Here is a 144,179-nt window from a genome sequence, read left to right as displayed (position 1 = left end):
TTCAGACCTCAAGCAGACCTATTAGACACAGAGAACTCTAAAGGAATCTTTCTGAATTGCTTTATAATGAAATGAAATAATAGTGACACAGTTAAATAGAAAAAAAACTTTATATATACTCGTAAATTAATATGCCACTGGCATTTCTTAGGCATGGGAATGCCTATATTTGTAGCCTTCTGTTTTCTTAAATACTAACAGAAAATGGAATGGAATTTCCCTAGTTTTATAAGTAGAAGGATGTATTTTTTTTAATTCATCTAACCATCATTTATTGAGGAAATGCCATTGTTAGTGTATGAAACAGGGAGATCCCATGTTATCTTGTAGATTATATCCCAGTGGGAAAGAGAGAAAATAAATACGTCACGGGTATAATAATTTCATATCCAGATAAGTTCTATGAAGGAAATCAAACAGGGTAGTATGTTCGAGTTTGGTGATAAAGGGAAGACTTATAAAAGAGGAATGTGAGAGAAGGTTCTGAGGTCATTGCATTTAAAGGGAAATGAGAATGATGAGGAGAAGCCAACAATGCAAATATGCTGGGAATGAACACTGTGCAATCTGAGACTAGAAAGTGCCTCACAGATATTAACATGCAGGGACACTTTAATAAAACATCTTCCTCCAAGCCGAGTTCTTCTGTGAATCAAAATGGCACCTGCCCTACACTAACTTGATGGAATCCTGTCTCCCCGGAGTCCTAGAGAACAGGTCTGTGTAACTGCCAGCATTTGGTCTGCCTTCTGGACAAGCTCGTCTGAGACTAGGTTCTCTGTGACATCACTGTACAGAGATTTGGGGGTGAGAAGGTGAATCCACAAGGTAAGTGCCTAGATGACTACATAGCCATGTGCAAGGTGACCTGCCATTCAGGAAGCCTTATTTTGGACTAAATATGAGTAAGTAATCAACTTCTCTTTTGTTAAGTCACTGCATGTATTAAAGCAGCTGGTGTGCCAAGTAAACTAATATACCTACTGCATCTCCTCCTGCCTGTATACCCTCTGTGTTCTCACTCCTATTCTGACTAAGCATCCTATCATACGGCTCCCCAATGAGTTTCTGCTGCCCAAATGTCTGCATCTCCCCAATTCAGAATTAATGAGTAGCAGATTTTAGAGGCAGAGGGTCCACAAAGTGGGAGGCTGTCAGCAAGTGTCCACCATCTCAGAGTATGAAAAGAGAGTGGGGACAGAAATCTGCAAGCTGTGGTACTTTGTTCCTGGCATGGTTTAATGCATACTTTGGACTAGCTTCTTGGAAAGCTTCCAGAAACTCAAGTGCCAGGCTCTTCCTAGTTTCGGGGCTTGCAGTGTGCCTAATTCAGCTCCTTCAAAATGAGGGAGAATGCAAGGCACATCTTGCTCAAATCGAAATCTTCCTAATGTAAAATATGAATTATCTTTAATTTTGAAAAGTCATACACTCCCTGCCCCCTTCTTATATATGGACTCTTCCTTTCAGACAAGGCTCTCTTCATTTCTTAGTGTCCTGCCATCTGTCTTCAAGTGACAAGTGATTTAACACTTACAGTAAAAGTCATTACAACTTTTGTGGTGAATGGTGGGAAATTACATTGAAAGTGGTAATAAACTATTTTAAAGCACCAAACAAAGGAAAAGAGACTTAAAATTCAGTTGCAGATGCATGAGTAAGCATAAACATAAGAGAAGGATTTCCCATTTCTCACTGTTTGCATGTTATGGAGAAAGAAAGAGTGTTTTTTCTTTGAAAACTCCCCTCTCCTGGTTTGGATGTCTCAAGGACTTTAGAGGCCACCAAGTGCAAGTTGTGACTCTTCAGAGGATAGACTAAAAACCCAGGCCTGAGAATGTGGTTGGGTGGAAATAATGGGCTTTAAAGCCAAGCAGGTCAGACTGATTCTGCCATTTTTTATTTCCATGTCCAGATCTCATTTTTCTCAGCAGTGATAATACAGTTTACCGCACAGTGTTGTTGTGATGGAAGCTATGTAAAGTGATAGGCAAGTAATATCAATAACAATGTACCCAAAATCATAAGTGAATAAATAAAATCATGAAATCGAGGGCTTGGGTACACCAAGCTCTGCTTTCAGTATTAAATGTATCCTCTCACTTAATCTTCACAAGTATTCTTGATGGGGAACTCTACATTGCCTCCCTGTCCATCACAAAGAAGGAAATCAAAGAAACAAAGATGATCTAACTTTCCCAAGATGGCATTCCAAATAAGTATGAGTTCCTGCTACCTTCTTAGAAGTTAATATTGTTTCTGTGACTCTATCCTGTCCACTCTCCTCTCACCTTAAGTATACTACCAGACTATGGTTTAGACTGAAGAATTTGGGTGCCCAAAATCTGTCAGTCTAGAATAATCAGATAAAAATAGTCAATTTTAGTATATTTAGTCTGTCAGGAAAGACAAAGGATATGAAAGAAATCAAAGAAAACCTAAATAAATGGAGAGACATACTGTGTTCATGGACTGGAAGACTCAGCATAGTAAAGATGTCATTTCTCTCCAACATGATTTATAGATTGAACATAATTCCTATCAATATCCTTGCAAGGTTGTTGTGAACATAGAAAAGCTTATTCTTAAGTTCTATATGGAAAGGCATAGGACCAAGAGAGCTAAAATTATTTTGGAAAGGAAGAATAAAGTGAGAAGGATCACTCTATCCAATGTTAATGCTTACTCTATAGCTACAACAACAAGAAAATATAGTATCGGCAGAGGGATAGATCCATGTATCAATGGAACAAACTAGAGAACCCAAAAAATAGATCTGCAAAAAAAGGTACTCCGCTAATTTTTGACAAAATTATGGAAGATGGTCACTGGAGGAAAGATAGCTTTTTCAAAAAATGGTGCTAGAGCAACTGGACATCCAGAAGCAAAAAAATAATAAAATAAAAATAAAAATAAAATAAAAAAATAAAAAAGCAAGCACCTTAGTTTAAACCTCACATCATACCTTGTAAAAAATTAAGTCTAAATGGACCACAAGTTTAACACAAGTTTAAATTTAACATGAAACTATAAAACTTTTAGAAAAAAATAGGAGAAAATCTTTGAGAACTAGAGCCAGGCAGAGTTGTTAGACTCCATGAAAGGAAAAACCAATAAATTGGATTGCACTGAAATGGAAAAGCATGGGATTCCCAGCTGGTTCAGTTGGTAAGGCATACAGCTCTTGATCTCAGGGTCATGAGTTTGAGCCCCACGTTGTGTATAGAGATTACTTAAAAATAAAGTCTTAAAAAAAGAAAGTTGAAAACATAACAAAGATTTTTGCATTGTGAATGGCCCCATGAGAGGATAGAAAGACAAGCTACAGACTGGGAGAAGATGTTTGCAAAGCACATATCTGACAAATGAGGAATGTCTAGAATATATTAAAAACCCTCAAAACTGAACAGTAAAACAAACAATCTAATTAGAAAAGACACTAAATATATGGACAGACTTTTTCACTTAAGAGGATGTACAGTTAGCAACTGAGCACAAGAAAAGATGCTCAACATCATTAGCCATTAGAGAAATGCAAATTGAAGCCACAATGAAAGATAACACACTCATCAGAATAGCTAAGATTTAAAAAAAAAAAACAGCAAAGCTGGCGAGAATGTGTAGAAATTGGATCTCTCATGAACTACTAGTAGGAATATAAAATGGTATCATCACTGAAAAGCCTATGAAGGTTTCTTTTTTTTAATTATTTTTTAATGATAGTCAGAGAGAGAGAGAGAGAGAGAGAGAGAGAGAGAGAGAGGCAGAGACACAGGCAGAGGGAGAAGCAGGCTCCATGCACTGGGAGCCCGATGTGGGATTCGATCCTGGGTCTCCAGGATCACGCCCTGGGCCAAAGGCAGGCGCCAAACCACTGTGCCACCTAGGGATCTCCCTATGAAGGTTTCTTACAAAACTATATATGTGACTACCATCTGACCTAGCAAGTGTGTTACTGAGCATGAATTAAACTTACATTCACATGAAAACCTATATGTGAATGTTCACAGTGGCTTTTTAAATAATAACCCCAAGCTGGAAACAACATGAAGGTCCTGCAGTGGTTGAGTGGTTAAAGAAACTGAATTTCACTCTTGCTGTGAAATACTGCTTAGCAATAAAAAAGAATAAAATATTGATACACATGAAAATTTACATAGATTTCAATAGACTTATTCTGGGTGCAAAAAGGCTAATCTCAAAATGATTACATATATTAAAAATTATTCCAATTTTATATTACTCTCAAAATGACAAAATTATACAGACAGAGAAATATAGTTGTAGTGGTCAGTTGTTTGGGTGGGAGGATAGTGTATCATTATGAAGAAACAGCAGAATGGATCTTTGTAGTAATTGAGCAGCCCATATCTTGACTGTGTTGGCTATAACATGAGTCTACACATGTGATAAAATTGCACAGAGGTGCACACACACACACACACACACACAAAGTGCATGCACACTGGTGAAATCTGAATAAGATCTGCAGGTTGAACCAACATCCATCTCCTGGCTCTGATACCATACTATAGTTATGAAAGAAAGTGTATTGAGTCAGCCACGTGGTGGGTCCATGGGACCCTCTGTACTATTTTTGCAACTTCCTGTGGATTTATGATTATTTCAAACTAAACAGTCAAATTGTAACTTTTCAATGGAAGGAAATTACAAGCATATAGAAATAAATCCAACTATAGGTGCATAGTTCATTACAGAAATTACAAACTTTAATGATGCTCACAAGGGAAAGGATAGAGAATATGCTGTGTTTGAGGAGGGGAAGTTCCAAAATCATCATCATAAAGAAGGGAATTGGCCTATAATTCACCCATAAATTTAGTGTCATTTCTATTAGAGAACTAATAGAGTTCCATGAGCCTCTTCATGGAACTCAATTTATTGAAAAATTCAAATGGAAAATATAAAGAGTTATCCTATATACTAAAAGGTCTGTAATAACTAGACTTTTGTGGTGTCACAATACATACTTCAAATTATTATGTGGTATACCTAAGATTAATATTGTGATATATGTTAATTGTATTTCAATTGAAAAAGAGTTGGGGCACTTGGGTGGCTCAGGGGGTTGAGCATCTAACTCTTGATTTCAGCTCGGGTGATGATCCTGGGGTTCATGGGATTGAGCTCTGTATTGGGGAACATGCTTAGTGCAGAGTCTGCTTGGGATTCTCTCCCTCTCTCTCTGCCCCTCACTCATGCCTCAAATGAATAAACAGATCTTTAAAAAAAGTTATTAGAAAGCTATAATCATTACAGACATAATTAAGGAATAGAAAAAAATATTAATAGAACAGAATAGAGAAGGTAGAAAGGGAACAAAGAAACTCAAGTAGTATTATCCAGTATTGAAGAAAAGAGAGACTATTCAATAAATGGTGTTAGACCAACTGCTTATTCATATGAAAAAAGATAAAATGAAGTCTCTTTCATACATTATTCATTAATGAAGATCAGTGACCAAATATGAAGAACAAAACTATAAAAACTGTTACAAAAACAGTAAAATAAAAAAAAACCTAATTACTTTATTATATCTGAGTCTGGAGAGATTTCTTATGGAAAGATGAACAGCACAACACATAAAAGTAAGGATTGATATGTTTGATTGCAGTAGAATTTAAAACTTCTTTGAGACAAAAGATACATGAAGTAAAACACAAAAGGGAGTAAATGTTGCCATGTGTAGAAACAAATAACCACAGAAGGTTAATACCCTGAATTGGTAAATAAATCCTATAAATAGAAAGAAAACTCGATTGAAAAAATAGCAATTCATGATAGAGGAAGTCAAATTTTTTTTTACCAAATGAACATATGAAAAGATACTCAACTTTTCTACTCATCATGGAAATGCAAACAAACAAGCGAAAAACAATGCCATATTATTATAAATTGGCAAAACAGATATTGCATATGGTAACAACACGTCTTGGTGAAGACAGCAGGAATGAAGAATTTCTATATAAAGAACTGGAAATTTGCTTCACTTCTGAGGATGGCAATCATCTATTCCTTTATCAGAGTGGTGCCACCTATGGTTGTACCATTCATGGCAACACTGCCCACACATTGCTGTAGAGACAGGAAATCAGTACCAGCATTTTGGAAAGCAAAGTGGTTATCTTAAAAAAAATGCAAGATACACAACTAAATGACTTAATCATTCTACTACTAGATATTCTTCCTCTTGAAACTCCAACACATGCTCACAGGAAGTCATAAATTGATGTTTATTGCGTTGCTGTTTCTAAGAGCAAACAGAAAATCTAAACAAACAAAAAGAGGGTAATTGAACTAGTTTTATAACTACCAGCATATACAAATCTTCAAGACATAACATTAAAAAGTTCATTACAAACAGATACGTTGAAGATGCCAAATGTGTGTAATGCTAAAGACTCAATCATCTGGATAGGTAGGTGATATACGGATAGATATATTGACAGACTCATGAACACAGAATATGAGCACAGAAATGTAGATGGGAGTGATATGCAGCAATATCAAGATAATGGCCTAGGGAAGAAGGGATGGGAAAAGGTAGGGAGTAATGTGTGAACTCATACGGTAACATTTTCTATTTTTTAAATGATCTAAAGTAAGACAAAACTTGTTAACGTCTGTTTAGTCTCAGGGGTAGGCACATAGATATCCATTACTTTGTGTATTTAAAATATTTATTAATTTGAAATAATTCTGAAAGAAAGAAGCAAGCAAGCAAGAGGCAATTAATTGCCTGGTAAGAATTTTATAAGTAATAAACCTGTACCTTCCCTGTGGCTGTTTTATTTTATTTTTCAATCTCCTGAAGCAGCAATCTGGAGAAAGAAACGTTCCTCAGTGAGGATTCAATGGGGGATGGAGAAGGTGACAAGTCTTCTAAGTGACAGGTTGGGGGGGAGGTTGACATCTCGCAAACAAGCCTCCTTAGTTGTGTGTGCACCCCAGGGTCAGGACGGCTGGGATGTTGCTGGGATTTTTAACAGAAGTCAACTTGGCAGGATTGTAAAAGCAGTTCCCTCTGGTTGGTAGACGTATTCAGGAGTGCTCACACCTGCCTGCTCAGGTCTTTTCCTTACGGGCTTGTGAAGGTCAGCAGGACGGGCAAGTACAGTCCAGCTCCTCACACCCTTGACAGCTGGGAAAAACATACCAAGTGTGGCCATCAAACCACCACTGAGTTTGATACAAATGAAAGTTTTTTTCTCCTTCTTGGCCATTACTCATGGCAAAAAAAAAAAAAAAAAAATCCTATATAAGATGATTAAGTTCCCAAGTATTTCCAGACTATTTATGAACTTGCATCCTACTTGCATCTCTCTCTCTCTCTCTCTTTTTTTCTTTCCAGACTTATTTTCGTTGTCTGCTCCCATGTCCAAGCAGCAAACAGAAATTTGATCTGGCTTGTAGAACAATTCCTTCTTAAACCCACAAAGAAACATCTCTAGCTCTGGCACTAGCTGTGTCAGCTTAGGAAGACATTGGAATTCACTGAGCCTTTGTTGTTCCACCTATAAAATGGATCATAAAGTAGATTTTTTTTCTTTAAGATTGTATCTATTTATTCATGAGAGACACAGAGAGAGGCAGAGACACAGGCAGAGGGAGAAGCAGGATCCCTGCAGGGAGCCCAATGCGGGACTCGATCCCAGGATCCTGGGATATCGACCTGAGCCAAAGGCAGACGCTCAACCACTGAGCTACCCACGTGCCCCACAAAATAGATTATTATGTCAATAAGGGTTAAACAATATTACTTAGTACTGGATGGAGAACTTAATATATAAACTACTGTTATTAATTGGCAGAGTAACTAACTGCCTAGTTGTTAGAAACATCATTACCTTAAAGAAATGTAACATTGCAAACAAAGGAGCCAGAGTGTGCTCTGGAGTATAAGAGAAATTTTGGTAGGAAAAGCAATTGCCCTTTGACCAAACAACATTCTAGAAAATATTTTTTAAGGCATCTGGGCAGCTTGAATCTAAAGACAGCAAAGTTGTGGTGGCAGCATTATCTCTGGAACCAGATCACCTGGCCTCCAGTACTGGTGCCCTGTTCGTTATACCATCTTGAACAATTTATCCATCACTCTGTACCTTAGTTTCCTCCTCAGGTTGTGGTGAGAACATAAATGAGTTAAAGGATGAGATCCTTAGACTAGTGCATGACACATTTGTATATTGTGATGGTCTTTTTGATGTGTCAATGTGGCCGGGCTACACCTGCCAGTTTTCAATTAAACACGAATCTCGATGCTGCTGTGAAGGTCTTTGGGAGACACCAGTCATAATCAGTTTTTTTTTTTAAGGTTTCATTTATTCTGGAGGGCAGGGGTGGGAAGGGACAAGCAGACTCCATGCTGAATGTGGAACCTGGTGCAGGGCTTGATCTCAGGACCTTGCGATCCTGAGCCAAAACCAAGAGTCGGAGGCATCCCTTCAGTTGAGTTTAAGTGAGGGAGATAATCCTAGATAATCTGGTGGGTCAGACTTGCCTAGCCAGCCCCCACGGCGGCATAAACCCATTCCTTGCAGTGAATCTCTCCTATACATCTATGCTTCTGCGTTGCTGACGGAACACCCTCACTAACACATGTACATAGTGCTGTAAACTATAGGACTACAAAATAAATCACGACTATTTTAGGTTAGAGGTTTCCCTGTGTTGACAGAAGAGGCCATATCACGTAAAGTTGACTGAGGAAAAGGGAAGAACATCAAATAATATTGGGAGGACAAGTAGTTCCTGGATACTGATAATGAGATTTCTAAATTCTTATGCCATCACAAGACCCAGGACTAGGCCCCTACCACCCTCATCAGTCCCGGCTCCCCTGGATCCCCTGGACCCCCATCTTCCCAGAGGAAGGCATTCTGGGGATGTTGGTTGCTCCTCAGAGCACCCTTGGGAGTATTTTTGTGCCTTGAAAAAGAGTGATATGTTTTTCTGCAAATTACAATGTATCCATTTTTTTTTTCTGTTTAATATGACTGTAAAGACCTTAAGATGTCTGAGAAGAAACCCCATCTCACCTCTTCATACAAAGAGTTGATTATGACTGGGGCCAGGATGACACAGGAGCCCAGTTGACGGGGGACTGTCAGAGTATGTCTGTCAGAGTATGTTTGACTACTTGAAATTTGAAAATAAATAATCCTTGAATTCACCAGCGCATTAGAAAAATGCACCCTGCAAGAAAAGAAGATCCTTCTGGTATGGTGCCACCATCCACATTGATCAAATGTGAGGGAGGGGAGGCATGGTTTGACAGCCAATTTAATTTCACTTGGCTGCGTGTGTGTGTGTTGGTGTGTGTGTATGTGTGCATGTGTTTGTGTATGTGCGTGTGCACACACGCACACGTGTGTGTTGGTGTGTGTATGCACTTGTGTGTGTTTATGTATATGTGTGTGTACACACATGCTTGTGTGTGTGTCAATAGGATTCAGTCCTCTGTCAACAGTCATTTTATTTCCACATGGTTTTCTTTTACTTCTGGCATTTCTTTATATTAACGTATTTTTCCCACTAAATGCAGTTGTTGACAGTTGGCTTGATCCCGAGCCTCCACCAGGGGCAAGGGGAGAGACAAGGTGAACTCTGGAGGTTTTCCCCAGGCCTATACTTATATTTGTGCAAATGTTTTCATGAGATATGTAAATATTTTCTCCTTTGTGCCTGTATTTTGTTTACATTGTTAGACTAGTTTTGAATAGAGAGATTGAATTACAATGAAGTACTAAATATGAGAACACATGGTCCCATAGATTGTACTGAGACAGATTTATACGTGTTGCAGAGAAACTCATTTTTAGCAATCCTAGGCCAGATGGTGAATCAGCCCTCCCTTTTGGGATCCATCCTCTACACATCTTCTAACCTCCCTAACCATCTCAACCATGAACACTTCACCCCGGGACATAATCAAAGATGATTGGTTAGAAGCCATTTATGAAATAATGTGAATTAATCACTCTACATTGGGGAGAAGCCATTTTTAAATCTTTTCTTTGCCTGTATAGAGAGTTTTCATACTTCAGTCTAAGTGTGTGGTGGGAAGGGAAGTCTTTCATTTTCAACAGGAGGGAATACGGGCGGCACAATTAGAAGGTCTGGGCTCAAATCATGACCTAATGAATGTGTGCCTCTGAGTAAGCCATTTCATACCCTGAACTTGAGATTCACCATTTTGAAGTAGGGGTTATATTACCTTTTTAACAGAGTTGTTTTCAAATCTTAAAATGATCATTTACTTTGATATTCTTTGTAAGTTGCAGGCACTCTGCCAATGGAAAAACTTGTTTTCTCCATCCATAAACACGTTGACCTCTCCTCCCAGTCCCCTAGGTCAGGCTTCTAGCTAAGAGCACGCCATCCAAAGGGCTAAAAATCATATGAGCTGATACATATTGGGTCCTTACTAATTGCCAGGCACTGTTCTCAACTCTTAAGCTTATAATGCATTTAATCAACACAACAGTCTTATCACGTAGGTACTATTACTGTCAGCATCATCCCCATTTTGCACAGAAGGAAACTGAGGCAGGGGAAGGTGAAGTAACTTACGCACATTTACATAGCCAGTATGTGGTGGGCCGGAATTTGAATCAAGATGAGCTGGCTTGAGAGCAGAGTTGTAACAGCTCCACTTTACCACAATGAGTATAAACCTTGGAAAAAGAGTGTTTTCTCTATGATGTCAGAATATTCCACTCTTTTGTAGAAAAATAAAAATAAAAAAGGATAGATAAATGAGATAGAGGAGAAAATACTTTGGAACATATGTTGAGCATAAGTGAGCTGAGTAGAGCCAAAGACATTAAAGATAGAGAAGAAGGCATGGAAGGGTCGAGGAGGCAGTACATATTCATGAGGCTTAAAATCATCCACCCAAGGGGCTCATCCTGGCCCCATGTGTCCCCTGCCTGAGAAATGCAGCTAAATCATAGCTGCTCATCAGGCTAATTGGCAAGTCATAGTTACTGGCCAGATGGACTTGCCCTGTGTCTTTTGGAAAGTGCAAGTGTGTGTTGGCTCCAGGCGTCTCCCATCTGCTGAGCCCCCTGGCTCAGATCCTTGCTGTGCTTTTTGCAAAGACAGCATCCACAGGGCAGGCTGATGTGGTAGGCTGGTGGGGGGGACTCCTCCTTTCTCACTTGCACACTGCCCCAGGATTATTAACACCCAATACTTCCCTTTGTTCTCACTGTACATTTTGTATTGACTTAGCAAGCTGTGTGATAATTTGATCTCCGAGCCTCTCTGTTCTGTGACCCCTGGGACAGCATACAAATTGGTGTACTTGGAGGTTACTTGAAACCGTTTTCCACTGGGCACCCCAAATTTCACCGTGGTCAACAACTTCAAACTCTTCCACCAAAAAGCATCTGCCAAGTTACGAGTAAGAGGTGAAAATCATATTTAATTTCCTATAATCCCCCTTTCTGTAACCATTCTCTGATGATGAAAATGATGCCAGTAAAGATAATGAAGACTCTGAAGTCGATGTGATGATTTTTCATATTTTGCATATGTGACAATCGGGGCTGGTGCTGAGGTGTCTGCAAGTACTATCTCATTTAATCCTTGCAACAGCCCCATTAGGCAATTATCATTATTATCCTGATTTTGAACTTCATAACTCTTCCCTAGTTAAGGAGAATTCAAAATAATTAAGTAGTATTAATAATTAAGTCATGTAATTATGAAACTGCAGAGCAGGGATGCAAACCAAGGTCTGACTCCCGAGTTGTCCATGTTCCCATTGGTTTAGTGGTAGTAACAGACCTAATTTCCCCCAAATCAAGTGCACACTTGGAGAAGGCAGAGAAGGTAATTACCCTGATCACCCACAAATCGAAGCAAAAAGCCTTTAATAACCAAAACCCGGCAATGTATATGTACTTATCCATACACTTGAAAAAATATAATTTTATGTAAAGTCCTGGAGAGAAAATAAGCACTTCTTAGGAATGGGTACGTCTGATGTACTAAATGCTGAAAGGGATAACCTCGGAGAGCCAGGGACGTGAGGGGTGAAAATAAAAGTCTTTCCATTTTCATGTGTGCAATTCTGTGTTACTAGAATTTATATGCCTATATGATTTGGTGTCATTTTAAAGTAATAGGAGGAAAGAAGTCTCATTTATATACCTGCTTATGAAGCTGATGGTCTAGAGCAATAATGTTTTTAATAATAATATTAATATAATACAATATTAATATTATATAAATTATTATATTATTATATAATCATATTATGTTATAATATATGATATATGATATTATTTTAGGTTATTTATTATATTATATAATAATATAATATTAATATGATTATTATGATTATGTTATTATATTAATAAAGCCTCAGCTTCAGGGCCCCTTCCCAGACCCAGCACTTAATTTTGCATTCCTCATTTTGTGGAAGTTTCTGGCACCACCAAATAAGGAACTGCCCCATGAAGAAGATGTACTCAGTAATAGAGAAATACCCAAAGTATAAAAGATCAAGGCAACGTATCACGTTCAACATCACCATCAACAGTGCTATGAGGCAGAGGCCTAGTACGTGTCAAGATAATTCTGAATTATTTTTAATAACATCTGAAGAAATATTAAAAATGATCTAACTCTAAAACACCAAATCAAAACATAAAAGGCAGCACATTTCCTGCTCTTTGTTTCCTTTCCCTGTGCCTTTTTAATTTCTCTTTCCTCCAAGTATGTCAGCTTTATCAGAGAAGGTGGAAGAGACGTCGAGGCGATTTCAGCAGGGAATTTTATGCAGATGCAGTATTTATGACGGCAGTCCTGGGGAGAGTCTGTGATTAATGATCACATATAACCTGGTTCAATATATATATTTTTAAAGTAGTCTTCCTTATTGGCAGCAGTGCACTCCAAAGGGGAATTTCCACGGCAGGATCTCTTAATCCGAGGACACAGACCAATGGGTCAGTTGGGTATTGTTTATAACCTTTAAGATCAATGGTTTTGAAGGTCAGGCGTGGCACACATTTATTTAGCCTGCCGGTAGCAAGTCTATTTCCTGGATATGTTAACAAAACTGCTAACGTTCACTATTTTCTCTACCTGGCCTTGGACGCTATTTATTTTTCCAAACAACTCTTGGAAGACAGATTCGCCATAGCCATTAGATCTAGGAACAGTCTGGCACCACCTTCCTCTGACTCCCCCTTCTCCTCTCCAGAAATTAGCCATGAACTCACGTCATTGGGAGGATAATTATGTGTCCAGAGTGGCAGCTGGGATAACCATAAAAATAAGAAACTCACCCAAGTGAGGTTATTAGAGAAGTGTGTTAGAATCACACCACCTCTTAACATCTTTTCACTTTATGGCTTTTTTTTTCCCCCTAAAAAAATCTTTTCCCTGCAGGGTGTTTTTTTACCTGCCTGGAGAGGCCCTATGCTGGTGCCGGTGATACTAAACCTTGGCTGCACTTGAGAAATACCCCAGGGGGAGTTCTTAAAAAAATACGATTCCAGGGCTGTATGGCTAGAGACCTCACTCAATTGGTAGGGCATTGGCGTTTTTCAAAAGCTTTCTGGAGGTTTCAGGGATGCAGCAAGGTTGAAGCAACTGCTTTGTGCCCTAATCATTCCGCTCTGTGAAAGATCTGCGGCGTATTTCACGTCTTGAGATGTCCTACCTCCTTCCCTGCCTTTACTAGGCCCTCTAGGGACCTGTTTTCTCATTTGCATTTGCTCATTCATTCATTCATTCATTCAAGAAACATTTACCAGGGATGTACTAAGTCTCTGACCCAGGGCTAACACTGAGGGTACAGAAAATGATAATGAAATTCAGGCACTGTCTTTGAAGTGTCACAATTTGTCAGATAGATGATAGGCCAGTGGCCAACCATTTGCCTAGGACTAAGGGGTGGAGGTCCCTGGATGTGGGCCTTTTAAGACTAAAACCAGGAGAGCCTTGTGCAGTAGAGAAGTAACATTAAAAGTATATATATACTAAAAGTATATATATATATATATATATGTATGTATATACATATATATATATATATACACCTGGGAGGCTCAGTGGTTGAGCATCTACCTTTGGCTCAGGGAATGATCCCAGGGTCCTGGGATCGAGTCCCGTATCAGGCTTCCCACAGGGATCCTGCTTCTCCTTCTGCCTGTGTCTCTGCCTCTCTCTGTGTCTCTCATGAATGAAGAAATAAAAATCATATATATATATTTTTTTTTCTCTTCAAGCTCATAGAGGGTAGGGTCCGGATAAGAGCACTACACCTAGTTAAATTTGAGTTTCAGATATAAAACAAATAATTTCTTAGTGTAAGAGTATTTTATCTAAATCCCCCCCCCCCCTAAATCTTATAGCCCTAATAGAGGATGAATTCTCATCTTAAACTTGCAGCTCATCTAATGGGGAGATAGCAATTCCTCCCCACCCTACCACCCTGCCACATAAAAAGAGCTGTGTTGGCTGAGATATAATGGGGCTCATTCTCTTGGTAACAGGCACAGCAAATGAGCTACGCATGCCTGTGTTGGACAGATATAAACTGAGTGAAATAGATATTTGTTAACATTTTTGGTGTTGTTTTTTTTCTCTTTTTTTCTTACCAGCAATTCCCATATGGCCAAACTTTTGGTCATTTGCAATTTTTGGCTGGGGAAAAACCCCCAACTCAGCATATTACTTTGATAATGGTGAATTATAGAATGGCATACCAACACAAAGGAAGCTAGCAGTTGAGGCATATCTAGTAAAATTTGAGAGAAATTCAGAAAACATTATTTTTAGCTACTTGCCAAGTACTGGCTGTTTGTAATTCATGGCATTTTAAATTAAAATTCAGGGGCAGCCCGGGTGGCTCAGCGGTTTAGCACCTGCCTTCAGCCCAGGGCCTGATCCTGGAGACCCGGGATCGAGACCCACGTCGGGCTCCCTGCATGGAGCCTGCTTCTCCCTCTGCCTGTGTCTCTGCCTCTCTTTCTCTGTGTCTCTCATGAATAAATAAAATAAAATAAAATAAAAATTCAGCCAAGAATGCCCAGGTCATTGGTGATTATTTCAGATTTGGGGTCTATCTCTAGCATGTCTATTTTCATTTCAGCTGCTGTTTCCTCTCTGAGCCTGTGTGAGTCCTGAGAAACTAAATGACCTTCCATGAAAATCATATAATGTTTGAAATCGGTCTTTGTGGTAGTTTGCTAACAATCTCTCATCTTTTGTATGTTTTGTTATGTATATTTATTTGACTTTATTCCATGACCCTTTCAGAAAGTAGGGACTCTGTTGGTCTACCCTTGGAACACGGGCCAAACTTGTGCCTTGCATTCACCAGCGGAAATATAATGGTGGCTGGATTCCAGAGCTTAGGCTTCAAGGTACCTGGTGGCTTCAGCCTCACCTGTCCACCCCTGTGGCTGAGCTGTCAAAAATGCCCCATTTGAGGGGCGCCTGGGTGGCTCAATTGGTTAAGCCTCTGATCCTTGATTTGCATTCAGTCATGATCTCAGGGTGGTGAGATCAAGCCCTGAGATGTCCTCTATGTGGGATATGCAGCCTGTTTGGGATCCCCTCTCGCCCTCTGCTTCTCCCTGGCCCTGCCCTGGCTTGTGTGCACATGCGCACACACACACACACACACACACACACACACACACTCTCTCTCTCTCTCTCTCTCTAGAAAGAAAGAAAGAAAGAGAAAGAGGAAGAAGGGAGGAAGGAAAGAGAAAGAAGAAAAAAGCAAGCAAGCAAGCAAATGAATGAATGAATGAATGAATGAATGAATGAATCTCTGGTCTGAAAATGGATAGGCCTGCAGCCAAGAATTTGTTGGTCAGGAAACCCACAATGGCAAGGTTCAACACACACCCCCAAAGATACAGGAAGTGAATGAGATTGACTCAGAAGTTCAGGCTAGAGGTTGAAGCATTAGCCAGAGGGAGACCAGCCTAACTGGTCTTACTATGCCCAGCAATGTTGATAATGCTCCTTCCTTACTTAAGATGTTTCAGTAACCAGGACTTGGGCAAGAGTACAGGTCAAAATCCCACATACATAAAGTTAAATACAGCATAAGTATAAATCAATGTAACTGATGAACAGAAGATATTCTGTGAAATGTATGTCTTTATGTTACACTTAAACTCATGGTTTTTTGTATGAATGAAGTCAGGGGTGCCTGGTTGGCTCAGTCAGTTAAGTGTCTGACTCTTGACCTCAGCTCAGGTCTTGATCTCAGGGTCGTGATGGGACTCTGCACTGGGTTATGCACTGGGTGGGGAACCTACTTAAAAAATATATATTTCAAAAGCAGCTAAATCATATTATTGTACATGCCTAGGTATTCTAATACAGTCTGATTATGTTAGGATGATTAAGAAAATAAAGACATGAAATATATATTCTGTTATATATTATATATTATTATGTATTCTGTAATGTTCATTTTAGCAAAATCACTAATCATGTTTTTTAATCAAGATTTTCACATAATTTATGTTCTAGTGATAGTAAAGAATTGATCTAAGGAACTGAAAATCTTAAAAGTGTGCAAAATTAATGTTGGATATATTTTTACCCAAGATATATGGTAAAGCAAATGTAGAAAATGAAAAATGAAAGTCATTTTTCATATGTCTGTTCAAAAAGGACTTTTGTCCAAAAAGGTCAATGTTATCTGTAAAATGAAAAGGCAAAAGCCAAGTCATAATGAAAGAACATCAAAATAAGACATTTTAAAATAAAGCCTTTCCCCTCATGGGCCAATTTTTACCATCAGATACTGCAGATGAGAAGCCACCAGGAGAAAAAGCAAATCGCAGAGTTGAAAGCCCCAATCCTGTTAGACAGTGAGAGGGAGGATCCAGACAACCCAGTGAGCACAGGTGTGCCCAGGTGAACCTAACCCCCAGAGGACCCATCAGCTGAAAGCCCCTCCTGAGAGAGCCCAGGCAAGGTGAACAAAAGCACCAACTGGTCAATACACAGACTCCTAAGACTCATTATTAGAAATCTGAGGTGGTATTTTGATTTACAAACATGAAAGGAAAACAGAAAAAGATGACTTGCCCAGTATAATACTCTCACTTCCTGCAGGAGCTGTGGTTTTAAACAAAGTCTCCATAATTTATTTTCCCTCCCTGCTATTTCTTAGAAAACTGCGGGGAATCTTTAGGAAATTGAGGAAAATTGTAATTGGACCTGGATTATTGCTTTGGCCCATAGAATTTATTTATCAGGTAAAGTTAATCCTCATTTTTAGATGCTCTGACACTTGTAGAACAAAAAACTAAGGGCAAAGTTTTTATTGGCACTGTGTTAATGTAGGCATGAATATATGTCAAATGAACTAAATAAGGTAACATGAAGGAGTGTTTCGCCAAATCCCTGGCACTAACATATATACTATTTCATCTTTTAGCTGCACACATATAGACTTGACCAAAAATGAGAATTTATTATATTCAGTGAAACCATGTGCATCTGGTTCTGTAAAGCTTATTACCAGAGGCACCATTAATCAAACATATCAAATTAATAGACAGATATTTGTTGAGTTCACACTGTGCATGAAGCTCTGTGTTGGGTGTTGTATCACATTTTCCAGCTGAAAAACCCAGTGTGGATGGCGTGCTTGAAACAGGCTCAGATTTCTGGAATGATGTGGATATTCCTCTTTGGTGGTAACCAAAACAGGGGACAAAGGAAGGCCCTGGATGAATTGCTGTGGACATTTGAAGGTATATGAACTATGTACGGGTCATCCATATATCAAATAAAATGTTCCTGTTGCATATGTTTTGCCCAGATATACATTTACAGTAACATCTATCCATTTCAAATAGAAGTAAGGAAGGGATGCTACTTTTTATACTTTTTTACACTCTCCGGTTTGACTATTTCTTTATTGTGTACATACATTATTTTAATGGAAAAATACGAGTTTAGGAAAGTACATGTGCTCAGAAGTTAGTATATTTAAGATGACATGTTTCTATCTTTGTAATTGTTGTGTGAACATTTATTTATATTATTTAATGTACTTCACTCTTGCATTGGTCTGCTCAGGTGGCCATAACAAAATACCACAGAGTGGGGGGCTAGGACAGCAGAAATTTAGTCACTAACTGTTCTGCAGGTAGAAAGTTCCTGACCAGGGTTTTGACAGGTTTCATTTCTGCTGAGGCCTCTCTCTTTGGCTTGTGGATGGCCACCTTCTCCCTGTGTCTTCACGTGGTCTTTTTGCTGTGTGTGTACATCCTCGGTGTCTCTTCTTGCGTCCAAATTCCCATTTATAAGGACACTAGTTAGATTAGATGAGGACCCACCCAGATGACCTCATGTGACTCTGATTATCTCTCTAAAGGTTCTATGTCTAATTACAGTCCTATTCTGAAGTACGGAGAGTTAAAGCTTTAACATATGAATCTGGGGGTGGGGGTGGGTGTCACAATTAAGCCATAGCAGTTGTCATGATCCCATTTATAACATCAGAATACATAAATTCCTTTACATTATTGGTAAAGGGCATTTTATGTATTCCTCCTTACATTATTTGAACATTTTACACCTACATTTTTGCTTACAACAGTAATTAATATTTAACATTTAATGCCTACTACTGTCAGGCTAACCCTATTTTATTTGCATTCCAGCATTTGGGCCACACAGCAACCATATGACCTAGATGCTGCTATTATTCACACTGTGCTGGCAAGAAAACTGAGATGTGGAGATGTTCGTGGGCTCGCCAAGCTTGTGACTGGTAAGTGGAGAAAGCCCTCTGCCTGCGCAGGAGCTCTGTGAAACCCCTACAGCAGTTGTTAGGTAATTCATGGGGGTGGGCAAGTGGCAAGTTCCCTGACCAGATTTTAAAACTTCTATATGGCTGCTCCACTTATTCATTTTTACCTTCCTAGCATTTCAGTTCAGTGCCCGGCAAACAGTTGGTACTCCATACATACTGAGCAGATGCTGGTTAGTTCAGATCACTCTTATTTTCTTTTAAGAAATAAATAAATGATAGATGAGTATCTTTGTGATTTATTCAACTGAGCATCCCAAAGCTAGCCTCAGGACGTGGTGCCCATCAGTCAACACCCTGCCGAACTTCAAAGTTGAAAGCAGGGTGCTTCATACATGTGCGAATCCAGCCACATGAAGAGATGGAAGGGTTTGCTGAAGGCTGCCCATTTAACTGGTGACAGATAAAAAAAACCACAAGAACTTTAGTCCATTTCTGGTCCCGTTACTTTTTTTTTTTTTTTAAGATTTTATTATTTATTCATGAGAGACACAAAGAGAGAGAGAGAGGCAGAGACACAGGTAGAGGGAGATGGTCCCATTACATTACTCTTAAACCTCACCACCCCATTTAGGAGTGCAATGACCTAGTAACATTTGTAGGGGAGAGAGAGAAACATATGCTCTGTGTTTTTTTATTTATTAAAGATTTTATTTATCCATGAAAGACAGAGAGATGCAAAGAGAGAGGGGCAGAGACACAAGCAGAGGGAGAAGCAGGCTCCATGCAGGGAGTCCGATGTGGGACTTGATCCCGGTCTTCAGGATCATGCCCTGGGCCGAAGGAGTGCTAAACCGCTGAGCCAGCTGGGATGCCCTCTGTGTTCTTTTGAAAATACTTGTTAGAGGGCAGCCTAGGTGGCTCAGCGGTTTAGCGCTGCCTTCAGCCCAGGGTGTGATCCTGGAGATCCTGGAGACCCTGGATCGAGTCCTGCATCGGGCTCCCTGCATGGAGTCTGCCTCTCTCTTAAAAAAAAAAACAAAAACAAAACAAAACAAAAAAAAACTGTTAGATTTCTGCAAAAGAGAACCCCCCCATCTCCTTGCTTTTCCTTTAGGCAAGCAGATATTTATTTAGTAACTCAGAGCCAGTTTGAAATGAATGGAACTTACAGTATCATTTTCAGAAGAGCCACAGCAGCATTTAAAAATTTATAATGAAAAAAACAAAACAAAACAAAACCACAACCCACTTCTGTTGGGCGAACAGTTAAGGTGATACGTGTGAGCAAACTCAGGGGTCCCAAGGGCACCTGTGCATTGCTGGTCGCTACCCCGCATCGCAGACCGGTTGAGCTTCCTCCCTGCGGATGGTTCAGCGCTGGCTCGGAGCTCTCCACAGAACCCCAGTTCATTAGCGTCGCCTCCTCGGCCACCTGGAGACTGTGAGTAAGTGGGAAGCACTGACGCTTCATCAGAGCCCAGAATGATGAAATCCCAAGCACTTTGAGATGGTTCTTGGTTTTTCCACTTAGAAGTCAAATTTGATCATGTTATTCTTTTTGCTCCTTTGATTGTAGCCAATTCTGTGTTAACTTAATAGGCCTTCTCTGACTTTCCATCTTGTAAAAATAGGATACAGGTTGTTTACTGGCAATTTCTTAAACACTTTCCTTAAACAAACACAGAGGTGTTCCGCCTTGCTCTAAATTGGTGTTTTCATTGTACACACCTGCTCATAATATACATATTTACTTCCTTTTATTTGGTTTTATGCTACACGTAAAACTGAGTGGTTCTGCCATTTATTTCATATATATTTTTCAAGGAATAGCTTTGTCTTTTTTCTTTAACCATTTAATTATTTGCTTATCTGGAGAGAGTAAGGCTGAATTATTTCAGGGGTAATCTGGGGAAATAAATCCCAGTTTGGAAAGAAGTTTAGGTGTCTCTGCTGAAGATTTTATAATTGATATTATTTTTGTTTCTATCAACCACTGTGGAAAGTAATAGAAATTTTAAATGAACGGGGTCCAAGCCTGATGCTCAATGGTTCAAGGGTAATTCTGTTTCAATTTAGATGCCTTAAGTTCAGTTCTGTATGTGATTGGACCCGCAAAAGGCAGAGACTCCACAAACTCATTACAATCAAATGGGACTTGAATTCTCTTGTCTAATGTCATAATAAGCAATTATGAGCATCTTCTCAGCATTCAAATAGGATAATAGTGAACCCCCAGAGAGACATTATATGCTGGCAGACTCTGGCTGATGGAATGCACATATGCTCAATGGACCCCTCAAGGCAGGATGGGTAGCTAGATGCCAGGGCAGATTGCCCTCACTATTTAGGGTAGACACTACCTTCAGTGATGACTTGTGTTTTGTACGCTGAGCAGTTATAATAATATGTGTGTTCATTCTGGAGAATTCTCTGTGGCAACAGAACAAACAGCCTTTCCCATCTATTTCCCATTTTCATGAGAGAATAGCAAGCGAACCTTGCCTTCTCACTTCATGTTTCTCTGATGGCCAAGGCTGCGAAAATACGAGTTGCTGCTGTGTGCTGCTATTACATGTTAAGCTAAATGTCCTTTTGTCCACTCTGGGAAAGGTAGCAGATTTTGCATTAGCAGGGGGACTATTTGTAGAGATAATTAGATAAGTAAACACTTGCCAACCTGCAGCTCAACATCGAGTAGTGCCTCATACTTATTGGACAATTTCCCTGCAAGCAAATGTTACTAAACTGTCATATTCTTTTCAGCCAGGTCCTCCCAGCAACACAAGATGGCCTCTTTTTTCACGAATTAAAAAGGAGGTTCAACCAGATGATTTCTAAGGGAGAATCCTGCTCAAAATGTATGATTCAGCAAAAAAAAATGAGAAGATGACATTAATACATGTTGTATTCTTTAAATTGGATATCTTTAGAAGAATGTACTTTCCATAAGGACCCAGGCTACACAGTACAAGTAAAATAGAAATTTGGGCCAAATTAAATAACTCTAAAATGTGTATCAGCATTAAAAAAATTTTTAATGTGAAGAAAAACAGAAATGGGAATGGTTTGCAGAAATCATGGAGTTGTTTTCATATATCTCTAGTTTGCACCTTACCTACTTTCACAAACTATTTAAGGCCTATAGTACACATCAAAAATTAAACCGTTAATAGACACTCCCAAGTGTGTAGAATAAGCCATAAAATTTAATATTTAGAGATATTATATCTATTTATTTTCCCACCAGCAAAACCAGTGTAGTTATTTTGTTTATCTTGACCAGATCACCCTGCTGCATGGTTGATAGGATCCATGATGGTAGCATCAGTTTCTGAAATAGTCAGAAGCCTAATATGGCCATTCTATGCAAAGATGGTCAGAACCACACCTCAGCTGCATCCCAAATAGTCTCTTTGATGCATACAAATCATAAAAGGGTTCCTTTCTGTCTCTTTTTATCCATCAAAGTGGGTTATTTTAAGACTATCTTACCTGGTTATGGCTATTTTTAATTTTGCAAATGACAAATCTCACGCTCTGTTCCTCTCTAAATTAACAAAAAGAGTTGTCATTAAAGGGGCTGGCACCCACTTTTAACAAACAGAGTGACATTCTCCTGTTTATCAAAGTTACATGTAGGGATTTGCCTAGCACGTCAACAGAAAGGTAAATACAAATGCATAAGCAGTCCCAAACACATCACATTGAAATTATTTTTGAGTTGAAAAAAAAAATTGCTTGGCTTGACTTCCAAATTGGCACATCCTTCGCAGTAATATTTATTAACGCAATTAGGCTCAAGGATTGGGTGGAGGGATTAAAAACAAACTAATCAACAACAAACAATCAAGTAATGACAGGAGATTAGACATAGTTGAACAGTTGCCTGGAGTTCAAAAGGTCTTCTTATAACACATCGGTTTTTCATAATTCTGACTCCCTCTGTATGGACTCCGACTCTCTGTTTCTATCTGATATCGAACGCTGAGAAATAAGCACAAAACAATGCTCCCAAGTCCCACAAAGAGGGTTTTTTTTTTTCCATGCTTTTAGCAACGCGACCTTAGGTATTGATTCATAGCCCGCCACAGCCCCCCAGAGCAAAAGGGAACATTTGATAATTAAGTCAGTATCTGCACTTTCTAAAATATTTTGTGCTGACTTACAACAAAGAGAGACCCTTTATTTTTCCTCTCAGACTCCCAGTGAATGCAGATACAGGCTCTGACCTCTGACCTTTCTCCAAACTCTAGCTACAGCTGCTGTTTTTCCTTCTCTGGGCCTGTAGCTGCTGATAGACTGGTAAAATTCATTAAGTGGTGTGTGTATAATTTTCTTTTAAGCAAACATGAAACAATTTATACCCCAAGACTTATAAAATGTACCTTTATTGAGCTCAGAAAGAAAGTAAATTCTTTCATTGAGGCGCCTATCAGGGATTTGCCAGATAAGTACCAAGGCCGATTGACTAAAATAAGGCACAGAAAAATTATTTTGAAGAATTTTATATTAAACCTTGAGCTTTCCATTGTAAAACTCCCAAGATTGTAAAGCAAATTAAGTCAGAAATCTCTTTTTTTTATATTCCATTAGAGTCATTACTGAAATAGGGCCACAAAAGGTAATAGCAATAAAACCAAATACCTTGAGGTGTGTATGCAAATTATATGCTAATATATGATAATCTGAGTACCATGCTCAGTGGCCATAAAAAATACTAAATGCAGCTAATTAAAGGTAGGTAAGTTGCTGTGTTTTATACTTCACAGCAATACAAGAGAGGTAGTATATTATGATAATTATAGCATCACTTGCCTTGGGGAATACATCCAACATTTTAACAGGATTTCTTAATCTGGTATATTTGTCCATTTCACCGAATGTAATCACTTACTCTCTTTTCTACCCCAGGTTGTAGATCCATGAAGTTAGTGCAGAACTAAATAGCACATTAAGTCTTTTGCCAGAAGGAAAGCAAACACTCTTCTCCCTAGAAATTTTGAAAGTGTCATGCCCACTTAATAAGACTCTTCTGAGGGCCCCCCACCAGGGTAGTGGGGTTCAGCAGTCAGCCACATTGAAAATCTGGGTAACCAGAGCCAAGAATTCTCAACATAACTGGGAAATGCAAAGAACTACTTCTCCCAGAATGTAAGCTCAATATAGAGTATTCTTTCATATAGTGAACTTGAGTCATGGAATATATGTTTCCATTTTTAATCCTAAGAAATTCAAAGAAAATGAAAACTAAAAATTGCAGTGAGATTTATAAGAGAGCATAAAGTTGATGTGAGATCTACCTGCCAAAAAATAACTGGTTTTCTATAATCTAACTAAAAAGTTACGTATGTATATTTAATTTTGGTAGTAATTTAAGCTCTAAAATACTTTTGCTCCAAAGTACAAAGCATATACTGTACCAGGCTGAAAATTACCTAAGGTAGGCAAAAAATTCACTTGAAATAAATTTACCAACTTGTGATGTTTATGTTGTTGATGTTTTCTGGGCTTTTGGGTGGAGATTGAAGCGTTCTGCAATAAGACGAATTGGTAATTTGTGAATTCATCATATATCATGTATCAGTATTTCAAATAAAATGAACTGCAGAAAAACAAAAAACAAAAAACCTACCCAAACCAACCTACCAAAACCCCCAGTGATATGGTTAGCATGTGAGTTAGTGGGTCTTAAATTTTGGAAGGTATTAGAATCACATGGAGAACTTGTGAAACCTTAGTACCAGACCCAGTCCCAGAACTTCTTTTGAAATAGATATGAGGTGGGGCTTGGGAATTTTGTCATTGGTATGTTTCTGGGTGATACTGCTGGTCCAAGGCCCACACTTTGAGAACCAATACTGCAGGCTAAGGAAGGCTAGTTGTGTAGCTTGCACCAGTTAAAAGTGTGCATTAGATTGCTTTGAAGACCTTTCAGGCCATTCCAGCAAGGAACGCAAGAGTCCTTGCTCAGGTGGAGGTCATGCTACTTCACCAGTGTATGGAGTCATTTTATCTCCAGCCATATTCAGGGTCTTGTGACCCAAGATTTGTGAATTACTTGAATTTTTTTATTAGACTTGTTTGATGATAGTTCTATTTGTCGGGACTCTTTTCATTGTAAGAGTCATAAACCCAATTTAAAATAATTTAAGAAAAATAGGAGATTTGATTACCAGACCATGGCTGGTCACAAAATTCAGGCTACAGAGGGTTAGGAGAAGAGCCATACTTGGACCTCAGAGCCCAGGAAGACTGAGGGTCTCAGACTAGTGCCTAAACACATTCAGCAGTTTCCATTTCTTATTGATTGTCTTTGTTTTCACATATTATTTTTCTCTGTGTAGCAGAGAACAAAGCTGAGAGCACAAACAGCATCATATTCCCAGGATTACCACTGCTTTCCTCCTTTCTTCTGGAATACCAGTGGACTGACTCTGCCATCCTGGTCTCAAGTCCCAGTGAGTACAATATAACAGCAGAGAGACAAGTAATACGTGTATTTAAAGCTCTGCCAGTTTCACTTCAATTAGGTGAAAAAGTTCAGCTTGGGGAGATGGTGGCTTTTTGTTTTAAGGTGAGTATATTTTCTTAAGAAACACCGACAAAAAGACATCAAATTTTAATCCATAATGGTTTGCCACTCTCCACCATGGTAGGGGATCCAGGTAACCACTAATTGCTGTGGTACTTTGAGGTAGACACACAATCAGGAACATCTGAGAAAGCCTCCTGGTTTTCCCCTGAAGGGATGGGGCCTGGAGGAGCAGTAATGCCTTTGGGGGGCTATGTCTTCTTTAGGGCAAATGTTAGAGTATTCTTTGAAATATGAGATGATCCCTAACTCTACATTTGGAATGGATTGTGCCTACTGAGCTGAGATTTAGAGGACAGGCATTCACCTTGAACCCATCTCAAACCATCTCTGTGGCAAGTGCTACTTGTATTAGTTTCCTTTGGCCGCTATAACAAATTAACCCAAACCTCCTGTCTTCCAAACATGAACTTCTTATCTTAGAAGTCCAACACAGGTCTCACTGGGAAACATCAATGTGTTATAGGGCTGTGCTCCTCTATAGAGGCTGCAAAGGATAACTCTTGTCCTTGTCTTTTCTACCTGCTGGAATCCACTTAGATGCCTGTACTTTGTCCCTTTCTTCTATCTTCCAGGACAGCAAGAGCAGGCTGAGGCCCCCCAGATGCATCACTCTGACCTTCTCTTCAGCTTCTGTCTTCCACTTTAGGCCTCTCGTGATTACTTTGGGCACACCAGATAACTGAGAAAAATCTTTCTTTTAGCAAACTTAATTCTTCTTTGCCACATAAGGACAACATATTCACAGGTTCTGGGGATTAGGACATGGATATTTTTGGAGGAAGAGAGCATTTTGCTGCCTACCACATTGGCATATGTGTATGGGGAGTAGATTCAGATAAGATTGAGCCATGATCCTACCTTCAGTGATTATACGGCCAATACCAAGAGATAAAAGTGCAAACAAATCCTTATCATACAGTGTAATAAGTAGTATAATAGAGGAATCCACAAAGCCCATGGATAGAATAGCAAATTCGGTTTTGCTAGATCATAAAACATTTTAAGAGAGATGAGGGAATTTGCTTAAGTTTTGAAGAATGGGAAGAAAAGCTCTGCAGAGATACCAGGTAGGTGGAGATTCAAGATAAATATAAAAGTTCAAGATATAGGACAGGAGTAAGGGATGCTGTGCAGTTGCAATGATGAGCAGAAGCAAGTGCTTAACTATGCTAAGACCTTGAATTTTATCCTGTGTGCAATGTGGAATCACTTATGGATTCTGAGGCATTGTCTGTGGCATTGCATCACTGTAGCTATCATATCCAATATGTGCATTAAGTAGATTTTTTATATTGACAATGTAGAGGAGAATTTATCGAGGAATTCACCTGGAATTGGACACATCCCTAAAAAGATGATTGCAATATTCCAGGAAAGTGCATATTATAGGCATTAGGTGAATTCAGTGGTCAAGATGATGGGGAGAGAGATGGTTGGAGAAAAATGCCAAAGGATGGCTGAAGGATTTGCTGAGGGTTGAATGCAGAAAATCAGGGGAAAAGGAGTCAAGGAATCACTCCTGGTCTCTGCTTGGGGCAGCTGGTTAGATTGTGACACCGTTAGCCAAGATAAAATGATAAGCAATGATGGAGAAAAAAATAATTGTTTCCAATTTGAGTGTGTTGACCTAAGTGTGGGAAGATGTTGAAGATCCATCTTTACAGCAATTAAAGTGAAAAAATCTGGGATATTTGGTTGATTTTTAAGTCTAAAATAAATCCTCCAGATTGTTATCTTAGTTCAGTTAGATGAAGAGGTTCTTTGAGAGAGATGGTGTATATAGACGGGACTAGTGGCCAAGGATGGAGAAGGAGACATGGCACAGAACACTGTAGATAATATCAAGAAGGAAAAACCCAATGAATGTTCAAAAATGTTAAGAGTAACTAAAAGCACTCTGTAATGTACATTTAGAGCAGAGAGAATGTAAGCAGAAGGCATGTGATATAATGTTAACCAATGACACTACAAGAGCAGAGTTTTACAGTGATTTTCTTTGTCTTCCCAAAAGAATCATCTTCAACTTGAAAACAGGTATATGGATCCAAAGAAAGGTAAGAGAGAAACTTAAAGAATATCTTTTTGCCTGAAATGAATTCCTGTCTCCAGGCTGAGATTATTCCAGAAGAGCAAATTAATTTCCAGATGCTGTCAAAGAGCCATTACTCATAATCTCTGAGGAGTTATGAAGAACTGGTGAAGTGCCAAAAGCCCAGCACTCAAATAGTAAGGGCGTGTGATTAGGGGAGTTTCCTGACAAATTCTACAATAGCTACTCTGACAAGTTGTGTTTAGAGAACAGTCACTCACATGAAGGGGTTAACGGAAATGCATGAGTGGGAAGTCATTTCAACTGTATTTCATTTATATCTTAATTCGAGGGCACACAAAGTTTGGAGAAAGCTGATTCATTGGGACAAGATCAAAATAGAATGATATTTTCCTTCTGGAATAATGACCCACACAAGGTACAATATAGAGGAACAGATGTGAAGTCTTGAGTTTAGGCTTAAGAAACCAATCAAACAAGGCAAATGGGAAGATGTTGAAGATCTAGCTTTGCAGTAGTTAAAGTGACAAGAATTTGCGTATTTGGTTGGTATTATGTTTAATACCCCAGGAGCACCTGGCTGGCTCAGTCAGTAGAAAGTGTGAATCTTGATCTTGGGGTCATAGGTTTGAGCCCCAGAATGGGTGTAGAGATTACTCAAAAATAAAATCTTAAAAAAAAAAAAAGAAAAAAGAAATACCCAGAGATGTAAGTTCGGTTTACCTTAGGCAAGGAAGAAAATAGCTTTATCCTCACTGTCAAACATACCATTTTTAGCATTGAGTTTTCTTTTGGGTACTCTATTTTAAAGGGACAAAGACTAAAAGAAAGGAGGCCCTTAGGACCTGGAAATTATGCCAAATGAGTAAAAGTTGAAGGAGCTAATTACAATGTTTAGGCCAGAGAAGACATGTTATAGCTTCAAATATTTGAAGAAATGATGAGATTAGGCTTCTAATTTTCTTTAGCTTGAGAAGCTGAAATTAGTGCAATGAGGTACGATTAAACTCAATATTGAAATAACTTTTAAAAATTAGATCTTCTAAATTTCATCTAATACCCAGTCCATACCAAAAAAAAAAAAAATTAATTACAAAACTGAGAACTAAAAAAAAAAAAAAAAAAAAAGGATTGAGCTGCCTGTTGAGAAATATGGTTCTTCTCCATAGCAATCCTCAGACACAGACTAAATGACCACTTGTCAGGGATGTCGGAAAAGAAATTCCAGCATCTGGTGTGAGTTTGAAATGTGTCAGTTTTTTCCTATCTTTTTAACTATGAAGATCCTTTTAATTAAAAAAAAAAATTCAGTGGGTCTTCATATACTAATACTCCTATCTGTTACATGAGAAAGTATATACAGTAACATAAAAACATTTATTTGGGTCCAGAACTAGAGTCATATAAATATATATTGAAACGGCTCAAAAGTATCTTTACATTTTGCAAAAATTAAATTCTCAAAGTATACTTATTCCACAGACAATGCCTACTGCTCCTTTGGATTCATGGCTCCCATGAATAGTCATGAATCCCATTTCCTGTCTTCTCATGGTTTGCATGGTTCAGACTGAGATGGAAAAAGATAAGAAATATATGATTCAGTAGGTCTGGTTAGGGCCTGAGAATCTGCATTTTTAACAGATGTAGAGATAATGTTGATGCTGCCAGTTTGCAGATCACATTTTGAGTAGTAGCAGTAAAGCATCTCCCAGGTTCAAGTTTGTCTTATGAGTTTTACCGTTTATCCAAATCCAAACTCAATACTATCCCCTGTGGATTTATTTACTTATTTATTCATAAGAGACACAGAGAAAGAGGCAGAGACATAGGAAGTGGGAGAAGCAGGCTCCCCGCAGGGAGTCTGATGCGGGGACTTGATCGTATAACTCCGGGATCACACCCTGAGCCACAGGGAGCCGCTCAAGGGCTCAACCGCTGAGCCACCCAGGCGTCCCCCTTGTGGATAATTTAAAGCATAGTTCCCTGGCTTACCCTGAATCCCAGCTTTTCCATTTAGGAAAGCAGAGTGATCTTGAGGAAATTCATTAAGACTTCTGACTCCTTTGTGAGGTTGTTATATAAGATTAAATGAAATAATGTGTATAAAGTGTTCAGCATAGGACCTGATATATAGCATTCATTCTATGTTTATGGTTACTGATTTTTTTAATGACAATGAACATAGGGTGATAATGAAAAATTAAGTGGAATGAGAAGACGGGCATTTCTTCTCCAATGCTGTATGTGTTCCTAAAAAAATTGCACATTAAAAATAATAGGCTCGAGAGAAACAGACCAGTCCAATTCCTTTTTTTTTAAATCAGAGTACTAAGAAGGAAGGAAGGAAGGAAGGAAGGAAGGAAGGAAGGAAGGAAGGGAGAAAAAGAGTTTATATCTGGGAATTAATTCAGATGGCCCAGGCAGATGGCTCAGCATTGCTGAAAATTGCCTCCATGGATGTTAAAAATAAGCAAAAGAGAGTACAAAATCGATACCGGCAACACTTTCCTTGGAGCAGTGTTGGTGGGTGAAGGGAGTCTGGGGTGGTAAGGCTGCCATTAGGATAGGTGAGGGGGTTGGTGGTGCCAGGTGGCCCTAGGGAAGAGTCCTAGGAGGCCCGCCCTGCCCCTGAAATCCCTTCAAGTACAGTAGAGGCTCCTGCCGAGATGGCAACAGCTGAGCTGAAATTTTTTCCCCTTTCCTCTTGAAAATTATAATTCTATTTTGCACCCATCCTTGCCTGGGAGGGGGGGTGGGGAGGGCAGGGATCACATCTTAGCCAAACTGACTCCCGCAGTGTCCCTGACGTAATTCCAATGACAATGCCGCATTTCAGAACCCGCTGCTAATTTTGGCGACCAAGATCTGCATGGCAGCAGCACAGAATGTACTGGAGTTTCCATTTTAAAGTCTAAAGAAATATCCATTTCTTTTTAATCTACTGGAAGGCCCAGAGAAGGAGCCGTACCCCTAACCTTCGCTGATTCTCTAACACCCAGGTGTAGACACCTCCCCAGGTGGAGGGAATGCAGGCGAATAGAGGCCCGGCGGGGGTGGAGCAGGGGCCCACCCTGGGCTGCTCCCATCGCCGGGGAGGACAAAGCTCAGTTCTGAAGCATTTTTCTTCCTAGTTCAAGCCACCCCACCTCGTGGCGACCTAAACTGGGTAAGCAGCACTTTCAAAGGGAGCCGAGAGGAGCAGGTGCGACTTTCGGGTTGGCAAACTCATTTCTTTGGGGAAGGAAGGGATTTAAAAAATATTTCAGAGAGACTGCAGCTCTCAGCCCAGAATCGGGGCTCACTACAGGCTTTCTGGCTTTTCCCTGATGTGTCTTGGAGCAGCAGCCTGCAGCCAGGCATGAGGCAGATTTTTCCTTTGCTTGTTTTTTTCTAAACAGTTTTGAAAAGCTCCTGTGAACCCGGACCGGGGCTTTGATCCGGTGTACTTACAGGCATTGCCGCAAAGGACTCCAGCTCCAGCCACTTTGCAAATTCTCATTTACATTCAAATAGCCCCTAATCTTAATGGGCAGGAGATAGGTGGAGAGCGAGAAAGGCACAGGGAGCTGCCTGTCAGGTGTCCCTAAGGCCCTCAGATCAAAGGGAGCCATGTAGGCAGCAGGAAAAGGGTGGAAAATTCCTGAAGCAAGGAGCAGAATGCCTGATGTGTGCCATAGCCCTTCCGGACCAGGGCTTCTGACCCACACGTGGTACACAAACCCGCCACATGTTTATGGGGGTCTCCCCAAACCGTGCAAATCCGAACAAAGTAGCTATACATTTCTAAATAGCACGGCTGTCTTGTAAGATGTCTGAAAATTTTTAAGGCCTATTTTTGGTTCAAAATAGAAATGAAAGGCTTGACGTGGTGAGCAGTGCGTGCAGGAGGAAGCATCCTTTGCTTGGGTTCATTTCGTGGGCATTCCTAAAATCCATGGTCAGGTTTTTCTTTCTTTCCTGCCTCTCACCCCACTGCCTCCTCTAAATTCATGCTCAACCCCCACCCCATTCCCCTGTCCTTGGTGATTTGAGGAATTTATCTATTTTAGTGATATAGGAAGATATTTTTAACTTACACACATTGGCAGCAGATTCCCATTGTTTCACGGAGCTGCACAGGACATAAGAAACCCTTTTTCTGCTTTTCACTTTTGACCCTAGGGAAACAGCCCATCTCCCATTTGCTCTATGGTACAATTTGGGAACTCCTGCTTTGAGATTGAGCTCTCCCGCCCCTGTGCCTGCCCCCACCCCCATCCACTCTCCTCTGCATTTGGTGACTTTTGGGAAGTCTGTGTTTGCAGTATTAAGGCTTCTCAGCTAACTTCTCAGATGTGGTGACCTGTTCTCTGGCCCTAGAACTCTGCTCTTTGCTGGGGTCATTGGTCTATCCTTTGAGACAAGAGGGAGGCTCATTCCCTCAAGTACCCTCAGGCTCCACATTTGGGAGACTAAGATCAGATATGTTTGCTCACAAATCTGATTTCTCCAGAAGAGTTGACAGGGCACAAACTAACAATGAGTTAATTTCATCATTGATCTTCAGGATACACCTGGGACACGTTGTGCTTTTCTAAGTTACAACCCATTTCACCCAAGATCCATATCTAAAGAAATACATATATATGGTGCAGAGCCAGTGGGTAAAGATGATTCTACAAACTATCGTTTCCTCAAACTTTTGTTTGCTTCCTATCTCCATTCCCTCTGCCTAAGATGACCTTATTCCTCATCACTAATTACCTCTCAATTAGTTCTTCTGCTGTCAGGCCTAGGCCTTTCGCCTTTCACATTGTCACCAGAGGATAATGTCAAAAATGTCGGAATGCAAGACTGGTAAAGTCTCTCTCTTGCTCTAGTGTTTCAAACATTTCACTTCCTACCAGGCAATTATGTCCACAGTTTCTCAAATAAAAACAAACAAAACCAAGAGGGAATCCAAGAGAAACTTTAGCAAATGACTAAATGGTGGAACACATATTTAAAAATCAACATAGTGAAAACCCCTCTTGGAGACTCCACCATATGCATTCATAATTCAGAGCAGTAATGGTTCTGAAGATGGCTACAGTAAGGAAATGTGTTCAATCCAGAATTTTAACAAGTTCAATCTTGGAATTCCTTTTCAAGTCTTACCTACTAAGTATCTACAGTACCTGTTTCCACAGAGACACAAAGGGAATGTTTTCTGGGGTGAAAACCAAGCTGTTTAACTTTGTAGCGCTGGGCACATTGTGACATGTTATTTCTTGTCTGCCTATCACATGGTCTGATTTTCTGCTCCTGGAAGCATTTACATTCTACGTGAACACAGATGCAGGGGATCTTCATCTGTGATTTTGCATTTGTTCATCCCTCTGGCCAGAGTGTTTTTCTTCCATTTGTCTGCCTGGCAAACTTACCCTCTCTCATCTTCCCAAATCAAAATAGATGCCTCTCCAACATGGAGAATTCTTCCCTGACTCTTGCTCATTAGAGGGGATCCATCCTCCTTAGATCTACCGCCTTGCTTTGTTTCCTTGTTCACACTGTGGTTGAATTCATATACGAATTTATAATTGTGCTTGTGGGTCTCGTATACTCAAGTGGCTATGAGAAAATGGATGCAAGAGGTCAACTGCGTGCACATCGTTAGTTTTTAGGGTAATGCCTGGAACATGGTAGGAGCTTAAAAGATGTTTATAAGACAGGTGAATGGCCACATCATACAGCGGTAACATCCTTTGGGATTCTAAGCTTGTAGATATCTTTAAGTTAAAAAAAAAAGCACAAATGTGTACATCAAGAAATAAAAGTAACAATGTTCTCATAAGGAAATGATATTCATAAGATATGTGTGTATACATCTGCATAGATACATATATACGTACATACACATGCATAATACATAAACAGCTTATATGTATGCAAGAGATGCACACAAGCAAACAGTTTTGCCTTCCCAGACATCATTTTCTCCAGTCATAAAACATAGTTATTTCACATACACGTACCTTATTTTATTGTGCTTCACTTTATTTTGCTTTGCAGACGTGTTTTTTGTTTTTGTTTTTGTTTTTTTTACAAATTGAAGATTTGTGTGTCAGGTAAGTATTGGCACCATTTTTCAAACAGTACTTGCTTATGTCATGTCTGTCATATTTTGGTAATTCTTATAATATTTCAGTCCTTGTAATTATTTTATTATGGTGATCTGTGATCAGTGAGTGATCTTTGATGTTACTGCTATAATTGATTCGGCATGACATGAACTTCACCCACGTTTCACAGCAAAATTTATTGATAAATATATGCATTCTGACTGCTTCACAAACTGGCCATTCCCCATCTCTCTCCCTCTCCTCAGGCCTTGCTATTCCCTGAGACATAAAAATATTGTAATTAGACCAATGAGTTAATAATTACTATACAATGGCTTCTGCATGTTCAAGTGAAAGGAAGAGCCATGTGTCTGTCACTTTAAATCAAAAGCTGGAACTGATTAAGCTTAGTGAGGAAGCATGTAGAAAGCCAAAATAGGCTAGAATTTTGGCCTCTTGCACCAAACAGTTGACCAAGTTGTGAATGCAAAGGGAAAGTTCTTGAAGGATATTGAAAGTGCCACTCTAGGGAACACATGAATGATAAGAAAATGAAAGAGTCAAATTGAGAATATGGAGAAGGTTTGAATGGTCTGGACAGATGATCAAACCAGCCACAACATTCCTTTAGGCCAAAGCATCATTCAGAACAAGACCCTAACTCTTCAATTCTGTGAAGGCTGAGAGAGGTAAGGAGGTTGTAGAAGGAAAGTTTGAAGCCAGGAGAAGTTTGTTCATGAGGTTTAAGGAAAGAAGCCATCTTCATGACACAAAGATGCAAGCAAGAGGAAGCCACAAGTGCTGATATAGGAGCTGCAGCAAGTTCTCCAGAAGATCCAGCTGAGATAGTTAATGAAGGTGGCTAAACAGATTTTTACTGTACATGGAACAACCCTCTATTGGATGAAGATGTCATGGAGGACTTTCATAGCTAAAGAGGAGAAGTCAGTCCCTGCCTTCAAAGCACAGGCTGACTCTCTTGTTAGGTGTTAACACAGCCCCTGACTTGAAGGTGAAGCCAATGCTAAGTCACCATCCTAAAAATCCTAGGGTGCTTAAGAAGGGTGCTAGATCCACTCTCCCTGTGCTCTATAAATGGAACAACAGAGCCTGGATGACAGCACATCTGTTTACAGCATGGTTTACTGAATATTTTAAGCCCACTGTTGAGACCTACTGCTCAGGAGGAAAAAAAAAAAAGATCTTTCTCAAAATATTCCCGCTCATTGACAATGCATCTGGTCAACCAAGAGCTCTGATGGAGGTAAACAAGTAAATGAACATTGTTTCCATGCCTACTGACACAACATCTATTCTACAGCCCATGGATCAAGGAGGCATTTTGATTTCCAAGTTCTTCTTTTTAAGAAACCTGTTTCAAAAGGCTACACCTGCCATGGACAGTGATTCCTATGATGGGTGTGGGCTGAGTAAATTCAAAACCCCCTGGGAAGGAGTCACCATTCTAGATGCCACTCAGAATATTTGTGGTTCATGGGTACAGGTCAGATTAACAATCTGAACAGGAGTTTGGAAGAAGCTGATTCCCACCCTCAACAGATGACCTTGAGGGATCAAGACTTCAGTGGAGGAGGTCACTGCAGATGTGGTGGAAACAGCAAGAGAGCTAGAAGCAGAGCCTGAAGACAGGACTGCATTTCTGCCATCTCATGATCAAACCTGAATGGACAAGGAGATGCTTCTTATGGATGCGCAAAGCCACTGGCTTCTTGAGATGGAATCTACTTCTGGTAAGGATGTCGTGAAGTTTGTTGAAGTGACAACAAAGGATTTAGAATACTATATCAATTGGGTTGATGAAGCAGTGGGAGGGTTTGAAAGGATTCACTCCAAATTCAAAAGTTCTGTGGGTAAAATGATGTCAAACAGTGCCACATGCTGCAGAGTAATCATTCGCGACAGGCAGAGTCAACTGATGTGGCAAACTTTATTTTTGTTGTATTTTAAAAAGTTGCCACAACCACTCCATCCTTCAGCAGCCACCACCCTGCTTGCTTAGCAGCCATCAACATTGAGACAAAACCCTCTGCCAGCAAGCTCAGATGATGGGTAGCTTTTTTTTTTTTTTTTTAATTCTCAATAAACTGAGTGGCTTCTAGAATGGCGAATCCATGCTCAGGATGTACACTTCTTTAGCCATAATGCTATTGCACACTTAGTATGGCATAAACATAACCTTTATATGCATTGGGAAACCAAAAAATTTGATTCAATTTGCAATCAAATAAAAAAATTTGATTTTATATGCATTGGGAAACCAAAAAATTTTGATTCAAATTTTATTGCAATATTAGCTTTATTGTGGTGGTCTGGAACTGAACCACAGTATCTCTGAGGTTGTCTGCACTAAACAAAGAGATGTGAATGAAAACCATAAAGCACATGCATACTTTTTATGGAATAGACTTAAGTGTGCTATTGGTCATTCTCTAAATCATTTCTGTGCCCTTTCCTGGCCTGCTGTGTGCCCTCACCTGATGACCCAGGCCCTAGGTGGCTGCCACTTGCATCATCAGTTGATGGGAGGACAGGAGGAGGGAGGGTGGGGCCCATCTTCCTTGTTCCCTCCTGCTTTGCCTGTCATGAGGACAGCTCCTTATTGGGCCCAGATGACCCCCTCATCCCTCCAGGTCCAGGAATGGGGACAGACTCTCCTATTGCTAGTTTCTGGAAGTCTCCCTATCCCCCCCTCCCCCCCTTCCTCCATCAATGCCATAGCTGGCGAACTGAGCCATCAGGACTGTCTTTTTATCTGTACCTTTTGGGATGAAGTGTCTCCAGGTAGAATCTTGTCCCATATTCAGGCAACTCTGCTTTTGCGTGTGTGTGTGTGAGTTAAGTATCTTCTGTGTATATACAAATTGTGTGAGCATGATTTTCCTTTCTTTTTACATTTTTAAAAAATTTTCAGCTTTCTTTATATTATCCTCTGGTACAGACATACTAAAAATGATTCATATCTGCATCGTGTGTATGTGTATATATGTGTGTATGTGTTTGCCATCAAGGGAAAACTTTTATTTTGAGGTGCCTGGCTAGCTCATCCAGTGGAGCCTGTGACTCTTGGTCTCAGGTTGTGGGTTCGAGCCCCATGTAGGGTATACAGATTACTTAAAAATAAAATATCTTTTTTAAAAAATAGATTTTCACTTACTTATTCATGAGAGACACACAGAGAGAGGCAGAGACACAGGCAGAGAGAGAAGCAGACTCCCTGTGGGGTGCCTGATGCAGGGTTCAATCCCAGGACCCGGGATCATGACCTGAGCTAAAGACAGATGCTCAACCCCTGAGCCACCCAGGTGCCCCTCAAAAATAAAATCTTAAATAAATTAATTTTAAAAAATAAAGCTAAATCTTTAAAGATCTTTTAACTCTATGAAAGTTAAAAACATTTAAACAATAAACAGGGGATGCCTATGTGGCTCAGCAGTTTAATGCCTGCCTTTGGCCCTGTGATCCTGGAGTCCCGGGATCAAGTCCCACACTGGGCTCCCTTCATGGAGCCTGCTTCTCCTTCTGCCTGTGTCTCTGCCCCTCTCTCTGTGTGTGTGTGTCTCTCATGAATAAATAAATAAAATCTTAAATAAAAACAAAACAGTATCTTAAATAAAACAAGAAAAGTTTAAGAAAATAAGAAGAAATGAGTTGCAAAATTTAACCTCCCCTAAATTCATCTATGAGTATAGGGCTAATTTATAGGGCTAATTTAATAGAAATATGAATTTTGAATGAGTATTGCTATTAATTAGGGGTTCCCCCCCTTTTTTTAAGTCAATCAGATTTTTTTCAGGTAAACATTAAAGTTCTTGTACAGACTTCTAATACATGCTCATATATTTCAAGATGGCATATAAAAATGCTCATGCCATACAAAAATGTTCTTTATTGTTTTGAATATCGGTATCCAGGCCAAATTTTAATGACGGTTAAAGTCAAAGTGAATTTTTTGTTTAAATCAAAATACAATACTTACATTATCTAATTCTAGAGGGCCCAATGATGTGCAAATAATTCATAAGAATTATATTAACTGAATCTTTATTTGAAAAATACCATCTTAAAATTAGAATGCTAGATCTACTTGAATAAGAGTGACTGTAGCATCAATTAAATTACAGTAGCTAAACCAAAAAAGAGATCAATGAAAATTTGCCGTAAAGACATGTACAGATGTTGTGCCCTGGCTGGGGGTGCTCGGGACCCCGCCGTTGTGAGCTGAGTCACACCTGCAAGTGACCCTGGGGACCCCTGGACACTTGCAGCCTCTGCGGGCTGCGGGAGCAAACGAGCCCCTTGGGAGAGGCTGGAGTTGGACTCAGCAGTGGCCAGCGTTTGCCTGCGTGATGATTTTCTTCTCTCAGCTCCTTGAGGATTCTCTCAGTCAACAAGAGGCCGCCTCGCTGCTTGGGCCCTTTCCTCATGGGAGAGGATCTCCTTTCGATGGTGCAAGTGCTTCTCTCGGTTCTTTGCCTGTGTCTTCAGTCATCTTCTTGCAGAGGCTGCAAATCTGATTTGCACAGTTCATGTTTCTCCACGCGCTGGGAGGTTTCTTACTGATCCCCCAGCAGAGTCCTTCCTCCTCAGACACTTTTCTCTGACGTTGCGTGATGTGTTCCTGGTGTAATTCCGGCAGAATTTGAAGCTTCGGCTTCGGCTGCTCAATCTCACTTTCAAGCTGTGAATTTTCACGCTGCAAAGATGCTTCGTTGGCTTGGAAGCTTATTTGTCCCTAAACCCCTCATTCATTGGCTTTCCTTCCCACGATGGCCCGGCTAGTTCTTCACTTTTCCCTTCAGTACTTGGAAGGGACACGTGGAAGTCAGCGTCACCAGTGGTGCTTTCCGAGCCCACTGCTGCCCAATGCACGGGGTGATTGCGCCTCTGCTTCCCTCTTTCACTCGCCTTCCCAGGCTCTGTGACCTCTCAGGAGAGCAGAGAAGGGGAAGGAAGGTCTTCAGCAGGTTTTCAGCCGTTGGTGTTAACTGTTGGGGTTTCTCCCCCAGGACCTGCTCCATTCCTGCTGCATGCAGCGGCTCCAGCCTTTCTCTCCCTTCCTCCTTTTCCTGGACTCTCTCCTTCCATCTCGCAAGTTTTTGCTCAGGCACTTCTGGCCTTCTGGGAAAATAAGTATTTTTTTTTTTTTTATTTACTTATGATAGTCACAGAGAGAGAGAGAGAGAGAGAGAGAGAGAGAGGCAGAGACATAGGCAGAGGGAGAAGCAGGCTCCGTGCACCGGGAGCCCAACGTGGGACTCGATCCTGGGTCTCCAGGATCACACCCTGGGCCAAAGGCAGGCGTTAAACTGCTGCGCCACCCAGGGATCCCGAAAATAAGTATTTTCATTGAGCTCATCCGTTATGTCCTCCCAGAGTTGTCCTCCATCCTTCTCTGATGCTCTGAAGATGGGATTTTTGTCAGCTGCTTGGGAAAGTTTAGGAGGCTGGCTCTCCTCTGCCTGCTTCAGAAAGTCGACGGTGGCTTGAAGTGGCACCGCTCAGGTTTGTATCGGTGGCCGACAAGCACAGGCTTGTCGTGTGAGAGGACTGGCCTCCACCCCAGGCGACCTGAGGGCCTCACCGGCCTGTGGCCTTGGTCCGTTCTCCTCACCGATTCCCACAGACTTCACTGCGCGCAGAACACCGTCTGCCAAGCGCCTTCACGCTTCTTAAGGTGCATCATGTCTTTACTATCAAAACCAGCACCGCAGTACGTACCGGGATCTCCCAGGGAAATGCAGACACTTGGGCCATGGCTCCAGCTTTCAGAAATCCCCAGCAGGGCACCCACAGGTGCTCCTAGGCCAGCTGGAAAGTGGATCTGGTGGCAGGCGGTAGGCCCTCCTGGCTGCATGGCACGCCACTGCTGTGCGTCTGGGTGCCCATGTCCTGTGCAGCTCCAGAGGCAGCTCAGAACCCTGGGCAATGCTCCATCTCGAAGGTAAACCGGGGCCAGACAAGCAGGGCAGATCAGTTGGGTCAGGGGAAAGGGTGGCCAGGCAGGTGCTAGAAAGCAGTTCTCCCTAACTCTGCCCTGAAACAGAACGTGTCTCACTTATCCAGTACAGGCAGCAGTGGAAGGGGATCAAAGCAGGGCCAGGCCATGTCCCCTTCTGTGCACAAGAGCAAGTCAGGGCAGTGGTGGGGTCCTGTCCCTGCATGAGCCTCATTTTTCTGATTTAAAGTTTTCTTCTGCTGCAGGAAGCCTGGTGCTGCCCACAGGGTCCCAGGAATCTCCCCCTGCTAAGGTTCTCTCTCTCCTTTGTATGTTGTCACTGTAGGCAGGCAGGGGCCCCGGACTGAGGGGTCTCCCCAAATGTATTAACTAAGAGACCTGGATTCCAATCCTAACAAGTCAGGAGAAATCAATCAAAATTGGCAGGTCTTAACATTTCATGGATTTTCTGTAGGCCAGTATGCCCCTGTTCAAGTGTTCCTGGAAGGCGGTGACTCGGCTTTGGAGGTGACACAGTGACATGGTCTCCTTCCCTCATGGGACCCTCCATCTTCAGCCCACGCCCCCCATGACAGTCTCAGGGAGGGTCTCCAGTCCATGGAGCATCTTCAGAAGTGGGCCTCTGGGGAGGAGATGGGTCCTTCCTTGGGCTCCATTTGCCACCTTTCATTTCACTGAACTGCATCTCACTCTCTGATCTCTCTTCGGTAGACCCAGCTCAGCCTCCTTGTCCATCCCTGGGGCTCTGTCATGAGCAACTTGTCCCCAGGCCATTTACTGAGAGGGATACCAGGCAACTGCCAGTTGAGGCCAGCCTGAGGGTCCTCAGGGCTCCACGGGTACAGAGAACAGAGGTTCTGACTAAGACTGGGGGTGCAGGAATAAGGTGGCCAAACACCCCCAATGGGAGGATTTCTTTTCTTCCTTTTCACCGAACTATTTTTTTAAGAGCATCACCGGGTTTAAGGAAAAACTAAGGAGAAAATACAGAGAGTCCATGTCTACAAAGGATTATTAGGGAATATAGGAAGAGAAACCTCACCAGTGGCACCCGAAGCACATCAACCATTTTAGAAATAACACCTTGGGAGTTTTAATCTCTACACATAACCTTAGCTTCTGAGGTCTCATCCAAACAACAGACCTGCAGCATCCTGTGCAGACTCCCATTTATCTGCTTGGGCTGAGCTGACCCCACTGGAAATCGAACATTGCTCCAGATATTGATCCAGTCACATGGACACTGGCAGGGCTCCCTTTGTGTGACATTTACAGAGGAGCCTGTTCTGGGGAGTTCTTCAGTACAGAAGTATCTGGAGGCTGCTGCTTCCCTCTTGGGCTGGTGGGAAGGGATCCTACCCCCGGGGGGTCAGGAATAGCACCTTCACAGTGCCTGTGTTTTCATGGGAGGGCTGGGTGTACTGGGCTCTGCAGCTCTGCTCGCCCGTTTGGCCCGCCGACCCTTACTGTAATGTGACCGCCTAGTCATGACCTTCACGTGCTGCAGTGGTGCTCTGTTCTCCTGCTGCTCTGTCTCTCTGGCCTTAAGCTAGAGTGAATTCACTGAGCACGAGATTCCTTTTTTAAAAAAATCGAACTGAAAGGAGTGTTGTTTGCTCTCTGGCCCTCAAACACCAAGGCACTGTTGTGCTCCTTAAAATTGTAAATTATGTCTGTTTAAGAAAATGTCAGTGTTTTTTAAAACAGAATAACAGTGCTGGAAAAGACTTGGCTGTGCTATTTGTTACCAAAGTTTCATGCAAGAAAAATGATGCATTCATCATTATGAGTGCAGTCAAGGGGCCTAATGACTCAGGCACAATGCCGCTTCAGTTCTTTTAAGTAACATGATGGATTTTTTTTTCTCCTCAGCAAGTTATCTGAGTAATGTAAAAGCTCATAAACTGAGATCCAGGGAGGCTTTGTCAATAATGCACTATACTTAACAACAATTAAAACGTAAGACACATCTCATATAATTAAATCGATTTTTTTTTTTCTGCCAGAAACAAGACTTTTTTTCAGGTAATGATTGCTTTGGCTGTCTAAAATTGTATTTATTGAGGTGGGGGAGGAAGAGATCTGTTGTTACATTCAGACACCATTTCTTGTGTCTTCAAAATCCAATTCTTAAATAGGCCAATAGGATGATTTTTGAGTAGAGAGGATAAATAGGTATGGATAATCTGTGCCATCGAGATAGAAGCACTGTGCTGGGAATCATATTATTTAGTGACATAGAATTTCAGCCCTGCAAGTGGCCTCGGATACCTAGGAAGGCAGGGATAATGGTGTTCCCAGTAGGACCAGGCCTCTGATTTTGCTGTTCGCTGGCCTGTTGGGACCCAGGGCACAGCTCTTAATCTAGCCGTGCACTCTGCGGTGTCATGCAAGCATAACATGGTTACATTTTTGTGTCTAAAATATGTTAAGGTCTGTAAAAACAAGGGACTTCACTTTTTCCATTAAAAATTGCCTTTTAAGGGTAAATGTAACACCATCCCCCCCGAAAGCACATAGCTCCTCTTTGACCCCTGGATAACTCTGCTAAATTGGAATATTTACCTGAACTTTCCTTACTTGGCCTCCAATCATGTTAAACAGCTGTTGGAATGAATACAAAGGGACTTGCCTGACTTTCTAGTAATAACCTTGTTTTTTTTTTTTTTTTTTTTTTTAACCTTGGTGGCTTGAAAGCATTATTTAGTGAATCAAGTTTTGCCTTTTCCAGCAATGGGAGTGGCTGTTTTTCCATTAAATAGTACTGGGTTTAATGGGGCTAGAAACCCTAGCCACATGGAAATTTCAAAAGAAGAAAGATTGTTTTCTTTGTATTTCTTTTCTTTTCCTTTTTTTTTTTTTTTTTAAAGCTGCAAGTACTCAGAGCGGACAAGGGTTCTATGCGGGCGGGTGGGTGGGATATAGTTGCTGTGAAATATGATGGAACGTTTGCCGAGCTGTTTTCCATGAGAATCAAAATGTTTCTCTACTCATACTTCGTTTTCATGGCAGTGGCCTTTTAAAAATAAAGTTGCCTCAGGGGCTGGTGATCAGACTCTGGTGTTGCTCACTTTGGAAGTAATGGCCATAGACTGTGACCAGCCATTCTCATGCTGTGGGCAGAAATGCTGAGAGATATGCTCCATTTCCGACCATGTGGGGATTGAGTTCCGATGCTTTCCAGTATTTGTTGGAGAAATGGATGAGGGAAGGCGAGGGAGAAAGCTTATCTTAATGGAGTGCTGCTGCTTTGTTGGCTGGGTTAACATTTATCTCTCTCTGTGTCCAACTCCTGGCCTGGAGCCTCTGCTTTTGCTATCACTTGGGCTGGTCAGAGGAGGCAGGGTGGTGTGGTGGATAGAAACAAGACCATGGATTCTGCCCATTTCATGATTGGATTATTTGTTCTTTGGGTGTTGAGTTTAATACATTCTTTATAGATTTGGATACTAGCCCTTTATCTGATGTGTCATTTGCAAATATCTTCTCCCATTGTATAGGTTGTCATTTGGTTTTGTTGACTGTTTCCTTTGCTGTGCAAAAGCTTTTTATCTTGATGAAGTCCCAATAGTTCACTTTTGCCTCTGTTTCCCTTGCTTAGGGTGACATGTCTAGCAAGAAGTTGCTGCAGCCAAGGACACAGATGTTGCTGCCTGTGTTCTCCTCTAGGATTTTGATGGATTCCTGTCTCACATTAAGGTCTTTCATCCATTTTGAGTCTATTTTTGTGTATGGTGTAAGGAAATGGTCCAGTTTCATTCTTCTACATATGGTTGCCCAATTTACCCAACACCATTTGTTGAAGAGACTGTCTTTTTTTGCATTGGATATTCTTTCCTGGTTTGTCAAAGATTAGTTGACCATAGAATTGAGAGTCCATTTCTGGCTCTGTATTTTGTTCCATTGATTTATATGTTTGTTTTTGTGCCAGTAGCATGATGTCTTGATGAAGACCTACAAATGGACGAGAGACACATGAAAAAATGCTCAACATCACTTGGCATCAGGGAAATACAAATCAAAACCGAAATGAGATACCACCCCACACCAGTCAGAATGGCTAAAATTAACAAAGTCAGGAAACAGATGTTGGTGAGGATGCAGAGAAAGAAGAATACTCGTACACTATTAGTGGGAATGCAAGCTGGTGAAGCCGCTCTAGAAAACAGTATGGCGGTTCCTCAAAAAGTTGAAAATAGAGCTACCCTACAACCCAGCAATTGTGCTACTGGGTATTTATCCCAAAACTAAATGTAATGATCTGAAGGGGCATCTGCTCCCCAATGTTTATAGCAGCAATGTCCACAATAGCCAAAGTATGGAAGGAACTGAAATGTCCTTTGACAGATGAATGGATAAAGAAGATGTGGTATATAAATACAATGTACTACTACTCAGCCATCAAAAAAATGAAATCTTGCCATTTGCAATGATGTGGCTAGAACTAGAGGATATTATGCTAAGCAAAATAATTCAGAGAAAGACCATTATCATATGATCTCACTCATATGTGGAATTTAAGAAACAAAACAGAGGATCATAAGAGATGGGAGGAAAAAATAAAACAAGATGAAATTAGAGAAGTAGACAAACTATAAGAGACTCTTAATCGTGGGAAACAAACTGAGGGTCGCTGGAGGGCGGGGTGGGGGCCCCCGGGGTAATTGGGTGATGGACGTTAAGGGGAACATGTGATATAATGGGCACTTCCCTTCCCCTGTACTCCTCTGTTTTGTTTCTTAAATTCCACATATGAGTGAAATCCTATACAATTGGCTTTCTCAAATGGACTTACTTCTCTTAGCATAATGCCTTCTAGTTCCATCAAGAATCTACTTTACACACTTATAGTGACTCTATCAGTCAGTTAATAGTATCCTCATTACACAAGTAAGGAAATCATGAGTTAGAGAATTCAGCAACTAGTCCGGAGTCACACTACCAGATCTGACATCCAAACCAGGCTTTCTGACTCCAAAGCCCATGATCTTGTTCTCATTGTTTATTGACTCACCAAGTCCAAGAACTGATGTTTGTTTAATGTGACGGCAGCCTAATTATTTTAATTATTTAGCTATCTGAAAAATATAGTTCATCACAAATACATATATATATATATATAATTGTTATTATATATATTTATAAAAATATTTTTTCAGCCTTTAAAAATGGGAAAATTTAAGCTTTGTTTACTGAACTTTTAATCTATTCACATTGGTGTATTATGGAAATCCTACCCCTTCTTTATGAAGGGCCAACAATAGTAACCAACTTTTTTATTTTAATAATATAGCAAAGCTCATTTATGATAATTTAAAGTAGTGCCATGCTTAGATAGATCTTTGATGTTTCAGAACAATCTTCAAAATGTAAAATTACCTTGAGTATCAAATTTGAATTTGTTGGGATGCCTGGGTGGCTCAGCAGTTGAGTGTCTGCCTTTGGCTCAGGGTGTGATCCCAGGATCTGAGATCAAGTCCCACATCAGGCTCCCTGCAGGGAGTCTGCTTCTCCTTCTGCATGTGTCTCTGCCTCTCTCTCTGTCTGTCTGTCTCTCATGAATGAATAAAATATTTAAAAAAAAATTTTTGAATTTGTTAAAGAGATGTTAATTCAGGTCTTTAGTTTGGAAAGATGAAGATGTACTCTTTCAGAGATTACTTGTAGTAATTAACAAGGTGTTTTTTTTAAAACAACAAATAAAAGAACAGACATTTTGTTGTTTTAATTACTACTATCATGGTTATTTTTTAATTTCATGTTTTCTACCCATGTGCATCATTTTCTGTCTTTAAAACTTACATTAGGTATATAAAGTCTTTTTTTCTATTATTGGTAGATTCTGCATTAGAAAACTGCCAACTGTTTGTACCTTGCAATTAATTACAAAAAGATAACTCTGCCATTATTGACTTCAATCTTATAAAACAATGAAACCAAGTATAGAACATTCTAAGTAAATTACTTTTATAGGATTTTTATCTTCAAAATTGAGTGTGACTCCATGGTTTGGTGTGATTAATTAAACCTCATTAGTTTGAACCTTTGATCAAATCAACTAGGTGAATTTATTTTGCTCTGCATTTGACCAAAAGTTTGATGGTAAGAGCCTAAAGTAGATTTTAGGAACGATAATAAAGCCTAGTAAAAATACTAAATAAGGAAGTGTACTCTTATAACTTATCAGTGTTAGAACTTGAAAATATTTAAAAGCAAGCAAGTAAATAAACAGAAAGGAAAGGAAGGAGTTACAGTCGGATGTATGTAAATAAGCGGTGTAATGTACTAGAAAGAACACTTGGTCCAAGTCAGGGGATGTAGGCTTGTACCCCAGCTTTAGAAATTCCTGTGTGGATTTGCATGAATTTTCCCCAGAGCCTTTGTGCCCTTCATTTGTAAATGGAATTGATTGGGCCGAAATAACGGATGGCTTTGTAATGGTTCTGTAGTAACTACTAAGAGAAGATTATAATATATCCTTTTTACAAAAACTGAAAAACTGTACAAGCTCTACTCTTGTATGTTTTTTATACTCCTGTTCCGTATAAAGTTCAGTTTGGGATGCAGGACTGTTCTCTATTCAAAAATCTCTCTTTTCTCCCTCTCTATGTATGCATATACCTATCCTATATCTTACATTCTAAACAATCACTGAGACAAATTGGCCTGCTCTAATATTTTATGATTTAGGATATTCCGCAGTGTAGAGAAATTCACATTATCCAGAACAATGTATAGATCAAAGTAGTGATCTTGGGGGACCTAGAATCCAAGTGCATCCAAAACAAATCAGCCATATCACCGAAACCAAGTCAAATTTCTACAACGAGATCATTCAAAATTGAATTCTCTGAACATTCATCTTGTCAGAATTTGCCCTGGATTTGACCTGCCCACCTGACATCTGCCCCCTTTCCAGCACCCTGAACATACTCACACTTCCCTTTGTAATGTAACGTGGACCATGCTGTGGTTCTAATGTAGATTTCATTGCTCACTGATTTTAGTTTTTAGGTTTCTAGAAACACTTTTCCAGAATGTTTCCTTCTCTGAACTTGTGTTAGCTGTGATGTTCTTTCACGAAAGCATCATTTATCTCCTTTCAGCATAGGGAGCTCTGTGCTCCTTGGAAATGTTACACCCACTAGCCCTCTTGTACAAATTACATCAACAAGTATTTGCCCGTGACAGGTGGGATGAAGCACAGTAGGGTGGAGTCTTGGATTGCCTACCTGTGAGAAAGGTGGGAAGAGGAAAGAGAAGCAAGTGAGTGACCACAGGAAGGAAAGATGGGAAATTGCCAGATGCATCAATTATAAAGTTCCTGATGGTTGTAGAGGAGTTTAAGTTCCTGCCATCAAGAAGCTTTAAAAATATTTTTTAAAGAAAAAGTGTAGACAAAATAAAATGGTTACATGATTATACAGGTATGTAGGGGCTCACTCTGGAAGTTGGTGGGTCATACATAGAGTACTATGAGAGTTCAAAGCTTTGGAGTCATCTTTGTCAGATGATTTGTGTATGAATGGACACCCAAAGGTAAAACCAAAAAGACTACACGAGCCGACATCCTTGTCACATCCTTATTTTTATGGAAAATGGTGGTAAAATATCAGGATCTCAAATATTCTTGTTCTGATTAATAGGGTGGAATAACTCATGTTGGAAAGATAGCTGTCCCACTCAATGTGGGGAATGCCTTATGGAGTTTTTAGTCTTCAAGATAGGCAAAAAAAAGAAGGTATCATAATTAAGGTCAATGGTAGCAGCAGGACCTGACCTGGCCAGTGGTGCTAGATTCAACCCACTCTTATTTCTGTAGGTTTGTTTTGCCTGTTGTTAATAGAAATAATCACTTCTCACACATTTATATTCAAATAGAGACTAAGAAGTTAGTAAATGAATCTATTCACTCAGTTAAGAGGAACAATCCAATTTTCCCAGTGCACATATGTTTGTGGTTTGCTAATATATATATTTTTTTGTCTTTTTGAGAAATACATATGCTATAGCTTCAAGGGTGGAAAATTTCACACACTTCTATAGTGAGGAGGTTTAATTGTAACCCTTTGCCTATGTTTTTGAAGAAAATTTATTTTCTTAAAAAAATAGATATTACCTTGTCACTTAGGAATACAAATAAAATACTCTAAGTATCCTCCTCTAGCCTTTCCAAACAAGAATATCAGGTCACTGGTTCTTTCTGTGCCTCTTCTTGGGGCTCTGCTAATTCTACATAAACACATCCTAGAAAACAGCAAGAGGATATGCCAGTTATAACCTTCCAAATACATTCCACTTCTCTGCATGCTAGAAAATATTTAAGACAGATTGTATTTTCCCTCTGTGTTTCAGTTTTCACAGTTAATAAGATAGGCATTTTCATGGCTGACTTGCTGTTTTCATGGGTAGCAAATATTCAGATTAGTATTCCAGATACCAAGTTTACCGAATTTTATCCAGAATAGAAAGTGCCATAAACATGAAAGATTTTACTTCTTGCCATTTATATTTAAAACATCAAAATAGTTCTAATCATATTATTAAGTATGTTATGATTGCTCTGGTAGCTGGTGTTTCTAAAGAAATGTCTTTTGAACCTATTTCTCTTGATGGATTTTCATGCCAAGTAGAAACTGGTGAGATTAAAAAAAAATAATCTCCTAGCATTAATCTCATATTCAAAACTGTAAAATAAAACCTTGCTTCTCACCAGAGAGGAGGCAAGCAGAAGATTCCTAACATTTTCTCAATGTTAAGAGTTGCATTTCTTAAGATCTGAATTTATTTGCTATTCTATCATACATGATCAACCTTTTAAACCACCCACCGAGTACAAGTAGTCAGTGGTAATATTGTGTTAGCCACTGGTAGGTTTTTCTAATTATTCTTGTGGAATGAACAGAATCAGTTCAGCTTTAGTACAAAATCTACTTACCTTCCCAACCTCTCTTTTCATGGAGAAAATTGAACCGGTGTTTCACTCACTCATTTCCTCAATTTGATCTGTCCTTAGTCTTATGATATAACGGATGGCACAATCCTAAATAAGATAAGTAAAGTTCAGGAAAACAATTAGAAGGAAAATTGAATAAAATGTGGATGCCATGTGAGGGTGGTGATGGAAATGGACATTTCCAAGGGAAATAGTGAACCAACAACATGGAGGTCGTGTGGATTTATGTCATAACTAATAAAGATCAGCCAAAAACTACCAAATGAGTTTCTTTTTATTGTAAATATTATATTCTTAGTAAAAATATGGGGTCATATCATTGTTACATGGGCTTTAAAGCTCATTGGTAAGCTTAGGAATTTAATTTATTGACTTTAGTATTGTGAGGTGGATGCCCTGTGAATCACAGTTTGAGAGTACCTGCAACGGTATCTAGCACTTATACTGACAGCATGGTTTCCAGGTAAGCTGTCGTCCAATCTCATGCATTGCTCTTCCTCTAATTAGAATTTTCCAGAAAGGTGTATACAGTACATTCAGTATCTAACAAGGTCCTTCTCCTCTCAAACTCACAGGTACATTTGATGGGAGGTGTGAAGATACACAGCTGACCAGCCCAGCTAACGCCACCCAGTGAAATGTTCAATGATGGGTTTTGGCTTTAACTATCTTGGTAGGTATTGTTCTGATTGGACTCCAGTCTCAGGCTGGTTTACAGCTGGAAGATAAAACTTTTGCCGAATTACTTATGCAGGACCTTTTTATGGCTCTAATTTTGGTTTGGATCCAGTGCAGGGAATCAGCATGGTGGGACTATCTTTTTTCCAGAACACTGAATAAATGGAAGAGAAGGTAAATGCCATCAGGAAGGACATACACATTTATTTTTGGGTTTTTTTTTTCAGCTTTGAATTGTTTTCAGCTTTATTGATATATAGTTGACAATAAGATTATAAGGCATTTAAAGTATATGGTGTGATGACTCAACATACATGTATATCATGAAGGGATTCCCACATCCCACAGCTGAATTAGTAACACATTCATCACCTCTACATACATACATATATATGATTTTTTTGGTGAGAACATTAGATTTTACACTTAGCAAATTTCAATTATATAATAGAGTATTATGAACAACAGTCACCATGTTTTATGTGAAATCCTCAGACCTTATTTAAAACTGAAAGTGTATACCCTTTTATCATCCTCCCCTTTTCCCCCCACTGCCAGCCCCTGTCAACTACCATTCTACTCTTTATTTATAGGACTTCAACTTTTTTTTCTTTTTTCTTTTTCCATTTTAGATACTATATGTACATAATGCCATGAAGTATTTGTTTTTCTCTGTCTGGCTTGCTTCACTTAATATAATGCCCTGTAGTTTCATCCTTGTCACAAACGGCATGGTTTCCTTCTTTTTTAAGGAAATGCACATTTTTTAGAAAGATGTCAGTTAGGATACAACAGTCCCCAGTGTACCTTCAGAAAATTTCTGTTCTCAGAGGCAAACTTGGGTCCATTACCTATGGATTTGTCTTCTCATATTACATTAAAGACAGAGGAAAGAAGAAAAAAATGAATGAATAGATGAATGAAAAGAAAAAGAAGGATGAAAGGAAGGAAAATGGAAGGAAGAAATAAAAGAAGGACGAAAGGCAAGATATTTAAAAATAAGCTACTTTCTGAAAGTTATCCAAGTAGGTAAATTGTAAAAGCAACATAAAGTCCAGATCTAGTCCATTTACATAAATTAGCATTCAGTTCTTTGTCCATTCATTTGTCAGTTCTGCTACTCCTTCATTCCGCCAGGCATGGCCAAACACTATTAGAAGTGGGATAGAAAAGCCCCTGCCATATAAGGCAATGGTGTGAACCCACAGGAGAGACCCTATCCTCCGTGGGCTTGGAAATACCAGGGTCTCAGCAAAATGACTGCCACGTAATGCCATCCAATTTCTATTATTCATCCACACGGCTCTCCTGATGTTTCAGGGACTCATAGATTATGCCTCTTGTATTTAACATTGATAAACTGGTTAAATGTCCCAGGCTTTGGCTTAAAAAGCCACACAAGATAGGACAGAGCGTGAAAGAGTGTAGTCAGATTCAGAGAGAAAAGCAGCAAGTAGCAGAGTCTCAACAGAGACCTAGTTATTTTCTGTAAGCACCTGGCCCTTGGAAACGACCGCTGTCCTAGTCAGATGCCCAGCACGTGATGGGGAACGGCCAGGGCTGGCACCCCGCACAGAGCATCGCGCCTCTTCACGGTGCAGGTGTTCTGGGCCCCCAGGCCCGCCAACCAGCAGTCTGATTCTCTGAAGGGATTACACACACTTGCCTCTTAGTTAAAATGGGACACTCGGGCAGACACGGGATCCTCTGTTGTTAATTTGGTTCTTGCCCTTTTCCTCCCATCCTCTGGTTTGGAAATGAGAGGGGCAGATGTAGGCAACGCAGGCTCTCCGATTCTTGTTTTTCTACTTGTTAAACTCAGCACCCATAGTTTCAGCACAGTGACTACACAACTCTGAAATGATGCATGAAATGGGGGGAAAAAAGTGGAAACAGTGTTTGCCCTGAGCGCCCAGAACACAGACAGAAATTCATACAACAAATGCGGCTAAGTGTCTACTTCACTTGAGCCAGAGTGAAGCCGACTGTGGTCGGTCCTGCTAGTTAGCAGAGTCCAGGCCGAATGGGGGCTAGTCTGTCTCCTTGGATGTAATATGAATCTTCTCCAGCCCTGCCCTTCTTCTAACCCCCCCACCCCCCGCCCCGAGTGCTTGCTTATCTGTAACCCACGTTGCTTCCGGGTTGTTTGGTTTTATGGAGGCCTTCCCCAAATATTCAGTCCTCCCTTTGTATGCACTCTTTTCTTCTTTTTGCTCTAAGCTTTCTTAAACTTAGTGGCTGCTCAGGAAGTGTGCTGAAGGGAGGCAGAGTGGAAATGGGGTCATGGGACTGATTATTTTTTATAAATATACACTTACCCAGTAGAGAGAGACATCAAGTGCTACCTGTCTTTAGGTGCTAGGTGTATCCTAAGGAAAGGAAAACTATGTTCTGTCACCACAGTTATGACTGTCAGGCAGTTGTCTCCCAGGAAATACTTGGGAGAGGTCACTTCACTTCCCATCGCACTCTTGCTTGTGAGTACCCTAAAACAGGGATTGGGTTACCCCAGATATCTGTCTCTATTTTCATTCTGTCTCTCCCACTGGAAGAAATTAAAATGTAAGAGTAGGGGATTCATTAGGAGTATATCTTTGAAATTTATTTGAAATAAAGTAAGATAAAAAATTATGCCTCATTTTAAAGACCATATATAGCTCAGGGATTTTGCTGTTCAGATGGATAAATAAGGCTGAGGAAATTGGTTACAATCTCCCCTGCTACTTTTTTTTTCTGTGAATTGTTAGTTGACTTTTGAGAACTTCTGGGGTTTCCAGGAAAAGTTTGGGACTTGACATCAGCACACTGGCAAAGAATTCTGGCCGTGGCACCTACCAGTTGTACAAACTGCCAAAATTAGTTAATCTTTTGAAGGCTCTTTTTTTTTTTTTTTTTCCATAAGATCGGATTGGAACAAAGCCCTTTTGAGAATTTTGTGAATCAAATGAGATGGAGTATGTTCAGGACCTTATAAAATTAAGCAACTGTGCACGGAGAAGGTTATTATCTGCTCTATGGTGCTAGCCCCTACTTTAATTTGAGATGGCTAGACTGTAAGAATATTGTTTTAACTTCTTCAAAATTTGCCATATTGGTCCATAACCAAATATTTTCACAGTGAGAGTCTAAAATCAATGTAAAGAATCCATTTCACACTAGGGATAAGAGCATGAACTCTGTAGCAGGTCTGAGTTCAGATCCCAATCTTGCTACTTGACTTTGTTTCTGCATTTGTAAAATGTGAATAATAATACTGCCTACCGCCCAGGATGGTATAGGGACTCTGTGATGTAGAATGGGGCTTGGCACATGTGATGTGCTCCATAAGCATTGGCTGAAATAAAGAAAATAGAATGTGCCCAAGGCTCTTCTGGCCACCACTGCTCTCAGTACCCTCATCAAGTATGTCATTTGATTTTAGAACTTTTGCACAGAGATTAGTGCTACAAATTTCTTTCTGGTTCCAAGAAGGTATTTGGATCCTTTTTATTTTTGCCTTTTTATGCCCAACAAGCCACTTCCCGTGATTCATTTTTATTGGCAATCAGACATGCCGCTCTAATGGCATGGCAAATTTAATCAATTAATGGAATTCAATAGGCCATTTGCAGTTGCAATATTTTGAGAGGCTAATTTTGCAAACACTTGACTACTTTGGAGGATTGTGAGGCAGCCTGAAGTTATGGCACATGCATAACCTCAGTGGAACGAACAGAGAATGATCAATATATAAGTATAAATTTTTCTCTACCAAATGTCCTTGGACAAGATGCTAATCCCTTACTGACTCAGTGACTGCATCTGAAATTTACATTTTCAAGTTGTTTTCAAAAATAATTTCACAGAAAAAAATTGTTCATGGCTCTTGGTGACATTTGTCATGTATGCCAGTATTTTTCTTTACCATCGTCCACCTCCTTATTCACATGTCTGGGAATACACAACTGTGTGTGACAAAAATACTCATCATTGAAACATAAAATATTAAAACAACAATAAAACCAACAACAGCAAGGGTGAAAAAATAGAAGGAAAAGTGTGTGTGTGTATATAGAAGCAAGGAAAATTGTTAATTATCAGCTATGTTTATAGTATAGAGAATAGTTAATATTAATAGTCATAGAAAACTGCTAGCAAAACAAATTTCTTACAACTAATAGCAAGTTAAAAAGTACAAGTTAACTAACTCATATTAAGTGTTAACTAGTTGCCTATGCTTTAACATTTCCCACATATGACACAATTGTAATCTAATACATTTCTTTTGCCCTTGAATTCTCAAACTTTTGTCTGCATCCGTATTACCTGCAAGGCTTGATAAACATAGATCTGTGCACCTGTCTTTAGAATTTCTGATTCAGTGCTTCTGGAATGCAGCCCAAGAATTGGTGTTTGGAAACAGTTTCCTGGTTATACTGATGCTGCTGGTCTGGGGACCACACTTTAAGGTCCCTTGTGCTACTATTCCCTTGTAGCAAAGAGAACTGAATTTTATTGTGACAGACTGTTAACTTCTGTGCCCCCCTGTAAATCGCACCTCCTGGGGTCAACTCCCTTTGCATGTGACTTGCCTTAAACAATGGAATGAGGCAGAAATGATACCGTGCCATTTCTGGACTTGAGACTTACAATAGCCTGGCAGCTTCTACTTTTGTGCTTGTGGAAATCAGCCACTGGTAAGAAGCCTTACTTCCCTGAGAACTTCGTGTTTGGGAATGTTCAAGATAAGCGCATAGAGAGCTAACCCAGGAACCCTGCCAGCAGAGAGACCGAAGGTCCCAGGCAGACAGCCTCAACTGGGCTCCCAACAGCCAGCCAGCACCAACTTATCTTAGGAGTGAGGGTATTTTAAACCTGCTTGCCATCAGTCAGCAGTCGGCAGAGCAGAAAAAAACGCCAAGTCAACTGATGATGGTGAGCACTAGTAAGCTATTATTAAGCTCTGGGTGATTTTTTTTTTTTTTTTTAAGGCAGCAACAGAAAATGAAGAAAACATTTTTTGGTACCTGCAAGTGGCATGTCACCATAACAAAAAGCTGAACCACATGGTATTAATTGGTTTTGAGATTAGGTGGTGGGCAGAACTTGTGAACGGCCTCAAGGAGACTTTCCTATCAGCTGTGCAGATGGAAGGAAGTTCCTCTTGATCCCTGGAGGAAACGGGACCAACAGAGAAGTGAGTGGGAGACTTCTACCTGTGGTAAGGCAGGTGATATGGAAGATACTCCATCGGGTTGTGGATCTGGCTATGGAGATTGCCAAGCAGAAAGTTGAAAGTGCCAGTATATTTCCTCTGATAAAGGTAAAAGGCGTGAGATGCAGTAACAAGGAAATTTTAGTTGTCAAGCAAAATTAAAAAGAATTAGAAAGAAGTCAGGATCTGGTTCATTCAAATATAAAGTTGTTTTTCATTCCCAGCTTTTCCATTTGTCAAATAATTCTCAAAATTATAAATGGCCTTAGGGCAAGGATCGAATCAGGTCGTTGTTGATGAAATGTGATGTCAGTTTAGGGTCAGATCTTAAGGCCATTTGTTAATTCCTTTGAAAGACTTAAAGTGATGTTTCCTAGATTCTCTCTGCTAGACAACAGGGTTTCTGAGAATCGTAAAAGTTTGCCACACTGAGCTCCTCAGATAAAAGGACCTTTAAATATTATAGGACATTGTGCCATGGCCAAAACTACAGAAGAGTCTTTTTTGAAGAGGTGTGTAGTTAACATTTTTGTTTCATAGTAATGGGATTAATGAACTGCAGTGAGATTCATTGGAAATCTACAAAGCTTTTAAGATAATTGTGCAAATAGAAGGATTTCCGATTTGGATTAAAAGGGACAGATACAGTTCCGAATTAAGGAAACTTTGGACCTTTGGCATTCTATTGGCAGCAAGTAGATTGAGAAAGCTCCTTATCTACAAATACGGGTTACTTATTATGGAAAAGGAAGGACAGGTCAGAGGATTGTTTCGTGGGGAAACAATCCTAGACCCTGATCAAGGAACTGTTTATGTTTACCCTAACAGATTTCAGAATTTCTTTGACTAATGATTACTATGTGCCTTCTGTACCCCGGTTTTGAATGGGAGTTTCTATTATGATTTTCCTATTCCTGATTTACAATTGTGTGTTGGGGATGTGAGGGAGGGAAAGTCTATCTCATTTGCTCACAGATCTTCAAATCAAGTGGAGCTATGCCTGATGAACCTTATCTGTGTCTGAATTTAGATGGTGAGTATCTGGACTTTAAACCTAAGACCATGCTGTAATGAGATGAAGTTTTATGGATCATAGAGGGGAGTAAATAGACTTTGCATATGGAAATGACTTGAATCTTTGAGGTCCAGAGGACAGATGAACCTAAGTCCAGAAAGAGGCCAGTTGAGGAAGAACAAAGGCTTTGCTGGCAGCCCATGAACTTCATGCTGAGAAGTGGCATCAGTTTCCCAGACTACCAAGTGAGTAGTACATGTGAAAGTATGTACTCAGCCGTAGCTGAGCCACGCCAACTGATACCATGTAAAAGACAATTCAGCCCAAATTGCAGAATTATGAGCAAATAAATCAGTGTTGTTTTAACTCCTAGGGCCTAGGGTAGTTTGTTTGTTTTTTTTTTTTTTTTTTTTTTTACGAAGCAAGGTATTTGTAATGTTGTCTTTAGAACAAAGACAGATTTGGATTTGCCCTAAAGCTACCACCCACCCCGTTTCCCTTTCCTCTATGTAATAGATAATTCTGCTTTCTAGGATTCCTGTCGTCTGCACATTTATGAGTTTTTTCTAGATGATACAGGCAATTTTCTTCATATTTTCACCCTCCCTGAGCTTTCTATTCATTGCTTGCATAGCAATTAGTGTATACATTTACAGTCATTCACTTTTTTCTGCTTCTATGTACGGTATCTAATATTTGACCTCAAAATCTGCTCCTCCCAGAAACCAGCCAAATGGACCCTACTAGGAAGGACTGGAATCTGTCTAGTATGATGGGGTTGGCAAGCTTCCTGGCCTCTGTGTTCTCTCTGCTTATTTTCCTAGACCAAAAGGATGCATGAATGGCATCCAGTAGTGGCTCTACAGTGCCTACAGGACACTGCTGGCCTCTGTCCTGCCATCTCCTGTCCCAGACAACAGGGAATTTATTTTTCTCTCCTTTATTTTCAAGTCCACTGACCTTCCAGTTTTCTTCTTTCGGGACTATATTAACATTCTTCCTGCCTTCCAAATATGGCTCTATTTTATCTTCTAGTGATAAACCTAAATAAACGTTCAGTATGAGATATATTTGTAGTATTTCAACTTCTCATGCTTTACTTAATCCAGCTTCATTCATTCATATAGGTTCATTTATGTATCTCCATCCTTCCATCCGTCCGTTTCATGTGCTTATCCTTTCTGGATAGCTCTACGTATTGAAACAAACATTAAAAAGAAAAGAGTATAATGTCTCGACTGTGATGGATTTTTTTTTTAATCTAGTTGGTTTCAAAAGATCTGAGAGAAATAGATTACTCTTGAACTTCATCACCTTATATTTCATGGGTACTAAAAGGTTAAAAAAAAAGTAGCAGAAGGAAAATGGCACTTCTGACACATCATGGAGTTCTTTGTAAGTTTGTTTAATTCTCCACAAATGAATAGATGTGATGTGAAAATGGAATATCATCTCAGTGCTCACTCTAAACCCAGGAAGATCAAGAGAGTCCAGGGAGATTTTGCTTTCTAGATTGGAATGCATTCTCCTGAGTTGAAATCATTCTTATCTTTCTCTGTTTCCCTTAGGGGTTTTCTTGATTAGAAAATTGTTCCCCTTAGCCTAAGAGTTGCCAAGAAGAAAGGCAACACGTAAGAGTATCTTCATTGAGAAAGGAAATAAGAAGCTCCTCTAGATAATCACATGAACTAATAGTTTTAAAGACCTAAAGCCATTAAAGAGTTTTTTCTCTAAGAATTGCATTATCCAGTCTCTTAGAGACTCTCAATCTAGGAGACTGCCTTAAAGCTGGGAATGCTGGATACAGTATCATAATCGAAGAGGTTGTGAAAAATAAATTCTATTTGACTTTTTAAAATGTAAAGGCAGTCAAGTCAATAGAAATATTTTGGTTGTATATCACTATAAACAAACACTTATAAACCTCTGTGGCTTCAAACAACCACCCTTTAATCTCTTCTCATCATGGCACAAGGCAACAGTTTATTGGGATTGTAAGAGGTGTATGGCTCGGCATGGCCCAACTGGGGTCATATATCTGGGACTTCCATTTTCTCTTTCAACTGGGGAATCAGTTTTCCTCCTGTAGACTCAGGGTTTCTGCTTCTCTGTATGTTCTCTCCACATGGTCTCATCACATGGTCTCTCTAGCCAGGTAGCCAGACTTCTCATAGGGAAGCCAAGGCTCCCAGGAATGCAAAAGCAGAAGCTTCCAGGCCTTTTCCCTTCTCAGGCTTGGAACTGGGACAATGCTGCTTCCATTGTTTTGTTGTTCAATACAAGGTTCAGACCCAGCCCAGATTTAAGGAGAAGGCATTACCCAAAGGTGTGAATACCAGAAGGTGCAGGCTCTTGTAGGCACTCCAGTGTACCAGTGTACAAAGTGCAATCCACAGTGTTTATCAGTGCAAGTAGCAAGTCTGAAAATGAAGCTTGCAAAACACTCACGTGGTTCCTGCAAAATGTACAGATGGCAAGAAAGGCAGATAACTGTATGATGATGGATGCTAGTCTCCCAAGGATGGACCAAGTAGAAAAAAAAGTGCCCCCGGAGGAAGAAAGACGATTCCAGTGGTCATCTCGAACATTAATTGTTTTCATTGAAGTCATGTTTTCCAATATACCAGAACAGAGTAGTTTCATCATACTGATCATACTGCTGTGGATTACACTTTAGAAAAATCAGACTCTGAAAGTCAAAATCATATCTATTTCAGGAGTGTGTGCATTCCTGCGAAATTCTAATTCTTGCTGCTGAGTTCTCATAAAGATCTACAAAATAAAAGGAAATAAAGGGCATACTATCCTAACCCAATCTTATGTATTTTAGCTGAAGGCTGCAGCCTTACAGAGGAAGACAAATACCCAAAGTGATCTTGTACATTGGAACATCACCATGTATACCTTTTGTTCTCCAGGTTTCTTATGTATTATGCAAGGTCCCTACCTAAAAATGAATTAAAGGGCAGCTGTCAAGATGACAGCTTAAAAAATGATCTTTTCTGCATTATTTCTTTGATGTTCAATTGTGTAGTTAAAAAAAAAAAAAAAAAGACCTGTTTAATCATCCCCTTATCTGATTTACATTATCTCATGGCATGATATTAAAAGAATGACAAGGCAATTCATACTTTTGGGGGTATATTTTACTATCTGTTGTTCTAGGACTAACTCAGTTTTGCAAACTAATATTGGAAGAGGTAGCAAGGAACATTTCAGAGAAAAAGACAACCCTAACCAGATCTTCAGGTTTATTGAAGAATAAATTGTTTTCTTAGGCTTAAATTCTATTTTCTATATTGTTTTAATTTTTCAGATCTGTGGTTAGCTTCCCATGTAGTGGATTTTTTTAGGTGCTCTCTAATTATAATCCACATTTCTATTTTCCTGTCACATAGAATGGTATGTCCTCAACATACATTTTTATGCAGCTCTGCATCAGTGCATGAGATGAAATATTTGAATAGCAACTGATGTTGTGTGTGCTTTTCACCCCAGGAGATTTCTCTCAAGAAAAAGCAGTAGCCGGGACGTCTTAGAGTCTCTCTATCAGTATTCACAGAGCTTTTACCTGTGGCTTCATCCTAATCCTTGGGTATAAGAACTGAGCCCTAGCCATGTATTCTTTGTTTACATTATCCAAAAGGGCCAAGGAGGAGAAAAAGGGGAAGAAGAAGAGAGCAGAAATAAGATTTTTCAATATCATTGCTTCTGTGCTCTGAAGAAATTAGATGTGAAACCTCAGCTGATATTAACACGTATATGCACACGTGTACGTGCGTGCGGTGTCTGTGAGTGGCAGCCACCTCTTTGTTGGATCATAATCAATATCCTTCTCAGAAAAGCTTACAGGCAACAATGCCATTTCTACTTTGATACCTTAATAGGCTGATTCTTTTGACTTTGTGGCATTGGTGAGAATGGATATATGTCCATGGGATCCCTCGTTATTAAAGAGAACATACTTGATTATGTTTCTGTACTAATAAGGTCACTGGTTACTTGCCTGAAAACCACAAGATAAGTCAAAATCACCTTCCCAACCCCCACCCACCTCACCACCAGTTTTCTGCACTGCTCTGAATAATCTAAAGCCCTATTCAGCTTGCAGCCAGATGTGAACAATCACCGCTTGACACGGGGTACAAATAACACCTACTCCAGCCATTACTCTTAAATTGGAGCCCTGCCCTTGATGGAGGCTGGAGATTGCTCTGGCTTTTGTAACTTGCACATGAACAGTAGTGAGCACAGAGCGACAAGGAGGCTGGTGCAGTTAGGTTGCAAGCTGGAAGCAGATCTGGACTTCTCCCAAATGTGAGTGGTCTATTTTTAAGTGGAGTGAGGTCACAGGTCACAGTTCAACTCGAAGGACTTCGTGGACTAATGTGCTGGGCAGACACAGTTAAACAAAACAAAACAGAACAACAAATAAGGCAATGAAAGGTGCAAGCCAACTTTGAAACCCACACGACCATTTGTTCTCATTCTTCAAAACTTTCGGGAGTCTTCTAACCATCCAAGGCTAGAGCTATTTATGGTTCATAGCATTGGAGCAAATGGAGTCCTGACATCTAACCTTGAATTAGCCGGAGACACGGAGTAGAATGAAAGCATCTGGACTGGAAAAGCCCTGGACCCCTAGCAAGCTGCTGTGTTTGATAATCATGGTCAGATTTTACCAAGATCCTCTGATTGTACTTCAAAAATAAAACTAACACTCCATTTTAATTCCATAGCATTGACTGGTTTTGTTTTTGCTGCATGAATCTCTCTCTCTCTCTCTCTTCCTCTGTCTCTTTTTATTTTTATTTTTTTTAATTAATTTTTATTGGTGTTCAATTTACCAACATACAGAAAAACACCCAGTGCTCATCCCCGTCAAGTGTCCCCCTCAGTGCCCGTCACCCATTCCCCTCCAACACCCGCCCTCCTCCCCTTCCACCACCCCTAGTTCATTTCCCCGAGTTAGGAGTCTTTATGTTCTGTCTCCCTTCCTGATATTTCCCAACATTTCTTCTCCCTTCCTTTATATTCCCTTTCACTATTATTTATATTCCCCAAATGAATGAGAACATACACTGTTTGTCCTTCTCCGATTGACTTATTTCACTCAGCATAATACCCTCCAGTTCCATCCACGTTGAAGCAAATGGTGGGTATTTGTCGTTTCTAATGGCTGAGTAATATTCCATTGTATACATAAACCACATTTTCTTTATCCATTCATCTTTCGATGGACACCAAGGCTCCTTCCACAGTTTGGCTATTGTGGCCATTGCTGATAGAAACATCGGGGTGCAGGTGTCCCGACGTTTCATTGCATCTGAATCTTTGGGGTAAATCTCCAACAGTGCAATTGCTGGGTCGTAGGGCAGGTCTATTTTGAACTCTTTGAGGAACCTCCACACAGTTTTCCAGAGTGGCTGCACCAGTTCACATTCCCACCAACACTGTAAGAGGGTTCCCTTTTCTCCGCATCCTCTCCAACATTTGTGGTTTCCTGCCTTGTTAATTTTTCCTCTGTCTCTTTTTAAAGTTAAGATTGCAATCATTCCTTCCTCCTGGATGTCTGATATTTGTTGTGAAGAATAACAGCATGTGCCATCTGCAGAGAAGGCCTCTGCTGTGTTAATGTTCAAGTCCAAGGCATTAGAGTCATAAAAATCAGGAAAACAGGTAGTCCTCCTTACTGCTTTATTCCTGAATTATTTGTTTTATTTACCTTTGCATTTTTCTTAAGTGTTGTTTTTGACAAAAAACAAGATTGTCTTGTTTCTGATCTTCATATCGAATGGTTCCCTTAGGAGAGGGACATGAAATCATTGCATATAATGGTAAAAATAAACATGGTCTACAAATTGTGATCAATACTGATGACATTAATCGTTCAATAATTAGAAGAGCAAAGCAAAACAGGGCGCAATATGCTCTTTAAAAAGAGATCCAGGTTACTTAAGGCATAAAATGCATAGAAATTTTCTTCCATCAGGAATCGCTTAGTGGAGCAACAGGAGCTTCCATTCGTTGCTGGTGGGAATGCAAAATAGTTCAGCCACTTTGGAAGACAGTTTGCCATTTCTCACAAAACTAAACATACTATTAACATATGATCCGGCAATTGTGCTCCTTGGTATTTACCCATACAACATATGGCCACACAAAAACCTTGCACACAAATGCTTATAGCAGCTAAACGCATAATTCATAAACTTGTCCTTCAATAGGTATATGGAGAAATAAATTGTGGTCCATGTGTACAGTGGAATATTATTCAGCGCTAAATAGAAATGAAACTATCAAACCAGGAAAGGCAGGGAGGAATGTTAAATGCATTTTACTAAGTAAAAGAAGCCAATTTGAAAAGGCTACATTCTGTATGACTTCAACTCTATGACATTCTGGAAAAGACAAAATTATGGAGACAGTAGAAAGATCAGTGATCACCAGAGCTGGTAGTTGGGATGGGGGGAGAAATGAATAGGTGGAACATAGGAGAGTTTTAGGGTAGTGAAAATACTCTGTATGGAATTATGATGAATACGTGTCATTACACATCTGTCCAAACCCATAGAATGTACAAAACTGAAAGTGAATTGTAACATGCGCTACGGACTTTGGGTGATAATGATGTGTCAATGTAGGTTCATCAATTATAACAAATGTATGGTGCTGGTGGAGATGTGGATACTGGGGAGGGGGTTGTGCGTGCCTGGGGAAGGAGGGTGTACAGGAAATCTCTGTACCTTTTCTCAGTTTTGTTATAAACCTAACACTGCTCTAAGAAAATAAAGTTGTGTTCTTTTTAAGACTCATTTAGAAGTGAAAATTAGAATTGGAGGAGAGGAAAAACACTGCCACATCCATTAAATAGGAAAAAGAAAAATCTTAATGTCAACTCTGCTTCTATTGAGTCTCTCTTGCTGTCTGACTTTGTTAGGGCCAAGGTGAAGCCTTAGCAGAAGCAACTCACTGGCTCCATTTAAATTTCAGTCACCTTGGCTCTTAGACCAATGAATAGACTCCTCATTTGCTTGTTCTGTGGGGAATATCACCTCTTGTAAGTATGCTTTGTCAGAAGGATACCAGAATTTCCTTGAAAGTAGTATTTATGTACCAAAACGTTTAAGAAAAGGAAAGTTACGTGTTAAAGAGCAAACTATTTAAAAATTGATCAAATAAGATATTGTTGCCTGAAATAGATATACATGTTTGAAACACTAAAATATTGCTTCATTTTTGTCTTTTTTTTTCTTCTCTGGGAGAACAGGAGGAGTATGGTTTAAAATGTTAGCCTAATGTCCTATTTCACTAGGTCTAGCAAAATCATGCCATATCTTCAGTTTCTCAATATCTCATCCTTCCAGGAGAAATCAGCCTTATTTCTTCACTTGGGAAATATTCGTCAATGTGTTCAAATAGTGACAGGTGAATGAAGGCTACAAACAGCTTACATTTGATCTTAGATGTTTTCTCAAAGAAATGAAGCAGAGAAAAAGTGATCAGAAGGGCAGAGAAATTGTGTCTAAAGGTTCTCTGTTGTTGAAGCAATGAAGAAACCTCATTCCACCATTGGTTGAGGAGAGTTGTTGAGGAAATATTCAACAAGTTGATAGGAGGATGATCTAGAAGCTACAAAAGAACTTCACCTCTGAAAGATAGAATGCATCATACGTTTACCTTTTTGAAGACAATAATACCTATGGAGTGAATTGGAGTATTGTCTGCTTAGTCTTTGTGTTATTTGCCATAAAATCTGAATAGTTATGCCAGTCCTGTGACGGTTCTGTGGACTGCTTAATTATATCATCTTTGGATTGAGAGAGCCGCAGATTCTAAAGTCTGCCATTGTCCTTATCATTTACTAGCTAATCTTCCATAATGTCCTTAACTCCTCTATGCATCAGTATCCTTATCTATAAAATAAAGCTAATAGTAGAATTTACCTCACAAGTCTAATTTGAGAATAAAATAGAATAATGTGTATGAATTATTGAGAGCACTGTCTTTCATAAAAAATATTTTCTGTTATACTAGAGCTCTTTTTCAATGTCATAAAAACAATTAGATATGTTAGATATTTTGGGGTATGGAATTACTAGTTTCTAGGCTAATTTTCTCAAATTTACAAAATAAAGAGATACATAAACATGGAACAACATTAAACTATAACAAAAAGTTGATGAAAGGTATTTGGATTCAGATTTCTCTTCTTTTTCTTTAATTGGATCGCAGATTTCATTTTGAGCTGCTTGATTTTGTTGAGTTATATCATGTATGTATATATTGAAGTGCACAGATTTTAAATGAAAATCTTAATGGATTTTTGCATATTGCATAAACTTCTTTCAACACCATGCATAGTAGGATACAGAACATTTCTAACACTCTGAAAGGTTCCCACCCCACTCTACAGTCAGTATATACCCCAAGAGGAGCCATTACTCTGTTTTACCTCTTTCTGAATATTCTATTAAAAATATATATAGAATAGATATTTTTTTAAAACAGTTGAAACTTCAAACCACATCTTTTTTTTTTTATTTTAAAGATTTTATTCATTTATTCATGAGAGAGAAAGGGGCAGAGACACAGGCAGAGGGAGAAGCAGGTTTCATGTAAGGAGCCTGATGTGGGACTCGATCCTGGGACTCCAGGATCAGGCCCTGGGCCGAAGGCAGGCACCAAACTGCTGAGCCACCCAGGGATCCCCAGAATGGATGTTTTTAACTTGAATTCTTTCTCCATCATTATGTCCATGATGTTCACCTACATTATTATGTGTACCTTTCATTCATTCTTTTTTATGGATGAATAAGATTCTGTTCTAGTTAGGTACCACAATTTATTTATGCTCCTGTTGATGAATATTTGTTTATTTCCACTGAGGGGCTACTATGTGACAACTGTTGTATATGTAATTTGGAGGACGAAACACTCATTACAATGTATATATACTCAGAGAAGGAGCTATAGGTCATGGAGTATATATATTTAATAGGTGCTGTCAAATATTTTTCTAAAGTCATTGTACCCGGTCATAGCCCCATCAACAATTCAAAAGTGTTTTCATTCTCCTCAACCCTTTATATTATTAATTGTTATTCTTCAGGTTGTTAGTGATATCATCTTTATTTGTATTTTTCTGATGAATAATTATCTTGAACATTTTTTTTCATTTGTTTGCTTTTTGTAAATATAAGGTTTGGGAGATCAGTTTAAAAAGTTGCTCAAGAAGTGCTAGTATAATATCAGTTTCTTGGCAGTGAAAAAGAAGGTGAGAAGAGAGAAATAATATTCACTTGGTGCCCATTATGTTGTGAGAACATTGCCTATACTATCTCAATTTTTTAACAGCTATTTGTGGTGGATATTTTCATGGGTGGTAAATTCATATATTTATGAATAGAATCCATCCCATTTTTTAATTCTCTCTTCTCTTCCTATATGTTGATATGCCCTAATTTTCCTTTAACTCCCACATAAGTCAGAAAGTGTTTTTCCAGATTTATGAGAATAATAATTATTGCTATGGCTTCTTGAGGTTGTTTATTTAACCTGTAAACAATCTAATACCATGTGCAATAGTCTTCTGGTGTTTACCTTCCGGTATTTGAATTTTTATAATAAATCACCATTACTGTTATAGCTTAAAAACTGTAAACTTATTTCCATTAAAAAAAAATCATCCCTTCCTTCTGGTCAAATGAGAACCAGACCCTTGCTCTCTCAGACTGTAGTATGAGAGGTAATCAATAACCTATTTGCATCATTACTTATTTGCAAAGGCCATTCAGATCCCAGGTTTAAAATAATAAATAGTCTTATCCCTACTTCTGAAGAATAAAATATTACACTCTTAAATCTCAGCAATTCTTCCTTATTTGGGGCTTTAAAAAAGTTCTCATATTTATGCTTAGTCTCATTGACACAATTAGCCTCTTTAAGAAAAAAGACACTGGATGCAAAATGTAAACCTGAAGGGAAAATCATTAACCTCAAAAACAAGTTTATGAGGTGCCATATTTGGGAGTGTCCAAATTGACTAATGGTGTTACTGACTTTACTGGGTAAGGAGTTTCCTACACCCCTACTCTCTCTTCAGTCTCCTTATTCAGCCCTGCAACCGCAAACAGAAAGGACATTACAAACTTTATGGAAAAAATAAGCTGGCATTTATCTATTAAAAAATATAAAAATATACCTTAAATATTAAGCAAATCCCTTCTAGTATGGTTCTCAAGAATTAAGGTGAAAGCCAATTGGAAATGTAAGCCCAGTGTATGAGGTTTATGCTGTAAGCATTTTACAGAAGGCTCGGTACATAATAGATACTCAAAAAAAAAAAAAAAAAAACCCACCTTCTTTTGTATTCACCTGATTTTTTCCTTGTCCAGATACTTTTAAATATCAGTGTTGTCTTGGTATGCTTGCTTATGTCCAAGCACAAAAGCCTGTTCATCTTTGGTATTCTATTTACAACAAAACTAAAAACACCTTCCCTGAAATATCATAATAAGCCACTTCAATTTGTGAAATGTACCAGCTCCAGATCAGTTTCTTTATGTCTTAATTAACAACGAATACATTATCTACAAGTGTCACCAGGAGCAAATACATTAGCTTCTGAAATCTCCTGGAAAATGTCAAATGACATGGCATAAGTCCAGCATGCCCTTATTATATAATTTCTGAATGTAACTGTGTTTATGTTTTCCTATGTGATGTATTGTTCAGTGGTTGGAGGTGTGCCTATAATTTCAGAGTTACTTTTTGCCATACATTTGAGTAGATTCACACTATTAAGCCCAGAGAAAGTTTATGGATTTGATATAAATGTGCTATCTTGTGTTTGGCAATGGTAAGTACATATTTGGATAGACAAGAGGGCTGGCTGCCAGCTCTCCACAGGGGTAGCAATTTCTGATGCTTTTTTTTCCCAAGACTGTTTATTTTGCCCTCAAAGTAACTTTATTAAGTTAAAGAGTCACAATAAATCTCTATTGTAGAGCCCAACAGACTCAGTCCCTTTGTGGAGCAACGATGTTTTCTCAGGTAGTTTGGAATAATGCACTTTGCTTGCTTTCAGTCTAATGTCATTTGAAAAGATAGAACCAGACCTTCATTAAGACAGAGTGGGTAGCCAGGAATCAATCAATCAAACAAACAAGCAAACACTAGAGGTCAGGAAGAATGTGGGTGAGACAGTGACCAACGTTTTGGTTGGAGTTCCTGCTCAAATTGCTGGGAAAGATATTTGTAGGCTGTTATTTTGGATATACAAGAGTGGCTATTCTGAGATTTTTGGATAGGCTGGACCGGATATGGCTGGGTGTGACAGGGACGTGGCTTCTCAGGAAAAGCAACCAAACCAGGAAAAGGGATGACAGAAATGCATGCACTTCCTTGAGATGTATGTTTCTGGATCCCTGTGTATTTGACGTGTTAATCTCTGATACTGTGTATCTAAGGCCAAGGGAAAGGAAGTGCGATTCCACCCCTCTTTCTTGTTCGACTTCTATTTTCATTCTATACAGTGATGAGCTACGGTATTTTCCACTGAAGATAGACCTTGCCAAGCCAGCATGTGAGCAGGTGTGGCTGCAAGCTACAGAAACCAGAAGGTGGCAACACAAGAGGAAGAACCATGCAGAAGAAGTACAGTTGGAAAGACAATCATCAGGGCTCGCATCTTAGTAGCTCTGACACAATCTAAGCCTCAGAACAAAGCATTTGGTATATTTGATAATTGGTGATTGAAAATGACAGCAAACCAGCTGGTAAATTAAGTAAATAAATAATATATTGCCCTGCCTCCCAAGTCCACAAAGCACCCCCAGTTTTTACTCTTGTGCATGTTAGAGAGGTTCTAGATATCCATTTGGGAAATACTTTCTCAGTTTCATTTACTTATTCAACAGATAATTGTTGAACATCTTGATATGGGAAAAGTTTCACATTTTTTTAAAAATGATTTTATGTATTTATTTGAGAGAGAGAAGGAGACATCACAAGCAGGGTGGGGGAGAGAGAGAGGGAGAAGTAGACTCCCTACTGAGCGGGGAGCCCGATGCAGGACATGATCCCAGGACCTTGGGATCATGACCTGAACGAAAGGCAGACACTTTTCCCATTTCTTGAGTGTGAATTGCTAGGTAGGAAGACAGACGTTAACGTGGAAAGATCAGCAATTGTCAGGGCTGCCTTTTCTTGCTGAAGACTTGAGGTTCACCCTATGAGACCAAAAACATAGTCTATGCAAAGTGGACCCATTGAAAGGCTTAACACAGAGAAAATAATTGCATTTGAGTACTATACTCAGTGCTCACTTTACTTTCACTTTATGTGATTAATTTAAAGTTATGATTCCCTAAGTTATCTGAACATTAGAATCAGATGGGGATCTTTGAAAGTTCCAAAGCCCAGACCACATCCCAAACCAATTAAATCATAATCTCTGGGAGCGTATGTTGGGGAACGTTGGTTTAGGCATTAAAAAAAAAAAAGTATTAGTTGGAGCAGATTGAATTGACTTGAGATGGGTTGGGCCAATTCATTTATTTATTAGATATTTGTTTTTTTTCTGACTTTTTACTTCCTAATATTTGAGTGACAGAGAATGGCACGAGGAAACAGTGTCAGGACCTTTCATGCAAATAGAAATCTATCCAGTTGTGTTACTGCACGAGCACTTTTATCCTGTTAGTTAGAAGGAGGGACTTGGGGTGAGGCAGGGAAGATGATATTCCAGACACTCTATCCTTGGACCCATAAATTACTCTTTACTTCTCCATGGAATCATGCTGCCTGGGAATAATTTTAATATAGCATAGTATATTTGTGCAATATTTGTACTTTGAGAACAAATAATATTTATTTTTACCATAATATGGTGATATGTCTGAGCAGGTATGACCGCATAGGTCCATTATATACGCTATTTCCTTGTTACTCAGTTCAGATAGGGATCACTCACACAAAGGGCTTTTCCATTTTGTCCTGGGTCTGACTTTTTTCTTTTACTCTGGGTTCAAACCAGAGCTCTTTTTCTTGGCCTTCCTTGGATGTCAAGGAGGAAGTTTGTTTTCTCTTTTTAGTCACCAGTCCTATTTAGTTAATGCATGCATGTGCACACAACACACATACACACACACACACACACAGAGACAACACTAACACAGATCATGAACTCATGGGTCTAGCTAGCAACCTTAAATTAGAAAGCTCACCTGAGACATGGCATAGAGTGATTCTGTGCCCCATCCCCAGATCTGGTCAATTTAATGTGTTGCTCAGAAGTCTGAATTTTAAACAATCTGATACTTCTGTACAGTTGGTCTACTATCACTATTAGAAACACTGATTTTTGGTAATTGAGATGCAAAGATAAATGGGGGGGTGGGTGGACTGTCTTGAAAGTGGGGCCAAAACAATGGTGGCTTCCATATCTGTCATAGACATTGTTCTGAATCTGAATGATTTTTCTTCTCACCACATGGCCTAAGAAAAATGTTTAAGCCAGGCCCTCTTCCATCTTTTAAATGGGCTCTCCTCGTTTTCTTCTTCTTTTTTTTTTCCTACTTTTTATGGTGTGTCTGCTTTCTCTTGCCTCATATACTGTCTTTGTTGGGATTTTGGATTCTCCTCATTCCTTAGCTTTGTACCCTGTCCTTAATCCAATTTTCTAAATTTTTTAAAAAATTACTTTCATGGTGCTTGGCCTTTAGGGATTTTACCTGGCCAGCCAAACCAGGATAGTCACTAGGGCCAGCTGAGCCTCCATTTAGTAGCGACCTTGCTAGTCAAGGAGGGGGAGGCAGTAGAATGAATGTTGAGCTAGAAACCCTGTGACCTAGTCTTGCTTTAACATGTAGCAACAGAATGCTCTCAAACAAATTCCCTTTCTAAAGTATAATTTCATCTTCAGGGAGTTGGGGAAGCTAATATCTGCTTTGCTTATTTGACGAAGTTGTTATGAAATGAAGTGACACTGTTATATGTCGTCATAACTTGCAAATCTTCTAAGCCTCCAGAATGTCGATCAGACTCACCTGGAAGGCTTATTGCACACAGCTGGCTAGACCCAGGATTTGCGAGCCAGCAGTTCTGGAGTAGGACCCAGGAGTTTGCTTTCCTAGCAACTTTCCAGGTGCTGTTGATGTTGATGCTGCTAGTCCCAGGATCGTTCCCTGAGAACACTGGTCTCGGGTGTTATTATAATATGGTTTAATTTTTCAGTTTGTCCTGTGTTCTCTGTGGTTCCCTGTGGACCTGAAATCGTGAGATGCCATTAATGAAGTTAAAGTGTGCTAAGGGTAATTTGAAAATTGGTCAGGAGTGTAGGTCTTTACAGAGTACCTGCTACATGGGAGCAAGAAGCAGTAGCAAACAAGCTCTACAGTGAGCTCCACAAATCTCAGAGACATTTTATTTTAAACCTGTGTTTTCTCAGATAGTGAGTTAATTTACCTTTCAAGGCAATGGAAGCAGGCAGTATTATCTTGAACTGAAGCTGGATATGCCTGATTGGGGCAATTGTGTAGGGGACCCCTGCATGTCTGCCCACTGCATGAATGTTTAATGGTGCAGTCTTGGGATACTGTAATGAGGAACAGGACATTGTCAGCTTTGAGGCAAATTTGCTGTGCTCTAAATGGTAACACAGCACACCAGATAACTTCAGCTGGGAAATTTTTTAAAATGTCACTACATAGCTGTGCAACTCTTTGCTACCACGCTAATAGCATTGTGGCTTATGGCTGTTAGATTCCATTTGTGCAAAGGGGGGTTAATTAATGAAATAAATCTGTTCTAGGACGGTGTAAAGGAACTCTGATGGGTTGGGCCAATCTTTGAGATGCCAAATAAGACCGAATCTGCCTACACAGAGAAGGAGTGGGCCGGAGTCAGTAAAAGTCAGAATGCCTGTAGATTTATGTTATGAATATGGCTTCTCCAGCCTATCTATGTGTAGTGTGTGTACTTGACCAAGCAGCAGAACAATCAAGCCTTTGAAGGAATGATGGGTCAGCCTAATTGGTCTTTCCCAAGCAGTTGCTCATACTGCTAAATTAAAAAGAAAAGATGGGTCAGCTTAAAGCCATTCACATGACTCTGATTAGCTGTCAAGGTCCTACAAAAGCCCAAGCCAGGCAATTCGTGCTCACTGTTTCTTTGGGGTACATGGATGGATCTGGCCAGCAGCATGGCTCTTGGTTGCCCTCTGCAGGGACGAATATCAGGAGCCTTGTTTGGGGAAAAGACTTGAGAACTGCAGGTCTTAGAAAGGTCTATATGCTTGTGGCAGTAAATTTCAAGGCATGTCTGGCTTTTTAAGGGCCTATCCAGTGTGGGTGATTTAACAAGCAGGCAATATTTTCAGGAGCCAAGTCTAGTGCTTCGTATGTATAAGGCATTTGCTGACTTGGGCAAACAGGGAAATTTGGGTCTGGAAGACAAGTAAGAGAAGAATGAGGACTGTTTGTCTCCTTCCCCTTTCATGGGAAGGCTACAGCATTGTGGGGGGTGATATGATGTTAAGATAAAACAAAAACAGAACAACACACCATGCCACACCACACACACACAACCCTTGTTTTTATATATTTAGTACTGATGTTAGTGGAACTAATGAAAAGCAGATTGGTCACAGCAACATAGAAAATCAATTCTCAAGCTCTTTCTTATTCAGGTTCTTGATAGTACTCTGCTCTCATCGGTTATGTGAGGGCCTCAGTGTGATTTTGAAATGGTTTATTCTTTAGAGTGGAAATGAAGACACTTGCCCTGGGTCATGCACAATAATAAAAAGTGACCTCTTCCTCAAAATGGATATTTTCCATGTCTTTCAGTTTCCAGGCTAAAAGGAAAGAACTTGTACAATTCTCTTCCAGGAGACTCTTTCTGGGTAATAGGAATCACCAGCTGGAAAATGAGATGTGTGCATTACACATGCATTTATACATTAATATTGATCACCATTTGGGATATTTTGTGACTTCATGGTGACTTTATGCTTTGTCATTTCCTTACATGTTAGCAGGACTTGAAACTAGTAAACCTGACTATGTAAATACATATTCCAAGACAGATAAAAGACCTTAGTCTCTAGTCTGCAGTCAAAGAATACACAGTTAATACACATTTTCTTCAGCAACATTTGCAGCAGCATATCTTTAGGAAGTACATGGAAAGGAGATCAATAGGGGATAGGTTAGAAATTATTTCTAAGTACAAATCTCTAATGTTGCTATTTCTCTTTGTTGAAGGACAATGAAAGCACATTGAGCCATTTTGGGTCAAAATGCAGCAATCAGAAATATCTGGGGGGACAGGTGCATGGGCATGAGGGACAATGGTAAAATTCTAGATGACTAAAAATAAAATGAACTAAACAGGTAATCACTTTGGGCCTCAGTTTGCTTGTGTATGATAATAGATTTGGGTGAAACTAACATTTTCAGTGTATTCTATGCAATTTCTGTTGGAAATAAGTATCGATTCCCCAAAGTTTCCAGCATGAAATTGGTTTGAAAAAAAAACCTGGTCAGATGAATTGAACATTTTTTATTGACCACTGGACTCTTTGGGTTTTCATGTACCAATGGAAGTATTCAACAGGTAGGTAAGTTTCCAGTGTTTTTGACCATGCAACCATTGTCTCCATACTACAATAAAAGTGCTGATTTTCATTATCATTAGGAAATTGCTTTGCATTTCCACAACATTATAGCACATTACTATTATTTTTCTTTAACTTTCTAGGCATTGCCTTAGTAGGATAAAGAAACTTAAGGTAGGAAAAAAGGCACCAGAGAAATATCCAGATATTTACATGGCAAGGAAAGAAACCTTTATGTCAAATTGTTAGTATCCGAGAGCTTCATCAGCAATGCATTACTGTTTTTAAAGGTGGCACAATATCCAGCCATGAAACCAAAGCTCTTCCCTGTCTTCATTTTCTACCCCGGTAATTCGCACAATATGCCGGTGCTAGGCAGGCTCATAGCACTGTATCCATTTTGTGTCTTCATAATTAAGAGAGAACATGTGCAGCATCCAAAGGTGAGCCACAAAGATTATTAAGGAGTTGGAAAACAAGCCCAATTTGAAAAGGTTAAATGAGATGGGATTTTTTTTTTTTAAGCCTGGGGGAAGAGTGAGTAGAGAGGCCAGTTTATAGTGATTTCTATTATGTGAAGTGTTATTAAACAGATGAAGGTGACCAGCTATTCTCCATTGTCTGTGAGGAACAAACAAGAGGAAATGTGCTCATGTGATAGCTGTGAGGACTTATTTTAGATGTGGGGAATAGTTTTCTTATCTGAATGTTTCCAAACGATGATTGCAGTTACTTACCATTTGATTAGGTCATAAAGATAGTTTCCAAAGGTACTTTACCAATGAATAACTAATAAAGCTAACCTTTATTAAATTCTTTTTATGGGCCATGTACCATACCCGGCATGTTATATACATTATATCGTTTAATTTTCATGTGAACTTTTAAAGAAATGTATTTTTATCCCCATTTTATCAATACAGTAAATGAGGCTTATAGATACTAACTACCATCAGTATTTAGTGGAGTCATTTTCCAAACCCATATCTTCAGGAGCTTAAAAGTCAAGCCCCTGCACACACCATGATGTACAGTTTCCCCACTGTTGCACTGTCTCCCTGTGTAGATCAATCAATATTTCTTTGAGTTTATTCCTCAACATTAGTATATAATACAGATTTACTATGACAAATAGACCAAAAGATATTTAAATAAATAGTTTTGTCTTGTCTTTTTTTTTTTTTTTTTGACACAAGGGGACAAGTGTGATCTTATAGAGAATGAGCTCACTACCATGGTTCCATGTGTATCTGGGGGTTGCAGATTGGATTCTCTGGGGTCTTCACTACCACCCCTCACCTTGTCTTGATTTTATTGGCTCTTTTACTAAAGACAAAAGGTGGAAGATAGATAGGAAGTATATCAGAAGCATGTGTCCTGAGAGACAGGGTCTGTAACTAAAGATGCTTTGGTGCTTTATGAAAGTGCATAAGAAGGAGAAGTTGCTTAGAAAGATATTGTATAAGGTTGATGAAAGTCAATATCACCTCCTGTACAAGGGCTACGTAAGTAATTTAAGCTATGAAAAAGAAGTAAAGTTGCTATGAAAATTTATATGGGTTCACACAGCTGTATCTGTATCTGACTTTGAGAGTCTCATTCGAGGTAGATAAATCAGTAATAAAGAGAGAGAGAGAATGAAAGAGGAGGAGGAACAGGAGGAGGAGGGGGAGGAGGGGGAGGAGAAGGAGGAGGGGAAGAGAAGCATCATTAGAATTTCTATCTAAATTTTCCTATTTCACTATATTTTATATTAGGAAAGTACTAAGCCCCAAAAGTATATGTGTCCATACTGTGGATGAAGTTAGTGAAGTTTGGCAATTCATGTAGTTGGGATGTTCACTTTCATAGTGTTCTAACTACCCTCCTGAGAAGAACCCAGAAGGTCTGGCAGGAAGTGTGCTGGGGCCTGGGCTTAGCATAAGTGCACACCTTGTATGGTGTGCAGATGTGTATTCCAAATTCTAGATTGTGCAGACTTTTCAGTCTGAAAGGCTATGCTTTGTGTCTGTAGTTGTAGTATGTGGAACAAGGCAGCATCCTGCCAGAAAGCAAGTTGGAGAATCAGAGCAAATAATGGACAACAGCTCACCAAATCAGATCCAGGGTGTGGGGTCAAGCAGCCAGTGCCAATGAATATTATGTAAAATTATTCAGATAAAGCTGGAAGGAAAAGAGTCTACAGAAATGGGTGAAGAGCATATATATCAACTGAATTTTTGCCGATTCATTCCATCACATCACATAAGAGAGCTCTACTCAAGTCTTCAGTGGCTTTGAATCTTCATCCATCGGATTTCCATTGGCTTACGTGTGATTTTCCTAATGTATCCTTCATCTTCTTCTTGTCACTTGGAATAAGAATATATTGAAAAATTGAGTCAACTATCTTCATGTTTATCATTACCTTGCTCACTTGGCAGCCAGTTTGAAGGACCCCCCAGAACTGCTCTAGATCAGTTATTGTTTCTATACAGATTGAACACTCAAATTATAATCCAGAATCATCAGTGTCTTTAATGTTACTTAGCAGAATTACTAACTGTCCCTGATAAGCAGGCTCTTTCATTGTCCTTAGCTATTACTGAAGACGTATACAATTCTGATAGATTCCATCCTCACCCTGGCTACTTTCTCTCCATCAGGAGGTAACTGTCCTTCATCTGATTTTATTTTTAATAATAATAAAAAGAGTAAAATAATAAAAAATAAAAGATTTTACTAAAAATTAAAGTCTCATTTGAGACTCTAAATTTGTATTTACAAGAATCTTATCTCTTTTGTCTCCAAAGAAGAGTGATGGTCATCCACTCTAAATGTATCCTTCCACATGAGCACTGTGTCCCATAACAGCCTTTTTCCTCAGTGACCTTGCTCCAGCAACTAACCCCATCCTTTCCTACATCTCATCCTTCATTTATCTTTTCCCCTGGCATATATACAGCATGAAATCTCACCCATATTCTTAAAAAGACTTCCTCTCTTCCTTGTAGTAATGCTCTTTATATCTCCTTCTGTTTTAGCCAAACTTCCAAAAATTATTTCATTGTGTCTACTCTCTTCTTTCTCATTCTTCTCACCCCAGCTCAATAAAATCTGTGTTATTTTGTCATCAATCTACTGAAACTATACTCTCTAATGTTCTCAACATCTTCCTACATGTCAAATCCAATGGCTACTTTTAGACCTTATCTGACATGATTTCTCTCTGATGTTTGACATATCTTCCTTTTTGAAACATGGCTTCCCTGAATCCACTTTCTCATGTGTTTCCAAAAATCTCAGACTATTTCTTATCAGCCTCTAGTTTCAGGTGCTTTTTCTCTGCTTTACTTTCAGATTTTAGAGCACGTCCAGATTCTGTCTTTTGTTTCTCTCTTTTCCTTTTCTTCTTACAATGTTCTCAATCATCTTTTCCTTTTTCTTGATCTCAATAACCACTTCTCTCCACCCCGTTCTCTCTTCTGAACTCCAGAAACATATATCTGATCAATGAGGGGATGAGAAGTGGAGATATATTAGAATATGATAATTCCCAGACCAAAGTTATAAGTTTGAATAAAGAATAGCAAATGTGGATTTGTGGTGATTTAATCTGTGCTGTAAATGAATCAATTATAATCCTATATGAAAGAAGATACACTAACTATAAATGGATCAACTATACACTAACTGTAAATGGATTAACTATACACTAACTATAAACGGATCACTTACTCATGTAAGTGGCCTGTGCAACACTTACTCATCAGATTAAAATAAAATATCAATGAAAGGTCAAAGGTGGTCTGTAAGCCCTGGGATAGTTGAGGGTAGCACTTATTCTTCACTCCTCCTATTTCCATAGAAAAAGAGAATGCACACTGCCCTCTCAAGAAAGAATAGTATGGGATAAGCAATTATTCTCTGTCCCTTAACAACTCCCCAGTTCTGGAAGAAATGATTGGTGAATTTTGAAAAAAGAATTGAGTGCGGTGGTCTGTTCAGAACTTTCTCTTTCTCTCCCTCTCTCTTACATCAGCCTGTCTACAGGAAAGGCAGTGTCTTACCTGGTCTGCTCACCTGAAGTCCTGGGGAATAAATTCTATTTAGAGAGATTAATAGGAAACTCATTAAGGATGTCTAATCCAAGTTATATTATTAATTAAACTGATAATATGAACTTGATATGTTTGATTTATTTATATAATTATTTGAAAAGAAAAGAAAAAAGTTATTCAGCTACACATTAGTAATGACAATTCTAACATAAATCAACTGTGATCAGATATTCTTAAACTTGGACCTTTGGAAGTTTCTCAAGGTACATTTCCCTTTATACTCTTATTGAATCACAAAAATTGATTCTTTGTTTTAATCCTCAAAAGGGATAACCTTCCAAATTCATTTATAAAGGATAGGTAAAATTTTTTATTATGTTTCACGTATTTATTATATTTTTTAAAAACTTTTATAATCATATAAGGTATTACTTGATAATTAAGCAAAAAGACTCAAAATTTCTAGTATTGCCCATGAAAGGAATAATATTGTCTATCATGAAAATTTTTTGAAAGTGAGTATGTCTTATATAACTTAAAAATTAACAGATATGTGAAAGACATCCTTTCTTCAAGGATTGAAAGATAATATTATCAAGATGGTAATACTCCTAAGCAATCTTGGGGCAATCCTTATCAAAAATTTTTTTTAACATTTTATTTATTTATTCATGAGAAACAGAGAGAGAGAGAGAGAGAGAGAGAGAGAGAGAGTCAGAGACACAGGCAGAGGGGGAAGCAGGCTCCATGCATGGAGACCAACATGGGACTCAATCCTGTGTCTCCAGGATCACACCCTGGGCTGAAGGCGGTGCTAAACCACTGAGCCATCCAGGTTGCCCTCCTTATTAAAATCTTAATGGCCTTTTCTACAGAAATGAAAAAGCTAATCTAAAATTCACATGGAATTACAAGGGAACCTTAACTGAAGAACCTAACCAATCTTTAAAAATGGAGAACTCACACTTCCTGATTTTATAACTTAATACAAAGTTTTAATAATAATTCTAAAAAGGTGTGGTGTTGACATAAAGATGGACATATATTCAATGGAATGATGGAATAGAATTGAGAATGGCCGAGTGATTTTTTTAAGGATTCAGAGACCATTTAATGGAGAAAAATAATCTCTTTAGCAAATGATCCTGAACAACTAGATATCCAGATGCAAAAGAATGAAGTTGGATTTTTACCTTATATCTTATACCATATGTAAAAATCAACTCACATTGGATCTAAGATCTATGTATAAAAGCAAAAACTATAAAACTCTGAGAAGAAAACAAAGGAGGGAAACTTTACGACCTTACATTTGGCAGTAGTTTCTTGGTTATGACATCAAAAGCACCAGCGACAAAAGAAAACATAGATGAAATGAATTTCAAAAAATCTAAAATGTTTGTTTAATCAGTGGACACTATCAAGAGATTGAAGAAACGACAAATGGGTGCAAGAAAATATTTGCAGGTCATGCATCTGATAAGTGTTTAGTATCCAGATTATATAGAGAACCTTGACAACTCAACAACGAAATGACAATTGACCCAAGGAAAAAATGGGCAAAACACTTGAATAGACATTTCTTTTCCAAAAAAAGATATACAAATGGCTACCATACTCATGCAAAGATGTTCATTATCATTAGTCATTGAAGTAATACAAGTCAATCTGCGTGAGGTGCCACTTCAGACCTACTGAGGTGACCAGAATAAAGATATTAAAAAGGAAAATAACAAGTGTTGGTGAAAATGTAGAGAAATTAGAATCTTCCCATATTTGCTCATGGGAACATGAATGTGCCATTTCTGTGGAAAACAGTTTGGCAGTTCCTTGGAAAGTCAAACACAGAATTACCATATGATCCCACAATTCCACTCTTAGGTATATACTCAAAAGTCTTAAATATGTATATTCAAACGAGAAGTTGTACATAAATGTTCATAGCAGCACTAGTCACAATAGCCAAAAGGTGAAATAACCCAAATGTCCATCAGTAATGAATGGATAAACAAAATGTAGTCTATCCATACAGTGGAATATTATTTAGCCATAAAAAGACTGATGTTCTGATATAGCTACAAGCATGGATGAACTTTGAAAATATTATGCTAACTCAAAGAGGCCAGATGCAAGAGATTAAATACTGCATGATTCTGGTCTATGAAAGATCCAGAATAGGTAAGGTGATAGAGACCAAGGGAAGATTGATGGTTGTCAAGGATTGTGGATGGAGAAGATGGGGAGGCGGTGCTTTAATGGATATGAAGTTTCCCTTTGGGACAATGAAACTGTTCTGGAATTAGTGATAGTAGTTTCACAGCATCATGAACATTTTCAGTGCCTTGAACTTACTCTTTTAAATTGGTTAAAATAGGACAGGCCCGGTGGCTTAGTGGCTTAGTGCCGCCTTTGGCCCAGGGTGTGATCCTGGAGACCTGGGATTGAGTCCCACGTCGGGATCCCTGCATGGAGCCTGCTTCTCCCTCTGCCTGTGTCTCTGCCTCTTTCTCTCTCTCTCTCTGCATCTCTCATGAATAAATAAAATCTTTAAAAATAAAATAAATTGGTTAAAATGATCAATTTTATGTTACATGTATTTTACCATAATAAAAACGTTAATGTATATGAAAAGAATTTAATGATTCATGTAATCAAATAATGGGATTTTTTAAAGCTATTAATGAAATATAATGAAAATATGCTCAACCATACTTTGGTAACACTGAACTCTTCAGACTATTGTTTCTTATCCACGTGATGAGATACTGGTTGTTTTGCAGACAGCTCTGGAAGCAAGGGAGGGACTGGAAGTAGAGAAAATAAAGGTGTGTTAAAGGTTCATATCCTGCAATCATAGAAAACGATGCTACAGTATCTGAATAAAAAGTACAAATTGTCAGACTGTCTTTGAAGTCCTTATGTTTACTTAGCTATTGTTTTTAATATTTATGATCTACTATTGAAATGAAATCTTTAGTGATTTCCTAGGGCAAGGATTATGTATGTTTTGGAAGAAGGAGAGAAAAGGAACTATTCAGCAAGATATGTACAGTTTCAAAAATATAGATTTATAAGCAGAAAAGTTTTTGTATTACATGAAACCTCATCTGTGAAATGAAGGCTTGTAAAGAAAGGCTAAAATATTTCATTACTTGTATAACACACTGAAAAGATATTTGTCTCTGACTGTTGATTAATTCTGGCATAACGTGCATAACATATTTTTAGCAGAAAAAGACTTTTTTTAACAAACAAACTCAGTCCATATTAATTAGATTTTATCACTGTGGCTTACTCTTAAATTTCAGTAACTGCAAGTTCCCAGTCACTAACTCCATCTCATGATCATATAATATGTCATATCTCGGGTGCTGCCATGAGTGGAGTTTTTAGGAATCATATCGCTCTTGCAGAGATGTCTTTGGTAGTCTTTTTTATTTTTAAGATTTTATTTATTTGACAGAGAAATCGAGAGCATAAGCAGAAGGGTAGAAGGAAAGAGGTCTCACCTGCTTAGTGGTGAGACCAATGCAGGGCTCAATCCCAGGACCCTAGGATCATGACCTGAGCCGAAGGCAGACTCTCAACAGACTGAGCCACCCAGGTGCCCCAATATTCCTTTTTTAAAATCTTAGACACACACACACACACACACACACACACACACACACACACACAGAGCAATTGGAGGGGAAATGACAGAGAGAGAGGAGAGAGTCTTAGGCAGACTCCTCTCTGACTATGGAGTCCAGTGCAGAGCTCAGTTCCAGGAGATCAGCACCTTAGCCAAAACAAGCCTTGGACCCTTAACCCACTGAGCCCCCCAGGTGCACCTCCTATTTCTACTTAGTGGGTGAGACAACTTGTGTTTTCATATAGAGGTAAGCTATGTTCACTTGTTTAGATGCCACTTATAAAAGGTGGAAAGCAAAGGCTATTTATCAGATTTTCCTGACAAAAATATCTGTATTTTAATTGTAGATAATCAGATGACTCTAGCGCCAATACCAATATTTTACAGGTTACTGAAAAAAATGACAGAATGAAATACAGTCATATAATAATAATATATATATAATATATACATATATAAACTTTAAAATTTATTTATTTTAGAAAGCACAAACAGGATGGGCAGAGGGAAAGAGAATCTCAAGCAGACTCCGTGCTGAGCCCAACACGGGGCTCAAATTCAAAACCCTGAGGTCATAACCTGAGCCAAAACCAAGAGTTGGAGTCTCAACCAATTGCACCACTCAGGTGCCCCATATAGTAATACATATATATATATATTATATATATATATAATATATATATATAGTATAAATGTTTTATGAGGTAGAAAAAATCTGGTTCCTCTTTAGTTTTGGGCAAATGAGAAAATTGTCCCATTAATAAGCTTCGCTTCAGTCAATGAAATTTGAATGAACATAACATCTAGATGGAAGCATTTGATAACCAGTGGGTAATTCTTCATCAGCCCTTTCCACTATAATGGCAATGAGAAATGTTTTAGCTGATAGAAATTCCATCATCATGCGTTCATTTTTTAAAAAGATGTTATGTATTTATTCATGAAAGACACAGAGACACAGGCAGAGGGAGAAGCAGGTTCCCTGCGTGGAGCCTGATATGGGGACTTGATCCCGGGACCCTGGGATCATGACCTGAGCTGAAGGAAGATGCTTAACCACTGAGCCATCCAGGTGCCCCATCATGAGTTCTTATTTGAGGACAACATGGGACTGAGTTTCCATGGAACCAAAGTGAACATGTTGCATTAGTGTGTCAGGAACATGCTGACATGTTACACAGCATAGCCTCTCTTTTACTAATACAACATATTATAGGCTTAAGTTAAGGAGTATATACAATCCGGCATACCGTATGCATGTTTTTGTAGATGTACATGAAGTAGTATATAATATGATATATAATATATGTATTCCTATATTGTTGATTCACAGGTAACTTCCTTCTCTCCAAGAAATTGGTGTAACCTTATACAGATATTCTTCAAACTGCCATGGACTTACGCCCTGATTACCTTATATTAAGTTAAGGTATCATAAGTTGAAAATTCTTTTAATATATCGAACTTACATAGCTTAGCCTAGCCTACTTTAAACTTGCTTGGAACACTTCTATTAGCCTACTGTTGGGCAAAATCATCTAATACAAAGTCTATTTGAAAATAAAGTGTTGTATATCTCATGTGGTGCACTGAATATTGTACTGAAAGTGAAAAACAGAATGGTTGTATGGGTACAGAATGGCTATAAGGTATTGGTTGTTGACCCTTGTGATCATCTGGCTCCCTGAAAGCTGCAACCACCGCTCAGCCTCACGGGAGAGGGTCATAGGGCACATTGCTGGCCCTGGCTGGAAAAGGTCCAACTTCAAAATCCATAGGATGGTTTCTACTGAATGTGTATGGCTTTCACCCTATTGTCAAGTAAAAAAAAAAAAAAAAACCATAAATGGAGCCATTGCACATTGGGTACCCATCTGTGCAAGACTAGGAAGGTGTTTGCCCTGGCTTCTGTCTAGACTCACCAGTTTGGTCATCAAGTTTAGGACACTTCACAGCTCTATTTCTGTGTATCAGACTGTTCATACTAATTGACACTAGACTTATTACTTCTTGGTATAAAGGCCGACATATAGATTACAGAGTGTTTTCATTCTTTAAGCTGAAATTTTGGAAATTCAAATCTATAAATTATATCTTTAATATTCTATTAATTTACCCATACCTGTCTACTGATTACTGATTGACTGAAAATGGAAAAATCTTGGAAATAGGACTCTGGTTGTGTTTTCTAAGTCAGCTGAAGAATGTTTCACGTGGTCTTTTTGCTATCTCCTTAGGGTTTTGCTATCTTCTTGGGATTTTTGAGGAAAATTTCCTTTTCCTTTTCATAGAACCATGAATTTATCCTTCACTGAAACATCATGGTAATAATTATATATTAATGTGTGCAATTGTATTTTTTAAATGTCTCTGTCAACAATTAGGCTGTCATTTCTAGGACTAACTGTTTACTCCTTTGTCCCCACAGGCCACACTAGGCCTGTCACGTAGTAGGTTTTTAATAAATATTTATTGATAATGACTGAGGGAACTTTCCAATGTTGATTTCTTCTCATTTGTGTGTGTGTGTGTGTGTGTGTGTGTGTGTGTGTATTTTCCCCTCCCAGGACCACTTTTGCTTACATGAGACTTTAGTGAAAATCTATAGAAGAAAGAAATGCGTGGTTAGTGTCAGAGCTCTGTTTTCCCTCCCTCCATCTCACCTGATTTCATCTGGTGCATGATAGCAACATAACTGAAGCATGCATGTGGTCCTGAATACAAAACCCATAAAATCATGTAAATCACTTCATTTTTTTGCTTTTTTGTGGTTGTGATTCATGGCAGTGTTGGTGAGACTGGGTGTCAGGAGGGAGCATTGCATTTGTAATTAGAAAGGGAAACAGATGTTGAAGCCTTCATTTTAAATGATGTTTCCCTTATAATAGTCCTCATTGCTCGCTGCTCATTTTCTATCTCACCTGTTGAAATTCTCATTGAAAAGATCGGAGTCTCTAGATAATGCTCACCATATGATGGCCTCACTGTAGTGGGGCAACTGAAAATTTTTGATTCAATATGCTTATACGACAAACCCCCAAAAGATCCCATGTGTAAAGACATAAAAACAGAAACAAATTTTTAAACCTTATTTTTTGGGGAAGCAAAGTATTGGATGTATAATCATGTTTGCACACTGACTTTTTGACTCTAAATGGTTATAGGATTTACCTAGCATATCTTGATCAACATCCACTTTTTCCAGCTGATCAAAGAGTAGAAAAAAGAACCTGTATCCTAAGTCAACCTAACCATGTTCAAAGAAGAACAAGGCAAGAGTAATGAAATGTATCTCAGCACACCGAATCATGTGATGAGAAACACCATCTGTGCTGTCCCCATGATGTCCCCCCATCAAAGCATGGTCACACACCTGCTCTGATGGGGGCTGAATGGCATTGATGTACCTCTATTTTTCCAACACCAATACCTAGGCCACAGAAAAGGTGTAATGCTGTTGAATTTAGTTCAGTTAGGATTTATGAGAATGGTGTCATTTAGTAGGAAGGATATGAAAGTGGGAGGGGAGTGTCAGAAATAGCTTCAGGCCACTTTATCTCTCCCTCTGTTCCCTTCATTCTTGCTCCCACCCCCACCTTGAATATGGAGCCATGTAGAAATATCTGGCTGCAGTTGGAAAAAAACTTGAAAGATTGCAAATATGTCTAAATGGGGAGACCTGAGAACAAATGGATGCCTATTTACCACCCAGAATATCATGAGGGCAGGCAATATGTCTATCCCATCCATCACTGTATCTGCAGTGCCTAACACAGTAAAAGGTGGAAGGTAGAGGGTTAGTAATTAATTATTATTAAGCCTCCTAACATGCTAGTAATGTTACTCAATAACAAAAGTCCTGTACTGAACGTTGAGTTAAGTAGACCCAGATTTTAGGCTCCATAAAGCACTAAAAATATCTAGAACCAGGTCTCAGATACAAATCTGCAGACCAGCTTCTCTTGCCTTTAGGAAGAAACACTTTTTTGTCTGGTTTCACCAATGGAAGTGATTATCCATATCTGAACCTGAGGGAGCCAGTCAGCTACTTCTTCAAACGGAATGCTTCTCTTAGGAAGAAATAAACATCAGCCGGTTAGCAAATGGAACTACATATGAGATAGGAAACTCAGGTAATGAGTTACAGAGATGCAGTGAACAAATCAGCTTTGATGTGACACTGGAGTGCTGGTGACATTAAGATGGTGGCCAAGCCCATTTGATAAAGCCCATGGAAAAACAAATTTAAACTTCTCTTGTAGCAGTCTATATAAATGTGTGTGTGCACACATCATTCTTTGATCAGTTAATGGAATCCCCCTGAAACACATTTTCGTCCCCAAATGGTTGTTAGTCAAGTTTTTCTACTTTTGCTTTGCATTCTTCGGCAGGGCCCCTTGACTTTGCAGAGTCACTCTTCACTTTACTTCAAAGAGACGTGTGTGTTTATTGTCCCTCTTGTGCACAGAAGAAGAATAAAAAGGTTTTAAGTGGAGCCTTGCAAATTTGCCCAGAATTTATATCAGTGTAGAAAAACAATTGTGTGCAAGAGCAGACCTGTAAAGTCTCATTCATTAAAGGGAGATGTTCTCCATTAGAGAAACTTCTCAAGTCCTTTGTCTATCCCCAGAGGTAGTAAGTGTTGTTCTTCCTTTGATAAGGAGACATTTATCAGGTGATACATCAATTTTCAATTAATCACCACTCCAATGATGGCTTCACTTTATTTCTATAAATGAACTTGAAGAATAAATCCCGAGTTTATGGATGACCCACTGCTGTAAGTGAAATGTCTCAGTGCACACTGCACGAAGCCAGCCACAAACTTTGTAATCGGTCAGAGCTTCTTCAAATTAGTCTGAGCTCACTCTTCCCAGATGTTGTCCTTGTCCCTTTATTAATAGTTAAATGCTCTAACTGTAACTTGTGAGCAGCTAAGAGTAAAGGATCCAGCACAAGAGTACTGGCTGTTGATGGAAGATGGTAAAGCCCAAGGTCCTGGTCTCCAAAAGCCCACCTCTGAGTGAACAGAATGAGCATCAAGAGAGACAGGGTAACTTGTCATTGGGGCCTGAGGAGAAACCTCTGCATATGCATATCACTCAGGAAGAAAAGGCAAAACTGAGTTGTTTATTATTCAGGAATGTTTTGCTCCTCATCTGAATTTTTGAATAATCATGATCTGATCTGGAGAGGGAATGTCATCTTCTTGTGAGACATTCTGGTGTCTGTCCTGTTTGTTTCACCTCGTGGGTCAACAACGCCTCTCCACGGGCACACATGCTGCTGTGCAGGGTATGCGTGCACCTGCAGGTGGTGGCTTCCAGGCGTCAGGCCACGGGAACTCACGGAAAGTCAACCCACACGTCAGAGCTCTGGACAAAAAGCCTTGCAGGCCAGGTCATGGTTTGGGTAGTTGTAAGCAGAAACTAAGGAGGATCTCTGAAAGCCTTGTCCACACTGTCCCAGAGGGAAAGCTGACAAAAGTTTGCTCTGCTGTGGAAAACATTTCACACACGTCAAATGCCCACTGTTCCCCGAGGTAGAAAAAAAAGAGAGTTTAAAGTGTGTGATTGAAGGACACAAAAACCACCTCTTGAATGTTGTCTACATGCAGCAGGTAAATAAGACTTTTTTCTAAGTGAAGGCCCCTTTGTTTCTTGGCAACTCAGCATTTACTCCTTCATGCTCAGTGACAAGAAATTTCCCCCTTCCAAAATTCAAGCCATCTGCGCTATTAGCAACATAATCAATCCTAGCCAATAAATCACCCCACCCAATGTTCTTGACAGCACAAATTCTGTAGTGTGTTAAAACATTATAATAAATGACAACATGGTATGATCTATGAGGCCTCTTAGCACTATCCACTTCATCCAGCTGGGAAAATTATGGTCTCCAAAATCTTCACAATTTTGAGCTCTTATGTTTGCTGAACAGACTTCTAAAAATGTGTCAATTTTGTGAGATTTTAAAACCACTTACCCATGGAAGAAACCCTCAGCTTCTCTTGCAAGAAGACTTTGGGAGCAAATTGTCTTTTTAAAATTTGCTCGATGGCCACACAGAGAGTTAATAAAAATCAACAATCTGGAAGCTTGTTAATAATGCAAAATGGTTTCTTATGGTAGAAAATAAAAATTGAGTTAGCCATGGCTTATTCTGTATTTAGTTCTATTTCTTAAGGTAAGGTCTTACAAATGAGCTATGCTGTACTTTGCTGTGAAAATATCTACAGTGGCTTGCAAATATTAAGCCATTAATATCCTCTGTGTCCTGAGGGCAGACAAGCTGGGAGCATTCTACTTCAAATATTCCAAATCAGTGTACTAAGACTGGGTCCACCACTCCCACAGTGGCCACGATGATAAAGTAAGATGTGCAGAATTGCACTGAATGACTCAGTACGAATCTTCTTGATTATTTCTTTGCCAGGTAACTTTTCGTGAGAATATACCAAATTTCCGTAATAAAAATAATGCATGGTGATTCCCAATACCAGAAATTAGATGCTAGGTACACTTATGAAAAGCCCTCGGGAAACTTGTGGATTAACTCTTATCAGTAACAGAGGAGATATGAAATATTTAAAAGGCGATATAAATAGGCACCTGTGAGCCATCACTAGGCACATAATGTAATAGATGGCTCGAAGATTTGTTTGAGTTCAACTCTGGCATTTCCCTGGCCGTGCTGACAGTTAGTGTCAATTACGTTGTACAGGTATGGTGCATCAAGAAAACATTATTCAAGAGAGGGCTAAAGCCCAACTAGAGTGCAAGATGTTAAAATAACAAACTATTGGGGGAGAAAATGTCAGAACTATAAAATATGGCACAGATGGTACAGCTGAGAAGAGGCTCTGTTCTGATATAAGACTAGTGGATATTTACATGCTGAAATCGATGTCACTCATATGTCACATATTATTTATTGTTTAAATATACACAAACACACAGAGTCATTGACGCAGAAAGCCATTTTGACAGTCCAGAGCGCTAAACTTCAGTGCATCATTCTAGAGATTTTTCTCCTAACATTTAAAACATCTCCAAATGATGTTATTGAGAAGAGCCTGCCTGATGAATCCGTCATCACGTGTCAATCAGTCAATCATTCATTCAATCAATCAATCAATCAGTCAACCAATCCATCAGAACTAGATATTCTCATAAACAATCACTCCAGGGCTTTTGCATTTCATCAACTAGTGAATTTTTTTTTTTAAATTACAAACCTAGAATTAACACAGAATTGCTAACATTTTCTTTTCCGAGCAGGAATTTAAATAATGGAAACTACTAGTACCATTTGCTATTACTACTACTCAATAAAATATATTTTGACATCAGAAAAAGAAATATGGATATATTTCAGATTAAAGCATAGTAGTCCTTTCTAAGAATAAAGAGTTTAGACTTTACCCTTATATGTCTCCCCATGTGCACACACAGACTTACATACAAACATACACACACATACATACATATATATATTTTTTTCCTTTATGGATTCTAAACCACCAATCATTGTTTATATTGTCAGAATTTGGTAGATTGGGGAGGGGCCTCTGACATAATCCCAATCCGAAATAGTCCCCTACATGCCCATAAGGTGATAATATGAGATAGTTTCCCAATCATAATTCAACCCAAAAACATCAGCTAAAAGAGAATCTTGGGTTTTGATATAATGTGCCAGTTTTGCCTCTTGGCTCCAAGCCGGCCCTCTGCTCCGCCAGCTCGAGCAGCCAATAGGGGGGCGCTCAGGGAAGATACCAGGCTAAGAAAGGAAAAACCCCGTCGGTGTCTTCCATTCTACAAACCCTGAGCATCCTGTGGGCTTGCTGACAGCTCGCCCTGAGCATCACTCCAGCGATGCCTCCTCACCTGGGGAGTGGTAGTCCTGTCTAGCTGGATCTGCTGTGCAATTTTTCCAATATTTGCAAAACCAACTTCATCAGGCCTCTATCATTCGGCCAGTACCGCATCCTCAGGGGTTTGGGTCCCCCTCTTACAAGGGAAGGCCCCTCTTGTAGGTTTCCATATTGTAACCCAATCTTGTCTTTTGTTCTCTGTCTACTGGAGCCGCTTCCTGCAGCTACTACCTCAGTGAAACCTTAGGGCAGGGGTTGGCAAACTATAGCTTGCTTGCTGTCCTGCTTGTTTTGGAAATAAAGTTTTATTGAAACACACCCAGGCTCACCCCTCATATCAGAGGCTGCTGCTTACTTATTTCTGCCCTAAAGTCCAGTAATTGGTATAACTAGCAAAACTCAAACTATTTAATCTGGTCTTTTATAGAAAACATTTGCTGGCTTCTGACTTAGATTCCCTGTTTACCCTTTCAGTTACCAAGTTAATGACCTTCTATCTAATTAATTGTTTTTTTTTTTTTAATGTTAAATTCTCTTTGTTCAGATAACGGGGTGAGATATTTTCAATGTAACAAGATATTGAGGAGTAAGAGAACTGGAAAACAGATACTGACACCAGGAAAAGCAAAGCAGTCATAGGTTAACAGGACCTCCCTGAAGAAGCCAGCAAATCACCAGACTCTGGAATTACCAGATTCCTAATGCAAAAGGAAACAAAATGGAAAAGTTTTGTACCAGGGAGAAATGATGAACGGTCAAGAGAAACTTTTTAATTGCACATACTAAAATCAGATAAACCTGCAGCAAGAATATTTATGAACAACTACCATTGCCATGGAGACAGATCCCAACAACAGATCAAAAGAACAACTTTAAAACTAAACTATATTTCAATGAAACTGAACTGTTAGCATTTTCCTTCACTTCGCTTTAATAATTTTAAATAGATCTTAGGAAAGTTGGAATTATGGGCTCAGATTACATCTCCATACAATTCTGCATTCCTCTTCTTTATATGGCACTTTTTTCAATTACAAAAAAAAAAAAAAAGGCTATGTAAGGATGAGAAGAGAAATATAGGTATCTACTCATTATTTTTATTCCATCTTTTGACAGGAGCCCATTAAGGATATAACTAGTGGGAATATCGTTTCAACATAATATTCCATTAGGCAACTTATTTTTGGCTACTTATTAAGAAGTGTTGCCTAATGTACTGTTTTAATGACTAAATCAGGTTTTTCCTACCTGGTATACAAGAAAAGATTTCTGGGCTTTCGAAAGTAAATGTCAGTCACTACAGAGAGAGAACGTTTTGTCTACCATCTCTGGAGATTTCATTCGCATCATCTCTTTTTATTAGAAATCATTTTTGTAAGACATTAAAACCTTATTAATATTCTTGGCCTCTGAACATTAGAAGAACCTGCTTGCTTGCCAAGATTTTCGACCCTAATTTGAGTCTACATTTTTAAGAGGATACTATTTTACACATACACAGAAACATGTATGTGCATACACACGTAATTCTCAATGGAGAACAACTATTCCTCTTTACTCTGATGTCTCTTAATACACACTTAATGTAAATTGGTAACTGCTTTGTTTTTGAAGCCTGCTATAGTCCTTAATTATGAAAAAATACGTGTGTGTTATATGTATCTGCAACGAAGGAGAACATAACAGCTGAGGTTAACTTTGAACATGCCCTTGGTATTTAGACAATTGAAAAATCATTTGAGTTAATGATAGTAAAATCCCAGAGAAAACATTTCATACAGCATCCTTCTTTATATTAAGGTAGTCTTTATATCAGGGCTTGGCCAACCATGGATGGCAGACCAAATTAGACCCACTGCCTGCTTTTGTAAATAAAGTTTTATTGCAACACAGCCAGGCCCATTTATTTACATACTGTCCATGGCTGCTTTCACACTACAAGAGCAGATATAAGTAGCTGTATCGGAGACTATTAGGCTTTCAAAGGCTAAAATATTTACTATCTTGCCTTTCACATAAAAGGTTTGCTAACCCTAAACTCTACAAACCTGATGTTTATAATTGTATTTCATCTGAGACTTTTTCCTGCCAATTTTCATTAGTCTTCAGAGAACTAAAGTTTGGAAAATATGAACGTACGGCTTCCCAAGTCTCAACATTTCTAAAATGAATGTATTCCCCTTCATCTCACCTCTGATATTCTTCTGCCATCCATTTTCACACTTAAGCAGACTCCTCCCTCCTCCCTTACCATCTTTGCTCTTTAGTGAGCAAGTCTTTCCCCTTCCACTCCTCATGCATCTTCATCTTCTTTCCATTCAGACTGGCACCATGTCAGCTCCTTTTCCAGAGTATCAAAACCTCTACTACACTCTACCTTCTTCAGTCCAGCCCCTCATTATCAATAGACTGGTCTTGTCAGAATGCAAATTGAGCATGCCCCTCCCTTGACACTATCCCTTCACTGCTTTTGGCATCAGAGTAGTTCTTAACCTCGCTATCATAGGATATTGGGGTGAGGACAGCTGATCTGTGTGCATCTGATCTAGAGAGATAGCTAGATCTCACTGGAATTAAAGAACTGAATTTCAAGGTGATTTTTTGATGAAGAAGAAAAGGACTCTGTCACCCTCTGTTTGCCTTGACTCCCTAGGATTCAGACACATGTTTTCTAAGAAGGAGAAAGTGGGCTGAAGCCTGTTAGTTCACCTGGGATTATGGTTTAATAATTCCCGGAAGGGTGGGGCATGTGGGGATTCTTCTTATGAGAATCCATGACCTATAGGATAAGCCTCAGAATCTTAGCATGCACTGATTAGACCCGGGACAAGTTTCTCTGTGGGACTTTCCATCAATTTGTCACATAGTCTTGATGCCTGTGATTATGACCCATTCATGGTTTCTTGGATGTCTTTTAGTTTCTATCACTTTTATACACTTGGCACACTATTTCCTCAGCTTTCAATGCCCTTCTTCATCTTCATGCTTGATGTACTCCTGTTTATCCTTCAAGACTTGGCTTGAATCATTCCTATTCAAGGATAGCCCTTTCTGACCTATCCAGGCAGACGCATACATATCCTCCCCTGTTCTCCTCAAATGTCATGTTCATACTTTATGCCAGATGTTTCCTTTACAACCTGTGTGCACAATCTTCAATTACTATATTGTCTTCCCTCTAGAGGACTTCAACTGTACTTTGTTCTTTTTCTTCTTTACATCTACAGGGCCTGGGACCACACCTGTAATATAGCGAGTATCAAAGAATTATCTGTTAAGTGATTGGATCTATTTACACTATTTTCAAAAATCTGAGAAAACATGGATATTTACTGCTGGACCTCTGCCCTCGCTTCTTCCAAAGAGTAAAATAGGGAAGAGATTTCACTCATGCCGCAGAGTTATGAGTTGAATGCCCTCTAAATCGCTCAAAGCATTACTAGATGAAGAGCCTCAACTCAAATAAATGAATTTGCAAATGATATGATTTCATATGTCAGGAGAAGGTTTTGGGGGTAACAGCATTCCTCACATCATTTGCATTGTACTATATCTTCCACTGACTAGGAGGTCCCTGTTGTCTATTCTGTATGGGTAGAGTGCAATTTGAGAAAGATTCCTGGAGAATCCCATAAGGTTACCCGGGCATATTTATATGAACTCTGAGGTATAGCAGATGCCAGATACAAGCAGAAGGGTTTTTCGAGAAGAGTTTGGGAGGCTGTCTAAAATAAAATATGCCGCCTTCCTCTTAATCCTGCATGCACCAGCCACTGAAAATAGAATACTTAAAAAAACATATAACCAATTTCAAGTCAGTATTTTTAAATTTCAGGATTTTTTTTTAACCAGAGGATTTTTTTTTGACTCTATATATGGTTGTTGGGTCAACCAATTGATAGTGAAAAGTCCAAACAACTTTCAGTTTACATACTGCAATATTATATAATGATCTTTATTTTTAAACTGAATTGACTAGCTATATTTTTTCTCATGAAGTAACAGAGTTTAATTAGAGCTCAGAACCTAGTAACAATGAAATAGCAGGTTTTCAACTTCAAGCCTTTGTCTAAAAAATGGGGGAAAATCCATTATAGAAGGAGTTTAGGAAATTTACCGTGAGATAATTCAATCTAAACATGAATTGTGAGTGAGAAGTTGATTTCTGGGCTTCCAATAATGGCACAGGAAATAATCAAACTTGATCAGTGACAAGAAACCTGTGAAACTGGCAATGATAATGGGGCTATTTTGCCCTCAAAAGTTTTCCTGAAAACATAGGGTAATACCATTAGTACTGAATTTCCCCACCTGTGGCAAAATCGTTTCCTTAGGGCAGAATCAACGTGAATAGAAACCACAGTGTGATGAAGAAAAAGTCTGGGATGATTTATGTGTGTGGTCTGGCTTGAAAGTGGGTGGCAGAGGTAAGGGAAAAAAATTAATGACCTTTCCAGGCTCCTTTCTTCCTCTAGTTCTATAGAAAGAGCTGTGTTCCATGGAACTGCAGTGATAAAATGAGGGTTTTTTAAAAAAAGCATAACAGGGATTATTATTAAAATATTCTCATAGATGTGGACAAAGAATGTGAGACTCAGTGAGCGCCATGATTTCCCCTGGAATGATGCATATCAAGCGTATTGACGGCTGAATGGGAATACAGAATAAAGAAAGCCATCTTCTAGAAGTATTTACAAAATCCAGCAGTTGGAAAATAACCAAATAAGTAAAGCTAATTTATTTTATTTAACAAACGTTTACTTAGGGTTTATTGTGTGTCTCACTCTTACAAGTGCTTTACGGCTACCAAATCATTTAACCCTATGTGGATGCTACTACTGTTGTCCTCATTTTAGGAGGGCACAGAGATGTTAAGTAAGTGGCATAGGGGCACACAGCTAGCAAGCAGTGAGGCCATGATTCAAAACCAAGGCAGTCTGGCTCCTGCTCTTCACCTCGTGGATAATGACATTCCCCGGGGGAGAAAAGGAGTGGGATATCCTGGGAATGCACAGCATAAATTGTGCATGGTGTTGACATTAATTAAAGCAGCACGGGACTAATTGTTTCCGGCACTAGAGCATTTCCTGTGGCTCCTCACTTCCTCTCCACTTGCCACTTGCCCCTGATTCTTCTCCAGGGCTCAGGACATGAAGCGAAGAAGGCAGTGAGAAGCAACAGCAAAGTGATCCAGATAATCTGGTGAGATTTTCCTTGATTGAGATACCACTTATTAGGGTGGTGGCTCTTCCAATAGCGTTGAAAGGAGGGCTGCTTTAAAAGGTTTTCATGCTTCACAAAGGAATGTTTCGACTTTTTTGCTGTTGTTTGAGAATCTGTGACTGCCCTTAAAACTTTATTTCAACAAAGATCCAGGGAAATGAGAGATGATGATTATCCTTAGCAGAGTCTGTATATAATTAAAGCACTGCGTAACTCTCTTAATGATCTTTTCACAGGACTGTAAAATTCTCTGTCACAGAGAACAAGTGTAACTTCTTTCGATGTCAACTGGAATTAATTGAGTGTTTTCTGTGTGCATGTGAGGAGAAAAGCCATATGATACCACCAACATTATCCAGGCCACCACCGACACAACAGCGCCGGCAACCCAGACACAACTCTTCCTTGCCCTCCTGCAGCTTATCTGACATTTTGCACACGAGGTTTGGGAAACTGAACTGGCAAATTTAACATACGATCCCACTTCAGGGCTTCCCTTGATCCTGAAGGACGGTTAGCTATTATTGTCTTTGGCGGGGTCCTGGTGCGTCACATTTTTGAGCCATTCTGGTCTGTAGAATCAGCTAGGCTTGTACCGGGCAACACTGGGTGTTGTGTCTTTCTTATTCCTTGTCCTTGTAGATACTTCAGCTTTTGGATCAGCAGCCTATTGGATACAACAGTTAGCACAGCCTCTGAAATATGTGGCTAAATAGACAGCAAGCTCTGCAACAGGGCAACTGCTCTCCTACTGCCAAGTCAGAATGATTTCTCAAGCAAGGCACACGACAAGGATCTTGAAAAGGAAGATGCCTGCTGTCATTTTCATTAGGTAGACAGGACCAGTGAAAACCTGTGCTTTGACTCTATTAAAGTAGACTTCTTTGAGGCCTCGTTAACAGGACAGCGTCTCCGACGTCTTACTCATCATGCCAGCTTGGACTGATACCTACTCAGCCATGAGTGATATGAACCAAGTGCTATAAAAGTGCAGTGACTGCATACAGAATTGTATGGCCTGTCAGGGTGTGTGTGTGTGTGTGTGTGTGTGTGTGTGTGTGAGTGTGACAATTCCCCTCTGAGGACAAGTAAAATACTGTATATAACTTGTCTATTAAGCTCAATGCCTATTACATTTAAGACCTAAGAACACACTCATCAAATGCTCAGTTCATCTACAAAGCTTGTCCTGTCCTGTTTCCAGATATGGTTTTTGGCCCATATGTGTAATAACACACTGAGTGATAATATTTAAGCTGTTTCTCTGGTTCAAACCAATGGTCCGTCTTGCCTGCTTCTCTCATTTGTAAAAGAAGATATTTAGAGAGTATAAAGGTATAAAGGCAGTCTCTTACTTTTGATTCAGAGAAAAATCACATCTTTAAAAATAAAGATGTTCCAGGAGAGTTAGTTACCCTGCCTTATAACTCCTTTGTAGCTCTGAAGAATTAAACCAAAGGGATCTAAATATAAACCCTTTAGATCATTAAAGAAATTCCTATAGATCATTAAAGATATAACGTTAAAAGACATCAGAAATTTCTAATATTCTTCAACCTCTCTCTTATTCTCTAATCTCTCTCTCTCCTCTCTCTCTCTCTCTCTCTCTCTCCCCTTTCCCAGACTGGTTAATAATCTCCTAGCTGCCTGATGTAGTGGGAAAAAAGTGATCTTTAGAGCTAACAGACCTGAATTTCCATTCCAATTCTCCCACTTACTAGCTGTCTAAACCTAGTAAGTGGCTTAATCAGAGGTTCGGCTTCTATCTGCAAATTTGGTATAAAAATGATTTATTAACAAGGCTACTACAAGGAACAATAAATGTATGTCTGATAATTCCTCTATATTCTTTAACACATAGAAATGCAATAACTACCAGATTCCTTTCCCTTTTCAGTTGGAAATGGCAAGCAGTAGCAGGACTACTCTGATTTAAACAATCTGAAAACCCACTCTGGAAAACCTGTGTCAAACAAGAACACATTCAAGAGATCCAGGGACATGATCCAGCCTACTGTTGGCTCTTCCCTCACACCCATATTTTCTTATTTTTGATAATCAAGAGACCGTGATATTTGTCCTGAAAGGCAGGAAGTTTGTACATCTGCTGTACTTTGCACCCAGTATTTATCGGATTACCTGGCATTATTTAAATAAACAAGAACATACCAAACACATCCTCCCCCATTGAGCGCAAAGCCAACTGAGTCAGAATATCATTTCTTTGTAGCTTGACACACCTTTAGGAAGATCAAACACCGAACCATCTCCCAGCTGCAAGTCCCTAAATAGAGCCCTTTTGTGGTGTCTCAAAGACTTTTGGTTGAGTCAGAACTTCTTATAGTCTGATGAAAGAATTAATGACAATGAATGATCTGACCCTAGCTCAGTTACTACTTGCAAATATATGTTTTGTATATTTGCTAGTATATAATTATTGTATATTATAATATATAAAATAATGGAGGATATTATATAACATAATATACAATGAGATATAATATATAATATTACATTATATAGCAACATATTTTTAAAAGCATGTGTATTTATGTATGTTTTTATGTTTGTACACATACACACACTTTTTTTGAGTACTGTATATCCCAGTAAATTGAATGATACTAGCAAGAAGATCTACATAGGGGCAACTGGGTGGTTGAGTCTATTGAGCATCTGACTCTTGATTTTGGCTCAGGTCATGATCTCAGGCTGGTGAGATGGAGCCCCATATCAGGTTCCATGCTCAGCAGAGAGTCTGCTTAAGATTCTCTCTCTCCTTCTCCTTCTCCTCCTCTCTCTCTCTCTCTCTCTCTCTCTCTCTCTCTCTCTCTCTCAAATAAAACAATAAAGGTTAAAAAAAAGAATCTCATGTACTACTATGGCTTGCCAGAGCAATATCTGCCTGTATAATGCTTCCTTATTTTAGAACACAAGTAAGATTTGATTTTTCTCTTTCTTAATCTTTCTTTTTTTTCAGTCTTTCATCAAGTTTTGTGGATTCTTTGCAAAATGTGTCTCATCAACATAACCATCACCTTGGTTAAGGCCTTAATTTCTCACCTAGCATATTGCAATGGAGTTCTAGTGAGATTTTGTGCTTCCATTCCTGGTTCTCTTCAATCTACTTTTTAATTGTAAAAGGATCTTTGCAAAAGGCAAACCAGATTGGGACACCTGGGTGGCTCAGTAATTAAGCATCTGCCTTCTGGCTCAGGGTGTGATCCTGGAGTTCTGGGATCAAGTCCCGCATCAGGCTCCCTGCATGGAGCCTGTGTCTCTGCCTCTCTTTCTGTGTCTCTCATGAATAAATAAATAAAATCTTAAAAAAAAAAAAGCAAGCCAGTTCAACATAAGCAAGTTAGAGGTGACTTGGCCCATGTAAGAGAATTCTCCATCCTCAATCACAAATGTGGGTCCTCCAATATATCAATAGCTGGTGCGCCCAAAGCAGAGGTGAGATAGAATCCAGCCCTTCCTCATCATCTAAGGCTGACTCAGAATACCAGCTGTGACATTTACAATTATGGTCAAGAAACATTTTAATCTCTCAAAACTATCCTCGTGACCACTAACTATCACTCTCCATCCTCCTTATGACCCCTCACCCTTATGCAACAACAAATCTACTTTCTATTTCCTATGTCTATAGATTCTGTCCCCTAGTTTGGACATTTCGTATAAATTGAGTCATATAATGCACTGTCTTTTGTGATAGGTTTCTCTCACTTATCAGTACTTCATGCTTTTCATTGCCAAATAATATTGCATTATATAGTTATACCACATTTTATTTGTCCATTCAGCAGTTGAAGGACACTTGGATTGTTTCCACTTTTTAGCTATTATCATAATGCTGTTGTGAAAATTTGCAGTACAAATTTTTCCATGGATCTAGGTCTTCAGTTCTCTGAGTTGTATATCTAGGAACAGAATTACTGGATCACATGCTAACTTTGCACTCAACTTTGAAGTAGCTACCGATATCTTCCCAAAGTGACCACACCATTTTACATTTCCACCTGCAATGTTACAAGGCTTCCAATTTCTTCACATGCCATCCAATACTTGTTATTGACTTTCCAGAGGCTGTAAAGTCATCTCTTTTTTAATTCTCACCTTCTTGAAGAGAAACATGAGTAAATAATTATTCTTTGCTCTGCCACATGCAGCGCAAATTGTCGTCAATAACAATGGGCTAGTAGATGAATTGGGTAAAAGATACAAGGAGAAAAAGGCTCCTGGTAGTATTGGGGGTTCATCATCATGAGGAACTGAAGTCACCTTATATTTATGCCTTTTTAAAAAAATATTAAGAAGGAGCTATCCTAATGTTGGGATGAGCCCTTGGATTCTTCTTGATGTATACATAGGATACCTGGCTTTATGGTTTTAAGCAGGCATATAACTGGGACCCTCATTATGAGAAGAGTGACTCAATGAAGTACAGAAAGCAGAGCAAGTTCTTTAATTATTGCTCCATCACTGTATTCAGAAAAGTTGCATATTTCATGGACACTGTGAAATGAAGCTGCACAGACTCGAAACCATCCCCAGAGCAAATGCTCATAGTAATAGGCTGAGGTAAAGGTTTCCACTCCCAAATTCTGGCCACTCTTACATCATGGATTCCATATTAGGCTAAGATCAATAGTGGTCAGGGATGCCAACAATTTGACATGTTGCTCCATCTAGGGACAGTGTTGTAGGCATGACAGGCTCTTTGATCAAAGAGCTAAATTCGTGGTGTCAATTTAAATTAGGGCATAATTCAAATATCTTTTGACACACTACTCAATGGATTTACCCACTTTTGATAACTCTTCACAAAACACCAGTACCCTGAAGCTTCCCGAATCACCAGAATAGGTTTAGGTTGGTGGGTGACTGCAGGGGCAGTGAGTACTTTTGCTAGACCATGCTGGAATGGTTCTCAGCCTCTAGATGCCTCATTAGTAGACCTGTATTTGAAATACCCCAGCACTCTTTCTTCGTCCATCTTTTCTGGTGACAAGAAATCCACACAAACTTGTGCCACTATGGAGACTATTATAATAATACGACAAAACACCAGCATTGCATTAAATCGAGCCAGTTGTCACGGGAGCTTCATATGGGAAGACACTGGGACAACAATTTGATTTTGATGTTTTAGAATGCATGTTTTACTGCATCCCTACTCATTGGGGTTATGATGTTTTTTCCCCTCTACTCTGTGTCTTCTGCTTCTCTCTCTCTTTCTCTCTTTCTCAATACACAAGTAGGAAGAGACACTGATCAGTGTGCAGAAAACAAAGCTAAAAAGCAAGAGACCAAAGGAAAGCAAAGTGAAGTGTTTAGCTAGAGGCAGTGGACCCTGAGAAGGAAGGTAAGGGTAAGCGAGAACCGCTAATAGCCTGATTGGGAGGTAGAATGAGCTCCAGAGGGGCTGGTTCTAAAGCATATGCCACAAGTTTGAAAAGCCTGTGGAATTGTGTTTGTAACGCATAGCCTGCTACGTTTCACAACACCAGGACCGAACTCTTAAAGGTACCACTCTACCCTGAGAAACGCATCCTCACTCTTCAGAGTTGACATGACTATTTAGGCATAAGTATCTTCTAGCCTTTAAGAAATCACTGGATGTCACTTCTAAGTAATTGTAGTGGAAATACATGACATCTCCCTTAACTTTTATGAAAGTATGTGACTTTTCAGCAGCTTAAAAAGATATTGCTTATTTAAGCTGGAAATGAGATAGATTTAACCTAAATGAATAAATATATCTTTGCAGTTTTATTCTATGTTAAGATTCTATAGGAGACAGAACTAAATGCTTTCTTCAGAATTAGAGCTGTTCTTAAGGGGTGCATTCACTCAAGATATGCATTAATACTCTAGAAACACATTGCCTGTCACTTCTTACTGCTTGCTGCTTAATTAAAAGGGATGTCAGACACTTTTGAAAAGGCTCTGGTAAATTGTCAAATTCAACAAAAGAAAGAAAATTTTAGATAAAAAGCACCTTATGTAAATTATGCTTTCCCCAGCCCAATTTCTTTCCTTTTTCTAGCCATGGTTACCGTCATTTTAGGTGACTTTTGTCTGGCATTTAAAAATGAAATGTGATTCTCTTATTCACTCCTTGGCAACATTCCCTGAAATACTCTGTTAAGTGTTTTCAATTATATCCCAGCCCCAATAGAATTTCAGTAAGAGGTTTTAAAAAGATATTTTATCTAGTACATAATGTTTTTCAGTTTGCATGCTATTTTTGTTGCAATAAAGATAGAACAATTAGGCAGTGTTGAAAAATCTTATACCTTGAAATCAATATATTTGTATATAATCAAACATACCTTCTGAAAGGTTAAGGATTTTAAGAGGTCATTTCAAACCTTTGCATTAGAAATATCAAATTTGTAAGCAAATAAACTGCAAAAAAATCAAAACTAAAATTATCGTTCTAACAAATGGATTCCTGGTATTATTTGGTTGTATACAGTTGCTTAAAGTTACATAGAAAATAAGTTGCTCATTGATATTCAACTTGTTAAAATTTTAAGTAAAAAAAAATGTTTTTCTTACATCCTTGGGGATCAGTGTTATTGGGTGAAAAGTACAATAGTAAAGAAAGAGAACTCTAAGGGTTCAGTGGTTTAGCACCTACCTTCCCCCCAGGGCATGGTCTGGGGTCCTGGGATCGAGTCCCACATTTGGCTTCCTGCATGGAGCCTGCTTCTGTCTCTGCCTCTCTTTCTGTGTCTCTTGTAAATAAATAAATAAAATCTTTAAAAAAAAAAAAAAGAGAGAGAGAGAGAGAGAGAGAACTCTTGAGGTCTAGGTAGGCTTCACAATTTTCCCAAATCTATAGCCTTCCACAGAATATTTAAACACCCCATGCTTCAATTTCTCCATCTTTTTTTTTTTTTTTAAGATTCATTCATCCTTTTCAAAGACAGCGAGAGAGCACATGAGCAATTAGGGGTGTGGGGGCAGAAGGGAAACAGACTCCCTGCTGAGTGTGGAATGGAGCCCATGTGGCTGGATCCCACAACCCTGAGATCACAACCTGAGCCAAAACTAAGAATTGTGTGCCCAACCAACTGAGCCACCCAGGTGCCCCCAATTTCTCCATCTTTTCAATGGGGATAATAATACGTGTCCTGCTTATCCTATGGGAGTATAGTGATATTTAAAGGAGAAAATGGCTGCTGATGGTTTTGTAAATTGTCATCTGTTGTGGACTTGCAGGTATCATTGTCAGTTTCTCTTCCAGTTATTATACCTCCATAGCCATCCTTGAACAAAGGATGGATTAAAAACAGATCACTGTTTTAACTTTGCCTAACTTGCTCGATGATAAAGGTAAACAAAGGAGAGTCCTATAAGAGTCCAGTTTGGTTGGTTGTGACATATTTAATTTGTTGACATTTTTGCCAACTTCATAACGTTTCAAGATTCATGACCTAAGGCTGCAGGAAGTAAAACAAGTTGGAAATGAAAACAAAAGGCTGATAAAAGAAATCTAAGAGACAATTATGATACTCACCGTGAAATGAATTGGAAAAGTAGAGATTTCAAAAATTGCGTATCTGTTTTAATGAACATTAAGATATTGATAATATCAGAGCATATGATAGGATGTTTAAAATAAAGGAAAAAGTGAAAGTTATAAATGAATTTATAGATATTAAAATCAAGAATTTACAAACTCTTACTGTAATTTCAGAAAACAAAAATCATCCAAACAAGTCGACCCTTGTCAAATTCCTACTTTAATAGCTTAACTAGACTGGGAGTGTTATTTCTGGGAAAACACCCTTCTTGGTTAATTAGAAAAAAAAAAAAAAAGTAAAATCCTTTGTCATTTGCCATCAGGGTAAATGCTGTAATAAGTAATTGTTCTCTGAGTAGCTGCTCCTCCAAAGTGTCACTTCATTCTTTTTTTGCATGTTTCACAAATTTGAATATTCCCCGAAGACAGTAGTATGCCTTCAGCATGAATAAGATGATTATAGGATGACAGAATTTTTCTTGAGAGCCATTTCAAGAGTCATTATATATACTTTGTCAACTTGCAGTTGGATGCCAGATGCATTAGGCTATGAGACTACTATTTAAAATAAAACAGAGTAAGATAATTATGGCAAATGACCAATTGCAAACTGAAAAGTCTGCATGTTATGTTTTTAAAAATTTATTTCTACATCCAAGAGCATGTGACTTAAGCTTAATGGTTATACCCATTGACTTTTCAGTTCTCCTGCATGTCTCTTATTGATTTTCAGGTTATGAAGATTAGGTGGCTGGCTTGCAAAATTCACTTTCAATCCTGTCTAGGTCTCAATAATCAGGACACAAATAATCTTTTTCCCTCCAACTGACTATAATAAACACAAATCTAATAGTTATAGTTTTCTGCTGTCTCGTATCAAAAGAGAGATTTTTTTTAGATACAGGCATACCTCCTTTTATTGCTTTTGCTTTATTGTGCTTTGTAGATATTCTGTTTAAAAAAAAAAATTGATGGTTTCTGGCCACTGTGCATCCAGCAAGTCTGTCAGCACCATTTTTCCAGTGGCATTTGCTCACTTCATGTCTCTATGTCACGTTTTGGTAATTCTTACAATATTTCAAGCTTCTTTATTATTGTTATTTTTCTTATGATGATCTGTGATTGGTGATTTTGATGTTACTATTATAATTTGGGAGGGCCCGCAAACTGCCCATTTAAGTCAACAGACTTTTTTTTAAGATTTTATTTATTTATTTATTCATGAGAGACAGAGACATAGGCAGAGGAAGCAACAGACTCTTTGTGGGGAATCTGATGCAGGACTTCATCGCAGGAACCCGAGATCATGGCCTGAGCTGAAGGCAGATGCTCAACCACTGAACCACCCAGGTGTCCCTAAGACAGTAAACTTAATCAATAAACATGTGACTGCTCCATTGCCTGGACATTTCCCCATCTCTATCCTTCTGTTCAGGCCTCACTATTTATTCCCTATGAAATGACAAAACTGAAATTAGGCCAAATAACAACACTATAGTGGCCTTGAAGTGTTCAAGTGAAAGGAAAAGTTGTATTATCTCTCACTTTAAAGAAAAACTAGAAATATTTTTTAGTACATTTAGTGCGCAGTACAAAAACTAGAAATGATTAAGCTTAGTGAGGAAGACATTCTGAAAGCCAAGATAGGCTGAAAGCTAGGCCTCTTGTGCCAACAGTGGGCCAAATTGTGAATGCAGAAGAGTTCTTGATGGAAAATAAAAGTGCTACTTCCATGAACACACAAATGATAAGAAAGCAAAACAGTCCTATTGCTGATATGGAGAAAGTTCGAGTGGTCTGAACAGAAGATCAAACCAGCCACACACAATATTCCCTTAAGCCAAGGCCTAATCCAGAGCAAGGCCCTGACTCTCTTCAGTTCTCTGAAGGCTGAGAGGGGTGATGAGGCCACAGAAGAAAAGTTTGAAGCTAGGAGAGGTAGGTTCATGAAGTTTAAGGAAAGAAGCCAACTTCATAACACAGTACAAGATGAAGCAGCTGATGTAGAAGTTTCAGCAAATATTATCCAGAAGCTCTAACAAAAATTATTGATGAAGGTGGCTACAAAGAAACAGATTTTCAATGTAGATGAAACAGCTTTCTATCAGAAGAAGTTGCCATCTAGGACTTCTGGACCTAGAGAGGAGAAAGTGCCTCCCTTCAGAGCTTCACAGGACAGGCTGACTCTCTTGTTTAGGGGCTAAGGCAGGTGCTGACTTGAAGTTGAAGCCAATGTTCAGCCACCATTCCAAAAATCCTAGGGCCCTTAAGAATGATGCCAGATCCACCCTGCCCGTGCTCTATAAATGGAACAACAAAGCCTGGATGACAGCACATCTGTTTACAACATGGTTTACTAAATATTTTAGGCCCCCTGTTAAGACTTACTGCTCAGAAAAAAAAATTCCTTTCAAAATACTACTATTCACTGACAGTGCACCTGGTCATCCAAGGGTTCAGTGGAGATGGGCAATGCTATTTTCATAGTCTAGCAACACAACATCCATTCTGAAGCCCGGGAATCAAAGAGTCATTTTGACTTCCAAGTTGTTATTATTTAAGAAATCAATTTTATAAGGTTATAGTTGACATAGACAGTGAGTCCTCTCATGGATGTGGGCAAAGTCAGTTGAAAACCTCCTGGAGAGGATTCGCCATTCTAGATGCCACAAAAAAAAATTTGTGATTCATGGAAAGAGGTCAAAATATCAACATGAACAGGACTTTGGAAGAAGCTGACTCCAAACCTTATGGAAGACTTTGAAGGGATCACAAATTTAGTGGAGGAAGTCACTGGCGTTGTGGTAGAAACAACAAGAAAATTAGAGTTAGAAGTGGAGCCTGAAGATGGGATTGAGTGGCTACCATTTCATGATCAAACCTGAACAGATGCTGCTTTTTATGGATAAGAAAAGAAAGTGGTTTCATGAGATGAAAACTACTCCCAGTGAGGATGCTTTTAGGATTGTTGAAATGACAATGAAGGATTTGAATCATATGTAAACTTAGTTGATAAAGCAGTAGCAAGCTTGGAGAAGATTGAATCCATTTATTTATTCATAAGAAACACAGGGAGATGGGCAGAGACATATTCAGAAGGAGAAGCAGGCTCCCTGTGGGGAGCCTGGTGTGGGACTATATCCCAGGACCCCGGGATCACACCCTGAGACAAAGGCAGACACTCAACCACTGAACCACCAAGGCTCCCAGATTGAATCAATTTTGAAAAAAGTTCTGCTGTGGCTAAAATACTATCAAACATCATCACACGCTGCAGAGAAATCATTTGTGAAAGGAAGAGTCAATCAATACTGCAAATTTCTTTGTTGTCTTGTTTTAAGAAATTGCCTCGGCCACCCCAACCTTCAGCAACCATCACTCTGATCAGTCAGCAACCTTCAACATGGAGGCAAGATCCTCCACAAGCAAACTCAGCTGATGTTTGGCAAGTTTTAGCAATAACTTATCTTAATTAAAATATGTGCATTGTATGTTTAGACATAATGCTATTGTACTCTTAGATTACTGGATAGTGTAAAGAAAACTTTTATATGCACTGGGAAACCAAAAATTTTATTTGACTCACTTATTGCATTGTTTTATTATTGTGATCTGGAACCAAACCTACAATATCTTTGAGGCATGCCTGAATCTTTAAATACTATGCCTGAGAAAAAGCTGGCCCTCCATGGGGAAAAAAAAATCCTGAAACATCTGCATTTAGTGTTCAAGATGTCCATAGACACAAACATTTCATAGCTTTGGACAGTAAAATAGGGTGATCAGGTGACAGTGGATATATATTAATTCTTTTTTTCAATGAAAAAAATGAAGGAGAAAGTTATGTTATAGTATTATATAGTCTAAATCCTAAATTTGCTTGAAAGTGGCAAAAGAAGATGGTGAATGTTGTTGATTATTCATCTATTTATTCTCCTATGAATCCTGAGCTGCCCATCTGGACCACTTCAATTTGGAGTTAGATGGGATCCAGCAAAGCATGAAGACTATATTTATTTGACAAATATTTATTCAACAAACACCATGTGCCAGACTCTGCTCTACACACGGAGACATTGATGTTCTTATGATGGGCAAAATCCCCACTCACTGTTCTAAGGGTTTTATGTTCTGGTATACATATACTAGAGAAAGCCTTCTCTGGGGATGGAGCATTTGAGCTGAGTCTTGGGCAATGCAGGGAAAGAGTTGCTGGGCATATCAGCAAGGGAAAAGCCTAGGAGGAGGAAATTAGATTGGTATATCTGAAGAAGGAAAAGAAGGCCAACATGGCCAACGTATGAACAAGGGGAAAGGATTATCAGGTATCTTTTGGGGGCATTTAGCTAGCATTAATCTAGTTACCTGTGGGAAATATATCCTTTATTTTTCATTTTAAAAATATAAGTAAATGTAGTAAAAAAAAAAATCAATGCAACCAACAACTCATGCTATCACTGGGATTTTTATTCCCAATGTGCCTTGACCAACTAGTCAGACATTACCAGAAGATGAAGACAACCATTGTATTAGCCTTCAAATAGACATGACTGTGCTGGATGATCTATGAAATTAAAGGAAAGGAAGCTCACTTGATCTAGGCTGAAGATATTGTAAAATTCTGACATGAAGAGATAAAGTTTTATGTGCTTTAATATATGAGAAATAAGTTTTACCTAGAAATTCTGAGGATTTGGTTCTTAAGGAGAAACAACTCCATTCATCTAGATAATTTTGTATATTAGAAACAGATGTGAGTCGTCAGTCTGTTCAACATTTTCTCCCCCTGTTCTTTCTCTTAGGTAGACAGGCTTCTGGTTATGGCATCATAATTTAAAGGTATTCTAAGATAGTAAATGTTACTAAACAACTTTTAGAGTAAATATTTTAAATCTAGACCTCCAGAGTTGAGTGAAACCTTTTGAAATTGTATGTATAATTTTGTATATGCCTGTGTACATACAGATGTAAGACATTAGAGTACAGTGTGCTATCAAGTCAAGTAGATTCTGGAACTGTGCTACATGGGTTTAAATCCCAAATCTGCTGCTTATTAGCATGTGATCTTTGACCCATTCATCTGTGCCACCATGTCTTCATTTGAAAAATAGAGATAATAGTATTATTCACCTGATAGAACTGTTTTGATGCTTAGCTGATTCAAGCATATGGTACTGTGCCTGGAAACATAATCAACGCTTCTTATTATTTGAATTTTTCTGGGAAGAGAGGCCATTCAAAACCCTCTCACCCTTCATCTCAAATAAAGAAGGACTGTCTGAACACTTCAGGAAAATTATTTTTTAAAGTGGCAATAGGCTAACATGTCGAGGTAATTAAAATATCAATCTGTGCATGTTATTTCCTCTCTGAGGATATACTCATTATTCTGATCTTGTTTCAGAACCGCTAAAGTTAACATCTTACCTTCCTTTATTATTAATTTCTCTCAGTGTCATATTAAAGATTTTGTTCCAGTAAAAATAGTAATAACTACTTAGCCTTGAAACCTACTTCCAATATGGAATTATCTATCATGAAGGAGAAAAAAAAATTATAGTTAGTTTAAATAGAATTTTAGAAATAATCTTCAGTTAAAGCAATTAGGTTTTTTTTAAAAAGTCCTCTCTGTTTTTTCTTTAATAGTCCTTTCTGTTGAACTTCTACTCCAGTAACCCTTTGCTAGTTTTAAAATACAGAGTACTCTTCACTGATATAACTCCCAAACTTGTGTATGTCAATGTCTAGCACAAGCTGGAGAGAGTGTTTTCTAAAACACTAAAGAGTGAAGTGTTCCTCTGAGATGAGTTTCCTTTTTCTCTTTGAGACTTCTAGAGACACTCAGAACCATGGCATAAGCCTATGTGACCTCTTTCCTCTGTGTATTGAGCCCTGTAACTGTGACAAATCTCAAAAGTACCTGCCTTGTTGCATTCAGGAAGAAAAGGTTTCACAGAAAAACAAATACAACAAATTGCGGTTGGCTCTCAACCATCACCTTCAAAGTCTATTTAACACACAATGTAGCTGGAATAAAACATGTATATTTGTATGCATCCAACAACAATGAAAACATGTCAGAAAACTATATAAAATAAAGTATGAAATACCCTATTTCAATCATGGTCAGAGTCAAATAAGCACTAGCATCCTGGTCTAGGAGTCTAACGTTTGTTCATCACATTTCCCCCACCCTCCCCAAATATCTACCTCTCATTTCTATACTATTTTGACTTCTGGCAATTTTTTCCACAAGTGTATCATTCAGTCTCTGATTAGTCTGGCCCACAATATCTGGGACCACATCTCTTCAATATGTCTATATAGAATTGAATTAAGGCTACTATCAACAGGACTCCAGGCAGCAGGATGAAGCCAATTCACTACTTTTACCACAGCACCTGGTTCTGGTCTTGGGACCCATCAGCTGAACAAATCCCAGGAACCATCAGGCTCTAACTTAGAAAGACTTTCTTCTAAAGTTCCTGAATTAACCTTTCCTTTAGACCCAAGGCAATAATCCTAGTTTGGTGGGACACATTAATGTTTGCACAGACTCTGCCTTTGCCTGTGAGGAGGAAGTCTATGTATAATATATAAAAAGCCTGGCCAGTGAGTTGAGGCTGACCTGCTGACCTGGATTCCTTCCAGGGCCAATGTGGTCTAATTGATCAACTTAATTTAAATCAGGGAAGGACAGATTTCATAGTCGCTTTTGTAAATGGATGACAAATGCTACAGTTTTGGGAGGGTGGCAAATGTGTCTGGTTTCTACACATGCCATATAATCCCAAGGACACACATGGTGACTGGAAAGAAAGTATTGTTCACATTGCTGGGATAACCCATATCATACAGGGGACATAGGTTGATAGAGCCCCTACGAGAGTCTCTTAGCTAGCTGGTAGGGTTTAGGATCCCTAATTCCATTCTAATAATTGAGTCTAGTCATTGTTTTTTGAAGGCTGCCAATCTACTCTGTTCTGTTTATTCACATCAACAGCCAGATGGCATTCACCTGCCCCATGGAATGGTGAAGAGTAGTGAGGTAGGGTGCAGGAGGATACCTGGAGGTGTTTCACATGGGAAGAGCAGGAACTGAGGGTATTTGTTGTTTTCAGTATAGTCTCAGGGAGATTAAATAGAACAGCAATCACATCGTGGTCAGAACTTTCTCATAGGAGAATATAGACTCATAAGTCAACGAAGTTAGAGGCAATGTACAACAATTTGGAAGAGCCATATCAAGATGGCTTCCTTCACAAGCAAGGCTCTATGGGCATTTCTGAAGGACAAGAGATCACTAACGGCCCTCTGTCTCCTTAACTTCCAAATATGAGGGTTTCCTCACCATTTTGTTGGTTTGTGGCTCTCTCTCTATTGTCACAGGAATGGAATGTTCCATTTCAGTAACTATCACCTTCCCCTCACCCCTGAATATTCCTCAACTCACATTCAAACCTTTCACCTAGAGTGGTCAGGAAAGAGGGATGAAGTCATCTTTATAAAACTTAACCAGGATTAAGTTTGAATCTCCGAGGCCCTGTTTGGCCAGGGTTCCACTTGGAGAGTGTGTCAACCAGGCTGAGCTGGTTTTGAGGAAAGAAAGACCATCATGCCCAGATGGTCAAAGCAAAATGCTGACTTTTCAAAATAGGTCTCTCCAATATCTTTCATCCTAATCATTAATTAAGAAGCAGCTAAGATTTGATGATGCCTTTCTGAGGATAGTTATAGCCAATGGCCAAATTTCCTTACCACTGTGCATGGCCCAGAATATGATAGGGAGGCAGACAAAGTCAAATTTTTGCCAAGGGCTGTTCCACTGCTCATAAAGCCCTATGAATAGTAGGTGCCTGTAAATAGTACAGACCACTGAGCGTCCATCATAAGTTTTGACTATTAGTCTACTATTTAGTTGCTTTTGTGATAAAAGGTGCATACCTCCCTTATTGTGAATGGCTGCAAAAGCCTAAAGCATGACACAGATCAGTTTCAATGGCCACAGTGATGTGGCTGGGGCAGGTCGATTGGACTGGAACAGCAACACTATAACCTAAAAAAGTTTCAACAAGATCCAATAGCAAACCAAGAGCCACTCTTAAAAAAAATGATGTACCTGGTAGCCATGTCAGGGAGGTGACAAGTCCGAAAACTCAACAAGCATCTCTAGATGGAGACTGCCTTCTCTTTTGAGAGCCTCCATTGAAAAACTCTTCAGTCACCAAGATCATTAGGATTGTGGGACCTCAAGGAAAAGAGTGTTCCACAGCTTGCTGGACAGCTTCCAGAGACACCTGTTGGTTTGGTTCCCACTCAAAGGATGTTAATTTGGGGCCAGCCAACATAAAGGACCAAGTAGAATGTACAGGTGAGGAATACACTGCCCCAAGATTCCGCTAAAACCCTGGCCAGCACTATGGTGGTGGGGGACTGGAGACAGAAGAATCCTGGAGGAATTGAACATTGTGAATTCAATCACATTTATGTGATAAGCAGCCCCCTAAATTTTATAAAGGTTTATCAGCTAACTCTGTTGGCACAGGTGTGATAACACTAGTCAAGGCCATTGAGAGGAAGGCTTCTGATGTTCCTCCTGACAGTACATTATCTATGCAACCAAAGCTTTGCAAATCAGAGGGTGAAGGAACTGGTCCGAATCTTGAGTCAGCTGCTCCTGGAAAATGGTGGACAAGTTTACCTTCCTAGCACTTCTCTAGGTGCTGCTCTACCCAGTGAGAAGAAAATTTCCACCAACTTGTGGGATAGTGATACAGAAGCATAAAACCCATCAGCTATAACATTCAGATATAGAAACAACAACAGAAGTATATTAAATTGGTGCATGGGATTCACTTATAAGATGACATTAGCCCTTCAGCTTCACTGTAAACTCTTCTCAAACCACATCAGGTGAATCCAGATTGCTCAAAGGCCTGGGTCAGGTGAGGAGTTTGATTTTGACACCCGTATCCTGTGGATCCATAAAACCTTGAGTCCTTCCTCTCCACAGAGCTCCCCAGAATGTTCAGACAGATTTATATCATACTTAGTTCCCATTGGAGACAGGGAAACTTTGGGCCTAATCCATAGCCATTTTTTGTTGTTGTTTGTTTGTTTTTCTCCAAGGAGGTGATCAGAAGACATGGAGGGAGAGAGTAGCTCTGTGACAGCAAGTAAGGCACATTGGCTGCTCATGGCTCAGCTGAATGCACTCCCAATGCTTCTGTTCACCCAAAGCCCAGGATGAGTTTTGGGGACCCCTTTATACTTCCTTCTCCAGCTCAGAGTTAGCCTGCTGCAGTTTGATGAATGGTATCAGGAGACATGAGACTCTCGGCTCAGAGACAAAAGTCTTTATCATTCATGGCACAGTAGGCAACATGAGCTTAATGCTCCCAGTGGTTTTGAATGCCCCTGGGTCTCACAGGAGCAACTCAGAGGGGCCCAGGTGGATGCTGTGCCAACAGTGGGTATGTGTCACAGCTGAGGGATGCTGAGCTTTGGACACCTCCATACATGAGAAGAGCCTGCAAGCAAAGCTGTGCATCCTTTGCTTGAGAGAGACATTATCCTTACTATACTAGACAGCAAACAAACATGTCCTCTGCTCCAAAAGGAAGACACAATCTTTATCTTCCAAGGCTGTTCTCTGTGCAAACATCCCTGAAAAGACAAACCATAAGAAAGGGCTGTCAGCGACTCGGCTTGAAAGATGTGCAGATATGGGAGTGACCCATGGAAAATTGTTTTCCCACATACCTAATTCATCACACTGTTGGGATGGTTAAATGAGATAAGATGGCTTGTAAAGCATTTTAATGAATATTAGTTATCATTATTACATTGTTACAATTTCCATAGAGAAAAGATTATTTTGTAAAAATAGAGTTATTTCAATTCACAGGCATTTTAATTTGTTTTATAGTCTTCTGTGTGAGAAAAATGCAGTCATATACACAAGTAAGGTTTTGAGAGCCAAAAGAACTATATATGCCTAGAGAATGTAAAAACGCTATTCAAGTCTTAGTATGCTTAAAATTCTAAAGATGGTATGTATGAATAAAAAACAGTTTCTACACTCTTATATTAAGTGGGCTTGTGCATTTTAATATGGTTAGTTTTTTTCCACAGTTCTAACAGTCTTAATTGAATGCTTTAAGTTAATAAATAGATAATTAATATATTATTAGCAAACATTTTGCTTAAGAATGGGTATTGGGTATTGTTTCTAGAGCCTACAGTGGTGTGTTTTATGGCCTTATATCTATTTATCAGTCTCTTGTATACTTTATAAGTTCTTGGTTTTTAAAAATAGTCAAATATTTGTCTAGATCATTTGCTTCTCTCCATTTCTAACTTGGTCCCACAGCTTAATCATAGGATTTATTTGTGGAAATTTTGGTGGGGTAAAATGCTTGTTTCTGTAATATCATCTTTGAGTGAGCCTTAATATTCTTTTTTTTACAGCTTTCATTTACGTAAAATTTTAAATGGATACAAAAGTAGAGAATAGTAAGATGCACTTAGTTTGCTCATTGCCCATCTTCAATAATTTTTAATCCGTAGCCAATCTTGCTTCATCTTGCTCCCATGCAACATGACCTTCCTTCCCTCTGGATTATTTTAAAGCTAATCCAAGATGGAATATTATTTCATCCATAAATATTGTAGTAAATCTTTCTAATACTTAAGAACTGATTTTTTTAAAGATTTTATTTATTTATTTATTTATTTATTTATTTTTATTTATTTATTCATGAGAGACACAGAGAGAGACAGGGCCATAGGCAAAGGGAAAAGCAGGCTCCTTGCAGGGATCCTGATGCAGGCCTTGATCCCAGGACCCTGGGATCACTACCTGAGCCGAAGGCAGATGCTCAACACAGGTGCTTAAGGACTGATTTTTAATGACATAACTATAATACCTTAATCACAGTTTATTTTTTAATTTTTTAAAAATATTTTATTTATTTATTCATGAGAATTCACAGAGAGGAGAGAGAGAGAGAGAGAGAGAGAGAGAGAGAGGCAGAGACACAGGCAGAGGGAGAAGCAGGCTCCATGCAGGGAGCCCGATGCGGGACTTGATCCTGGGTCTCCAGGATCACGCCCTGGGCTGAAGGCGGTGCCAAACCACCGAGCCACCCAGGCAGCCCCTTAATCACAGTTTAAATAATTTTTTAATATCATCAAATACCTATTCAATTCACATTCCCAATTATCCTATTAGTTGTTCTCCATTTAGTTGTTGAATTTATCAGTTAGTCAATAGACACCACTTGAATTGGGATTCACCATGTTAGGTTTCTTTTAATCCATTTGGCTTCACTGGTACCGTTTTATTGGTTGAAGAATCCAGATCATTTGTCTATAGGGTTTCCTTCATCTTAGATTTAACTGATTATATCTCTGTGGTTCTATTTGCCACATTCGCTGAATGTGGCATATCTTCTATTTGAACACCCGATAAAATTCAAGTTTATTTTTGATTTTACTGGTTTATTTTGAAAATACAACCTCAGAGGTGACAAATTGTAGTCAGTGGTGCTTTCAACAACTGGTGACCTGTACCAGACTCACTGTTGCCTAGGGGCTTACATGTGGAGATGCAGTAAGTTTATTTTTATTAGGAGAAACTTCCTCTTATTAACCTTTTGGTTCTCCTCCAGTACCACTTACAAAGGAAAGGCACAGTGATTGCTTGCATCTTTCCCTGTGTTTACCAATTCATGTACTCATGAAATGGTTTCTTAGCATCCAAAATCACCACCAATTAGTTTTTGTTGTTGGTTTTTTCTTAAGTATCATCGTAAACTCACAAATTTACGCATATTTGATTTTCTAGCCACGCAGGTTTTGTCTTTATCGATGGTTAAGTTGTTCCATTTTGGCCAGCAAGAATTTATCCAGATTGGCTGCAAAGTTTTTTGATAAAGAATTATCTTCTCTTCTTGTGTAACAAAATTTCCATGCTTATTTTGTATTTTCCTGCCTCAGATGGAAATCAGCAATTTCTCCAAGAACCCTTATGTCCTTTTATGGGAAATAACATTTCCCATAAACTCCCATGAAATGTCACAATTATGACATTTTTAAGGGGAGAAAACACACACTCTAGACCGGGCAATCCAGCAGACCTGTAAAATACTGGATTACATTTGATACCAGACAAAGGAAAACAGGAGGGAAAGATGTTGGAAGAAAGTCTGCTTTTGTGCTTTATCCACAAGGTCATCATAGTCACTGTCTCCAACAAAGCGAATGAAAGATCTTGGCCAAATTACATCCTTTGTTTCCGATAGGAGGATCCTAGTGGTGCCTATTTGCCTAAGCATACATTTATAACTTCAGGATTTGTATTAAGTGAAAAATTCTTAGTATTGCCCTTAAGTACCCTCTTTAAAACTGGATTTGCTTCAAGAAGATGTTTAAAAAGCCAGGCGTGGTTTCCTATTGATGTGACTGATTTAATAATGTTCCTCTTCATTTTGTTTATGCAGCCTTATTTGAACTGCTCGCTCTAGCCTGTTTTAAGCCTGATATCATAATTTGGTCTATTTCTGTGGTTAGTAAACTAAGGAAAGAGCTGAAGTGAGCAGAGATATATGTTATCCTCTGTGATCCTCAGTGCTGGGGCAGCTCTGCATTTGGTGACCTGCAATCACAGAGCCCGTTGGATGGGTAGCTCCGGGCCTGGATGTGCATTTTGATGAGGCTCCCATGACAAATCTAATGGAAGGCTCCGGCTAGCTGATGCATAGCTGGCCTCCTGCCCTCATTTAACACACAATGCATTCTTCATTCCACATACCATAGTCTATTTATGGATTCTATTCAGACCAACTCTGAAAATAAGATACACTTTGGCCTTGTTTAATAAAACTGGACACATAGGAAAAGGAAGGCAAGGATCGTCCAAACTCTCAGCCGCGTTTTAGCATACAGATGGTAGCTATAGGAGGTGTTAGTTGCAGGGGGAAAAAAAAAGAGTTGATCAGGAAGATTTGCTTGAGTGAATTTTGATTTTGTTTCCAGCAGACCTCCTCACATGGCATTGTTTATGCAAATAGACCCTCTTTTCAGAAACCGTCTGGCTTCAGAAAACCGCTGTCAGTAGAGCATAAAAGCGAAGTTGTACAGCAGCAGTTAGCAGATCTGAAAGGCTGGCTGAATGGAGCAATGGGTGCAATGTGCAGGCCAGCAGACAGAGGACTCATTCTTCTCTGCCTCCCAACGGTGTGCAGAGAGGCAGCAGACCCCGGAGGAAAACAGAAAAGGCCTGGAGAAAAGAGGCAGTCACCCCTCTGCTAGAGAAAAAGAAAAACCCCAAGGAACAGTAGCTCAGGATTTTATACACGAGTGTGCTGAAAGGAAAGAAAAAACAACCCAGGATTTTACCCTTTCGACTCTATTTTTAGTGTCTCTGATATCTGGAGATCTGTTTTTTCTCTCTGTCTTTCCATCTTTGATTCCTATGAAATAAGATTTAGGGAAAGGAAGCAATCGTGTTATTTACTCACTTCCAAAGAAATGGAACAAGATTTGCCCTCCATTTTCCTAGCATTTCTTACAGAGAGCAAATTTTATTAATATTGATGGCAGAGGTAGAAGACAAAATCTGAGGGTCTTTGTTTTTTTTTTTCTTCTTAGTAATCTGTGTTTTCCTGGATAGCGTGCTGGGCACAGAAAAAAATGGGATTCTCCATGTCATTGCAGTTTTAGTCTTTACTGTGTTTCTGTGCATGTATATCATATGCATACCATTCACAAACCATCCTAAAAATATAAATACTTCACCAAGAACAATGGCTTTCTCAATCAAACAGCAGGGAACAAAGAATCATATAAATTCAAGTGTATTTTGGTTCCCTTAGAAGATTTTTTTTTTCACTTTGTGAAGAATGTAGATTCTCCCATAGAATTTTCCAAAAACATAAGAGGCATAAAATCAAAGGTCGGTGAGGGCGCTTCTTATCAATAGACTGAATAACAGTTGATTTAATTGTTCCCTTGTGTCATTTATTATAACTCAGTTCAGAGGCAGCTCAGACTTATTTTCTCCTTTCTGTTTGAATACTTTTTTTCCCTAATTGAACACATCAACATATAGAGGAGAGTATAACATAATATAATTGTGTGTAAATACAGAAAACATTGGCACTCCAATAGTGAATATTTGCTTCAAATAGCATAGTGTTGACTGTATCTCTTCTGGCCATGGTTTTCAGAGTATTATTTATTTTTTTAACTAGTATAGAAAGGCATCCCTTCTGATCAGGGGTAAAATAAAAATAAAACCTTAGGCCAACGCTACATAAGGGAAATGAATAATGTATTTTTTAATAGTTCTGCCTTTCTTGCTTCAGCCACCTTTTAAAGTGATGAACAAGTCCTGGAAGTCTCTTTTAAAATCACTGTACAATCACAACCTGAAATTTCAAATCGCTTTGTCTTTGTGAGGCCTGGTCATCCCTGGTCATTATGTCCACCTTAGAAGAACATCCTTTTGAGCAACACAATCTAAAAACAGCAACAAAGGAGGAGACTGGCCTCAGGTACAGTTCACGGGACTGTCGTCCTTTCAAAACAGGATCACCTCCAATCTCCTTTATCACCCATAAGAATAACAACAGACATTTTCGGGGGAATGTTGGGGGCTCTTAGCAAAGGGTTATTTCCATCTGTCATCAGTTTGGATTTTGTCTATCAATAAAAAATTAATAAACTAATTTCAGGCATATATGACACAGTTAATGTGGAAGGCCTATTGTTAGGAAAGGAATAGTATATTCTTATCAGTGGATTTAAACAGCTATTCATCATTTCTAAAGGGCAATTATTTGGAATCCATTAAACTGGAATTCATAATACCCCTGCATACTGAATTTTAAATAGAAATCTGTATTTAGATGAAGGAATACATTAGTATAAGTCATTAGAGCACTGAAAATCCATGACTTGTTCATTTTTCACTTTTTCTTCAGATAATATGAAGCACTGAGGATGTTGGTCCTTCAGTAAAGCAAACAGAAAGGAAACCAGCAATTTTCATAGCATTGCTATAGAGAATAACATTCTCTTTTCTCTTTTTTTTCTCTTCATGTTCCAGATTTTCTAATTATTACACATGAAATGAATCATACTGTGGAAAAATCCTCAGTAATTATTAGAATTCTCCTGTCTCGACAGTGGTGGCCTTGTCTGCAGTTGAGTCTCCTCTGGCACCTGGCATCACACCCTCAAAATTATGGCTCAAGTTAGCAAAGCAGAGCTAAAGGGAGACATGCAGACAAGTGCACAGTTCCAAACAGGTGGTAAGAACCAGGTTTGGTTAGTACAAATTTAAGTGATACAACATTTAAAAATAAAATTACGGCCAGTAATTTTAAATACTATGGTTATTAGACCTGTTTTAGCACATGGACCAGGAACATTTACAGTTATTATATTTATAGCCGTAGAAATGGGATTTTTGTAATTGCTATAAAGGGACAAAAGAGAGCTTGGTTGACAGACATCTCATATAGTCAAACAATAAATATTACATTATCAGTTTGCTTAACATCCCCTCACCCCAATACACTCTGCCTAATAAATTACAGTCCAGCCCATATTAGAATAAAAGCCAATTCCGATCTGGTACGGATTGATAGGAATTTTTCAGTGTTGCATCCCTTCCCTCAATTTGGACTTCTGTTGATTTTGATATGCTAGCTATTTATATTGACTTCTTTAGTAGACATATTTGGCAAAGGGAAAATGATAAACCCACAGCTAAGAAAGATGAAGATAAAGAAGCCTTCACTAACCAGGACCATTGCAAGCCAGCCTTTGCTAAGCTCCCCCACCCGCCAACACACACACCGATTCCTCTGCTACTGCAGAGTTTGGTAAGGAAAACTAATGTAAAGGCAACTAAAATAATAGTTCCGTGCTCCATGTGTGTCGATGCGTGCTGGCAATCGATGAGATTTCTAAAAATCACAGCATATGGCCCTATGACTTGCAGCCTCATTTGGAACGGTGCAAACACAATCTGTTCCAGCATCCATACTATTAACATTTCTCTTGACAAGACATTAGGCTTTAAACATGGGCACAAGCATGTGCATCTGCTTATATGTGTGTGCACATGCAAGCAAGCATACGCTGTATTCACGTACTTTATATCAGACCACAAGCCAGTAAACATGTAGCCTGAGTAACATTGAACTATAGGCAACCATTATCAAAGTTCAAAGGACCATTGGCCATGGAGTTGTTATTTCAAGTCTTGGATAATATACATCCATATTAAAAATGTGCAATAATGTGCTTATACATGCTGAGGCAATACAAAATCCAGTCAGGTGCTGGCATTTGTGTTTGTGGAGGCTTTGAACTATCTCTAGATGCACTTTCATGATGCTTATTTGTCTTTGTTTTTCTTTCCCTAGTCTGGATGTATGAATTTAACCTCAGTTTCTTTATTCACAAAAGAAAATTAAGCATTTGCTAAGCAACTCTTAAAGATGCATTAAACTATATCTTTATGTACATGGTATATAAGTGTATGTCATATATGTCATATTTTATAACATGCTGTATATATATTACATATATATATATACCTTTGTGTGTATGTGTTTGTGTGTATAAAATGGTGAGCAGATGACCATCAGAGCTGCCCTTCTGTGGAGCCTATATAGTTTGCTAGACTGCTCTAACAAAGTACCACACACTGAGTGGCTTCAACAACAAAAATTTATTGTCACACAGTTTCGGAGGCTCAAAGTCTAAGATCAAGGTTCTAGCTAGGTTGGTTCCTCCTGAGGGTGGTGAGGGAGAATCTGTTTCAGGCCTCTCTACTTCTGGTGGCAGACATTGATTTGCCAAGCTCCTTGATCTGTAGGCACATTAGCCTGATCTCTGCTTTCATTGTCATGTGTTCTCCCTGTGTTCACATCTGTGTCCAGAAGAACAATGGTCATATCGGATTAAGAGCCCACCCACTCCAGTACGGCTTCATCCTAACTAAACTCACTCATCTACAAAGACCCTACTTCCAAATAAATTTGCATTATGCAATATTGGATTAGGACCTCAATATACAAGTTAGAGGAGAAATAATTAAAACCCATAACAGGGCCTATAGATAGACCCAAAGAGAATAGGCTCTGTGAATCAAATTTAATTAATGGTTTTGGGAGGGAGTTGCCTTCATGGGAAGCTAAGCTCCCCAGAGCTACTCGCATTCTCAAGGGCAGAAGGAATCTGTTCAGGTGGGCTCTGTGCAAAGCCACCTTTTTCCTACACATGCATGTGTACTTCACCAGAGTAGCAGTTTTCCTAAGAATTGGTTAGAGGCAAGCAGTTACACCAAATCACAGTCCAGTCACAGATCAAAAATGTAATGAAACTAGGCTTAGATATTTCAGTTCTGGCCTAAGTTTTGGAGTAGGAAAGATGGGCAGACGGAGGAGCTTTTCTGGGGCTCAGATAGTCTTCTTGAATTCTGATACATCAGGAAGACCCAGACTGTCCCCGGTATGCCTTTCTCTGGCAGAATGCCAAGAAGGATATTTGTTAATATTTCATAGGTAACTTGTTTTGAGAATTTAGACCAGTACTTTACTAGAGTTGAAAGTGTATCAAATAGTATCTTGTTATAAACTAATTAGAGTAAAATGCCCACCTCTTAAAGCTAGCTCACTACATACCTTGCACATTTAAATTTCAATCCATCCCATTTGATAGAAAAATAATAATTTATCATTAGATTTATTATGTTAAAAACATAGAACATGCAAATGAAAAGCCAAAGGAAGCTGTCCATTATTTACACTTAATAAATGTTTATGAAATGCATCTTGCAATTTTGTTCAATGTACGTTAGAAAACAGATGATAGATGGTTCTTTCGAAGATGTGAATTTTAAAAATACCTAGTTGTTTGGTGAGGGATCGACAGCAGTTTGGGAAAAGCTGCATGAGAAAATCAAGACAACATTTAGACAAAAATTAATACACCATTGAAGTGACTAGAACAGATAGAGTCTGAGAAGACCTTATGCTCACTGATTAGAATATCTTGTTTATCTAAAAGGCGGGAATATTGTGTCATCTGCCTAACCAGTAGAAATATGAAGAGCCAGACAGTAAGCTCTGAATGAGTTCCAAAATAACAGTTTGAAGAAGCTTGTTAGGTATCGTTAGAAATAAAATTATGTTCAATAAATTACCGTATTATCTACAGTGCTCATTGTCCTTGGGTTGGCCTTTTATTCCTTGCATTTGTCAATGCTATCATGATTAAAATTAATGTCACTTAATTAAAATTTTATGTAAATAGTTTTACTTTTGATCAATTAGTTATAATCTCAGTTCTCTTTGGGGATATCACAGTTCTTAGTTTAAGCACGTGATTTTCTTTTAGGTCATGAGGTATTTATGAGATGATTCTGGGTACTATCTCCCAATGGTGAATAACTACTGGATGAGTTTTGGGAGGCCTAACTACAAATGATCATTCAATTCGCCAACACTTCTGCATAGTGTGAGGTGGTCATATCACATTATTCAGTTAGGAGTAATTTGAATCGTGATTGAATTATGTCCTCCCAAAAGATACCTTGAAGTCCTAACACCCAGTACCTGTGCATAGGACCTTACCTGGAAATACAGTCTTTGTAAATGTCATCAAATTAAGGTGAACTTGTTAGGGTGGGCCCTAATCCAATCTGACTGACATCCTTTTAAGAAGAGGAAAATGCAGGATGCCTGAATGGTTCAGTGGTTGAGTATCTGCCTTCTGCTTAGGGTGTGATCCCAGAGTCCTGAGATCAAATCCTACATCAGGCCCCCCGCAGGGAGCCTGCTTCTCCTCCCTCTGCCTATGTCTCTGCCTCTCTCTGTGTGTCTCTCCTGAATAAATAAATAAAGTCTCAAAAAAAAAAAAAAAAGAAGAAGAGGAAAATGCCGTGTTAAAAAAAAAAAAAATAGAAGCATAGACAGAAGGCTATGTGAAGACAGAAGCAGAGATTGGAGGGCTGCAAGCCAAGTGTGCTAAGGAATGGTGGTGCCTCAGCCAGAGGCAAGGAAGGGTCTTAGGGGTAGCATGTCCCTGCTAATACCTTGGTTTTGGCCATGGAGCTCTAAAACTGTGAGAGATCCAATCTGTTGTTTTAGGCCATATGCTGTTACAGCAGCCCTAGGAGTCTAATACATTAGATTCTGGGTACTCAGCTTTTTGCTTTACAGAACCTACATGCCTACACAGATAAAATTGCAAACGTCTTGAAAGCAAGCATCTCCTTCCTTTGTCTCTAATCCTGCTTTGAAGATATACATTTGCCCACATACATGTGGTGTTTTGTTTTGTTTTGTTTTGTTTTTCCTACGTATTCATGGCATGATTCAAATTCAGGCTTACACAGTCTAAGGTTGAAGTATGTTTGGGAGTAGTCTGTGTGTTTCTTTTCAGCAAATACCAAATCTGGACCTTCATTAACTAAGGAGGTAAAAACCACATCTTTGCAACCTCTTTCTGGATCCCCTATCCAAATTATTACTATCTCTTCTTCCAAATGCAGATACCCTCTGCCCCCATGCTGCTCTTTGGAATCACAAAGTTTTTAAAGTGCCTACCCACATCAGCTCTCACATGAAAGGACCCTTTCCACCTTCCTGTTAAGGGCATAAACTGAATTGAAATGCCTATTTTCTCAGTAAGACTCATCTCAGCTGGGTGGAAGCAATTTGATTAACTCAGTTCACTTTAAGGAATTAATGGCAACCTATTTGATTTTCTCAAGGATATTTGCATTTTGAAAGAGGAAAATTATTACCATAAATTAGTCTTTTATTAATAGAAATTTAGACAGCATGCAAAACAAAGAATTGCATGGTGTGGAGAGAGATTTTGAAGGAGATGGTCTTTTGCATTATTCATCATGGCTTACCATCAGGTAAGAGCGTACTCTGACATTCTAGTCAAGCAACCATGTTTCCCTATTTTTGTCACTTGTAGGCACAGAAGAGGAGATTGTGTTTTGAAAATACTGGACCAAGGTGAACTTTTGGGTTCCTATTTAATATTCATGGAATTTTTAGGGTAAAAATATTTTTAGGTAAAGACAGTTATAAAAAAGGTAGACCCAAGATTAAATTTTGGTGTTATCCTATAGGGCAATATGAGCTAATTATCTAGCTTCACAGTATCCCAATATACAGTATGTGAAATTAACAGTAAATAACAAAACACATCTAAATGTGTTTTGACCCAGCACAGTGCCTGACCCAGCACAGTGCCTGACCTTCAGTCATTAAAAAATATCTATTGCACACCTCTTATGCCCCAAAAGTATAGTATATCATCGATAACATTGCTTTATTTCTTTTGTTTGTTGGCAAGAATGCACCCAAAATATGCAGTAGTATGACTTTGCAAAGATTGAAATATACCTAATTCTGTCCAGCAAAACAGCATGTTTTTGCCCAGTAGGTTGTTACTTACAGCCACACCTGCTTCCAGCTTTGTATACGAATTCCCTTATTTGCCGTATACAGTTTACATTATGACATTAATCTCAAAGAGATTTAAATTACATTAAACACTCACATGAAGCAAAAGGCAGTTGCTTTGTAATGGATATTGGCCCTAATGCAGCGCTACCATCTATTTAGATTTTGATGACTTTTTTAATATGGAAAATTTTCACTTTATAATATGAAGAGGTATTTTTTTATTGTTTTTATTAAGGAAATATCATATATACTGTCTAAAAATTGGGAAAATCTATTTCTTAAGGTTACAGAGCAATGAAATTAAAATCCAAAACACTGTCTGCTCCGATCCACTAACTGAGCTTTTAAGAAGATGCTTCTGTCCCATTCCATATAAGGAGCTGGAATTGTCTCACATCCCAAATAAGATGTGCTGTAGAAAGACAAAGGGTATTTAAGGTCATGATTTAGATTTAGCCTTAGGCTTCCATCAATAATTAAGCTCTGAAAACCTTCTAGGCAACAATTCTTTTTGTTTTCAAAGGTTAATTGCTGGGTTTTTCTGTGTATTTCTATCCTTTGAGCAAATATTCCATTAGCAAATGAGTTACCTGGCTCAGTGTATCTGATTATTTGTGTCTGTTTGCTAGCTGTGAAAAACTCTCAGAAGTCCATCTTTGATGTCTAGGGCACATATTGTGTGTCTATACTCCAGTATTATGTGGCTTTGCATATGGTTTGTACTATGCAAAAAAGATTATGCAGCTCAACCACTAAATACCACGTCCTGTCGCTATTTTTTTTCTGTCTGTCCATCTGCTTGCCTTCTTATCATTTACATATTAATTTAAACATAAAATGATCAGTAAGGCTGATCTGTCTGAATCACCGTTAGCTTTCTCAGGACTTTTCAGAATAGTGGTTGGCTGAATTGGGTTGACTATAGTCATGTCATTTCACTTGTTTAGATCTAATGTTTCACTTTCATGAAATTCCTCATTGAATTTCCCATGAATCCATGATTTCTGTGCTGGACAATGGTACTTCATTTCACAGGGGCATTAGGGAAGCATTCCTCCCAGGGGGTATTTATCACTGGGTCCACATGAAAATGGTGATGACACCAGTGGCAGTTACTAGTGTGGAAAACTTGTGTTGGTCACAAGGAAGTAGTAGACTAATGGGGAACCAGTAGTTCTACAAGTTTTCCTTTGATGACCTAAAATACTGTGCTGTGTGTGGAGCTATTTCTGATCTAGTTATGAGTAATACTCAAGAACTCAGGGTAAAGAAACAGTAGCTTCCTGAAAGGTCTTCTGGAGGCCCATGCTGGTTTTGAACTACATACTTCAGTTAGCTTATTAAACTTGCAAGCCTGAATGACCTAATTTGATTTTAATTGTCTCCATCTATCAAGTTAGTGAAACCAATGACTAGATTTTTATATTGCTGCATTTTGCTTCAAGATGTTTATTGAACTCAAACTGGTACCTTCCTGTGTGTGTGTGAATTTGTGCAGTCTACAATGTTTTGGTAAGTACCTACTGTAGAGCAGGAACTGTGTTAGTTTGGTCAAGGAAGAGCCACTCTTACTATAACCAAAGGAGAACTTGACTCTTTCCCAGAATTTGTTTACTTTGCACTTGAAACAGGGAGAAAAGCGTCATTTCTGAACATGCCACTTTGAGACCCCAAATATTTTAACTCCTGACAGGATTATGTCTCTTTCTGTTTCTATCTCATATTTGTACTCTTTATAAAAAAGGGGTCTGTTCTGTTCATTCTGCAATTTTCTAAGCACAACTAAACCTAAGCATCACTAAACCAAAGCTACACTATAATGGCTAAGCTGAGATTTACAGTAGGGAGTATAATGAATGGGATGACTGAAGGTTCAACCATACTGTTGCTACCTTGTGTTTCTGGATCCATTTCTGATGTCATTTATCACACATGAAAGCAATCCTCTCTGACTCTCACATAACCATCATAGGAAATTGGCAATCCTGTTTTTACTTTTTATTATTTTGGCTTTGGAATTTTCTGTGGGTTTCATTTGTTGAAATTGAACAATGATCAAACAGATTTTTACTGGGTCCATTGTTGGTCTGTCATACAAGCTCAGAGAACCAACTAACACATGCCTCTGTTCTAGAGAGCTAGTAGGAGCACTCAGCAGTTAGGGACAGTGCGCTTTAATAAAAACTATTATTTTATTGTATAAATTCTGCTGCTTTCTCAACCAAAGGTATACACTAGAATAAAAGAACCAAGCAGGGAAATTAAGAAGATGACACTTAGTGCCAGAACATTCCTCTTTGGACTAATGGTTATCCTAAAGACTTAGAGGCGTCAAGTACTGTTTCTTGCTTACTCAGAGGCAGTCCCACTAAATTTACTTTCTGCCAGGGCATTATGTTTTAAGCCCAACCTGAAATTCTGAAGGAGAGCCATATCATAAAGTCGTGATATGAATTTGGTTTTTCCTCCTGGCACACCAAATTTAGTGAAATATTTTGGAAAGAAGATAAATGCACTGCTTCATTAAGCATGTAAAAGTATTGTTTGGGTTGCTTGGGTGGCTCAGTCAGTTAAGCATTCAACTATTAATCTCAGTTCAGGTCTTGATATCAGGGTCGTGAGTTCAAGCCCCACATAGTGCTCTATGCCCAGGGTGTGGAGCTTAAAAAAAAAAAAGAAAGATTTTTTTTTTTATTACATGTGCATACACATAATATGGAGAATGAACTACTCATCTAAGGCTTTGCAGTAAAGAGACATCGATGATATTTCTTCCAGTGTTAGGTCTACAGTTTAATTCCATAGCTCTTATCTCCTGCTCTCATCTCTCTGGGTATTCATTCATTCACTTGTTTTTTTTATTATCTGCAATTAGGAGTTCTAAAGAGGAAGAGCTTAAAAAGTTTTGTTCTAAGCAATGTGAGTGTGAATGAGGCAGGGGGAAGTAATAGGCACAGTATGGTAATGGTCACATTTTTTCCCTCCGTGGAGATGTTAAAATTTATCTAATCACCAAATACTGTTCTGAGCTCCATCAGCTTATTTGAGGGTAACAGCAGCTCCCATTACCAATATCAACAAAAGAAATAATGGCACAGAGGGATAACCTGCATCTTTTTGGAATATATGAATACTGTAGATCTTCTTCCTTTTTTTTTTTTTTTAAACTCCAAAAGGCCACAGAACACAAAGCTTAAGATAGAATGATCTGGAGAAAGGTTGCCTTGGAAGAAGACAGTTTAATGTATACCTTCTCCTGACTCTGTAGTTTTCTCCCACTTGAAACACACTTGCTTACTTAGATGTTAGCCATCTGTCTATGCTGCATAAGTATCCCTGCTCAGAAATAGCCCCTTCCAAGTTTTCCTTGACACTCAGAGGCCATAGGAACCTCTATTTCCCAGTCGTTGTGAGCAGTTACTATAATTTTTATTGCTTTTTTAGTTTTTAGAATAGTCTCTTATAATTTTTTTAAAAATTTTATTTATTTATTCATGAGAGACACACAGAGAGGCAGAGACATAGGCAGAGGGAGAAGCATGCTCCCCATGAGGAGCTCCCCTGTTAATTATTTTGATAGGCCCATATCTCTTGTGTCCAAGTCTTGTGTGTTATATCTTTTACATATGTGTAATATGCATTGTATATATATGTACATAATATGTACTATATAGTGTGTGTATATCTATATAGATCTTCCTTAACTTTCCATGGGGTTATGTCTCACTAAACCATGTAAGTTGTAAAGATTGTAAGTTGAAAATGTGGTTAAGTCAAAAATGCATTTAATACCCAAATCTACTGAACATCATAGCTCAGTCTAGCCTACCTTAAATATGGTCAGAACATTTACATTAGCGTACAGTTGGGCAAAATCATCTAACCCAAAGACTCTTTGATAATAAAAAGTAAATACTTCAAGTAATTTATTAAATACTGTACAAAAAGCCAAAAGCAGAATGGTTGTATGGACACAGAATTGTTCTAAGTGTATCATTTTTTTACCCTGGTAAATTATGAAGCTGACAGGGAACTGTGGCTAGCAATCACATTTCATATCGTTAGCCCTAGAAAAGATTCAAAATAAAAATTTGAAGTACACTTTTTACTGAATGGATATTGCTTTCACACCATCATAAAGTCAAAAGTTCCTAAGAGGAACTATCATAAGTCAGGGACCGTCTATGATATTATGTTGTATTTTATGTATCATGTCTGCATATTTATTTCATGTGTGCCTAAATCATTGTGTAATATCTATATCACCCCTGGAATATCTCTAATAGGGAGTTAATGATAAAAATTTCCAATAACACAAGTCAAGTTAGAAATACAGCAATTTTTGCAAAATATAATTCCATAAAGTAATATTTGCTCTGATAGACATCTTTTGAAAAATGGATATGATGGACAATTAATTTGAGGTGTGCTAAGTAAAAGCCATTTAAAAGCATTCATTAAAGAACTTTTAATGCATTGGGGGTAATATGTGTAATAGATAATTAAAATTAAGTTATAATACACAGAAGTTGTCAATCTTACTTAAAAATGGCAGACCATTGGGGCACTTGGGTGGCTCAGCTGGTTAAATGTCCAACTCTTGATCTGAGCTCAGGTCTTGATCTCAGTGTCATGAATTCAAGTCCCACATTGGGCTCCATGCTGGATGCAGAGTCTAATTTTTTTTAAAAAAAGTGGTAGATTATCCTCTAGTAGCTCATCTACCAAAATAAAATTTGACAGTGTACATTTCAGGAATCACCAGATATTTAGGAAGCACTAGAGGGCTCAAGTTTATACCTTGCAGGTAAAGATACTATAAAAGCACCCCTGTCAATAATGTTTTAACTCCCGGTCTTGAGTAACTATTTTTGCATCTTGACATACTCCCAGGAAACTCTAGTTTCCTGTGTTAGGAAACAGCAGTGTTGACTCAGTGTTTAGAAGCCAACTTATTCAAGAATTAGTTAAGATAATTGAGGGAAATGGTATGGTTTATCAAATCAAATGTTTATTGTCCATTGGAAAGCATTATTAGAAGGGAGATATAAATGTAGCCAATGTTCTCATGGCATTGACTCCAGAAACCTTGGGGCAGAGATAATTATTAGAATATTCTCTGGCTGTAGCCCTGACAGCAAATATATCTGAAATTCTAGCCATTTTAAAGTATTACCCATGCCACCCTCACAAAAACAATTTAGAGCTTCCAGAGGATTGGTCCATATACTTTTCAACAAATTAGTTATTGAGATGTCCTAGAAAATATCATCTTCCTCCTTCTTGACTCCATTTAAATATGTGTGCTTCTCACATGTCTTCATGCCTTGCAGGCTAATCAAATATAACTTGTCACAAATTCTGATAATGAGTAGTGTTCAGTGAGGATGCACAGAGGCTTATCATTACTCACGTTACCATAATTGTCCATCTGCCCCTGGCATCTACTCCATTGCAACAGAGCCCCAAGAGCTTAACCAACGCTGTAGGGATTGCCAGGTTCCCATGTGAGTGTCAAGGTGTCTGGTGTGCCTGTTAACATGGTGTGCTTCATGAGGAGCATTGCTCCTATGTCCAGGGCATGTTTTCATATGTTGCCCAGATCTCAAAGGACCAAAGGCCTGCTTTGTTGCTCAGAGTGCTTGGCATTCTAAACTCATGTTCTTGTTCAACTATGTTGAAAGGACCTTGATGCAATATTCTTTTTTTTTTTTTTTAATTTTTTATTTATTTATGATAGTCACAGAGAGAGAGAGAGAGGCAGAGACACAGGCGGAGGGAGAAGCAGGCTCCATGCACCGGCAGCCCGATGTGGGATTCGATCCCGGGTCTCCAGGATCGCGCCCTGGGCCAAAGGCAGGCGCCAAACCGCTGCGCCACCCAGGGATCCCTTGATGCAATATTCTTATGTGCTCACAGTGTCTTCTGTTTTTTTTTTTTTTTTTTAAGATTTTATTTATTTAATCATGAGAGACACAGAGGGAGAGGGAGAGAGAGAGACAGAAAGAGAGAGGCAGAGACACAGGCAGAGGGAAAAGCAGGCTCCATGCAGGGAGCTGGATGTGGGACTCTATCCTGGGTCTCCAGGATCACGCCCTGGGCTGAAGGGGGCGCTAAAATGCTGAGCCACCTGGGCTGCCGTCTTCTGGGGTTTTTAAAGTCACTCTTCCTCAGTTTTTACTTCAGTGGCATTAACACTCACTCCCCTCCTCCTGTACTATTGGAGACATAGTGCTCACATCCAATTTTCCTGTTGGAAATTCCTTTCCTTTGAAATAGTTTATTTTCCAATTGGTTCCTAAGGCTATCACATATTCTAATCATTGATAAGTGAGTTCTGCAAGTCTGAGACATATCCAGATCATCTATGCTCTTGGGTGCCTACAATTAGAAAGACAAATTTATTAAAACATTAAAGTGTGTTGTATCTCATGATCCTTTTTTTTTTTTTTTTTTGGTCTATTTCTAAGTTGTGTTAAGTAGTAGGACCCATCTAATGTAGGAATGTAGTGTTGAAAACAGAAGATTCTCAGAGAGCTTCTTTTCCGGCATTTGTAAGTCTAAACTCAATGAAAAGATTTTGACTGGATATGTAGGTAATGGAGGGGAAGATGCTTTTGAAGGGAGGAGACAAAGATTTCTTCAAGCTAAAGGAAAGGGTGGTGATTTCTGAGATCCAAGAGGTTTCAGAATTCAAGAACAAGTTTCTTGGAACACAAATTAGTGGCTGGAGTCCAGGAAAAAAGCTCAACTAATAGTTCAAGGCATTGGAATTCCCAGTCTTGAAAACTTCTAGATTACATGGTGCTTCTAAACTTCAAGGACTACACAGACATCGATAATGATCTTCCCAGGGTGACTAGGGCAGACCAACAACTGGAAGATAAGCTTGTCTCCATTTAAGATCTCTGGATGATTAAATAACCCAAGAATTACCAGAGTTGAATTTTCCACTAATCTAGACAGACAATGGGAACTTGGAATAGGATTTAATTTCATTTAAAGAGAAACTCAGATCTGAAGTAAGACTTGAACCTGCAAGAACGGTTTAATTAACTTAAGAATCCAGCCCAGAAATACTAAAAATCTTAATTAGTATCTTTGTCCTCACAACACTTACATTTTTTATGATTTGCAACATCTAACAATGCAAGGCAATATATACCAAATGCCCAAATGAGTACAGAGCCTAAAATTTTTTAAATTTCAAAGAACATATGCTTGAGCATAAATATGGGAGAAGTCTTCAGAGAAAATACATGACTTCTCTTGAGCCACAACAGTGGGCAGTTATGGATCACAAGAAGAGAGTAAAAATTTTCCAAGTAGCCAAATAGTGTGAACAAGCCTGTAGGTGGAAAAGAGAATCCTATTTTCAGGGAAGAGTGAGGCCATCAACATGGCAAATTGGTAGGGATGAGAGGATGGAGAAACAGATCCACTGAAGAAACTGTTAGGACATAAGACCAGGATTGGTCTTTCGTGATCCACCACATCACACAAACCTATGTTATACCAGAAACTATGCAGTTCAGCATTGAAATGAATAAAAGAATGAGTTAACAATTAAAATTCCCTTTCAGGGGCACTGAGGTGGGTCAGTGGGTTAAGCATCCAACTCTTGATTTTGGCTCAGGTCATGATCTCAGGGTTGTGAGATCAAGCCCTGCTTCAGCTCTGTGCTGGGTGTGGTGGAGCCCGTTTAAGATTCTCTCTGTCTCTGCCTCTCCCCCTCAGCTCCTTCCTCATGTACATGTATGCACTCCTTCTATCAAAAATAATTCTCTTGTATATCTGCTTTATAGGCCAAAGCTGTAAGAAGTACCAAATATCGTTTATAAAATAAATACTATTTACAAGGCTTTGCACTAGGCAACTTACCTCTATTACACCTAATCTTCATCATAAAAAGGCATAGGAAGTATTTGTGTCTCCATTTGACAGATGAGAAAACAAGGACTAATGAATATTGGATGATGTGCCTAAATCAAATAGGTGGAAAGTGTTAAGCTATGAGCCATGAATGATGACCAGATTCATCTCTGGCTAAAGCCCATATGTTTTAACTACACTCACATTATCTCTATCATTAAAATATTTTTATGGCACATTAACAATTCAATAGATGGATTCTTATGTTCTGGGAGAGCATATAACTAAATCATTAATTGAAAGTAAACAAATAGCTATTTCTTATTTTTCTTTCAGCTTCAAATCGTGTTTGAGGAATTTTAAGAATGAGATAAAATTAAGCTCGCTGTTGATTTAGAGCGATGTCTTATAATCAGGTAAAAGATGCATGAAATTTGCATCAATTAACAAAACCAAATAAAATCAGAAGAGAGCAAAATTTCACTGTTTGGAGTCACATATTATTTTTTATTTAATTTAATATCATTATGCAAAAGGAGCAGAATCAGCTACACTACAATGTGGCTAACAGGAAAAATAACAGAACATGACTGTAGTTGGTTGAAAGGTGGCCCCCCGAGAGATACATTCAGCCAGAACCAGTGGATATTCCTTATTTAGACATAGGACCTCATTTTTGAAAAGAGTCTTCAGAGATGTAATTAAGTTAAAGAAGTTATGGAGATGAGATCATTGTGGATTAAGGTGGGCCCTATAGCTAATGACAGGTGTTCTTGTAAGAGTAGAGAGAGAGCTACAGGACACAGGACCCAATGATGAAGGCAGAGATTGGAGTGATACTACCAGGAGCCAAAGGGCCCTGGAGCTCCCAAACATGGAGGAGTCATAGAGCAGATTCTCCCTCCCAGCTTCCACAAGGAACCAACCCTGCCAGCAACTTGATTCTGAATTTCTGGTGTCCAGACTGTGAGAGAATAAATTTCCATTGCTTTAGGCCATGTGGTTTTGCTGTAATTTGTTATGGCAGCCCTAGGAAATGAACATAGTGACACGATGCAGTGTAAACCACAAGTTAAACAGAGTTCAGAAAATCCTCTCTGCTGCGTGCAATGATACTAGTCTTTACCAAATAGAATAGTTTCCCCATAGGCAAAACAAACAAACATATAAAACAAAATAAAGAAGGGGCACCTGAGTGGCTCAGTTCCTTAAATATCTGATGCTTGGTTTCAGTTCAGGTCATGATCTTATGGGTGGTGAGATAGACCCCTGCAGCAGGCTCTGCACTCAGGGGGAGTATAGAGGGCTCTGCACTTACTCTCTCATCTGTCCCTTCCCCCCCACTCCCTCTCTCTCTTTCAAATTAAAGTCAATTTTTAAAATCTTAAAAAAAAAAAAAAATAAAGAAAACAACATTGAGCAAGGTATTGGAATTGGGCCTGAGTCTGTTTCTAGAAAGAATCCATATAAATGGACAAAATCCATATAAATTCCATTTATATGAAGCTTTATTCAAAGAACAAGTCACTATATCCTTGAAAGGATAAATATGTATATTTTCTTATATTAAGCTCAGAATGTAGGTTTCCCTTGCTCTTTTCTTTAACTTCAAACACAAATATATTTACGTGAAGTGACTAAGTACCCTCATGTTCATGTGAAATGACTGTTTGATGATTTAGTTATAAATCACATGCAAATGCCCCACAAATAAAGCCTTTATTATAAATTTAATTACTTATGTGATTTATTTTGTTTTTATGAGACCAATACTTCAATAGGTTTTTTTTTAAGTCACAGAAACAGTTGTTTATGTAACCACCATAAAAAAGAATTAGTATTCTCATAAATAATAGTGCCTACATTTAGAAATAGCGAATTACCAAATTCTGGAGCACCTTTCAGTTCTATATTTGGAGACTATAAATCAGTCTTAGAGACACATGAATATTTTAATTATCTTAGCCTTTTATTGGAAAGTTTCCTCCTCTTTGATTTAAAACATGATGGCACATGTAGCAACCTTGTAAAATCCAAGCTCAAACAATATATTTTCATACTCACAATGTAAAACAATACTTATCTCCTTCCATATCTTCTCTACTTTTACGTTGTAAAAATTCTTACTTGACTCAAAGGCCACTCTATCCATGAAGCCTTGTGCTGTCAACCTGGTCAGAAATCATTGTTCTCTAAACATGTTTTATTGTTACATCATTTTCCAAAATTTGCCACATACTGCCATGTGTTGCAGTGATTTACCAGTGTTGTGCGCATCTCTATGATGGTAAAAGCTACTTAAGCAGAGGGGGCAAGTCACTTTCTCTTGATCAGTCACCTCCAGTGACTGGCAGGGAATGCCTGAGGTGCCATGTTGAGAAGCATCCAAAGGCCCTGTTCTGGCTCCGCAGGAAAACAAAACAACACAAAACAACAACAACAAAAACGACAACAACAACAACAAAACTGTGATCAAATAGGAATGTTTACTACACACAAGAGGACTTTTGCTCTTTCTGTTCTTCAAGGTAGGACCCGATTGCATTTGTGTGTCTGTTGCCAACACAGCCTAGCACCAGGGCATCTGTTCATCTCCTGTCTGCCTCTTTAATTAGCTCCAACATAAAAATACCAAAGGCCACAAAAACTTCACCAAAACTAGCCACACAGATCTGATCTCTCACTGATGTAGTTCTAGAGTTTTGTTTTGTTTTCCAGTTGGCTTCAAACCTTCTTGTTTTGGGAATGCTGCGTCCCACATTTGATTGCATTGTGATTCCTTTTCTTGATTTATACTCTTTTGGATTAATAGTTGCTTTCAGATCATCATGAAAAAAAGTCCCAATGGATTTTTCCTTGTTTCTCTAATTGTGATTCCAGGCACAGCGGCCACTGGCTGTCTCTTCTCAGACTTTACAGTTTGGTGTGGGGGGGAATCCTAAAGCTTTCCAAAGGCTGGGGCTGCAGCCCCTGGCCCTAGTATGCCAACACATTCAGGAAGAAGAGATCCTGAACACAACATGCTATGTATAAATAGTACTGGCACATTTTTGATCAGCTGATTTTTAAGTGCATGTGCATTTTAGGGGGACCCACACGCCATACAAATCCTCCCTGCTTTTTATGAAAAATGCAATACTTTATTCTTGAGTTATTATGTAAAATGAATGAAAACACTGGATCATTGGCTTATCTATTTTAAGTGAAATATTTAGTACCAAGAAAAGAAAAAGTGAACTGACCCTGAAATTTGCGGTTTTGAAAAACACTTAGGTATACTGTTTCAAGGAACAAGATGACCTTCACAAGAGTAAAAGCTATTTTTTTCTGCCTTTATGTTTCATTTTGATGATGATTTTTTTTTTTTGCAGAATGTCTTTTGAATAAAGTCTAACTAGTAAGTAAAAAAAAAAAAAGACCTCTATGGACTCAAAATGTTTATTATTCAAAAAAGGAGAATAAAGTATTTTTAGTTTTTGTTTTACCTTTCCACAGTCTTTCATAAATGATATTATGTGTGTATTGTGTTGGCAACCACCACGATCTTGGTGATTGAGAAGAAAATAATGCATTTTATGAGCCTTTGGGTGTTTCTCAGGGAAGCACATGCTCTAGGACGAGGCACTAACAGATCCTGGCAGACTGGCAAGTCTGTTCATTGGGACCTATGGAAGTGAGAATAGAAGCAAGAGTTTTCTAAGCAAGTGGCATGGTTATATATATGAATATACATACATGTATGCACAAATGTACATATGTGTCATATAAAAATGAGAAAGTCAGGGGAAAGCAAATAGGTGTTATATTTGCAACCAGACAACAGAGTCCTAATAGAGAAAAAGCTACAGTTAAGGCTGGAAGGTATAGGGAGATAAAATATACTCTGGCATAAAGAAGATGTAAAGTCTGGGGTTCCCAGCTTCATCAAACAGAAATAGAGAGCTCCAGCCTCATGAAATTTAGACAGACATGAATTCTAGAATGCAGTGCGTTCCAGTTAAAGCTCTGGTGAAAGAGGAGTGGTTTGCAACTCAGAAGAGATTTAGACAAGGAGCCTTGTTATTAGCCTAAGCCAAGAATCTAGGCGAGACTTGGTGGTGATATAGGTTTTGCATCTTGTAAAAGCCTCAAAACACTGAGAAGGGTGGTGAAAGGAATGAAGTAATTTGGCTGGAAGGGAGGCCCGGTGTTGCTTTAGGCCAAGGTTGCTGGGGGCAAAAGGGTCACAGTGCCAGTGCTCTGAGGCACCATCTCCCTCTCCAGTGGCAGCTGGAGGGTGGTGGTTACAGTATGCAAAGGTTGACTCTGCTCCTTCCTAGCTATTCAACTAGACACCCTTCTGAGGGACAGTGTCCTCAAATATAAACAGTGGCTAATACTTCAATGTTCATCTGAGCATTAATTGACATGATACATGTGAAGCACTTAGCAAATTGACGGACATGTACTAAACAATCCTCAGAAGAAGAATAAAACCTCTAAAAATCAAATTTTTTACCACTCTAGATGGGACATCTGAGGATCAGTGATTGTAGGTCACTCTGCTCCAATCACCCAATTTGTTTCACTCCAGAACCTGGACTCTTTCATGTAAATCACACTAAATGTGAGTCCAATTCAGCCCAGACTCGGAGGCTATCAGGAAGAATGAGTTCATCCTGGCTGATGACATCGGTCCTATGGCTACTTTGCCACAATAAGTAAATCTCCCTAAACAAGATCTGCTGTCAATTTATGTCAAGATGGATCCCACTAATAATAATAATAAAAAAACCCAGTCACTACTAAGTTTTACATGATTTAGATATTCAAGTGACTTTAAGTAATGACTGCAGCATGTGGTGCTGTTCTTAAGAAAATAATATCCTCTATGTTTCAGATAATATGCTTTGGGGAAGTGTTGTTCTCAGGCTCACAGGATGAGCTCGGGGAAAGAGCCTTTTGCAAACATCTTGACACAGCTGACACAGGCACCCTGTCAAGACTTAGCACTGGAGCTTCTCACTATTTTCTCTATATATTTAAAAAATATCTGCCCTCCACATTTCTCTCCTGACCTACGGCCACTTGCTACTTCTCTGACACAGCGTGCCAGTCACAAAAAGTAAACGTGGAATTTGAAAGAAGGCGGTAATGAGCACGTGACATGCTTCTCAAACTCTGCCCAAGATCCAGTGTGATATGGTTCCCTAGAGATGTCATGGAATTAGCAGTTTCCACCTGGAGCTTGGTATTTACCTATTTGTTCAAGCATACATCACTCCATAGGCAGCAAAAGGAGTTTTCTATGTAAAACTACAGCAAGGAGGCAGGTCCTGCAGCTCTTCAGATTCTCACTTTGATTTATGAAGAGACAAAAAGTAAGACAATACAAAAAATGCTATGCTAGTCAGAAAGCAGTGGAGTGAGATCAAGAATAACACTTTGCTCTGATCAGTGGAAGGTCAGAACTAATCCTCTGTCTCACCCTCATTCTCAGACTATCAGAGTGCTGCTTTGCAGGGGAATGATGAATTGGGGGTTGTCTTAGCTCGCTTGGTGCTGTAGATCTCATTTATTTTATTTTACAAGTCATTTGGCACAATGGTAATAATGACAATGGAATTGCATTCTTGCTACTTAAAAAGGCCTTCTGTTTTGTGCATAAATACGTTGGTCCCTGCATTCAGCTGTCAGCAGAAGGCCATTATCCGGTTACCACCTCTAGTTACAGAAACTTTAATTCAGTAATTTGAGTGGCCCAATCAGACCCATGCATAAGCAGGATAAGAATTTGCCTCCGCAGTGCATTTAAAACTGTGAAAATGATCTTGGCTCAGAAAATCTTGTCTACCTACATGTAAAAGAAGCAGAAAACCTACAAGAGGACCATTTCTTTCTTTTAAAGCTCTATGCCCTTATGTATGTTTTAAGAAGCAAATATTCAACTGTTAGTAAGCCATTTAGTTATCAACGTGGATCATATTATCTCCTCCGGGACAACTAGCAAAGATCTCAAGTAACATGAAATAAGGGCACATGTCTCATTATTCTCTATACCAGACACTGTTCTCAGCATGTCGTAGTGCCCACTGCAGTTGATAAATAATTTTAGTTAACAAGTAGCTGAGTTCAGTGTACAGTGGAAAATACATGCCAAAATTCCAGGTACTACAGGATGAAAAATCTTGATGGCAGATAAAAGGAGAATAATTAGAGGATACAGGGACCACTGAGGCACTGTCAAAGATGAACAAGCGAAGAATAAGTATGTATTGGGCCTGGAGGGGATGAGGAGAGATACCAAAAGAAAAAGCAGAGGCTTAGGCAGGCCATGTAGGAAAAATATCCAAGAAAAGACTCACAGTTCTGCCTCAAAGTGATCATGATGGAAAATTTTATAAAATTGAACAAACTGAAAGCTGTTCTCAGCAATTAAGTCCACACTGACCATTTCAACCACACATCTCTCTTCTCTAATCTGATCCCACTGTGGTAGAGTTGATTTGGATTACTTTTTTTTTTTTTAAAGAAGAAAAAATCCTTTCCAGGATCCCTGACAAAGTGTGCTGAGAGCACATTTTGTCGCCTTGAAGTAGATGTGCTTTCCATGGTTCATTAAATCACTATGTTTCAAGTATAATTCAACTCCACCCTCCTGAACACCATAGAACTGAGCCATGCATTACCACTGAAACACCACTCCTCTTGACTATCATGGAAATGGAGAAAGTTGTCTTTTCTGAAAATAAAATATATTTCCAGAAATGAAATTGCTCAATTCTGATCTGGTGCTTCTAACGTATAGACCAACTATAGCTTTTCAATTTATTTAACAACACTCATTTCAAGAGTATTTATATACAACATGTAATCCATCCACACACACATATGCACACAAAATAGAATTTCAGCTGCTCCTCCTCACCACCAATGACCCTGAGGAGTCAATATTCTCAAAGCTGGCCATTGTTAATATCTGGGGCCATACAAAATGGATTTGCCTCAAAGGGGTTGCACCGCAGTTGAAGCTGGTTAAATGGGAATGCTGAGCTTTCTGCTCAGTTAGCAACAGGCTCTATCTTCAAAAAGTGACAATTTAGAAACATAAGACACCTCTAAATGCCCAGGTGCCCTGAAATCACAAGAGGCAACACACTGAAAAACTGAGGCTTCAAATAGGTAATCATGGAAAGAAATGTTTACAGGTGAAAATGCTCATGATTGCTATAAACAGTGTTCATCCCTGCAGAATTCAGGAATTTTTTTTTTCTTTCCAAATCAAACCCATGATTTCACTTCTTACATGGTTCCATATATTTCTTACCGTACTATTGACAAATCTGTCATATTGTGTCTTTTGGTTGAAATAATATGTCCTGCCTTATCACCGACAAGGGTATACTAAAAAAATATAGAGGGAGGAAATTGTATTTCAAAGATCACACACATTCACTCATCCGCCACTCAGCATTCACTATGGAGTGTGTGTCATGTGCCATGAAATGCTGTTCGGTTAGTGAGAAAGTTGGGTAAAGTCCCTGTGCCAAAGGAGCTGACGTGTTCTCAGAGGAAAATAGATCTTGAAGAGCTGTACCCATAAATAAATGGGTAATTTTAGAGCAGGATGATGCTAAGAAGATATAAATCAGGGTACCAGGATAGAGAGAAATGGGTGAAGTGATCAAAGACAGCATCTCCGAAGAAAAACTGGCATTTGACTAGAGCTCCGTGGTGGGAAGAAGTGAACCCTGAGGTCACAGGTGATAATGCCCTAGGTCCATAGAATAGCAAGGAGAGTGATGAACAGCTGTCATCAATACAGGAAGACCACTGTGGTGAGAGTGGATTGAATAAGAAGTCAGAACAGGAGAGAGAGAAGAGTTGGAGTGGAGGGAGGGGGGCAAGGGAGGCAAAACAAAGCATGGCCTTATGGGAATTTGAGTGTATTCCAGTGATATGATTTGGATTTCCAAAAATGACTCTGGCTCCTACTTGGGAGTAGTCTGTCCTAATCCATTGTGGCGGCTATAGCAGAATACCATAGGATGGACAACTTATAAACAACAGAAATGCATCTCTCATAATTCTGGAGGATGGAAAATCCAAGACCAGTGTCTAATGAGAACCTACTTCTTGGTTCATAGATGGGTATCTTCTCCCTGTGTCCTCACGTGGCTGAGGAAGGCAGAGGGCTCTCTGAGGTTCCTCCTATAAAGGCAGTAATCCCATTCATAAGGGCTCCACTCTCCTGACCCAATCATCTCCCAAAGGACCCACTGCCTAACAACATCACACTGGGAATTAAGATTTCAGTATATGAATTGGGGGAGGAGCAGAGAACTACATGGTCTTAGGAAGCCAAGAATGGAATGAGAAAGACTATTTATTTTACTTTCTAGATCTTTATAGTTCTGGGTGTTGCTTCTTAATTCTTTTTTGATGCATGGGCTATCCTGGCTATGGAAGCACACAGCATCATTGCTCTGTTTTGCTTAACACAGAAACAGGGAACCTGGTCTGCAGCTTTACAGGCTTCACATCGGGGTGATGGGGAAGGGAGATGAAGTTCTCCCCAGTCCATTCCACTTGAGCTTTGTGCATGATTTTCTGACAAGAAAATCACAGATTTTTGCTTTGAGTCTCTTACTTTCTGAGGCAGGGTGGTAACTTGGAAATGACATAAGATTCAGAGTCAGGTTTAGAGTTGATTCTCCATCATTTAGTAGATGCATGATTTTTAGAGAGTCAGTTAACAGCAGAGCTCAGGCTGCTCCACTTCAGAGGGTGTGCAAGGTCAAACAAGACAACTCATGTGATAGTGCTCCACAAACTTGAAAGCATGATATAATGTTAGGCATCTTGACAAATGAGTGTTTAGGTTGAACTCTTATTCACAAGACAGAAATAAAAGAATATCGAGGTGCATTGTCATATACAAAATTGGGTCTCTAAACGTTGACTCCCACCCCAATCCTAGAACACCTTCCACACCCCAAAGCCAAGGCGAAAGTGGGACTGGAAAGAGAAGAAGATAACAGTCACATTAAAGTAAAATAAAAATTGGAAAGGGAATTTGAAAGTTCATGTGGGATAGGGGCACATTCTTTCTATGAAGGACCAGAGATAAAGTACTTTAGGTTTTGCTGGCTTATGTGGTCTCCACTGCGACTACTTATCTCTGAGTTACAGTATAAAAGTGGCAATAGACTTTTGTAAAAAAAAAAAAAAAGAAAGAAAGAAAGAAAGAAAAGAGTGTGGCTCTGTTCCAATATAACTTTATTTGTGGACTCTAAAATTTGAATTTCATATAATTTTCATGCGTCAAAGATATTCTCCTTTTAATTTTTCCCAGCCATTTAAAAATGTAAAAATTGTTTTTAGCTTGCAGGCCATCCAAAAATATGGGATGGATTTGGCCCAAGGGTTGTCGTTTGCCAGATCCCAAAATATTCCTGTCTCTCCTCGATTAACTTGAGGGACAATCCAAACCACCTAGCTTCTAATTTATCTGTTAGGGATCCTTGAGAAGATGTGATAAGTAAAACTTTGCAGGGAGAGAACATCCTTCAAAAAACAAATTATAGGAAAAAAAAACCAACTTTACTTTTACAGATAATTTTGAAAAGACATTACTTAAATGAAGAGGATGGCTTACAAACGAGGTATTGCAGCAAATAAAGACTGGCTGGACCTCTACTGATAAGAATGTCCAGCTAGATTAAGAAGTTTGCTAATTGACATATGTAAGTTTATAAAAGATAAATCGAGCTTCATTTGTAGAACACATAGGCTGTGTTGTTATGCACAGACAGACCAAGTTCACTGTTGCTAAGAATCCTGTCAGATTAAATCAACCTGCAAATCTATAATTGTGACATCTTGTTCTCATTGGTACAATGCGTGCCACTGTAGTCATTATCTGAAAGCTCTTTCACTCTGAAGAGCATCAGTGTTTAATTATATTCTTTTATGAGACCTCATTTGTAGACATCATCCTCCTTCAGAGTTGGCTTTGCTCAGGAAAAGTAGGCCATTATTTTCAAGACTGTCCCCAGTAGAACTGAACATTAGGTCTCTCAGCAGTGTCCTTTTAAAGAGAGCATCTTGTGTAACCAAAACTCCATGTTCTCGCTTCAAATTATTTAGTTGTAAGTTGACAGATGAACTCATTCCCAATTCCTGTAGGCCCTTGCTATACACATCAAGACCCAGAGAAGATGACACGTTATGTGGACTGTTCAGTCTGGCAGCAGGGTTCATATTCTTCCCAACAAATGGGAGGAAAACAACATTTTATGTCTATGTTTCAGATAAAAGGTTAAAATTATGGATAAGTTGAGAATAATTGCTAAGACCCTCTCTGTGAGGAAAGGAATTTCAGTCAGCGCAGGAAATGATGGTTGCTAAAGACTAGGGGTTGACAGACTCTGGCCCATGGGCCAAATCCGGCACACCGCCTGTTTTAGTAAATGCATTTTTATTGGAACATAGTCATGGTCGTGTTATGTATTGTCTGTGGCTGCTTTCCTGCTCCACAGGGTGAGTTGAGTAGATGCAACAGAGACTTACGGCCTGCAAAATCTAAAATATATGCCGGTCCTTCATAGGAAACTATGCTGACCTCTACTTAGAGACTGTTGAAATCACTGAGTTAAAAATCTAAATGCATTCATGTTAGCACTTTTTGACAACACTCAAGGATTTTTCTCAGAATTAAATTCTGGCATGCTATTTTCAACTTGAAACATGTTGTCTACAGAACTCCCCCCTCCCCTTTGTTCACCTAAATTAACAGTATCTCAGAACAAGGACTAGACATTCTACCAGCATTTCAAAGACACTCCAAATAAAGTTTCTTCTGTGTGTGTGTGTGTGTGTGTGTTTAATAGAAACAAGAGTTCTCCATTTTTAAATTTTGCATTGAAATATGAGGTATATACATTCTTGCTATCATACTCCACCTGGACAGGCCTGACAGTTCCTCAATAAGCAGCAAGCTTGGCAGGAGAAGATGCTTCCAAAGTAAAACAAAATTCCTCAGATGCTTTACAAAAGAACCACTGCCCTCTCCATTATGTGGGACTTCTTGTTTTCCTAGCATCATGTGAGAATAGGAATCATACCCTTGTCCATACCTCCAAAAGTGGTGGGAGGGCTTGCTCGGGAGTCAGATTTTGTGATAAGCAGATCTTGTAGATAAATCCGCCAACGCCTTTATCCATTCATTGGAGATGGTCAGCATGCAGAGCTAGCTACTCAACAGAAAATAATCTAGTTTGATGGAAGATAAAATTCAGCCAAGAAACCACAGAACTTCTTTAACTAAGTTTAGGTGTAATTGTTTTCTTTCACTTTCCCGTAAGTTATTTTTACGTGCATACATTGTTAAACAGTACGCTCTACATTCTCTTCCAGCCAGCACACAATAGGATAGTGAGACTTCACTTGGCAGTTATTGAAAAGCTAGTTTTAAGACTGGATGCATAGATTTTTAGAGTTCCACAAATGTGGTTCTATTTCTAAACATAAACTTTTCCTAACTAGGATCCATTCACCAATGCCAAACTAAATGTTGTTGTCAAATATGGCACGAAGAAATAAAGGAATATAGAAGCATTTTTTCTAGAAATTATGATTTTTTTTAATCTTTTTTTTGAAAGTCTGAAAGGAACACAAATACCCATCACTTAACCTACTGAATGCTTAACCATTAATTATGATTTACTTATTATAAAGGTCTTCTGTGAAGTGAACAAGGGCTCAGTATGTGGAGTGGCAGCTTGATTTTCCTTCTTTTGACATCTGTTAAAAATGAGCTATGATATCATCAATCATATTAGCTCTGTGGTATTGTGTTATTCCTTGGGTGTTCCCGGATTTCATTTGACAACTTTTTTTTAGGATTCAAACCATAAACACTTTCTCCAGAGACAATAATAAGAGGAATAAATAAAAATCAAGGGGACTGGAACTGATTTTTAAAAGCCAAGAAAACAAACACTTTGGCACTCTGTCTCTCTCTAACCTACCAAATTCATCCTTCACCATAAGTTCCTACAAATATAAAAAATTGGTAGCATCACTACTCCCTGAATGTCTAGAGAGATATAAATTTAATCACCCACAACTAAAGACAGGAAGAATTTTTTGGAACAATATTAAATTTGTTAGAAAATGATATGAAGCAGTATTAGAAAATATGTATTATCACTAATATGAGCCGAGTGTAACAATCTGCACAGTGATAACTAAAATGATAATTAAACAAGAATAATGAAAAAATAAACAAGAATAATGACATATTTTATCGACAACTTCTAGGAGTATCTTATTTACACAAGGAATAGTAAATAAAATAGTTTTGTTTAAAACAATGACTTTGATAGGAAAATTGTATCTTCTCATACTTAGAAACATTTGGATATTTAGACACAACCCAAGAGTTTGGAAGCCAACTTTCAATTAAAAGTCAAAATATTGTGTGTATTTTTAAAAGCTCTTTAATGCTTGTTTGGACTGTAAACAATACAATAGCATAAGCAGTTCTATGTGACAGGAGCTGATCTGAGTGATTTTCAATTCATTTTATACTAAATGAACTTACACTTTTTAAAAAATTATTGTTACTCATTGCAAGGTAAGTACCCTAGAGACTTTACCAAGACCTTCCTGTGGGAAATAGCTAGTCTTTCATCCTAGTTCTTGTTCTTCTTGGGTAAAATGCAGCTATGCACATATGCTGTGCAGGTAGCAGTTCTGAACAGCCATACAGCTGATTCCTGGCATCTCAATGTGTACGGGTAAAAGTTGGATGTACACCGCTTCCAGGCTTGGCCCATAAAAGCTGTAAACATGCAATTCTCTACATTCTTTCCTTTTTCATGATGACCTTGGAAGCTATCCATGGAACACAGTGGAGCCACAAGGTGGAATGGGATCAGCCCCCTGAGTCATGGGGAAGAACTATCCAGCAATCAGGAGCACCTGTTCGGGACTTTAAGTGAGCAAATAATAAGCCACTGATATTTGGGAGTTTATTTATTATAGCAGCTATGGCTACCTTTGTTGTTACAAGCTTGAACTAATTTAGATATAATTCTGAATTATTTTGTAAGTTTGAATACTAACAGGTCTATGAAAATATTGGGCCAAAGTTATCTAATTCCCACAAAGTGGGAACAGCTGGCTCACTCAGTAGAGAGTGTGACTCTTGATCTTGGGGTTGTAAGTTCGAGCCCCATGTTGGCTGTAGAGATTACCTAACAATAAAATCTTTAAAACATAATGATAATTCCTACAAAGTAACTCCAGTCATAGTGAAAAGTTCATCTGCCTTTGACCTGCTAGCCAGCTTTGACATAAGGGATCTGAATCGTTTTAGAATAAAAATCACAAAGAAATAATGCAAAGTTCAGAGACTCACATCACCAGCTATATTATCTTTCCATGGTAGAAATTCTAAACACTTAATAGGCTCAACTTATATATGAATCTCAGAGTCTTATTGAAACTAAATTCTTATGTGCCGACCATGTGAAGAATTGACTTCCAAAGGAATGGTCCTCGATTCTATATAACTTTTTTTTTAAAGATTTTATTTATTCATGAGAACATAGAGAGAGGCAGAGACATAGGCAGAGGGAGAAGCAGGCTCCTTGCAGGGAGCCTGACACGGGACTTGATCCCAGGGCCCTGGGATTGTGACCTGAGCCAAAGGCAGACACTCAACCACTGAGCCACTCAGGTGCCCCACTATATGGCTTTTGCATCACATTTAATCCCTAGTAGAGCTGGCTGGCCTTCTTTACTTAATTAGAGGTAGTGACCATGGAGGAAGAAGAAAGAAAGAAAAAAATAGCGACATTCACACCGAATCAAGTTTTATGACACAGGCCACCACTCTTCTGTTCATGGAGAAGTTCTGGACATGCCAATACCTTTTTGTTGTTGTTGTTGTTTGTAAGCATCCCACCCTGTAAGTAGTCATAGAAAAAGGTAAAAGTCACAGACAACAATCTCAGCAAATTTAGGTTGGCATTGTGCAAAAGACAACAGTGACGTGCTGTACCCCCAAATCCTTTTGGTGGACCCAAAGTAGAATTATCATTTGTAGATGATAACTTTGAGGGTGATGTTCAACCCAGAGTTTGCTACCTCTGGGAATGCCTTTCCCTTTCACCAGAGGTTTCTTTCTAGGCTTCATATCTGGCTACAGTGCACTGTATCAGTTGTACAGATAAAATTCTCCCTCTAGAAATTGGTGATGTAGAGATAACAAGAGCAGCAAGTCTGGACTATACCTGGACATAGTGGTATATAAACTGTGGTGTTGAAATGGTGGTGTTGATCTTCAAAGTAGAATGACTCAGGCCTAGCAAAGGGGAGAATCTGAGCAGGAGAAGCAAAAATAAAAAGAGAGAATGAGAGAGACAGAGTCAGACCACATGAGTGAATATGAGAATAAGCCTAGATCACTGTTGGCTTCCCTTTTCCTAGGATAGACCCTTTACTGGAACATGTTAAGCTTTTGGCTTCTGCGCTGGAATCAAGGTACCAACGAATGGCACTTTCAAGGGTCCCCAGGACAGGCTGCCCTGGCGAGCATTATATTAGACCTTTCACAAGCTTGTCTCTTTCCACCCTCCCTCCTTAGCTTTTCAAATATTCTTTCTTCTGCTTTACTAAGTTTTCAGCAAACGCTTTCTACTTATCTGTGAAGATTTGGATCAAGTATCACCTCCTCTGTGAAGTGTTATCAAATTCTGTTAGATGAAGTTAGGTATTTCTGCACCTGTGTTTTCATAGTACTTTCCACATTCCTGAATTACAACTATTTGCTTATGCAACTCTCATCCCTCAAACTGGGAGTGCTCATGGGTGGGGCTGTAATAAATATATATATATTTTTAATCTCTAGCATCTAAGTGTTTGGCACATAGTAGGTTCACATTCAGTGAATGAATCAGTGCAGCTAATTTAGTTGGTGTTACCTCCTCCATGATATCTTAAAACATATCCTACAAATGCACTCCTATAAATGTTGTGTGTACCCTCAATATTTTGAAGAATACCTTTCCCTTTGAAGGAACTCTGCCTCCTTGCCCTCTCTTCTCACTCATCTTGAGGCAGGATCATTCTAGAATACTTATTTTATACCTAACATATTTTTTTATGAGAAGTTACTCAGTCCTGCCTATGGCTAGGGTTCTTTAGCAAATGAGGCTTTTATATTCCAAAAATCATTGCTACAATGAGTTTACATTTAGAGAAATTATGTAGAAAAATGAATTTGAAAAACTTCACAAATTGCTATCATTTATTATGACTATGGTTTATTACTAGATTTATTAATTTTATTGTTGAAACTAACAAGATATGTTAGTTATACCAAAAAGTACAAACTGATGTGAAAAAAAGTATGATTTATAATATAGGTTAATTTTTTTTTAATTTTATTTATTTCAGAGAGAGAGAGAGGGAGAGAATGAACGGTGGGAAAAGACAGATGGAGAGGGAGAAGCAGACCAGACCCTCTGCTGAGCAGGGAACCTGACTTGGGATTCA

This window comes from Vulpes lagopus, chromosome 10 (assembly GCF_018345385.1).
Source record: "Vulpes lagopus strain Blue_001 chromosome 10, ASM1834538v1, whole genome shotgun sequence".
Lineage (NCBI taxonomy): Eukaryota > Metazoa > Chordata > Mammalia > Carnivora > Canidae > Vulpes > Vulpes lagopus.
This window is presented reverse-complemented; position numbering follows the sequence as displayed.